General features: G+C 35.8%; 8 protein-coding genes across 11 annotated transcripts; 5 read left to right on the top strand and 3 right to left on the bottom strand.

The window, feature by feature from the left end:
* The first annotated feature begins 6,250 nt into the window (after positions 1 to 6,250).
* Positions 6,251 to 11,736, top strand: apof (apolipoprotein F). Its single transcript, XM_051111384.1, has 2 exons — positions 6,251 to 6,428; positions 7,274 to 11,736. Exon 2 carries the CDS (start codon positions 7,290 to 7,292, stop codon positions 8,496 to 8,498), a length of 1,209 nt encoding a protein of 402 aa, XP_050967341.1. The 5' UTR covers positions 6,251 to 6,428; positions 7,274 to 7,289; the 3' UTR covers positions 8,499 to 11,736.
* A 318-nt stretch (positions 11,737 to 12,054) lies between these two features.
* stat2 (signal transducer and activator of transcription 2) lies at positions 12,055 to 29,772 on the top strand. The gene is made up of 24 exons (XM_051112011.1): positions 12,055 to 12,246; positions 14,158 to 14,289; positions 14,443 to 14,590; positions 14,878 to 14,973; positions 15,061 to 15,153; positions 15,240 to 15,318; positions 15,409 to 15,485; positions 15,612 to 15,763; positions 15,849 to 16,007; positions 16,092 to 16,181; positions 17,019 to 17,078; positions 17,571 to 17,591; positions 17,689 to 17,782; positions 18,026 to 18,073; positions 19,979 to 20,062; positions 20,156 to 20,254; positions 20,368 to 20,503; positions 20,613 to 20,665; positions 20,753 to 20,847; positions 20,936 to 21,075; positions 21,180 to 21,368; positions 22,336 to 22,390; positions 23,917 to 23,975; positions 27,467 to 29,772. Exons 2-24 carry the CDS (start codon positions 14,159 to 14,161, stop codon positions 27,853 to 27,855), a joined length of 2,547 nt encoding a protein of 848 aa, XP_050967968.1. The 5' UTR covers positions 12,055 to 12,246; position 14,158; the 3' UTR covers positions 27,856 to 29,772.
* Positions 29,773 to 31,040: 1,268 nt separating this feature from the next.
* On the bottom strand, positions 31,041 to 36,459 carry gpr84 (G protein-coupled receptor 84). The gene is made up of 2 exons (XM_051112012.1): positions 36,234 to 36,459; positions 31,041 to 33,483 (listed from the first exon to the last, which is right to left on the bottom strand). The coding sequence occupies exon 2, from the start codon at positions 33,480 to 33,482 to the stop codon at positions 32,262 to 32,264; it is 1,221 nt and encodes a 406-aa protein (XP_050967969.1). The 5' UTR covers position 33,483; positions 36,234 to 36,459; the 3' UTR covers positions 31,041 to 32,261.
* A 3,053-nt stretch (positions 36,460 to 39,512) lies between these two features.
* On the bottom strand, positions 39,513 to 44,752 carry LOC127166639 (trypsin-1). Its single transcript, XM_051112070.1, has 8 exons — positions 44,607 to 44,752; positions 42,755 to 42,775; positions 42,497 to 42,665; positions 42,091 to 42,359; positions 41,857 to 42,002; positions 41,515 to 41,728; positions 41,322 to 41,435; positions 39,513 to 40,410 (listed from the first exon to the last, which is right to left on the bottom strand). The coding sequence occupies exons 1-8, from the start codon at positions 44,656 to 44,658 to the stop codon at positions 40,406 to 40,408; spliced, it is 990 nt and encodes a 329-aa protein (XP_050968027.1). The 5' UTR covers positions 44,659 to 44,752; the 3' UTR covers positions 39,513 to 40,405.
* Positions 44,753 to 47,912: 3,160 nt separating this feature from the next.
* On the bottom strand, positions 47,913 to 65,025 carry LOC127166733 (uncharacterized). The gene is made up of 14 exons (XM_051112246.1): positions 64,903 to 65,025; positions 64,652 to 64,820; positions 64,291 to 64,559; positions 64,056 to 64,201; positions 63,625 to 63,970; positions 63,419 to 63,529; positions 52,542 to 52,655; positions 52,183 to 52,203; positions 51,929 to 52,091; positions 49,251 to 49,519; positions 49,028 to 49,173; positions 48,681 to 48,894; positions 48,482 to 48,595; positions 47,913 to 48,332 (listed from the first exon to the last, which is right to left on the bottom strand). Exons 1-14 carry the CDS (start codon positions 64,997 to 64,999, stop codon positions 48,328 to 48,330), a joined length of 2,184 nt encoding a protein of 727 aa, XP_050968203.1. The 5' UTR covers positions 65,000 to 65,025; the 3' UTR covers positions 47,913 to 48,327.
* A 3,423-nt stretch (positions 65,026 to 68,448) lies between these two features.
* Positions 68,449 to 70,086, top strand: LOC127166721 (prostasin; the record flags this gene model as incomplete). Its single annotated transcript, XM_051112218.1, has 3 exons — positions 68,449 to 68,783; positions 68,872 to 69,017; positions 69,895 to 70,086. Coding segments are annotated over exons 1-3 (642 nt in total), but the record flags the coding sequence as incomplete, so codon positions are not given.
* Positions 70,087 to 73,560: 3,474 nt separating this feature from the next.
* Positions 73,561 to 85,359, top strand: eif4bb (eukaryotic translation initiation factor 4Bb). Of its 2 annotated transcripts, none has more exons than XM_051112069.1 (15): positions 73,561 to 73,706; positions 75,352 to 75,492; positions 77,060 to 77,265; positions 77,383 to 77,499; positions 77,585 to 77,639; positions 77,735 to 77,887; positions 79,181 to 79,315; positions 79,477 to 79,614; positions 79,720 to 79,975; positions 80,240 to 80,313; positions 81,968 to 82,211; positions 82,319 to 82,347; positions 82,437 to 82,602; positions 84,700 to 84,772; positions 84,973 to 85,359. In XM_051112069.1, exons 1-15 carry the CDS (start codon positions 73,694 to 73,696, stop codon positions 85,042 to 85,044), a joined length of 1,872 nt encoding a protein of 623 aa, XP_050968026.1. In that variant the 5' UTR covers positions 73,561 to 73,693; the 3' UTR covers positions 85,045 to 85,359. The 2 variants fall into 2 exon arrangements, with proteins under 2 accessions (XP_050968026.1, XP_050968025.1); XM_051112068.1 differs by having other exon boundaries at positions 73,562 to 73,706; positions 84,970 to 85,359.
* A 3,975-nt stretch (positions 85,360 to 89,334) lies between these two features.
* tns2b (tensin 2b) lies at positions 89,335 to 111,437 on the top strand. 3 transcript variants are annotated; one of them, XM_051113547.1, is made up of 26 exons: positions 89,335 to 89,687; positions 93,621 to 93,726; positions 93,999 to 94,036; positions 97,299 to 97,331; positions 97,992 to 98,026; positions 98,236 to 98,419; positions 98,502 to 98,552; positions 99,887 to 100,009; positions 100,481 to 100,545; positions 100,810 to 100,893; positions 100,970 to 101,082; positions 101,768 to 101,828; positions 102,258 to 102,333; positions 102,874 to 103,003; positions 103,102 to 103,164; positions 103,254 to 103,370; positions 104,551 to 105,852; positions 106,012 to 106,072; positions 106,177 to 107,000; positions 107,531 to 107,755; positions 107,862 to 107,939; positions 108,030 to 108,107; positions 109,540 to 109,708; positions 110,238 to 110,306; positions 110,547 to 110,576; positions 110,766 to 111,437. In XM_051113547.1, the coding sequence occupies exons 1-26, from the start codon at positions 89,574 to 89,576 to the stop codon at positions 110,908 to 110,910; spliced, it is 4,374 nt and encodes a 1,457-aa protein (XP_050969504.1). In that variant the 5' UTR covers positions 89,335 to 89,573; the 3' UTR covers positions 110,911 to 111,437. The 3 variants fall into 3 exon arrangements, with proteins under 3 accessions (XP_050969504.1, XP_050969505.1, XP_050969506.1); XM_051113548.1 differs by lacking the exon at positions 110,547 to 110,576; XM_051113549.1 differs by lacking the exons at positions 89,335 to 89,687; positions 93,621 to 93,726; positions 93,999 to 94,036 and adding an exon at positions 95,961 to 96,025.
* Positions 111,438 to 112,132: the final 695 nt, after the last annotated feature.

Raw genomic sequence — 112,132 nt, 5'->3', positions numbered from 1 at the left:
TAAAAGAAACTGATTGTCTGTCTCATGGTCAGCGGTCATTGAAAGTACAGAGCATTCATCAGACGTTGTATCCTTATTGAAAGCTTAACCCAAGGTGACCCCGGTTTCTAAAACTTTGCAAAGAGGATGCATCACTTTCCAACAAATACATGACAATGAGCAGCAGTGAGAGAGAACTTGAATTTTTCAGTTTTTAGCATAAAGTAATTGCAAAAATCAGTGCCAGTTTGCTTCCGGATGCCTTGTACCACATTTTAAAGGCTGGACTCATTTAGGGGACTATATAAATAAAGTAAAATAAAAAATAATAAAAAATAAAATAAAATACAGCATCTAAAAACTTTTTTTCGTGCCTCTAACAATATTTACTTAAAATTATGTATGTGAATATAAATACATGTGTGAGAAAGATTTGCTCATCTTTCATAATAATGTATTGTCCTGTGGATGTCCCATCCTGAAGCTACTCCAGGTAATTTTGTGTAATCCAATTATAACTATCCAGTTATATCCAATTATGATTAAATAAGATTGCCTCGAGTCCTTACACATTTTACTCTTCAGTGGCATCCATAATGACAAATATAAATTGAGGGAGATATATGACTTATTTTCTCACACGTGGACACAAACAAAAATCACCCTTGATTGGTTTTATGTTGAGTTCATCCTTTAGGCTTTATTAACACTTGATATGGCGCTTTGTGCGCGATCACGGCATGTGTGTCACATGTGACTCAAGTGTAAAAATCCCTTTGTGTTTTGGGCCAATAAGTTGGCATGTGAAAATGAGAATCACACTTCTACATATTTCTGCTTGTACCTCACTCCTCCCACCCATTTCTGTGTTTCTCACTTATGTGAGAAATGATGGCATTGACGCTGGAGCCATTAGCGAAATTCATTAGGCCCCACGTAATCAGACAACAGTGAGCTGGTCTCAGTATTTCATAAGAGCATCTCTGATGGCACAACACACCTTGAAGCAGATGGGCTACAGCAGCAGAAGACCACCGAGTGCCACGCCTGTCAGTTAAGAAGAAAAAACCAAGACTAAAATTCACACAGGCTCACCAAAACTGGATAACAGAAGATTGGAAAAAGGTTGCCTGGTGTGATTTCTGTTGCAACATTCGGATGGCAGGGTCAGAATTTGATATAAACAACATGAAAGCATGGATCCATCCTGCCTTGTATTAATGGTTCAGGTTGGTGATGGTGGTGTAATGGTTTTCTGGCATAATTTGGGCCCCTTAGTACCAACTGAGCAATAGCCGTTTCCATCACCCTGATTTTTTGCGCATTTTGAAGTATCACATCAGAAATGACTGGAGGAAACACCAAAATTCGAAAAATCCTTTAATTTGCAAAAACATTGTTATGCTTGCTTGAGGTGGTTTTTGAATTGTGCAAAAAAGGGTTAATGCAAATAATGGTAGATGGAAACGCATTTTGCGAATTAATTCCTCCACACGCACCGAAGAAGTCATGTGACTGCGTTATAGGAAGGGATAACTTGACTAACTAGCAGACTGATCTCATTGCACAGCATCTGAAATGTTGTTATGGTCATTCTAAGATGCCTGAGTCTGCCGTCAAAGTAATTTTGTATAATTGCCTCAAAAAACGGTATTACAAGACTGTGTTCCCAAACAGCTGGTATCTGTCTCCGAAAGCATGGCTGCATGTATTATTTCGTCTGCTCTCTCTGAATCGCAAGTAATTTAGTATATGTGAAAATTATTCATTGGCTTCTCCTACTTTTCTTAGTGATATTTAGTGCCAATTTTTTTAGGAAGTGACGATTTTGTTCTCTTTGACTCGTTGGATGGAAACAGGGCTTATTCGCAAATGTTTTAAGTGGTTTTCCAGTTTTGTGCACAAAATAAATTCACTTGACCATGTCAATCCTTTTACCTTGTGATGGATACTTCCAGCAGTATAACTTTCAATGTCACAAAGCTCAAATTATCTCAGACTGGTTTCTTAAACCTGAAAGTGAGCTCATATGGCCTCCAAAATCACCAGATCTCAATCGAATAAAGCATCTTTGAGATTTGCATCAGGATTTTGGAGAAGGGTCTGGCTGCGGACATGCACTTGCATTTTTAGACTGTACTCTCAGATCTGCACTCTCAAACAACTACACTTTTGCATATGACCTCACTTGCAGTCTATTTTATTTTTCTTTAATTTATTTATTATTTTTTAAATTGAATCTCTCAACATTTTACACCAGTAGCCAGGTGGTGAAGACAAGAAAAACGAAACTAAATTACTGTCACTCGCAATCACCACTTGGACTATCTGCTACCTGCGACGTCACTTGCAATCCACACAAATCGTGCGTTGCCAATGGAGACAAGATACTGTTGTGGTTAAACAAATAAAACTAATTTAATAGCATAATGTACAGGGTCCTGCAAGTCATCTGTTGGAGATAAAAACAAGACCTGCAAATCCGCAATGCGCAAAGTCTCTCGTTAAGCTTTTTTACTCCCGTTGAAAACCATTAACACTTGCTATGGCTTAATGTATTAAGATACATTAAGTGCAATTAAAAGATCAAATTTGTTATATATTTTATTAATTTAACGTACTTTAAGGCAAGCATATGGCCATGAACACAATGCGAAAACTTTCACTCTTATACTTGCCCAGCAAATGCTTAATGTGGCAAAACTGACAATAAAGATAATAAAGACCAAATTCAGTATAAACCTTATTGTTGACAAACTATACACCAGCAGATTAGTGATGGGAAGTTCGGATCATTTTACCGACTCGGACCTTTGAGTCTCGTTCAGCAAAATGAACTAATCTTTTTTCGAGTCATTTCGTTCATTTTAGCAAAATATAATTAAAATGTTGCCTGTTACCTCCCTAACACATCTACTGCTTACACAAACGTTGATCACACTTCAAACAAAACAAAACTATAATGCTATAAGAAACAGAAAAGATTAATTCATTGTTTACCTGGGTCTTTAGTCTATGATTAACTCACCTCGCCTCTTATCTGACAAGTTTTTGGGTTTGAGTGGTTCGTTCATCACGTGACAGCCCCATAAGGTGAACGAACGACTCTAAAAACCCGAAGACTCGAAACAGGTGAACTAATTCCAGTACAGAACCTAATAGGATGTTGCGCATGTGCGACTGAACGAATCACTCCCCGAGACGACTCGTTCGTCCCGAGTCACATTAAAAATGAACGAACCGTTCAAGAACGCAAATATACACAGCCTTGCGTTTATTCTGGGCTCACCTGATTGTCTGTAGTTGTTTTAGTAATGAATAGGAGCATATTGAGTTTAGACTTTATCATCTTAATCCGTTACGCCACGTAAGAAAACACTATATAGCCTACACATACATTATATTAATAAACTGCATATCGAATTTGATCTTTTAATAGCACTTAATACATTAAAGGAGAAGTCCACATCCAGAACAACAATTTACAAATAGTTTACTCACCCCCTTGTCCCGCGATGTTCATGTCTTTCTTCAGTCGTAAAGAAATTATGTTTTTTGAGGAAAACATTTCATCATTTTTCTCCATATAATGGATTGCTATGGTGCCCTGAGTTTGAACTTCCAAAATGCAGTTTAAAAACGGCTTAAAATGATCCCAAATGTGGTTGTAAACGATCCCAGCCGAGGAAGAAGGGTCTTATCTATAGTGAAATGATCGGTTATTTTAATCAAAACAATACAATTTATATACTTTTTAATGACAAACGCTCGTCTTGTCTTACTCTGCATGGACTGTTTTTGTTCCGGTTCATGACAGTTAGGGTATGCTGAAAAACTCCCATCTCATGTTCTCCCTCAACTTCAAAATCGTCCTATATCACTGTTTTACCTTTTTTGCTAAGGGTGTTTGATCTTTTTTGCATGTTTACTTTGCAAAGACTGGGTCAGAACTTCTGCAATGATGTAGGATGATTTTGAAATGATTTTTCTCCCTACAGGAGGAAAACGCTTAACGAGAGTCTTTGCGCACTGCGTTCCTATTCTGCTGTTCTGTGGCTACGAATTTGCGGGTCTTGTCTTTATCTCCTACAGATGATTTGCAGGACCTTGTACGTTATGCTATTAAATTAGTTTTAATGATTTAACCACCACAGCTTCTTGTCTCCATTGGCAACATGCACGATTTGTGAAGATTGCAAGTGACGTCGCAGGTAGCTGAGAGTGCAAGTAGCGATTGCGAGTGACATTGTAATTTAGGGTTTTTTTTCTTGTCTTCACCACCTGGCTACTGGTGTAAAATGTTGAGAGATTCAAATTAAAAAAATAATAAATTAAGTAAAATAAAAAATAAAAAAGACTGCAAGTGACGTCACTTGCGGAAATGCAGGCGTCTGAGAGTGCAGGTCTGGAAATGCATATCTGCAGCCAGACCCTCTTGTGGAAGCCAACAAATCTGCAGCAACTGAATATTGTTGTGATGTTACTATTGACCAAAATCCCTGAGAAATGTCTCCAGCACCTAAAATCTATGCCACAAAGAAAACAGGCTGGTCCATTCCCAACTCCCCACCCAATGATTTGTTAGTTTCCCTGCGCTGACATCAATCCTCTAGCGTCATCTTTAGAAAATGCTCATCTGGCTAAGCCTATTGCTAAACATGCTGTGACATTTGGTAATAATCTAAAACACATTTAAATTCTGGTAACTCGTGGTGAGTCTGATTATTACCAAGTCAACTTTTAAAAAACAACAAAAAAACAGCGTTGTTGCAAACAAACAGTCATTAAAATGTAAGACATTTGGCACACCTTAACTTTTTTCAAATTTTTCTTTTACAGTTTATTTACATTTCTATGCTATTACATTCATGTAGTTCACATACATTCATACCAGAGGAAATGATGGAGAAATGATTATGTGTGAAATGTTGCAACGCCCTCTGTTGGCAATATAATATAGCAGGGTCCAACACCTCAAAAAGCCACTTTTTTTTTTTCAATTTAAGCCTGGAAATAAATAAATAAATAAATATGATAACTATTTACATGAATTAAAGGAGTTCACTTTCAGAATGAAAATTTCCTGATAATTTACTCACCCCAGTGTCATCCAACATGTTCATGTCTTTCTTTCTTCAGTCGCAAAGAAAAACATTCCAGGATTTTTCTCCATATAAACTTCAGTGGAGGCCAACAAGGTCAAAATTGCAGTTTCAATGCAGCTTCAAAGGTCTACATGATCCCACACTCTTCTAAAAGGGTGTTTTTGCAGTGATGCTATAGAAGAACCATTTTTGGTTCCCCAAAGAACCTTTCAGTTCCTAAAAGAATCATTTTGAAGAACATTTTAAAAATCTAAAGAATCTTTTTTAACTATAAAGAACCTTTTCTGCATTTGAAAGGTTTCATGGACGTTCAAGGTTCTTCAGAGAACCACTGATGCCAGTAAAGAACCTTTTTTTAAAGAGTGCAGCACATAATATGTGAGATTGAGCTAGTGCAAGGCGAGCATTTGCGGTTAAAAAGCATATAAATTAATTTATTATAATAAATTATAATTAATTATAATTATTTATTATTATAAATATAAATTAATTCTTAGAAAACTACATGTTCCACTAGATAAGACCCTTATTCCTCAGCTGGGATTGTGTAGAGCCTTTTGAAGCTGCAGTGGAACTGCTATGTGAACCTTCAATCCGTTGGCCATTATTGAAGTCCACTATATGGAGAAAAATCCTGGAATGTTTTCCTTTTCTTTTCGCCTGAAGAAGGACAGACATGAATATCTTGGATGACATGGGGGTGAGTAAATTATCAGGAAATTTTCATTCTGAAAGTGAACTTTACAATTACTTTTTTTTAAAGTCTGACTCACCAGAGTCAGAGTCACCAGAATTAAAATCTGTTTTAGATTATGCAAATATCTGTTATCTCCAAGAAGATGCTGGGTGTTGTATATTGATTCAAATAGTGGACTGAGTGCAAAAATTATGTTTAACATGACTGAACCAAGTGAATCTTTGTGTGAAGGTAATGACCTGTAAGCAAAACCTGAAGACCTCCATCTTTTTTTATACTCACTCCACTAAAAATGTACGCACGGGTGCACAATCCTGCTCTCTCTCTCACACACACATACTCTCACACAGTCTTCCGAGGCATGAAACGAGTATTCTGCAATTTATCTGGGTCAAACACAAAGCCCCTGCACCCCTCCATGGTCTTCAAGAGAGAAAGCAGAGAGAGAATGAGAGGAAGAGAGGGGACATGAGGATAAATAAACAAAACGCCCATAGAACACATTGATCCTCTCCACGTGATGTCACATTCATCACTGGGCAATGGGGCCAGTGAGAGAGAAGGGGCAAAACGGGAGAGAGGGAGATGTATATGTTTTTTGCGAAGGCTGGATTCTAACACAGAGGTGCTATCGGGATTGCTAGAAGGTAGGAGTTTTATTAATCTCATATGAATCTGAAGATCAATCATGTCAAAGGAAGTGTAACATGCAAATGAGTTGAGATATAATTTCCTCTGTAATTTAGATTAAAAAACTGACAGCCTGCATGTTTGAGAAACTTATTTAAAATCATATTATGGAATCTTATGATAGAAGAACAAATAAGATTTTAACACTTTACTAACTTTAACATTTTATTTATTGTATTTCAGTAACTTGAATTTCTGTTAAATATATGGTGTATATTTAGAGAAGAAGGGTATGTAGAACAGCAGGGAAGACTTTTAAAGGGGGAGTCTTTAAAAAAAAATGTGCTCTTCCCTTTTCTTCCTTTTTTCCTTCTTTTTGTCCAGTTTCAAATACATATCTCACATTCTCACCCCTCTGGTGTAGCCACAGCTGCAGATATTTGTGCAGATATGGTATATACATAAACAGCTTCATCGACACCGCATGCACAAACTTAACTTAAAGGGACGGTCTACCAAAAAATGAAAATGAAACATCATTTACTCACCCCCATGTTGTTCTAAACCTGTTTTACTTACTTTCTTCCATGGAACACAAAATATATTTTGAAGAGTTTTGGTATCAGGTTTCAGGTTTCATTCTTCAGAATATGAAGAGTTGCAAAAACAGATAACTCATGTTTTTATTGTGTTAGTTAGCTGTATTTTTAGTTATTTTTACTTTATATTAAAATAACCCAACTGCAGTTTGATTGAGATGTAAAATCTTCAAATGAACTCTTCATATCCTCTTTTGCATTCCTGAAAAATGTTTAACAACTTCCTTTTAAATACAGAAACCATGATTTGCTTGGTGTTGCAGGTCTCCAGAGTTCAACATGATTAAAAGGAATTCAAAACTCAAATGGTTACTTGTCATCCACCTCTTACTATCTGATGTGGTATTTGGCAGAGCTCCACTCCCTCAAAGCAACCCGAAGCCTTCAGTGACTTCAAAAATGTCTCAGACAGAGCAGGTAGAAAAACAAGTGGTTGAAGATGATCTTGCCGCCGCCCATCGGTTGGTTTTAAACCTCTCAGGCTCTCTACAAGGTCAGCTGGCACTCCAAAGCAATGCAAGCTGTGCAGAGCTCTCTAGTGGAGGCTGGAGCGGAAATGGTTTCTCTCAGGAGCTACTAGGGTTGGCAATGGTGCCAGTGCTGGTGTCAGCAGGATGTTTGTTTGAAGCCCAAGCGCTGGTAATGCAACTCTATGCGGTGTTGGGGCAAAATGATACACATGAATTTTTACAGGACATTCTGGTGCTGATAAAGAGAGGAAAAGAGAGGAATTCATCACACAGTGAATTCAAAACTCCTTCATCTCCTTCTATGCTGAACTCTGAGTCACAGCACCACCTACAGGCTGTTATTTTTAACATTCATCAGCTAGCTGAGGTGGGTGAGAATATAGATGAGAGTAAAGTTAGGCTTAGGGGGCAATGCAATGGGTGGGTGAGGGTGAAAGGCACTCGGTTTCTCGGGCAGGCCGCAGAACAGAGCAAGCGACTCAGCCTTGAGGAAGCACAGCAGGCTTGTGGAAACTTGGGATTCCAATGTGCGGGTGTGACCCAGGATGGCGATTCTGTATATTATCGTGTTATCTTGAGGCGTGGAAGTCGCGTAGTGCCTTCATCGAACTTTGAGAGCTGGATTCTGAATTGCAAGGTCGGGTCTGTACGTTGGCGCAGAAACGGGATTCCCCAGCATCAGTGTGTAAATGAAAAAGAGGAGCGAGTGTATACAGTAGTGGAGTGGATTCCGGCAGTCTCAACGCTGTATAATCTGGGAACAGCCGTTTACTATGCTTCGGTTAGCTGCTATGACACTGCAAAAGAAAGAGCAATCTTCAGCACTGTGGATCTGGGCACAGACGCTCTCATGGCTGTAACGGGGGGAACCGCAGGGGTTGCTGGTTATGCATTGGGGGCTGGATTAAAAACGGGTGTGAAGGCAGGGATTAAATATCTTCTGAACAGCATGAAAGAGGAAGATGACCTGATAATGAACCAGAACGCCTGGGAGGATGGAACTCTCACTGTCCAATAAAAGACCAAGGACACTCCGATGAAGATATTCAAGAACAACAGTTGCATTGTGCCAGAGCCTCAAGGATTTTTCCCACCTGCAGTAAACTCATAATAAAGTATGTTCAGTCATAAATACCTTAAAGGGATAGTTTACTCAAAAAAAAAAGAATATTCGGTCATTAATTACTCATTCTCATAGTATTCCAAATCTGTCAGACCTTTGTTCATCTTCGAAACACAAATTAAGATATTTTTGATGAAGAGAGCTTTCTGACCCTGCATAAACAATTTATTTACCACGTTCAAGGGTCAGGAATGTAGTAAGGATGTCATTAAAATTAAAGTCCATGTGACATCAGTGGTTCAACCATAATTTTACAAAGCTACGACAATACTTTTTGTGCGCAAAGAAAACAAAACATGACTAAACTAACATGAACACATTTATTACACTATTTATAAATCTTTGTTAATGTTAGTTAATAAAAAATACAGTTTTTTATTGTTTGTTCATGTTAGTTCACAGTGCATTAACTAATGTTAACAAACACAACTTGTGATTTTAATAATGCATTAGTAAATGCCAAAATTAACAATAATTAAGATTAACGAATGCTGTAGAAGTATAGTTCATTCTTAGTTTATGTTAACTAATGTAGTTAACTAATGTTAACTAATGAACCTTATTCTAAAGTGTTACCAAAAAATATATATTTTTGGCAAACGTAAAAATCCCTTTTGCACCAAAAGTGACATGAAGGCTGAAGGAAAAGTAAATTCACGTCTGTATAGAAGAAATGTTAGTTTATCTAAAGTAAATAAATTTTTACCTATTAGTATGGTTGAATTGGATCATCAAAGGGCAGAAGCAAAGGAATTGGTTAATAAATTGGGAATAAATACATAAAGGGTATATGTGTTATTTAACTTATTTAATTATTGCAGGTTTGCATCATATTCTGAGTTTGCATTTCACAGTTTTTATTATTGTTTTTAATGAATACTAAATCTGGGTTTTTTTGGCGAGTGAGATAAATTAAAGGTTGTTCACATTTAGTCTAGAACTACGTTAAGCGTCACATTTACACAGTGGAAACAATGTCTCTGAAGATTCTGGAACTTTTTTTGTGATTTCTCTCAACATGGAGACAGGAGAGCTGTCAGTCAATAAACGGGAACACAAAGTAAATGGCGTTACTTATTTGAATTTTTTTTGTAAATTAAAAAGTAATCCATTACTTCATTAGTTACTTGAAAAAAGTAATCTGATTACATAATTCATGTTACTTGTAATGAGTTACCCACAAAACTGCTCGTTAAAGCACAGCAGAGACTTATGCAGAAGAGAAGAAATTGTTAAATAAAGTCATTATTTTTGTTTATTTTTGCACACAAAATGTATTCTTGTAGCATTATAACATTACAGTTGCTACCTTTCTGGCCCTTGAATGTGATAATTACATTGCTGTCTATGCAGGGTCAGAAAACTCTTGGATTTCATCCAAAATATCTTAATTTGTGTTCCGAAATTGAACAAAGGTCTTACGGGTTTGGAATGACATGACGGTGAGTAATTAATGACAGAATTATCATTTTTTGGGTGAACTATCCATTTAATATCCAAAAGGTATTTAGAGACATCAGCAGGAAATCATTTTTGGTGGGAAAAAAATAACAGCACCAACATGAGATAACTGTAGCAAACTCATAGAAATATGCATGATATTTGGACTTTTCTATATTATAGTATTATAATATGACATATTATAATGTATTATCAATATTTCAAAAGACTTTTTATGCATCATGTTTAATTTTCTTTTCATCGTGTAAATAGTGCCTGAGCTTGAGCATGTTTCTTAAAGTTTGGTATTTATAGAAATGTTATTTTAGTTACTTTAAAAGGTACTGTATAACAGGAATGAAAAGTAGCCACTTATAACTTAAGATTTATATCAGCTCTCCAGCGTCGACTGAGACTTTGACATACGCCAAGCATGGGTAATATTTAACCTTTATAGGCCATTAGTGGGAGGAACAGAACACTACTAGAATACAAGATAAACAGAACAGGCAGCATAAAACCAAACTTTAAAGCATAAATGTGACCCTGGACCACAAAAACAGTCATCATGGTAAAAAAAGATTTATGCATCACCTGAAATCTAAAAGCTTTCCATTGATATATGGTTTGTTTGGATAGCACAGTATTTGTCCGAGATACAACTATTTAAAAATCTGGAATCTGAGGGTGCAAAAAAATCTAAATATTGAGAAAATCACCTTTAAAGTGGCCCAAATGAAGTTCTTAGCAATGCATATTACTAATCAGAAATTAAGTTTAGATACACTACCGTTCAAAAGTTTGGGGTCAGTAAGACTTGTAATAGTCTTTAAAGAAGTCTCTTATGCTCATCAAGGCTGCATTTATTTGATTAAAAATATAGAAAAAAAACAGTAATATTGCAAAATGTTTTTACAATATAAAATAATGTTTTTTATTTTAACATACTTTAAAATAGAATTTATTCCTGTGATGAAAAGCTGAATTTTTATCAGCTGTTACTCCAGTCTTAAGTGCCACATGATCCTTCAGAAATCATTCTAATATGCAGATTTATTATTAGAATGATCAGTGTTGGATAATATCAACAGTTGTGCTGCCAAATATTTTTTGGAACCTGTGATTTTTTTTTCAGGATTCTTTCATGAATAACAAGTTTAAAAAGTAGTGTTTATTCAAAATATAAATATTTTATAACAATGTAAATTATTTATTATTAACTTTTAATAAACTTTTAATTATTAACTTAATACATCCTTGGTGAATAAAAGTATTAATTTCTTTAAAAAAAAAAAAAAAAAAGAAACAATAACAATGTACTGACCCCAAACTTCTGAACGGTAGTGTATATTTTTACAGTAAGAAATTTATATCTACATGGAACATGATTTTTGGCATAAAAGAAAAATCTATCATTTTGACCTATACAATGTATTTTTGGCTACTGCTACAAATATACTCGTGCTACCTCCGACTGGTTTTGTGGTCCAGGGTCACAACTGGCATGAGAGTTATTTTGCATATGAATATGTAATTGATGTATAACAAGCAAAATCAAATAGAAATGTTTTCTACCAGTATTTCAGTTTTTAAACTCCTTGTTTTTTTATGAATGTATAATCGTGTTTTATATATGCGTAATGTAAAATAAAGAAATGTAGAATAAACATATTCTCACATGTTGATCTCATAATGTTTTCGTGAAGAGATGGTATGGCCTTTTAAATTTCCGCGGTAGTAGGTACCGTACGTCCCTCCATAACATGGCTTTCACTTCGTCATTTCTTGGAACGCTAAAAGAGAGCCTGTGAGTTTCGTTTTTTCCGCTGTTCTATCAACACCCCTCCGCTGTGAAGCGTTTGATTGACGGGTGCTTCTACCAATTATGGTGGCCAGGGTGTCCGTCTGCGCCAATGAACGAGCGCGACTGTTTCCAACGTAACAAGATGGGTGGAATTTCATGATTCAGTATGTGGGGGAAAAGTGCAAAGGGTTGCTAGCGATGAGAGTTCCTACAGTACAGCAGAGGGAGGTTTATTGAAGAGCCGTCGGTTTCCTGAGAAGTGCTTGCTGTGTTTATTTACTTGTCAGCTGATGTTTAGTTCAGTACTGTATTGTCGTCTTTCTTGTATGTCTGCAAAAGACGTATTGTAAAACTGAGGTTTGAGGATTACTTCTTCAAAAGTGCAGACGACTGTTTCAGGTAAGTTATTGATATTCCGCTCGTATACACTAATGTGCCAGTTATGTACCATGAAATGCTCATTCAGTTATCATCAACCATTGTATCGGTCTAGTGTGCGATTACTGTATATAGTACTGTATATCGTTATTATGGCCGAGGTGTCACACTTTTGTCTTCATGGTTAGTACTTGAGTCATTTTTTCCGATTGTTGTTTAAGGAGTGGTATGCAGGTGTGAAGCTTTATCATTGTCATGTGAGTGCATGTAAACGTGTTTTTCAGCCTTGGGCACCTTTGGCCATGTGGAAATTAAAACTGTCTTAAAAACGATTTGAACTCTCATTAGTTAGTTTAATTTGTTAATAAGTTAATATGTGTAACAGGCATGAACATTTCAACACCATTTCCAACACATCTCAAATTATGTGTTTTGTCTGACAACATTCTGTGATTTAAATGATGGCTCAAATGCTTGTGAGAGATGCTTACTAAAATGCATTTTTAAATCAGAATGCAGTAAAACAGTAAGATTGGGAAATATGACTTAAATTATTATATGTGACCCTGGATCACAAAACCAGTCATAAGGGTAAATTTGTCAAAATTGAGATTTATACATCTAAAGGTGAATAAATAGGTTAATATTTAAAATCTAAAGGTGAATAGGATAGGTTAATATTTGGTCGAGATACAACTATTTGAAAATCTGGAATCTAAGGGTGCAAAAAAATCAAAATATTGAGAAACTCACCTTTAAAGTTGTCCAAATGAAGTTCTTCACAATGTATATTACTAATCAAAAATTAAGTTTTCATATATTTACAGTAGGAATTTTCCAAAATATCTTTATGGAACATGATCTTTACTTAATTTCTTAATGATTTTTTGCCATAAAATGAAAATCAGTAATTTTGACCCATGCAATGTATTTTTGGCTATTGCTACAAATATACCCCAGCGACTTAAGACTGGTTTTGTGGTCCAGGGTCACATATATTCCTTAATATTTTTGTGGAAAGTGTGATTTTTCAGGATTCTTTGATGAATACTCTAGTAAAAGAAATGTATTTAATATTAAGTGTAGTTCAAATCCATGATGTATTTACTGGCATATCACACAAGACTTGCTGATATAAAAATTATAAGTAAACTTTATTTGGGGTGCTACTTGTTCATAATGAACATTTCTTAATATTAAGCCTAAAATGTGCTTTAATTTCTCTGTTGATGAGGACTGTATGATCTTTGAATAATTTTCTTTAAATGCATAAAGTGTACCTAAACTACACTTGCAATAGTTTCACTTTAGTACAATCAAATATACTTCAGTATATACTTCTGCACAATTAAAGCACATTAAGTACAAAATTAGTTGTTTTGATTTTGCAGACTTTAAGTATACCAGTTTAGCATACCAAAAGGGTATTTTTATTAAGTACATAAATACGTAAATGTAGTTGTAGCATATTTAGCATGGAATAAATGTATTTCAAATGCATCTTATTATTTTTATTTTTCACTAGGGTAGAAAGTAAAAACAAACAAACAAAAAAAAAAAAAAATTTTTTTTTATAAAATACTAATCTTGTGACATTCTAAATGATTTTACTTTCTAAATCATTTTTTTGAAGAACCTCTGCAGTGCGTTTCATTCAAAAACAATTGTTACTGACAAGAAATTGGTCAATGTGCCACCCCATTTGCCCTTACATTTAAAAATGGCATGTTGAAGAGCCACACCATACATTATTAGTCTGTGCTTCAACTTCCAAACAGCTCAGAGTTTTCTCTCCTTGGCTTGTATTTCCAAATAATCACAGGAACAGCACTTAAGTTCGGACATCTGACTTGCAAAGTAGCTGCAGTCAGTCCCAGTCCTGACCAGACCTTGATCTTTTAACAAACATGAAATGTTTATTTTTATTTGTAGAATGACACAGTGGGAGCGATTGCAGCAGCTGGAAACAGTGTATTCACAGAGGGCATCTGATCTGTACAACGGAGATGAATTCCCAATGGAAGTGAGACATTACTTGGCAGCTTGGATCGAGGGCCAGGACTGGTGAGTGCAGTACCTGTGTGAGCAACAAGTACAACCTGTGGATTGATTGTCATAATTCTCTATTCCAGAATATATTAATAACCATGCATGACGAGAAGCACACAACTGCATCAAGGAGTATCAACAAAGTCTGTGTGTGTGTTTGTGTTACAGGGAACGTGCTTCTCGGGACTCTTCCCAAGCTGCGTTCCTGTTTCAGGTTCTTTTGGAGAATCTGGACAACCAGTTCAGTCGTTTTGCACAAGAGAGAGACAGTTTCCTACTGCAGCGTAATTTCAGACGCTACAAACAAAACTTTCAGGTAAGTGTACTTCTCTTTCCAAAACCATCATGGCCAATGTCATGCTTAACAAAAACTATACGGGTAGACTAAAGGCATGTTTACACCAAGAGCGAAAACTATAACCTCAACTGTGGTCACAATACTGTGGACTTATTTTAACTTATTTCTAAGTGTGCTGTGAACATAATTACAATTTTATTGCTCCTCAGCTGGAAAAAAGCTCTTTATGAGTATAGTTATCAATATGTTCTCATTTACAGGAGTAGAGGGTTGATCATTGACAGCTTATATTTGTTTGATTGCAGAAGTATCAAGAGGAGCCATGTACTCTTGCTGCTATTATCAACTGGTTCCTGGTGAAGGAGAAAGAGATCTTGAATGATGCAGAGCTTGCACAGCAAGTTAGTACCTTCAAGTATCATCATCATCACTCTCATGATCAACAACATCATCAGCATCTTCTAATTATCTCTCTTTTAATATTTCAGGTGCAGACATTGCAGGTTCAGCCAGCTGCAATGGAGTTGGAGAGCCAGAGACAAATAGAAAAGAAGCTGAAAGAACTTAAGACAAAAGTAGAGGTGTGTGTCTTTGAGTATACATATGTTTCGGTGTGTGTTTGTGTTTGTGTTTGTTCAACAGTATGATTTATTGTTTCTTTTGACAGGTGATGGAGCACAGCATAAGGTGTTTGGAGGAGCAGCAGGATGAGTTTGATTTTAAATATCAGACACACCGTATGGACTGTGAGGCTGTACACTTTATTTAAACACACTGTCTTTGATTTCACTATATATGGTGGTATTAATACGTGTGTATGTTTAATATGCCTTTAGCTTGCACAGAAGAAGAGAAGAAAAAGCAGTTAGAAGGGCTTCAGAAGATGCTCAATGCACTTGATAAATGCAGAAGGGTAAGCAAATTTGGTGTGCATGTCTAAATAAAAACTAAAATGAAACCAAAAACATAATATTTACAATAAAACAAAAACAAATAAGTAATGTTTATGAACCATGCTGTTCTTGTCTCATTGTCTCAGAACTTCCTGTCTGATATCTCGGTTATGTTGAACACCGCTGATGTTCTGCGCTTAGCGCTCATAAACGAAGAACTGGTGGACTGGAAGCGGAGACAACAGAAGTCCTGCATTGGTGCTCCTGATGATACAAGTCTGGAACACTTAGAGAAATGGTAACCTTACAGGAATTTCTCTGAGTGATGATCTGTACAAACACCATTCAGATCTATGTTTTATAATCTTTATGGTCTCCGACAGGTTCACTCAAGTTATAGAGTGCATGTTCCAGCTGCAGAAGTTCTTACAGAAGCTTGATGAGCTGGTAGGAAAGATGACCTATGAAAACGACCCCATCCCAGCCCAAAAGAACTGTTTAAAGAGTAAAGTGGACACTCTGCTGACCCAGCTGATAAAGGGGTACACTCAAACACGTACGCAACAACACATACACGACTCTCTCTTCATGCATATATGTTTCATTATTTGTTGGTGTGTTTTTAGGTCATTTGTTGTAGAATCTCAGCCATTCATGCCACAAGGTCGAGGCCCCCTGGTGCTGCGCACGAATGTCCAGTTCTCTGTCAAAGTCAGGTCAGGCTCTGACATTATATGCCACATTGCACACCACCTGTGAAACAGCGAAAACTCGTATTTCTGCTATTTACAATAGTAATGATCAGTATAGATTATTTGTTGTCATGTGTGACCCTGGACCACGAAACCAGTCTTAAGTAGCATGGGTATATAAAAAATACATTGTATGGGTTAAAATTATTGATTTTTCTTTTATGCCAAAAAATATTAGGATATTCAGTAAAGATCATATTCGATGAAGATGTTTTGTGAATTTCCTACTGTAAATATATCAAACTTAATTTTTGATTAGTGATATGTATTGCTGAGAACTTCATTTGGACAACTTTAAAGGCAATTTTCTCAATATTTAGGTTTTTTTTTTTTTTAGCTATTTTTAGCTGTAGAAACAGCTTGTTTGCACTCTCGGATTACTAACAAATCCTATCCTAACAAACCATACATCAATGGAAAGCTTATTTATTCAGCTTTCAGATGTTGTATGAATCTCAGTTTAAAAAATTTACCCTTATGACTGGTTTTGTGGTCCTGGGTCACATGTACTGCTTGTGACACAGGTATATACTTTCAAACAAATGGAAATTGAGAATATGTTCATTATTTGTAGTCTATTGTCCTGTACATGACCCCTATTAGCTATAAGGAACTAAGTACTTGGAAATATTTGTTAAAGTGACCTGCTTCCTTCAAATGTCTGTACTGCTTTTGAGTAGTTGTATCTTCATTGTACGCACAGATTCATTTTATTTAATTTTTTATTAAGTTGTTAATGGAAATCGAGTAAAAAACAGTTTCCCCTCAGACGTAAAAGGACAATCACTCTCCTCTCTACAGATTGTTATATAAAGCTCCTGAACTCAACCATGTTATGAAGGTGACTGTCTCTGTTAACAAGTAAGATCACTCTCTCTCTCTTTCTGTCCTACTTTGTTAAAATTTGTATTTCAAAGACTATCCACCTTATTTTTCCAGTAAGAGTGGTTGCGGCTATATGTAAATTGAATGGGTCTGGCTTCCGGGGTCATTTGCTTCCAGCTATTTTTAGCTGTACAAACAGCTTATTTTTTTAATTGATAATGCAAACTGGTGTGTATTAACATATTATTTTAATGTATTATCTTAATTATGAACACACTGCTTTGCAGTGCAAATAGTTTTACAGTTTACTGCACTTTGTTATTCTTCTCATTATTTCCCTACAGCAGGTAATGAACTGGAAGTCTCGCACATTCACAAAAAACGGCTTACTACCGTGTTAACAAATAAGGTGGATAGAATCTGAGAGTCATGCTTGTTAGATTTCTGTGGTTTAATATGGCTTCAGATTTGTCAGTTGGTGTTAGGAATCTGAATTTTTACTGTCTTCCCTTCATTTTTTTGTTTTAGTTCTGCTTCACAGCTGAAAGGGTGAGTGTTTACTTACACACATTTTTATCACCCCACCTTACCTCTCAAATTCATGACTATGATTTTAAATACTATATTTAATGTGTTTATATGGTAGGTTTCGGAAATTTAATGTGCTGGGTACCTTAAGTAAAGCCCTTAACATGGCTGAGAGCATGAATGGGGGCATGGTTGCTGATTTCAGACATTTGGTGAGTCCTTCCAGTATGAGTTTTAATGCGTTGTCAAACAAAGTAATAATTTAGCATTATAACATACTTAAAACTTGTTAATTTTTAAGGTTCAGTTCATTTTAAGTGACGTCACAACAACATCTGAGAGATTTATACCTGGGTAGACAGTTTGATAGTTTGGACCATGCAAATTTTTCTTTATCCAAATTTTGATTAGAAAGATAAAAATCTAAATCATTGTGTATACATGCTTTTTCACAGACATTGAAAGACCAGAAAGTTGGTGGTGGAGGAAAAGGAATCAATGATGTGAGTTTTCCAAGGATCTCATGAACAATAAATGCTAGTTATTACATTGTTGCACATGACATGCATAATCCTAGTAGATAGTCATCAACAGAAACAAGACTTTCTGTTTCTGAAGGTTTGTAGAATTGTGCAGATTAAAGAGATTCACCCAAGAATGAAAACTACCCCATGATTTACTCACCCTCAAGCCATCCTAGGTGTATATGACTTGTGTTCACGAGAGAGTGGCATTACAGCGGATGACATAGGACGTGGAGAGCGGATAACAATAAACATCTTTGTTTGACGGACAGGGCAGGGTTCCAAAAATCCTTCATTAAAAAAATGAACATATCTTACTGCCCAACAAATATAGGTCCTGTGAGAGATCATAATCACTTCAGAAGGCCTTTCCTAACACCACAGAGCTGCGTGGAGTACTTTTTATGATGGATAGATAAACTTAATTTGGACTTCAAAATTTTAACCCCCATTCACTGCCATTAAAGCTTGGAAGAGCCAGGACAGTTTTTAATATAACTGATTATATTCATCTGAAAGAAAAAAGTCATGTACACCTAGGATGGCTTGAGGGTGACTAAATCATGGGATAATTTTCATTTTTGGGTGAATTATGGTCGTTTCTCAATAAGCGTTCTTACGTCCTTGTGTTCTCGCTCTACGTCATCATTAACCGATGAAGTTCAATTCCAGTACTTAAGAACGCAAGTACAGGGGACACATGAAAGTGCCCAGGTGTGTTCTTGAAATCGAGGATGCATCGAATGCAGACTTCAGAGAATTGAACTGTTAGCATTCCCAGAAGACACGCTGGCAAACGGCGTACGGAAGCCTGTAAGCTTTAAACTTCTCGGTCTCGCTTAAGCACGCAAATACATGGCGGCTCGTGAAAGTAAACATTTGTCATTTTGCATAATTTTAATGAAGTGAGAAAGCTTGTGGTATTTTTTATTGGCATATTAAAAAGAATATGTAACATTAAACATAGCCTAATCATTTTCACAAATACAGGTAAAAAGCTATAAAATAGGAAAATATTGTCTATAATAAAATTAAATAAATGTTTTTAAAGCATTATGGCATTTGTTTTTGATGTTATTGTGCATTGTTGAGCAGTAAGAACACAGCTCATTTCAATTCTCACAAAGACGTGTTCTGTGTTCCTGCGTCCTTCCGAGTTCCTTCTTTCAAGGAAGCTTGGCACGACCGGTCTCCACGAGAACGCACGTGTGTTCTTTGCATTCTTGGAATTGAGAAACAGCCATTCTCTTCAAGGACATTTCCACATTTGCAGATCATTTGCTTTGTTCCAGAACAGAGGCATAACTTGTTACAATGCATTTTCTCCTTGGTTCGGTTTTAAATCATACCCAAAATGTGATTATGCAAGTCACATGCATGAACAACTCTCCTCTCATTGGTCAGAGTGCACCTGTTTATGTCTCAGCGTTCTGCTCATAGAGGATAGACATCAAGATGGATCGACAAGATAACTCTGCAGACTAGCTATTGTTAAACACATGTACACATAAACAATGTATGCAGTATAAGCCTTGATTATGATACAGCTGTGTTTGTTGGTCTGTTGAGTTGGATTGCTTTCTCACTACAAGCAAACTCAAAATTTCAATCAGACAATCTCATTCAGTCAATATTATTGGTCTGGATCCAAGCATGACTGCCTTTTAAAATATGCCTAAACAAGCTCTAATTGATAAAACACGCCAGCTTATGAAACGAATACTCTAAATGAGTGTGAAAGTGCGATAAGAGTCACTCATTTAATTACAGTGGTGGCGATAATTAGGTAAATAATTTCACAAAAATAATTGTGCAAAGTTGTAATTAAAATAATCAGAATTTAGAGTTTATGTCTGTTTGTAATTTCGGTTGTGTTGTTTGCAGCTCTCACTGAGTGTGACTGAAGAACTGCACCAAATAACCTTTCAGACCCAGTTTGACTATCAAGGCCTGTCTGTCCCTTTGGAGGTGAGACATCTTTTCCTCATTCAAAACATTCTCAGTAAAGTTTGAACATTCCATTCCAGTTTTTATAAACATACTTCCTTTTTTCCATCTCAGACCTCTTCTCTTCCTGCTGTGGTGATTTCAAACTCCAGTCAGCAGCAGAGTGCTTGGGCGTCTATTCTGTGGTTTAACACCCTCTGTCCAGATCCCGAGGTCAGGAGCAGGAGTAACTCTTGGCTCATGAAAATCTTGAATCATCATAATAGAATCAGTTTTTTCTAATTAATTGCATCACTACAATTCACTTTTTTTATGTGTGCATCTAGAACGTCAAGTTTTTTGAAACCTCTCCTGCAGCCACCTGGCCACAGTTTGGGGAAATGCTAAGTTGGCAGTTTCTCTCCTGTGGGAAACGTGGTCTAGACAATGGCCAGTTGGAGACTCTTGCCATTAAGCTCTTTGGTATGCACATGCCACACCATTCATTCATTAATAAATAACAATGATGCAAAGTAAAATAAAGGTCAGAAAGTAGTCTGGTATTTGTTAGTGATGTAATGTTTCTTGTTAGGTAAACAACAGAGCTATGACAACTGTAAGATATCCTGGACCAAGTTCAGTAAGGTAAAAACAGATAAACGCAATCTTTGTGAATTGTCAGATATGGATATATGAGTGTTTTGTTTACTCATGGTTGCCTGTGTGATTTAGGAGAACCTGCCTGATACAAACTTCACACTGTGGGTGTGGCTGGATGGCATTCTAAACTTGGTTAAACTTTACCTGTCAGACCTGTGGAGTGATGGGTATAGATGCCATATATAGATCATAGATAGATTAAAAAATCATTACGAAGTGTGTGTGTTTTCAACGCAAGTGTGTTTGTTTCTGTAGGTCTATAATGGGTTTTGTCAGCAAGGGGAAGGAGAGACTTTTATTGAAGAAGAAGCAGGACGGCACTTTTCTGTTGCGTTTTAGCGAAAGCATCAAAGATGGAGGAATCACATTCAGCTGGGTGCAGTACGGTAACAATGGTAAATCGTGTCATAAAAAGATGATCTTCTTTTAGTCATAGTTTAATGTTTGACCAAACAGGATCCACTGAATGTTAGACTGAACGTATTTCTTTTTTTGTTAGGTGAACCAAGTGTGCAAACAGTGAAGCCTTTCACTAGTGCTGACCTAAAGCAAATTGCTTTACCTGATATCCTCTGCAACTTTCGGATCATGTTAGTGGGAAATGCTCCAGTAAACCCACTGTGTTACCTTTATCCAAACACTCCTAAAGACCAGGCCTTCGGCAAATACTATAGTGAAAAGACTGGAGGTGGGTTATGTAGCATGTGGTAGATTTCAGGTTTTGCAAAAAAAGCCACTAAGAAATCAACAATGACAACACTATAAATGAAATAAAATAAAACCTTTTTTACATTTCTCTGTGTGTAAATATTACACTTTGACTAATTATTTGGAAATCAGTATTAATATTAAAAAAACTATTCTAAGCAATATTTTCTTATTAATTAGAACATTCATTTCCTTATGCTTTAATTTAGTATAAAAATAACATTTATTTGAACTAACCCATTTAAGGGAGAAGTCCACTTCCAGAACAAAAATTTACAGATAATGTACCCCTTTGTCATCCAAGATGTTCGTGTCTTTCTTTCTTCAGTCGTAAAGAAATTATGTTTTTTGAGGAAAACATTTCAGGATTTTTTTCCATATAATGGACTGGTATGGTGCCCCGAGTTTGAACTTCCAGAATGCAGTTTAAATGCGGCTTTAAACGATCCCAAATGCAGTTGTAAACGATCCCCGCCGAGGAAGAAGACAGTTAGGGTATGTCGAAGTTGAGGGAGAACATGAGATGGGAGAGTTCAGGGAGAGTAAGACTAGTAGAGCGTTTGACATTAAAAAGAATATAAATTGTATATATTTTTTTTTTTTTTAATGAAAATAACCGATCATTTTGCTAGATTAGACCCCTCTTCCTTGGCTGGGATCATTTACAACTGCATTTGGGATCATTTGAAGCCACATCTAAACTGCATTTTGGAAGTTCAAACTCGGGCACCATATCAGTCCATTATATGGAGAAAAATCCTGAAATGATTTCCTCAAAAAACATAATTTCTTTACGGCTTGAAGAAAGAAAGACATGAACATCTTGGATGACAAGGAGGTGCATTATCTGTAAATCTTTGTTCTGGAAGTGAACTTCTCCTTTAATATAACAAGTAATAAATTATTTCTGCTGTTATCTTACTTGTCTTGTGATGTTTTTGTTTCAGAGGAGAATCCTTACCTGAAGTACCTCAAAACCAAACTGGTATTCGTCTCTAAAGAGTAAGTGTTTTTTGTTTGTTTGTTTGTTTGTTTGTTTGTTTTTTTGTAATTGGTGTGTTTGCATAATTATCTGACATTTGTGACAGTGCATGTATGCTGTCTCGAATGTTTGTTTATGGTTTGGTGTTCAAAAACAAATTTTCAGCCTTTCAGTGATATTTAGTATTTATCTTGTGTTTTTTTATTTTTCATAATTTCAACCAAGCAGCCATTGTAGCCAAATAGATTTCAGTGTTTCACACATAACCAAAAAAGAATATTTAAACGTCTTCATTTATATGCTAAATATATCAATAAATAGACATAAATTGTAATATTTACAAACACAAATGAATAGCTGAATCATGTGCTTTGAAATGTTTTATTAAACGTTTGAATTGATTTTTGAGTTTGAAAACACTTTTTGCTCCTAAAGTTTAAATCTTTATAAATCTCATAGACAGTCCCTAGTGAAAATAATGAATGAATATACTAAAATGAATTTAAAATACATTTATTTCATGCTAAGTATACTACAAGTGCATTTTCATGTTATGTACTTAATAAAAATACCCTGCAATTGTACTTTTAGTATACTAAACTGGTATGTCTGCTAAATTGGAACAACTAATTTCATACTTAATGCACTTTAATTGTGCAGAAGTAGTGCTGAATTTCAACGAAACATATACTGAAGTATACTTGATTGTGCTAAAGTGGAACTATTGCAAGTATACTTTAGTACACTTTAAATAATATTGTTCTTTAAATGCAAAATATTTAAAGATCATACAATCTTTATCAAAAGTGACATTAATATTTTAGGCTTGATATTAAGAAATGTGCATTGTGCACAATCCAAATAAAGTTTAATTACAGTTTTCATATCAGTAAGTCTCGAGTGATATATCAGTGAATATGTTAATAGACTTGAACTATACTTAGTATAAAATAAATGCATTTTAAATCACTTTTTAAATTAAATTATTTACTAAATTACTAGAGGTATTATCTGTGTTTATGCTTTCACACTTAAATTCAATCTAGTCTAGTGACCTGCTTTTTGGAAAATTTCAAGGTAAATAAAAAGCACATAACTATAACTATTCATGATATTGTTCTGTTTTATATCACCAGCTACTTTTTGAACTATAGCTCAGCCTTAGTTCATAGGTTCATTACTGCAAATTTGGTCCCGTACACATGCAGGTATAATTTTCGTCATCAGCTTATTCTGCTGATGTTTGCGAGGAGCAGAACATGGAAAATGAAGTATATCTGGGCCTTAGAAACAAGATGTACTTTGCCATACTTTTTACTGCTACCTTTGTAGAAGTTATACAGGTTATCACTAGATGTTACTGTGTGATGATGTGAAGATTGCATTGTGAGATAGCAGCAGATGTTACAGCAGTGTTATTTGAGGATAAGTGTACCATCCATGTAATGTTGTAAAGATGGGAGCGAACAGGCTGTAATGGAGTGAGTAGACATTGAGATGGCTGTTCTGCTGGTTTACTGGAGTGATCTGTGCTTGGTTGCTGCAGGAACGGCTGTTCTGGCGTCAGAGAGGGGCCAGAGTCTGACCTGTTCACACAGGACAGAGGTGAGTCCTCCCTCCACGGCCCCTCCAAATCGAATCGGCTCGAATCTAACCTGCCTCTCATATGCTGGGTGATCACCAAATGTGTCTTGATTGCAAAAGGCTTTCTGATAAATACAGAATGTTTCTCTGCCATTCAGAGGCCTGGTCAACTTCATCATTTTGTTTATATTCTTCCTTTCTTTCTTTTCTAACCCAAGTGCATTTGATTCAGTTTGCACAAAGGGACCTTCTGTTTGTGTGGTGGCCTTGTGACTGTGGTGTTGCTGTTTTCAATAACACAAATCTAACCATTACAGTAACCCAGTTTTATGTATCTGGAAGCTTGAGGTTGCATGCTACATGCACATGCAAAATGTAGGGATGCACTGATATCGATGAACTGATGTTATGGCCGGAATGAAATTCTGCACTGTTTTGTTTAGATAAGTTAATAATAGAAGTCAAACATTACAATAAGTGGTTTTACATGTTTATATTATAATGTACACTTTGAGATTTGCTACAGGTTACATTTGAAGGGGTTTATTACATTTTTAGTGTTTTAACTGTTTCCCCACCAGTGTTTTTAAAAGACCTTACCAGCTACCGCCAGCATTTTTGATCATTTTCACAAAATTTTGTTGTATGAATATCTGAACCTGCAATACGTCAAAATAAAGAACAGAGCCTCTATTTTTAAACAAAAAATATAGCTGCAAGCAGCGATTAATGGGGTTCAAGTGTTTTAAGGCAATTTTGGCAAATCCAGGTAAATTACCAGAGAAATACTATGTTTTTTTTAATGTTTATGACTGTTATAGCACGAGCAGTGGTCTGATCTCCTGGTCCGAACTTTGCATGCTCGTTTAGAATCACTTGTCCCATGTGCTCACTAGGTTTCATGAACTTTTGAGTGTTCCCTTAGACTTTGTAGGATTTTGGGTAAATTTGGACAGGTCACGTTTCTAAATGACCCCATTATAGCTTCCCAAAGGGGAAATTAAATGTATTTATTTTTTGATAATTATTGATCTAGAGAGTCCGAAATCCAAAAACCAAAAGACTTAATTGCAAAAGTAGTTTTTTTTTTTTTTTACAGCTTCTCCGTCATCTAACTCCTGATTTGATTGACAGCAGTGGTTCTAGAGGCACAGTTGTCCAGAATGAGGAGTTCTGTCATATGACATAAATATTGTGTAATATACAATCATTTACACCCCTGAAAATTGCGATGTTGCCAACTTTCTCATAAACCTTAGGGCCATGAGTCAAACAGGCCCATTGAGTTTCGTTCTGGTCAGCCTCCGTCTAATAAGTGCTCAAATTTCATCGGCCAATGATGGCCATGTTTTTTGAGACTTGCAAATGTTCTCATAGACTCTTGTGGCACTTCGGACCAAGACCATGCACAGTGATTTTCATGTTGATAGGACAAATGGTTGTGTAGTTATAGCCATTTTTATGTTTTTCCCTCTTATAACGCTACCAAGTGGCCGAGCTGCGCAATTTTTTTTTTTGTTTTGTTTTTTTCCCCTGTGACCTCAGATTGAGCAGTTACAAAAGTGTTCTGAATTTGGCAAAGATCTCATTTGGTTAGGCATTTTACCAAAAGTGTCCCTGCCCCTTTTGGCATCCCTTTGCGACGGTGAGTCAAAAGCTTTTTTTTTTTGATAATTATTGACATTCACTGTCCAGAGAATCTTTCTACACTGGTTTGGTTCTGTTCGGGCAAAAAACCTAGGGCTAGTTCGCAAAAGTAGGCTTTTCAAAAAATACAAAATACCCAAAAATTTTTGTCCAGCATAAGCCTAAGATTCCATCGACATAAGACACTTGAGCCTGCAACTGACAGTTTAGGAGTCGCTGTAGCACGCTGTGTAGATTGCTGATCCTTGGCCATTCTAACAATTACAATAGGGTTTCAGCACTACGCGCTTGAACCCCTAACAATCAGTTTTATTCTAGCTTCAAGCATTCTTTTTTATCTATACTTGAATGTAAGGCAAGTTTCATTAAAGGGGTCATCGGATGCAAAGTTCACACATGTTTGAACATTAATGTGTGTTGTCAGTGTATGTACAAATCCACCCTATAATGATGAAAAAAATGCAGTGGTTTTTAATTAATCTTTAAAAAAAATTTAAGTAAGTGCGGCTAAAGTAAACAGGCTCGTCACTCCACAGAGAGAAGAGAGGGGCGGGGCGAGCAGAGCTCATTTGCATTTAAAGGAACAATCCCTCAGAATGGGATGATTTTTGCAGAGCTCATTTTGACAAGGTAAAAAGGGTGTTGTTTTAAACTACCATTGAGAATTTTTAACCAAAGTATATTATAGACTTTTCATTAAGACCCTAAAGAATCATATCAACTTGTGGAAAATGGGCATCTGATGACCCCCCCTAAAAAAGCAACATTTTGAGCAAAAAACTGAGAAAATTGCATTTTGGTTCTGGATCACATTCAGAACGATGATTAAATCAAAGATGCAGTAGATCACTTTCATCAGCATTCTCAAAGCTTCCAGTCCTTTACCACTTCCTAGATTGACTTTTCATTCGGTAACATTAGGCAGTTTTCATTTATATGCTGTTTATTGTTGATGATCGCCATTATTTGTCATATGCATCTGTTTACATATGAAAAATTTATTTGCAAAAACAGATAACTGTTTTTTTTTTTATTATGTTATGTTTTTGTTCTATTGTGTTAGTTGTGTTTTTTAGTTATTTTTACTTTTAGTTATATTTTACTCAAAATAACCCAACTGCAGTTTGATTAAGATTATTTGGAATGCACAATGAAAAAACATGATTTTTGAAAATTGTTATCTGTTTTTGCAAATAAACACTTCACATGAGATCGCTGGTATCTGCGTCTTCCTCGCGTGTGTTTGTGATGTTCAGATTCTGAACTCATTTAGGAGTTGTGTAATAGCGCCCCCATGTGTATATCAGTGAAAGCGTGGAAACCCAGATAATTCTGTGTTTTTTGCCACGGAAGCATTGTCTCATGTTTGGTGGGGAAAGAGTTAAAGATTAACTTTAAGCATAATGTGATAGCACTGGTAATTTAAATGTTCAACTGGGGAAAATGAGCAACAAAATATCTTTAAAAAAAAAAAATTTCTAAAACTGGCTGATAACTGATGTGGTACCGATATGTTGTGCATCTCTAAATTTGACCCAGTGCTTTTAAGAATAAAGGTTTTTATTGGCATTTATGGTTCCATGAAGAACCTTTTACATCCGTAGGACAAAAGGTCATTGGACAAAAATCCATTGCACAAAAGGTTCTTTATAGTGGAAAAAGGTTTGTTAGATTATTTAAAAAATGCTTCTTTACTGACATTGTTGCTAAAAGGTACTTTGGAGGTCTAAAAATAGCTCAGAGCTGTGTAAACCTCCTTTTGGAACCTTTATTTTTAAAAGTGAAGCTAAACAGCAATAGGAATACAAGTTGTTATTTTTATAATGCATCTGTTGGGTTTATAACATATCTTTCTTGTTTAAAAGACCCTTCTCCTTCTTCTAATGCGGGTGACGATGATGTGTTGCTCCATGGGTCCGAGAGGTCTCCAATGTTTTCCAGCTCTACCATCGATGCTGAGATGCTTAACATTATTTTGGACAGCGATGCCGAGAGCATGATTCCAGATGAATTTCCTTCAAGCGATCTCCACATTTCACCATCTTGCCTCCAACTACCCTTTCCAGAGTGTGCCTTACTTCCAGAAGCTCTCTCTCCAGAAATGAATGTTAATGACACATTGCAAGAGTTTTTAAACTGTCCAGGCATACTAAATAACATAACCTTGCATATTATGCAGGAAAAGGCAGATGACTTCATCCGTGATCCTGGTTTTCAAGACCATGTCTATCCCAACACACCGCTGACCCCCTGAATTGAATCCATTTAACACAAAATCTCTGATTTGTTGTAAATAGAAAGACAAAACACAGCTCATTACTTCATTTTCAGTACCGATTTCAATATTCCTTTACCTGTTTAGTGTTTGAATGTCTACACATCTAATCATCTGTTACTTATGTCTAAGGCGTAGAGGTCAAAAAAAAACAACAACAACTTGGGGATAAGGTCGTGTGACCTCACTAAGCTGCTAGTAAATATTTGTCCCTATAAATATAAGCTTGAAAAAAAAAAAAAAAAAGATCAGAGCACTTTTGCAAATGGAAATTAGGGGAGATTAGAGACTGGAAAAAATTATATATAAAATATATATATATATTTCTGCCATTTGACCCAAGTATTGATCATGCTTTTATCATCCAAGTATAAAAATAGCTTTTATGCAGGTTGAAGAACAGTTTGTAGTCTAATTAACTGGGCCGTTTTGGAGAGATACTTTGATAGTGAAAGCAAAAAACTTTATTAATGTGTTGAACACCTTTAGTACTGTGAATCGGGCATTAGCTTTGAGTTTATGGTTTGAAAATCATCTCAGCAGCAAAGCCATTTCTGTGCATACATTTACAACTATGGAACAAATTTTCCATGCACACAGTGCAATTTTAAAGTTCTCAAAAGTGAAAAATGTCTCTAGCAAAAATTTATTTAAAACGTTTTTCACGAGTTCGCCTGCCCATCTTGTCCTGTTGGCCAGTGGTAAACAAACTTAGTTTGCTGTCAACCCAAGGCTTTAGCGTCGATTTCAACCCCCCATTGCGATATTACCTAGAGGGAGAACAGAAATGGAGGAGGAGAAGGGGAGCTGGAGGGATGATGGACTAACACTGGGACGGTGCACTGAGAGCTGCTTATATAGACTCGTAATAATGATTGACAGGACTGAATGATTAGGCTCCTCCCAAACCCACTTTTGGAACTTCATTAAAATTGCTTGGTTAAAATGTTATCACTTCATTTGACATTAAAAGGCATCAATGTTGACGATAGTTTTATAGTAGTCTTTAACTCTAGGCACCTTTGAGGCACCTTCACTTTTTTGTATTTTATGATCAATTTATATTTTTATATAACCACTATTGAGATGGTACCTGAATGCTTTGCTTTTGAATCAACTGGATTTTTTTCTTGTAGTTAATCATGAAAGAGATGGTTTTCATTAATCTACCAAACTTCAAGCCAATAGAAATACTTAATTTTCCTGTTTTTGGTATTGGAGAGTTGAGTGATCAGTTACAGAGTTTTGATTAAGCAGATATTATTTCTGTAAATATGGAAATGATAACAGACACTTTTTTATTATTTTGAAAGTTGAATTAAGTTCTGTTATCCCAGCTGAAGGCAGATTATTCAGAACCTTATCTTGCTGGTAAAAATACTTGATATTTGTTTTTAGATGTTGTCTTTTAAACAAAATGAATTTGAATTAGACTGATTGTATGATTGCGCTAACATTCAGATGACAGAAATTGCACTCGAGTGGACATGTGTATAAACAATGCTTCTGCTAAATGAAATGATTTGTTTAATTTTTACAGATAAAATGAATGTGTTTCTCTAACTGAATCTGGTCCCGGAAAGTGATTGGACAATATCTGAAATCTTTTAGAGAAAAAAATGCCAAAGTAGAAGTTTTTTTTTTTTTTTCTCTTTTCACTAAAATTAAGTAATTAATCACTTTATCTTTCAGAATCATTTACCCCGTAAGCACTTCTATTTGGTTTTGTTTGTTTTAAATGCATGTAACTACGTTTTGCATTCTGTCCAATGTCATTGTCCAAGACAGTTATCTTACTTTAATTGTGTTTTATATTTGTGAACAAAAGTTTTATAGTTAAAATGTGAGAGTCCTAACTTTGACAAAGTATTCTCCAATAAAACATCACATGAGAGATAGGACTGTCATAATGTCTTTGTAATTGAAATCCAACACACTTATCTGATCAGGCAGAATGTTTTATACAGTCCCATAATAGAGTGGTAAGATATTGTGTTGTAAAGTTGTTAAAACCAGGCAGTATCTGTATACCGTATCTGCTCCCTTACACAGGGACAAAATTAGATTTGTCCCATGTTCCATTGTGCACACACATTTCAAATAGACTAGCAAACTGGATTTGGAATTGGTGTGACTTATTAAACATTGATTCCACAAAAAAATATAATAACCAATTCTTGTAGCCATTCTGAATTCCCTGGTTCCAGGATTTTGTGTGATCTTAAATTTCTAAATACGACCTTAGCTTTGACGTCATTTCTGATATGGCTCTTCCTTTGTTGCATTGTTAAGAATCTTTACAGATTACACAGTCAAGAGCACTTGCCTAGACTTGCGAAATGCTTGGTTTCCTGTCCAGCTCAAAAAAAGCTAATAGCTGCCTTGAGATGGTAATATAAAAACACATAATAACTCAAAATAGATAATCAAAATGGGATCTGTACAGATTCAAACCTTAATCTCTATTATAGCCAACAGCTCCTATATGCAGTTGAAGTCAAAAGTTTACATACACCTTGTAGAATCTACAAAATGTTTATTATTTTACCAAAATAAGAGGGATCATACAAAGTGCATCTTATTTTTTTTAGTACTGACCTGAAAAAGATATTTCACATAACGTTTACATATAGTCCACAAGAGAAAATAAGTTGAATTTATAAATATGACCATGTTCAAAAGGTTACATACACTTGATTCTTAATACTGTTGCTGCCTGAATGATTAAAAAAAAAAAAAACAATGACTGTACAGTATGATTTAGATTTTTTGATTACAGAAGGTTCAAACACTCACTGATGCTTCAGAAGGAAAAACGATGCGTTAAGTGCAGAAAGTTGAACAGAATGAGAATGTGTACATTTTTCTTATTTTGCCTAAATATCATATTTTTTATTTAGTACTGCCCTTCAGAATAAAAATAAAAAAAAAACAGCTGTGTATCATTCAGGTAAGAACACAGCATCAAAATCAAGTGTATGTAAACTTTTGAACGGGGCCATTTTTATAAATTCAACTATTATTTTTTCTTGTGGACTGTAAACATCTTCTATGTGAAATATCTTATTCAGGTCAGTACTAAACAAAAAATGACATGTATTTTGTATGATCTCTCTTATTTTGGTAAAATAATCAACATTTTGCAGATTCTGCAAGGTTTTAGCAAGTGCATATAATTTCTGTGCCGCAACCTTAACAGTTTAAGTTATTTCTTTATTTAAAAAAGCAATGCAGAAAAGAAATTATAATACATAAGTTACAAGTTAGCATTTCGAATAATCTTTTAATTGCAGAATATGATGTGCAATTTTATACACACATTACAGATCCACCTACATTTTAAAGAACTGTGCAAATAATCCTTCATAAAAAATAACATTTTACAACTTCTGGAGGTCCAGCATAAACAGTAGATATATAAAAATGGAAACAACACCACAGCAAGCAAAAGAGGACTTCACAAACTCTTGTGGCTTCCCATGTGAGGTAATGAATGAAGCAATGAGGCATGTCTGTTCTTGTTTTCTCCATTACCCAGCTTTAAACTCCCATTCTCACTTGTGTATGAGGTTAAAATGTTCATCATGTCATTATGAATCATTCCTGTGGCCGCACGCATAATTACTGCATATGTGCAATCAGAAAAATGAGGAAATGAAACAGAGAAAGTTTGTGCGTGTTTGCAGTAAAACCCCACATGACACATTTGCTTTCTGATCTTTGAAAGAACTGGAAAATCCCACTGCTTGAAAAAGAAATGCCTACGGATCGTGATAGTCAAAGATGAGCTAAATTAAGAAGTACAAGCTATTTGGCAATATAGAAAGTGAATTAAACAACACAATACAAAATGTATACAGCATGCAATTTTGAGTTAGATTTGGTTGTATTGCTTTAACTGTGCTTTAGATGGAGGTGAATGAAGATAAACCTGAGAATGTGATGTTCTCCAAAGAATGAATGGAGTGCAGCTCCATGCAAAATATGTGGTCACTGAACATCTAAACCACAAGGTCACTTAAAGGGATAGTTCACCCAAAAATGAAAATTCTGTCATTTGTTACTCACCTTCGTGTCGTTCCAAACCCGTAAGGCCTTCGTTCATCTTCAGAACACAAATTAAGATATTTTTGATGAAATCCAAGAGCTTTCTGACTCTCCGTAGACACGTTCAAGGTTCAGAAAGGTACCGAGAATAATCCATGTGACATCAGTGGTTCAACCATAATTTTATTTTTAGACAAAAGTCTTACAGGTTTGGAACGACATGAGGGTGAGTAATTAATGACAGAATTTTCATTTTCAGGTGAACTATTCCTCCAAAAAGCAGTAGCTTTCAGTCATATTCAGATTGAAATGACCTGGACAACATTCTTCATGATCGCTTATCTTATTGTGAACCGACGGGTTCTCCATATCCAGGTTAATGGATGGACAGCCTTACGTAGTAGGTCTTTGTAGGCCTGGTTAAACTGTCGGTTCATGGCTGCGTACAACAAAGGGTTAATGCAACTATTTAACCAAGTGAGGTTTGCACAGAACATATGAAGGACCTGTGGCGCACGGTTCCCCTTATCAGTGACATTCAGCAACAGAAAAGGTGCAAAGCAGCCAACAAAACACAAGAAGACTGTGAAACACATCCGAGTCACACGTTTAAATTCACTGTCCTCTCCTGAGTTGGCAGTTGGAGTGATCTGGATTGTTACAGGAGTTGGTTTAGAAGACGTTTCTGAGGCGACTTGAATGGAGTTTTTGGGTTCTTGTGTGGCTTTGGGGCCTTCAGATTTCGCCTGCGCTTTGTTACTATTCTGGTCCGCTCCTGCCTCACTATTACTGATCTCACAGCTTTGAGTTGTTGAAACTTCAGCAATGATCCCACTGTCATCTGTCGTCCCTTCGGCTTCGGCCCGCTTGCGTTTTGATGAGCGACGACTGGGCCTGTACTTCAGAAAAGCCTTAGCGGCTACACGCACCTTAAGGTAGATCAGAAAATAGAAAAGACCTACGCAACCCAGACCCAAGAAAAAGTACAAGAAGAGCAGAACGGTGGTGTAAGGCCGCCCTTTAGTACGGTGAAAACTGCAGGTGCACACTTGTGGGGCAAACACGTAGACGGGCCAAAGTGGGGCGAAACTGGCCAGACCAAGGAGCCAGGATGTGATGAGAAGTCCTGCCACTCCACGGTGGGACAGGAGCAGACGGGCGCAGCTAGAAGTGCGATGCGCAACAACCAAGTAACGGCTCATAGCGATGAGGCATAATGTAATAATAGACACACTGTTGGACAGAAACAGAAGGAATCCAAACATCCGGCACCAGATGGCTCCTCCTCTCCAGTGCAGGTGCAGGTACGAGTCAACGCTAACCGGTTGGAGCACAGTGCAGTATAGAAGGTCAGCAAAGGCGAGGTTTACTATAAGAACATTGAAACGTGTCCTCAGGCTGGCATCAGTAGCAAAGGCGAGGACTGTCAAAATATTCCCTATGGTTCCTACTACGGTCACCGCCGATCCTAAGAGGACGCCGAAATAACGGTAGCCCTCCACAGATGGTGATGCACAAGAAAAGGTGTCATTTCTCAGAAGATCCGTGTCGTTCCACATCCTGAGAAGACACAAAACAGTAAACTCATCAAAAATCTATGTAACATCCTTGTGGTCCTAACAAATAGGTCAGACTTATTTTTTGTTGTACTTATGTAAGCACAAACAGTCTCTGTGTTTTATTGCCCACATGCCACATTAGGGGTTGCTGGTTTCATTTTCTGAAAATGAATGCCAGTTTAAGGCCACTACATACCACATCCTGTTTCCTCACATCCTCTGAATATCTCACCTTTGTGTTTTATTCTCATAATGTGAGATATATGGACAATAAGCATTATGGACATTTTAAATCAATATCTTTGCTTCTTGACACAAACCGAGGCCACACATAGTTACTTTTTTTTAAAAAAAAAACAGTTGAGGTCAAAAGATAACATACACATTGCAGAATCTGCTAAAATGTTCATTATTTTACCAAAATAAGAGGAATCATATAAAATGCATGTTATTTCTTATGTAGTACTGACCTGAGTAAGACATTTCACATTAAAGATGTTTACATATAGTCCACAAAAGAAAAGAATAGTTTTATTTATAAAAATGACCCTGTTCAAAAGTTTACATACACTTGATTCTTAATACTGTGTTGTTACCTGAATGATCCACAGCTGTAGGTGTTTTTTTTTTTTTTTTAATGATAGTTGTTCATGAGTCCCTTGTTTGTCCTGAACAGTTAAACTGCCTGCTGTTCTTCAGAAAAAACCTTCAGGTCCCACAAATTGTTTTTTTTTCAGCATTTTTATATATTTGAACCCTTTCCAACAATGACTGTATGATTTTGAGATTCATCTTTTCACACTGTGGACAACTGAGGGACTCAGATGCAACTATTACAGAAAGTTTAAACGTTTACTGATGCTTCAGTAAGAAACATAATGCATTAAGACCTGAGAGATTTTGTCTTCTGAGGAACATGTAAGTATCTTCTGTAATTTCTGAAGGGCAGTACTAAACGAAAAAAATATGATGTGTAGGCAAAATAAGAAAAATGTACACATCTTCCTTCTGTTCAAAAGTTTACACCCCTGGCTTTTAACGCATCATTTTTTCCTTCTGGAGCATCAATAAGCTTTTGAACCTTCTGTAATAGCTACATATGAGTATCTCATCTGTCCTCAGAGTCAAAAGATGGATCTCAAAGTAGTCATTGTTGAAAAGGGTTCAAATACACAAAAATGCTTAAAAACTGAAGAAACTGTTGGACCTGAAGAATTTTTCTAAAGAACAGCGGGCAGTTTAACTGTTCAGCACAAACAGGGGACTCATGAACAATTATTACTAAAAAAAAAAGGAAAATATCTTATTCAGGTCAGTACTAAATTAAAAATAACACACATTTTGTATGATCCCTTTTATTTTGGTAAAATAATGAACGTTCTGCAGATTTTTACCTTAAATGTAAACATCTAAAATTTATATTTATTAAACAATCAAAAAAAACTGTTTACTTATTATTCTTTCCTTGCATATTACTATAAATGAATGAACGAACGAATGAATGAAAGAATGAATGAATGTTCCTCTTTTTTTGCTGACAATAGAGTGATTGACTGTCAGGCTGTGCGAGGTTTTGTGGGAATTTTAAAACAATTCTTTCTGGCGGTTAGATTGTTACACCAGTAGGTGATGACAAATGACAAATCTTTAATATTAAATCTTCAGTGACTCAGTGACTTCATTCAGTAGCAAAACACAACAGCTGCGTATGGCTCAGAGAGGCGCGACTTTGTTTTGAAGTGGAAAAATAGACAAAATCTTGTCTAAAATGTAAGTTACTCAGCATTAACAACGTCTTTTATCGAGCTGTTGTTGAAATGCAGTATCCACCTTATTTTTTAAACACTGAAGTCATTTTCTGTGAATGTGTAAGACTTCCAGTTCATTTACAGAAATCGCAAGAACAATAACAAAGTGGTAAACGGTAAAACTGTTCGCACTTCAAACCACTGAGTTCATAATTAAGATAATACATTAAAATAATGTGGTAAGAAACTCCAGTTTGCAATATCAAGCAGCAAAATTAGCTGTTGTACAATTAAAAATAGCTGTAAGCAAATGAGACCGGAAGCCTCGCACCTAAAATTTACTAATGGTGTACTTGCTCTTACAGGGAAAAATAAGGTGGATGACATTTGCTTCCATACTGGTCTAAATATTATTACATCTGTGATTACCTGCGGCCTCATGCCCACGCCCAAATCTTTCTAGTGTAGTACAGCTTAGTAGCTACAATGTACAGTTATATATCATAATGGGAATAAATTATATACATTATTTTGAAATTAATTTAATTTTAAAATTCACCCCCGAATAAAAATTCTGTCATCATTTATTCCGACTCATATTGTTTCAAACCTATATGAATTCCTTTAGTGGAACACAAAAGAAAATTATGATGCAGCCAACAGTTTTGCTTACCATTGACTTAGACTGTATGGACAAACCTACACATTTCTCAAAAAATCATTTTTATGTTCCACAAAAGAAATAAAGTTGTTTAGAATGACTTTAAATGGTGACTGATTTTTCGGCTGTCACATTTGCTGATGTAAAATGTAAGCATATTAACGCAGGGCCCTAATGCTACTTGTATTTGGTGGCAATATTTTCACCACCAAATATTCAGTACATTAAGTATAATATAGTTAAACAGAAAACTAACAACACAGACTCATAAAACAACTTATGAAACACAGAAAGAATTCATTAGTCAAAGAAACAAGATATTTTGGGCTGTCAGTGGCTTACCTTGCAAAAGCTGTGGTGTCCGTCTACTACTCTATTCTCTAGTTCTGTTTCCTCCTTGATTTTTATAGCTATCTGTACTTTGTTCCCTTTTTGGTACCGTTTGTCTGTGCGTGCATGTCTCTTTTCTCTGTTTTGTCAAATAGATCCTTCAGCCACGCCTCCACCTTCTCCTTTAACCTCATAACCGGTACTGATGCTTTACCACAACACGTTGTGTGTGCATGTATTTGAGACGTCTGTGATCAAATGTGAGGTCACTGTAAGCCAACTCTGTTGCACAATCCTGGAAGAAACTTACGCAGTAACGGTATTTTGCCAATAGATATGAAGAAAGAAAAGGAAAGTCAGTGAGGAAAGATGGTCAACATCTTGCCTTTACTTTGCTGATTCATTCAGATTAATATTTAGATGTGTTACTTGTTGAAGCAGCTTGGCTAATCGAATTAGAGAAGTGGAACTATTGTATAAAGCTAAATTTATATCGTCCTTTAAATCATTGAGTGTTCTGCATGTCCATCTTTTATATAACAAGTCATAAAGGTTGAAACTGTTTAAACAATTCTATCAGACACCACCTTCGCTGAAACATAGTTGACAGTTTGTTTTTTAAAAAGGTTTATGACTGTAGCACAATATCCCTAGACAAAGAACAAAGTGTTTACATAATACACACCAAAAATATAGCAGTTTGGCTGACAAATGGTCCATACTGATTCACAGCAATACTGCCAGTTTATTAGTTTATAAACTGTCTTATATATACATAAAATAAGCAGATCGATGGCAGGAGAGCCTAAATTTCAGGAGAGAAATTAAATCTCTAAGTCATGATGGTACAGCTGTATTTACTCAAGATAAGCTCCAGATAAGCATGATTTACAACTAAGCCAGTCTGTCTGATCCTAGCTAGATGGATTTAAGCATTTAGCAGGCGATTTTATCCAAAGCAACTTAGAACAGAGAAGCAAAAGTAATTCATCAAACTACATTCTGAGAATGTTTTCATAACATTACAATGACGTTATAAAAACGTTGTTTCTGAATGTACTCTGACAAACAGTTTTTGAAATGTTTTAAAGATAGATAGATAGACAGATAGATAGACAGATAGATAGATTAATTCGAATGCTTGTCATTCAGCTGTGATAAAGTGTTTATAACTTAAAAACATTGACAGATCTCCATCAGTCTTTCCACTCAGACAAAACAGACAAACAGGCAGACATGTTCACAGTAGTTTGCCCCCTCTGACATTTGACCTCTGATTCCTAACCTCACACCTGGTATGTGCACATCTTTAGAAATGGTAATCGTCTGATCTTGATTACTACTGTTGTTTTGAGTAGACTGGTTTACAAGTCTGGTTTCAGTGTTTTCAACTTTTACATTTAGCGGTCCCTGTTATAGTAATAAAAATGTTGATAGTCAAGATCAGAAAAGTCAGGGATACTGTACAACTAGAAACTGATTTAGCTTGTCATTCTGGTAATTCCAACAAGACGTACATTTTGTAAGTTACATCAGAGGCGGTTATTGCAAAAAAGGACTATTTTTATGTTGGAGAAGCACGCTGGGCTGACATGGCAAATTTGATCAGATCACAAGGTCATGTTTTATGAAGACCGCTTTTGGGATGCTTCAACGAGCCGCAGGGCGGCGGGTATAAACACAAGTAACTAGACTAGAGTGGCCACGATTTGCTCCAGTAAAACGAATCGGTAAAACGGAGGATTAATCAGGGTTTCTATGTCAGCTATCATGCCGGTGTTGTGCAGTAGGAGGCGGTATGCACCTTTAAGTGGGTTTGCTTAGGGCTGTTCGATTCCGAAAATTTTGGAATCGAGTCCGATTCCGATTCCTGGTTCTGGAATCGATGAGATTCGATTCCAAGAATCGATTCCTCACTGTTGTTTTCGATTCTTGTTTTTTTTTTTTTTTTTTTTTTTTTTTTTTTAGAGTGGAGGAACCTAATTTCACCATGACTGTAGGATATAAAGGGTTTAGAAAGTAGCCATATCATAATATTAAGCTTTATTTTTAAAAACTGATACATTTCTGTATTTAAATTGAATTTTTGTCTGTATTGCACATGAAATTAGTCATAGCCCACAGCGCAGCAGTGGACATGCGTTTATTGCATGAATGGAACAAGGCACATATCAGCTGAATGATGTGTACTTGTTCGTGCAAAATTAACAAACTGTACACTGAACCAAAATAACCAGAACAACAACACTGATATAAGAGCTGGTGGTTTATCTGTCAGATCAGATGTGCTCTTTGCGTTTTCTTTTAGAATTAGCATTGGCTGATAGAATGGTTAAAAAAACAGTATTTTATTTAAGACGAAAATAGGATCAAGACCCTCGATCACGTCATGATCTATTCTGTAGTGCGGCCCTCAAAACTGTTGACAATACAAGGCCGTTTCACCGTAAAATAACTTCTGAATCGTTTTTGAACTGGTTCATTAAAACGATCTATCCGAAAGAACCTTTTCGTGGAAACCAATCAGACTTATAATAGCGAGCAAGGCTGCATCCTCAAACTCAAACGAGCTCAGTACCGACTCTTTTCATTCAGTTCATTTTCGTGAATCGATGTTCAGCGACGTTTGATGACAGCAGCCGAGATATGCAGCCTTTCATTTGAGCTTTGTTAAACTGAAAACGGCTATGAAAGGGGAGTTGATTCCAAACGCCTCGGAATCGAGGAATCGATTCCTTTTGGAATCGACTCCCAGCCCTAGGTTTGCTAACCGCCATTAAAGACACTCAAATGTGTGTGTGACACGTGACAAACAGTGAGGTCTGTTCTAGCACGTCACACACGTTTGAGCTTCAGTATTCAGTGTATTTGATGCACACTTAAATGTACTTAGAGTGTGCAAAAAACATACATTCCTGTAGGAATATACAAATATCGCTTTGGGACTCAGTATTGGCAAATCAATATTCAGTGACTCGGATTGGTGGCACAAAAATCTGTTTGGGACATTCCTAGATACAAGTACTTATTTGTTACATACTAGTAACTATTAAATAGATACTAAAATTAAATAGATAATAGTACATATTTCACAATTTTCACATTTTTTTTGACTTCTAAGGGGATCTCTCAGATATCAACTATTCAGTTTTGACTAGTATCCAAAAATGAGTACTAGTAGCATGAATATAGATACTAGTACTGTTTATTAAAGTATGCACACCTTTCACCTGTACTTACATTGCCCCCTGTTGGAGTGATTTATTACAACAAAAGCCACTGAAGGACAGACAGTTTTCAAGTATTTATTGATTCTGATAAAGGCCATGGCATATCATAATACAGTTACATTACATAATAAAAAAAAAAGTTAACCAGCCCACACTCTTAAACCTATGCACATATGCACACACACACACACACACACGCACACACAATCTCTGTACTTCTTCTTTTCTTTAGCTGGTTTCCTAATTTAGTTGTTTTATAAATCTGGTATTGTGTACTACAACTATTGTTGGCTCTTTGATGAATTGCTTTGTTCCTCATTTACATTTACATTTATTCATTTAGCAGACACTTTTATCCAAAGCGACTTACAGGTGGGGAATACATCAAGCGATTTGTCCTAAAGAGGCAAAACGACTTAGGAAGTGCTCGTAATACCATATAACAGGCATTGTTCAGATAAGTACAGCTAGAAAGGGCTCATTCATTTGTAAATCGTTTTGGATAAAAGCATCTGCTAAATACATAAATGTAAACGTAAATGTTCAAAAGTAAGTGTTCAAAAAGAAAAAGATCAGTCTAAAATTTCAAGTAATCATATAATATATTACATTTTTAATTAAGAAAAGTGCAAATGCTAAATGAAAAAAGTTGAATGTGCCTACATTTAATCTTGTTTGTAACATGATAGATTTAAAAAAAGAAAAACAAAAGAGACAAGGATTCTACTAATGGAGTGAGGTAAATGCTTTGTTAATACGCATTTACACCCCTGAGTGAAGTCAGTGCAGTAGTTTTTTGACAGGCTCATTGCATTGGTACTCTGTGCAGCGCATCCAAACCTACACTGAAGTTAAATCTCCTTGCAGAATAAGGCAGATAAAAAATCATCTGATTTATGTGCAAAAGACGTGATTAAGCCTGTTTTCAAATAATCCATCGACGTATGACATACCTCACACTGCGAAGACACAAAAACAAAAAAATAAGTTGAGAGATTGAGCAAGAGAGAGTTACTTTTGGCATTTTGGTGCAAAGTGTATGTTTAATGCATCTTAATGGCATTAAATGGTAAAAAAATGCATTTTGGGGTATTTAAAATGTATGCAGATTTTTATATCTGTGTTATGTTTTAAAATATCAAAGCAAGTGGCACACTTTTCAAGACATTTCATAAAAAGAACTGGTAACACTTTACAACAGGGCTTTACAAGGAACAAGCACTACATTTTTTACAGTATTTATTCATCTTTAATGTTAGTTAATAAAAATGCAACTTCTCATTTTTAGTTCATGTTAGCTCATGTCCATTAAAGTATATTAACACATACTAATGTTCACAAATGGAACCTTATTGTAAAGTGTTACCGAAGAACTTGAAAACAATTAAATATTTTACATCCATTAACATCTTCCTGATACTAGTTGATTAATAGTGTGAATTAACCCAGCAAGCAATTTTTGGTCTAAAAAACGTATATTAGCCGTTGAAACACAGCCTAGACGTCTAGGCTAAAATAAGGTTGTCATTGGGCTGTCAGTGAAAATTTAATAGACGTCTAAACATAACCCTAGAATAGACTATAAATATATATATATATATAAATATATAGAAATATAGAAATAAAACCAAACACCTTGTAAACGCTGTTGACTTTGCTTACATGATGAAATATCATATATCTCATAAGTATTTTGCCAAAAAATGACATGTAACTAAATTCAAGATTATTTGGTCTAGAAGTGGGTTACAAATAGCCGGACTATATCGGGTCTATAGTTAAACTAGATGTTGAAATGATGACTATTGCTTGCTGGGAAGTTTCTAGAAGTACATTTGTTTTTTACTGAAAAGAATGTGTTTGGACTTACTGGTACAACGCTGTTGGTAATCTGTGCAGCAGTTTTTACTGCAGTTAGTATTGCAGTTGCAGCGAAAGCGACTGTTGTACTTTTCGTTGCATCTTCCCTTACAGGAGATTGAGGCTGCACATACAAACCAGCGTTAGTCAAACGAGCTCTGTTAAGTGGGAATAAGCTGTGTAGGTGTCTGAGAGAGACTTACTTAGGCTGGCAGAGGAGCATGAGGTCGGGGGGTTGAAGGTGACAAATCCCGGCAGGTTCGTTCTAATTTGGCTGGTGATCCAAGTCTGATACTGAGACACGCGGGTGTAAACACCAGGTGCGTTGGGATCGGCACAGCCATAACCCCAGCTGGTGATACCAGACTGAACCCACACTGTACACTGCCTGCTCACCATCGGACCACCAGAATCACCCTACAGAGAGGAACAAGTGGAAAGAGAAAGGAGATTCTTATTTTTATGTTTATAATACCGAAGCTAGTTAATTTTAAGCATTTATCCTAAATAATCAATGTGAATGCAAAAAAATACAGTTGTTGTACCTGACAGGTGTCTTTGCCTCCCTGTAGTAAACCAGCACACATCATGTTGCTGGTAACAGATCCAGAACCCAGAAGATTATTACACTGAACATTGTCTACAACTGGAACCACAGTCTCCTGCAGGATCCCAGGGGAAGGTAAACTCACTAAACACCAAAACACACATGTAATTATTAATTAGTGATGTCTGGAGTAGACGCATATGTCAGTTAATGGGTTTGTATGTGTTTGTACCTCCAGCTCGAATATCTCCCCAGCCTGTGATCCAGCTGCTGGTGCCAGCACTGAAGACGCTGCTCTGGGCCGCCAGACACACGGGTCTAATGTAGTTATTAAAGGTAACAGTGGAAGACAGCCGGAGCAGAGCGATGTCGTTGTCATTCGTGTTGCTGTTGTAATAGGGGTGCACGATTATCGTTCTCACAGTTCTGCTAATTTCGTTGGGATTGGATCCTCCCTGTGTCCTCCTTCCTAAATACACACGCAGACTGGATGCACTGGCACTAAATACATGAGAAGAAAACACTTTTGCCAAAGGTTTTCACATTGCATTCAAATGTCATGACAACACTTTCTTTCTTTCATTCTTTTTACCAATTAAAACAAAACAGGTACATATGTGTGTTTAGGTGAATCTTACCCAGGTAAACAGTGAGCTGCTGTCAGCACATATTCATTGTTGATGAGGGAGCCTCCGCAAATATGACCTCCAAAGTTGGTGCTGTGCAGACTGACCTGCCACGGCCACGACCCGTCAGGTGCGTTCACACCACCAACAATACGGGTGTTTAGAGGAGCTTGTCCACAAGCTATGAGAAAGTGAAAGAGAAGTTGTTCAAGTATTTCTGCTTAAAGTGTTTGACTTGAAGCTCTTAGAGAAGCTGAGAGAAGCTCTTACCGCTCAACTGAGAAAGTGAACCTGCAAGGGCAGAAATAAAATAAACATTAGAACAATTTCATCTTCATGGTTTTCTTAATAATGACCCTGCTAGAGATCACAGCACTGATAATGATATATTTGTTGTACCATTAAAGGAGTAGTTCACTTCCAGAACAAACATTTACAGATAATGTACTCACCCCCTTGTCATTCAGGATGTTCATGTCTTTCTTTCCTCAGCTGAAATGATGTTTTTTGAGAAAAACATTTCAGGATTTTATGTGGACTTCAATAGTGCCCTAAGTTTGAATATCCAAAATGCAGTTTAATTGTAACTTCAAAGGGCTCTAAATGATCCCAGCCGAGAAAGAAGGGTCTAATCTAGTGGCTATTTTCTAAAAAAAATTACAATTTATATACCTCAAACACTTATCTAGGTCTGCCTGAACTCAGCTGAACATTGCTATTTTACCTTTTTTTGTAAAGGGTGTTTGATCTTCTTTGCATGTTCACTTTGTAAACACTAGGTTGGTACTTCTGCAGTGATTGAAGGAAAGTGAAGTTGAGGGAGAAAATGAGATAGGAGTTTTTTGACGTACCCTAACTGTCTTGAACCGTAAAAAACTGAGTTCAGGCACACCTAGATGAGCATTTGAGGTTATAAAAATGTATAAGTTGTAGATTAGAAAAAAAAACGATCGTTTCGCTAAATAAGACCCTCCTTCTTTGGCTGGATCATTTAGAGCCCTTCGAAGCTGCATTTAAACTGCAGATATTCAAACTCGGGGGCACCATTGAAGTCCATTATATAGAGAAAAATCCTGAAATATTTGCCTCAAAAACATAATTTCTTTATGACTGAAGAAAGAAAGACATGAACATCTTGGATGACAAGGGAATGAGTACATTATATGTAAATATGTTTCTGGAAGTGAACTTCTCTTTTAACTAATGAGACTAAACATGCAGAAAACATTTGTGGGCAAACCGGTAATGTGCAAAACTAGCAGCCGTGTTTGCCCTAACCAGCAAACTAATGACATTTGCCCCAGGTCCTCCAAGTACATTCTACATATCCAGCAGGTGTGGCTAACAATGTTAAACATTTATAAGCTTCTGTAATAGTAACAAGGAAACAATGATTTACTATTACAAAAATTGGGTTCTGGAAAGAGAATTATTTCTAGGACCATTACAATTTAAAAACCTTCTTGCTTTGTATATCATGTAAGAATAGTTGTTGTGATCCTGGATGTACGCTTGTGCGATTTATTTTATTTTATTTTTTACTTTAGCAGTGGTTTTCAATCTGTACGCTGCACGAAGTGGTGTGTTCACGTCATAAATCAGATATTATTTTTACAAATTTAATTAGTTTAACAAGTTTGTTGATGGACATAACTTGTATTTACATACACTAGCAGTCAAAAGCATGGATTTTTTTGTTGTTGTTTTTTAAAAGTAGTCTCTTATGCTCTAATTTTGTGCTTCTGAAGGAAGCATTTAATTTTTTTCAAACACATTAAAAATCTTTTGAGCGGTAATTTGCTTCATGCAAATACAAGAACTGACTCAAAAGAGTAATTTATTCATGGATCTGATTACACAGCAGCCTGTTTAGTTTGATTGATGAACCAATGATTCTTAGGAGTCGGCTCTTGTTCAAAATGACACCTGTGACTTCTACGGTCAAATGAATCAGTCATATGAATCAACATACGATACCAAACTGCAAGTTTCGTGTCAATGCATCATTATCTTAACATAGCCCTTAGGCTGCTCTTATTTGCTGTGCAACAAAGAAAGCAAAAATATATTCTCTCTTTTTTATATAATGTCTTAATTCCAAGATAGTTCTGTAAGACCTTACCTTTGGCACACAGGAGCAGGGTCAACGTGACACACGTTAATCTCCACATCATCACAGTCTCTCTGTTCACTAGAAGAATGGTTGCTGTGGTAATCTGGTTCACTGTGCCTTTTTAAATCCCTTTTATACAGTTCTATAAGATTCTCAAATTGCACTTCTCGTCTGTCACTCACCTGCCCACTTCTTTTCTTTTAATGCCCCTCCTCCTTTTTTGTCATCATCTTTCATTCTTCGAATTCTTTTTAGAATGCACAGCTGTCAAGCGCATATCCACTTCACTGAGAACACTGAGTCACAGACTTTTTTGTTAAGTCGTAAACTGATAGCTTTCTACTCATTTGATATTATTTTGTATTTGGTCATTTTTAGAAGAACTTCAAACTGGCCCAACAAGTTGATTTACAAAGAAAAAAATGGAATGGCAGATGAAATAAAAAAAAATATCTTCAAAAGTTGGGATTCAAGCATTAAAAATATCCTAAGACATTATGACAACACTTTTATTTCAGTTTGTCTTCTTTCCTGTTTGCTTTATTTCTGGTAAGGAATGAACAAAGGAAAAACGTAACAGCTCAACAGTCAAAGTCATGACGATAATAATACCTTTACACACAAAGACAGACAATAGACTGTAGACATAATGATTAGGTATGACAACTTGTCAGAAGGCAGCTATAATTATTCATCATACATGGTACATACACCAGATAGGTGAGTCAGTGTGCATTTGTTTTGTTTTTTTGTTTTTTTTGCTTGTTTTTTTAACCAAAGGCAGAAGAATGAATTATCAAACAACAGTTGTGATAATAAAATAATTAAAGTCAGCCAAAGATTAAACGTACACTGTAAAACTCGCAGTGTTTCTTTAGCATAGGTGATGTCATGGAAACTGTGTGTTTAAGAATATTTATATTGCTCTTATGTTTGGCATTTACAGTATCTAGGATCAGTTTGATGTTTTTTTGTGATTGTGTCATGTCTGTGTGGACGTGATCAGTCTTTCAGGTTTCGCTCCACTTCTCTCACCTCTAACATAATAATGACGTCACAACCTCAGAGATCACAAGATCCGGCAAAATGAAGATTGCAGAACCCTGGCCTTAGAATAAGCCCTTTGTCAGCCTAAAATCGTTTAAGTCTTTTATCAGTCTTTTAATGCTTATTAATCTGAGATTAAACAGAGAATTACTTCCTGTTTGAGAATCAGGTCAGCCTATAAGTTCTTTGTCCAAGCACACAAGGAAAAAGAAGACTATAAACAATGACTTTACAAACTTTTGACCTCCTAATATTAGTTGTTATGTGATGTCTATGGTGTTCCGCGTGAGCTGAGTGGGCATTTGTCAAAATATAAATGTGTCCATGATAAAGAAAATATATACAGTGGAGATTAAACATAGAAAACAATCTATAAATACTTGATTTTTTCTGAAATATTGTTAATCTACATCACTCAAAATTTGAAGGGATATTAGCTGTAGGTGTACCACTGTTCTACTAACATGTTTGACAAAATAGCCAAGGCATTGGTTATACACATCACCGCGTCAAGCTCTCCCTGGATCTGCTCCTCAGCTATCAACAGACCACGAAACAACCATTTTTAGTTGTTAAAAGAAAAAAAGGTGCGGTCGTTCAAAACAGCTGCGTTCTTTCAAAAAAAAATCTGTGTTTGATTCTTCGCTGGCTGTGCTGATTTAAATCTAGCGGGTCTGGTGTCTCATGTCATAATTTCAAAGTTTAGGATTATCTCTGGCCAATCATTGATCAGTAGGGTTTACACGTCACATTTGGTACCTCAGCTGAGGTGGTACTGAAAAAAGTTCCAGGTACCAAGTACTGTACACAATGGAAAAACCCCCAAAAGTGCCAGAGATTTTCAATCAGATTTAGATCATTATTTTGATGTTCTTATCTTTAAGGAACTGCTTTACCCATTTTCGGGAGTATTGTCTTGCATGACAATTGCAGGCTGATTGGAATACGCTTGCAGTGAAGGAACCACGTCTTGCTGAAGGAAGTTCTGATAAACATTTGCATTCACCCTGCCATTTAACTGTAACCTGAGGCCCAACTCCTACTGCACAAAACATCCCCCAAATCATGACACTTCCTCCTCCACCTTTTACTGACTTCTTTATGCACTTGGGCTTCAGTCTTTTGTTTGATGCCAAACAAAATGTTTCCCATCAGACCCAAGTCACTAAACTGAACTTTGGACCAGTTCTCCTCTCTCTACACAACATGCTCCTCAGCAAATGTGAGCTTAGCGTTTTGATTCTTTATACTGATGAGAGGTTTGGTCACTGCAGAGTGTACTTTCAGACCTACTTCTCTTAAAAATGCTGAGACAGATCCTTACCCTGTTCAGCACTAAACTGGCAAGCAATTTCAGCTGCAGTGTTGAACCCATTCCTCACTAAGAGTCTCTGCATTATCCTGTCTTCTCATGCATTTGTCTTACGTGGATGAGCAACCTTTTTGGGGAACTCGAATGAATCAGTGTCATTGTTAACCTGCAATATTTAAGAAATCACAGATTTGACATTTTACAGCAGGGGTCACCAGACCTGGTCCTGGAGGGTCGGTGTTCCTGCAGAGTTTAGCTCCAACCCTAATTAAACACACCTGAACCAGCTAATCAAGGTCTTACTAGGTATACTTGAAACTTCCAGGCAGGTGTGTTGAGGAAAGTTAGAGGTAAACTCTGCAAGACACCGGCCCTCCAGGAACAAGTTTGGTGACCCCTGTTTTACAGGGTCACCCATCACAGGGTTTAGAGTGGCCCGTTATGTTGCAATCTCAATGAAAGTTGGAGGAATGCTGCCAGTTAAATAAGGTTTGTCATGCAATTAAGAAAATTAGAACCACAGATTAACGCCAATAGCTTGGAGGTGTCAGTAATTTTTGGAGGTGTTCTTTAATTTTTATCAGTTCTTTTTCAAATATCTCATTTAAATGTTAATACTGTGCTTCAGAATACAATTATTTTCATTTAAATATGCTTAAAAACCATCGTTCAACTCCATACAGTGTTCTCCACTGTGTATGTATATATATATATATATATATATATATATATATAGCCTGTGTGTGAGAAAGAGAGAGAAAGATTTAATGTTTTGGTTTTAAGAATTTCATTCTTTTAATTTAATTCTTTTTTCTTTTTTATGATATCAAATAGTGGTGTATTCAAGCCACTGTATGTATGAAATGCATTTTTATGTTGCATATCATGTTATTATGATATACCATTATGGTCAAGAATTGTGTGACAAAATGAATTGAAACTTAAAGAAGTGCCCATTTATTTGTCAGCAGAAATCACAAATGAAAAAATCAATTATAAATATTAGATAATTATATCACATTTTTTAAAGAAGAAAAGTGCAAATACTAAATGAAGGGGAAAAAAAAGTTGCTTGTGCCTACAATTAATCTTGTTGGTTACATGCTAGAACAAGAAAGAGAAAACAAAAGAGACAAGGATTTTACTAATGGAGTGAGGTAAGTGCTGTTGTTAAACATATGTTGAATATAATATGCATTTAGTTCTTTGACATGCTGTTTGTACTGATGCTCGTTTCTGACTGCGCAATGCATCCAAAGCAGCACTGAAGTAAAATCTCCTTGCAGAACAGGCAGATAAAGATCATCTGATTTATGTGCAAGTGACGTGATTAACCCTGCTTATAAATAATCCATGGAAGTATGACATACCTCACACTGCAGAGACACAAAAACAAAAATGTAAGTCGAAAGACTGAGCAAGAGAGAGTGACTTTTGCTGGACATTCAGTGTATGTGTGAATTAAGTATTTGAAGGTGCACTTGTTTTTTTTTTTTTTTACTGAAATTAATGTTTTTAGACTTACTGGCACAACGCTGTTGGTAATCTGTGCAGCAGTTTGTATTGCAGTTAGTATTGCAGTTGCAGTGGAAGGTGCTGTTGTACTTCTCATTGCATCTGCCCTTACAGGAGGTTGAGTCTGCACACACAAACCAGCTTTAGTCAAACGAGTATGCTCTGTTAAGTGGTAATAAGCTTTGTAGGTGTCTGAGAGAGAGTTTTACTTAGGCTGGCAGGAGAGCATGAGATTGGGGGGTTGAAGGTGACAAATCCCGGCAAGTTTGTTCCGATTTTGCTGGTGATCCAAGTCTGATACTGAGACACGCGGGTGTAAACACCTGGAGAGTTGGGATCGGCACAGCCATAACCCCAGCTGGTGATACCAGACTGAACCCACATTGCACACTGCCTGCTCACCATCGGACCACCAGAATCACCCTACAGAGAGGAATAAGAAAAGGAGATTTTATACACGCTTCAGAATGCTAAAAATATACAGTAGGTCTTGAAGTGCACTATACAGCAGCTGTACATGCTTAGATGGCTAGCAATAATCTGGTTATCATTGTACCTGGCAGGTGTCTTTGCCTCCCTGTAGTAAACCAGCACACATCATGTTGCTGGTAACAGATCCTGAACCCAGAAGATTATTACACTGAACATTGTCCACTACTGGAACCACAGTCTCCTGCAGGATCCCAGGGGAAGGTAAACTCTCTAAACACCAAAACACACATGTTATGATGTTTGGAGTAGATGCATATGTCAGTTACTGGGTTTGTATGTGTTTGTACCTCCAGCTTGAACATCTCCCCAGCCTGTGATCCAGCTGCTGGTGCCAGCACTGAAGACGCTGCTTTGGGCCGCCAGACACACGGGTCTAATGTAGTTATTAAAGGTAACCGTGGAGGACAGCCGGAGCAGAGCAATGTCGTTGTTATTTGTGTTGCTGTTGTAATAGGGGTGCACGATTATCGTTCTCACAGTTCTGACGACTTCATTGGAATTGGATCCTTCCTGTGTCCTCCTTCCCAAATACACACGCAGACTGGATGCACTGACCCTAAAACAATTGAGAATGTGAAAATGAAAGAATAGAATAAAAATAGGCAGAGGCTATTTTAGGGATAGATGTCATTTACACTATGTAAAAATAGCAGTATTTTCTTTGCAATAATATTAGTTCGATACTATTTATACTACTCAGTGCAAGTGGCATCTCAGTATTGGAGTACATTAAAAACAGTATGCAATATTAACTTATTGAGTGTAAAGTATCATTTTTATTAAAATTATTAAACGGATGCTGCCTTAAGACAATAAACTCCTCATTACATCTTTTCAATTATTTCCTTGATTTAACTGAAAATAAATGTCTTTCCGATATGTGTGATGTGAAAAGGGAGAAGAACTAGTTTAGCAAAAGGCAGATTTGAACTTGGGTCGATCACATCAAAAAGTCCCCACTACATGCTTCACCATCTTTTGTAATGTCAGTTGATGTAAAAAGCCTTCCCCAACAGGCCAGGATATTTGCACTCAGAAAAAGGCATACCAAGCACTTTTTTTAAAATGTTGTAATATAATGTGGAATGGCAGAACATATTGAAACCTAAGTCTATGTTTACACTGTCAGTTTTTGGGACTGACAACCGCATTTACTTACAGGTGTGAGTCTCAAAATGTCCCGTTCAGACAGCAGCTAATAATAGCGTCTGGAATATTGTCTGTATGAACGTGCAACGGAAGTCATTTCTTAACAGTGACCATAGCAACAGTGGCCAAAGTAATATCCAGCATAGCGACGTCCATAAACTAAAAGTCTTATCACTTTCTGACAGGACAAGAGTCCAATCAGCAGCTTTTATATTTGGGTGAAGAGTGGAGCATATGAGTCTCACCCAGAACACAAAACTGACTGGAGCAGCTCCGGTGGAGACTGGATATAAAACTTTCAGATGACACACAGCTCATTTCTGCGTCACTGTAAGTTACCGAAACCACACATGAAAGCACACAACACACAGTAGACATGCATTTGTGCGGCAGAGCTGCTCTCTTGCACTGAATAACGTGACAGAAAACTTTGCCCAGTCCTGTTCTGTTTACACAGCGTGTGTTCCGAGAATGCGGTTGTGAGTCCTGTTATAGGGTGTGAGTTCGGTAATAGAATGCGGTGTGAACGTACTGTGTGTGAACGTAACCGTATTAAGGACCAGTGTTGGGCATGTTACTTAAAAAACGTAATTAGTTATAGTTACTAGTTACTTCTCAGAATAGTAACTGAGTTACATAATTATAAAAGTAACTAATTACCAGGAAAAGTAACTCAAAAAAAATGTTCAGACATGTCTAATAATTTGGATGACCCCAATATTAAATATGTTAAATGAATGAAATTTAAATGAAACGAATGAAATTTTTACTTACCAGATATATAAAGCTTAATGGCACAGTTTTTAAAATTTCTGAATGTACACATAGCACCAGTCAGTCAAGCATTATAATATGACATTATGATAATTTAGTGTTAAACTTTAGTAATTAGAACTTTAGAATAACCACATATGAATGCATATTTGTCATATTGACTGAATTTAGGACTGGTGTTGGTGCTTAAGATATTGTTTGTAATTTAGTGTTTCTATAAAAAGGGGGGAAAACTAAAAATAATACAGAAAAAAATAATTCTACTACTAATAACAATATAAAACGTACTAAGTATTAATGAGCTGCTGGGTTCATGAATATTAATCATGTTGTCTGCGTTCGCTCAAACAGATTTGCTGAAATCAGAGCAGGGGTGATTATAGGTGAGCGCCGGCCAATGAGATTGCCGTTTGCGCATTAGTTCCGCCTACTACCAGAGAAGTTCATAAAAGCTGAAGAATTCCAAAGGAACTCTGTTATTTTGACAGGATAATACAACAAAGAATATCGTTTACATGTAGCGTGTCAATTCTGCATGGTATCTCTCTGTATCTTTCTTTGCACGTGTGTGAGACAAAGCGACGGCTTGTTGTTGCCTTCACACTAGAGTTTACAGTTCATCAAATACAGGTACACTGCGCATCCATTCAGATTAACTGAAAATTAAAATTATAATATTATTATAATTAATTATAGTAACACCGCATTTTGTTGTCAGTAACGGAGAAGGCATTGTAACCGGAGAAACAGTAAATCCCTTGATTACTCATTACTGAATAAAATAACGCCATTAGTAACGACATTTATTTATAACGCAGTTATTCCCATCACTGTTAAGGAATCAAATACAGGACTGACAACCGTATTGTGCTGCTGTTTGAACATGGCCTAAATGTTTTTGAATGCCAAACATTTTCACATTACATCTGGAGGTTAAACATAACAAAATATCTTAAGACATCATGCCAACATTTGTTTTTCTTTTAGTCTTTTTACCAACTGAAACAAAACAGGTGCATATGTGTGTTCAGGTGAAACTTACCCAGGTAAACAGTGAGCTGCCGTCAGCACGTATTCATTGTTGATGAGGGAGCCTCCACAAAAATGATATCCAAACCTCTGCAGACTGGCCTGCCATGGCCACGACCCATCAGGTGCGTCCACACCGCCAACAATACGGGAGTTTAGTAGGGCCTGTCCACAAACTATGAGAAAGAGAGGTTGTTCACATAAGCATTTCTACATTTCTAATACTGGACTGGATGTTGATGTCTAAAGAATGAGAGGAGCTCTTACCATTCAACTGAGAAAGTGAACCTGCAAGGTCAAAAATAACGTGCACATTAGAACTATTTCATTTTTATGTTTCCCGGCATGACATTATTGCGCTAATAGTGGTAGATTAAGTTCACAAGTTAGTTGGTGAGCATAACTTGTATGCATTGGGTCCTTTTTCTGTTCCTAACCTTCCACCCCTGCAATATATGATACTGAACTGCAAGTTTCACATCAATGCGTCATTGTTTTAATATAGTCATTAGGCTGCTCTTATGTGCAGTGCCACAAAGAAAGCGAAAATTTATTCACTCTTTTTCTATATAATATCTTTGTTCCCGCTTATCCTCACTTTAAAAGGTGGTACCATAAGACCTTACCTTTGGCAAACAGGAGCAGGGTCAAAGTGACACACATTAATCTCCACATCTTCACACAGTCCCTCTGTTCGTCAGAAGAATGGATGTCAGTGTTTAATTTGGTCCTCTGAGACTCTAACGACCCCTTTTATACAGTTGTTGTTCTCACGTCGCTCTTTTCGTCACTCACTCAACTGCCCACTTTTCTTAATGCCCCTCCTCTGTTATTTGTCATCCCCTTTTAATCTTTGTATTCTTTGTAGTATGCAAAGCCGTAAAGCATATATCCAATCTCTTCACTTTTTTCAGAATTTGGCATTGTTACTTAATTGCAGGTATGTTTGTAGAGTCTTTGTTAGAAAGTCTCAGAGATATTAAATTGCAGTAAATAGTAAACTGATAACTTTTTACTCATTTGATATCATGTGGTATTTGGAAGAATTTTAAATTGGACCAACAAGTTAATTCACAAGGAAAAACATAAGGGAAAAAATGTTGTTGATGCCAAAGGTTTCAAATATCTTAAAACATTACACAACACTTCCCTTTTTTCAGTCCTTTTTTTTAGTCACTTCCTTTTTGCTTGCTTCATTTCATATAACACCAATAAGGAAAAAAACATAGTACATATAGGGCATGATTAATATAATACCTTTTAGAAACCAAGACAGAGACAATGCATTGCATGACAACTTATTGTCAGATGCAGCCACAAAAAGCCATACACAGGATAAATGAGTCAGTGTGTTACAGTTCAGGAGTTTTACATGAAGGCAGATGAATGAAATATCAAACAGCAAGTGCCTTCTATACTGCCAGCCTCATTTATAATAATAAAATGATTGAAGTGAGCCAAAGATGAAACTTAAGCTGTAAAACTTGCAGTGTTTCTTTAGCATAGGGTCACAATTGTGTGCTTAAGAATATTTGTATTAGGTTTACATTGCACTTATGTTTGCCATTTACAGTGTCTAGGATCTCTTTGATGTTTTTTGTGATTGTATAGTGGCTGTGTGGACGTGATCAGTCTGGCTCTTAGGTTTTACTCCACTTTTGCAGATCTCAAGATCCGGCAAAATGAAGAATACAGAATCCTGAAAGTTGGCCTTAGAGTAAGCCTTTTGTCAGCCTAAAATCATATTGTCTTTAAATTTGCTCATTAATCAGAGATCAGAAGTCATTAGAGCCAACCGGAATACTAAATATAGAAAACATCAAACAGAGATTTACTTATTGTTTGTGAATCAGATCAACCTTTATTTAAGTTCTTTGTTCAAGGGCACAAGGACAAAACAGGATTTTAAACGATGACTTCACATTTTTGGTCTCGTAATATGTTATTTTAGAATATAGTTTCAAACGTGCCAAGTTCTTACTTTCATACGGTTTTGAAAACCTTTCTAGTTACAATTTATTTCAATAAAATATGCTAAGTAATTTTGCATGTTCTTTCAAACATGAATATATAAAATTCATTGTTTTTGGTGAAAAAAGATTTTGCTTTGAATCAGCAGGCAAACGTTTTACAAATATGAATAAGCAGTGAAGCCGTTTTACTAAAATGTTTTAAGGATTACATTTTTAAAAGTATTTAATTTTTTTAAAGAGGCCTTGATTTCAAGAAGATGTGTATTCAAGTAATTCTATAGCTATTTTATGTATTTTAATTAATGAAGACAAGTAAGGTGTACATTTTCAAAACTGTTCATACTTGTAACACAGCTCATTCTTTCAAAACCTGATTTCATGATTTCATTACAGCTACCTTTAATTTCTTTTCTCATAATCATTGTTTCAAACCACAGATCATTGTAATATGTTCTGAGGACATTTAATTGAATCACCAGAACACAACAGTATGAGCTTTTTTCTATTTAACAATCAGTTGTTTAACTAGCAAATAATGCAAGGCACAACTTTCAACTCACGCTTGTTCCTGAACTAAAAATGTTTAGTAATACAGGCTTGCCTTCTGATGCATCTTTGATGTATCTGATGTATCTTTGATCAGTCTGATGGTTACATAGTCATTATGTCATATCTATTGTACCCTACTCTGTGTTCACAATTACAAATCTCTCTTTCTCTCTAACACACATACAAATATACACACTGTACGAACTGTATGTTCTGTCTCTTAACCCTAAGCCTGTCCCTCAAAAAACATCATTCTGTATGATTTATAAGTTTGTTTTCTCATGTGAACCAAAAAATGTCACAAAGACAAGGATTTTGGATATTGCTATCTTTGTAGGGACATTTTGTCCCAAAAACATAGGTTTATACCTAAACCACACACACACTTAATTATTTCATTATATTTAGTTATTCATTTCTAAATTGCAAATCTACGTCTATAGAAATATATAGATGTACTGTACCAAATGATTCACTGATTAACAATTAAGATCAGATGGATTAAATGATACACAGATTTGACTGATGATACACATTTGTGACCCTGGACCACAAAACCAGTCATAAGTAGCACGAGTATATTTGTAGCAATACCCAAAAATACATTGTATGGGTCAAAATGATCAATATCTCTTTTATGCCAAAAACCATTAGGATATTAAGTAAAGATCATGTTCCATTCAGATAATTTGTACATTTCCTACTGTAAATATATCAAAACTTAATTTTTGATTAGTAATATGCATTGCAAAGAACTTACATACATCATACATCGATGGAAAGCTTATTTATTCAGCTTTCAGATGATGTATAAAGCTCAATTTCGAAAAATTGACACTTATGAATGGTTTTGTGGTCCAGGATCACATTTAACTGAATGAGAAGATATGCAAATGAAAAGACTGATAGTATTAGCCAGGGGCGTCGCTAGGGCTAATTATTCGGGGCTCGAGCCCGAAAGTTTTTACTCCAGCCCCGAATGTTTTTTGTATGACCTTATGATTTCCACGGAATTTGTCAAAGTTTAAATTAATTAATCAAAAGTTGGTCCTTAAACCTAAATCAAGTCGCGATAGGGACTAGTATCTGTAAATGTTATGCCGCAAAAGGCTATTTAAATATGAATCCTGCATGTTCTGCGTGTCTTTTTATGAATGAACGGCGCGGATGCGCAGTTTCGTTTTCTATGTAATACTGACGCGTGCAGTGATTTCAGTGTCTGCCGTTTCACTAAATGAGGGCATAAATACATTAGTCACTTCATGAGCATTTCACTGTTTTATTTGAGTAAAACAAGCGTCAAATATATACACAGAAATGTAAAGGTATTCACGGCAAGTCGGCAACCTGTCAAAATAAAAGTTCGGTTTAACTTTATTCATCACTCAGTATAATGTACGTGCCTACTACTACTACTACTATTAATTAATAAAAATGTATACATTTTTTTTCACACAATATTTCTTCCATGTTTTATATTTTAATAGTAAATCCCCTTTATTTGCCAAAAATAAAATATAATTTTTATTAAAAGATCAATTAAGTCAATATTTTATATCTTCATCTGATAACCAGAAAAATACACAGTACAGAATTCCATAAGGCTATTGTAAAAATAAATAAAAGCTGTTTTATGCATTCAAATAAACAGACATGCTAAAACATATTTGGTAACAATAAAACGTAAAGTCAGAAAAATAAAACATTTTATAGGGTCCCAAACATGTAAATTTTCTTAACTTTTGATAAATTGACGGTAAATTGTATAAGATTCATGGTTTTAATTAATTACTAATTAAATAATTAATAAAATTAATTTTAACCCTTAAAAAGAAGACCAGAAAAATTAAAACAGAAAACAGAATTTGAAAAAAAATAAATAAATAAAACGGAATTTGGGGGAAAAAAAAATAGGGCCCTCTTTTTGCATGCAACTATATATTTGTTACAGTTATAAATACATTTTCAAATGTATTATTTTATTTGTCTAACATATTTTTGTAATGATATAATTTTGTTATAATACTTTGATATGTGTGCTATTTGCAGTGATTACTATTTACTATTGTTAATAGTGTGATAAGGTCTTTAACCCCCGGTTTAATGCCCCCGGACCCATCTAGTAGGATCCAGGTTCAACCACTTGTGTCTAACAAAATCTTATGTGAGCATGACGTGCGCTCCCACCGACTACCACTAGCCCCTGATGTTTTGGCACCAGCCCCGGATGTTGTTTTAAAATCCTAGAAACGCCCCTGGTATTAGCATTATAAAAGGCAGTTACTGTGATTAATAAATTACACTGATGAAACACACGTCTACATTAATCCGGAAACATTTGAAAACTAAGTTTTCGTTTTAAAACGCTCTCCGTCCACACTAGCGTTTTCCAAATGTTTCTCATCCACACTGACACGTAGGAAAACGTTAAATTCGCCATACTGCGCATGCGTAAAAACTCACTTAGATGATACAGACGGAACAGACATAAGAAGTTTTAACGCAATTCTTGGCAGGATCAATTTATTTACGGAAATATCTCATCATTCTGGACGGAAGGCCAAAACGGAGAGAAAAACATGCGTTTTCAAACGAAAACGTATTAGTGTGGACATGGCCACAAAAGGATACTTGGCTATGTAATTTGTGTTTGGAAAATATGCTGAAATCTTTGGAAAAAAAGGTCAATTTTTATTATCTGTTGTGTGATTAGAGTTTAGAAAATGTACTCTTGCTTGTGAAAATCGCTCCAAAGCCATCAAAAAAACTAAAATACAAAAACAACAAAAACGGCATCCTTCATTCACGTGTTGTTGATGTTTGTAAATGCCGCGAATAAAGACGCCGCTGTCGGCCGCTTCCGTTCAGAGTTCTTGCTGCCGGTGCCAATGCAACCAGGGAATCTCCCCTCTCGAAACAGCCCGAGCGGGTTCTCTAGAGGCGCTTTTCCACTGCATGGTAGGTTCCTAGAACAGAGTTCCTAGAAGGGTCATTCCTGGGATTTGGTGCCTTTGGACATTATAACTCTTAAAAAAATGATCTCCAAAGGCACCGAATAATGATAATGTGTAATTAGGAAATGTAAAGCATGAGAAAAATAATTTTGGTCAATCTTAGGTATATAAATTTTAAGTCCCTAAATTTTAGGGACAAATGAACAACAATTTGAAAGATTTATGAATTAAATCTGTGGACATCTTTAAAATCCCACGTCCCTTTATCTTCTTGAAGTTTATCAGTAAATATTTTATTCAGAATCCTGCTGTTCTCTGTACCTCCTCAGAGTCTCAGCAAAACTAAGAGGTATTCTTTGAGAGACATACAGTTAATTACAATACTAATTTTCTTTGAACTTGGTTGTGGTGGAAACAGCATGTAAAACATATGACCCCTGTGAAACATGTGATATGTAAAATATGTGACCCTGGACTACAAAACCAATCTTAAGTAGCATGGGTATATTTGTAGCAATAGCCAAAAATACACTGAATGGGTCAAAATTATCCATTTTTCTTTTATGCCAAAAATCATTAGGATATTAAGATTATGTTCCATGAAGATATTTTCTTAATTCACCTTATGACCCTTATGACTGGTTTTGTGGTTCAGGGTCACATATGTAAAATGTAATACAGTTTAAATACACAACTTCTTCAACTTATTAAGTTACCTTCTTATTAAAAAGAAAGAAAGGCATGAACATCTTGTATGACAACAGGGTGAGTACATTATCTGTAAATTTTTGTTCTGGAAGTGAACTTCTTTAAACATCAATTGCTGTCACTATCACTATGTACACTGTATCCAGTGTATCCACGCTGTTAGGTTTTTCTGACGTGACAGGGTGGACATTGGCCTAAATTCAGCCATTACATTAAGTCTGAGCAAAAATACAAATAAGAATTTGCATTTACTTTTTTTTTCATAGTCGAAAGATAAATTAATTAAAAACAGACAATTAACAAAACAGAGGCTCTCATTTACCTTCCCCAATTGTTCTCTCTCCAAGGAAATTATGTCAGCTATTTGATATGATGTAATTTTCTGTCTCCAACTTTCATTTAAAGGGCCAGTAGTGAAATATAACAGGCTGGACAATATTTTAAGGGCCAAGCTAAAAACCTTTATTATATTATATTATATTTATTTTTTAATGAATGTAATGCTTGGAAAAATATATACATTAGAGAGAGCTATTACTGATATACCAAACAAGGTGGAAAAAAAAAAAAAAAAAAAAATCACTCATATTAAGTGTTGTATTTATCATCAAAATGGCAGACACAGGTCTGGGGACATAGGAAAAATATTGATATTTAGTGGTTTAAAATGCTGTAAAATGTTTAGAATTATTAAAAAAAAAAAAAAACTTAAATATGCTTATAGTTCAAAAGGTTTTATTTACATCAAAGACAACTTTAAAATTAATGTTGTTGAAAATTATAAGGCAGTAATACCATAATCGTTACTGGGGACACAAAAGGCACAGAGTCCCAGGAATGACCCAGAACTGTGCAGTGGGAAAGCCCCTACTGTAAATTGTTTTGGAGAAAAGCATCTGATAAAACTATCTACTGATTGATTACTTGCTTAGTAACTAGAGCATGAATGGCATCCACTTATTATGTAAGATCCACTGCAGGACGTCACAAGAATAATTCAGTTAAATGTATGTAAATACACACCAGATCCAGAGAAGGATGTTTTGTTTATATGAAGTACAGTTTTTAACCACAGAACTCCAAAAAGTAGGCTAATCATCACTGCAATTACCAGCAGGTACACCAACAAAATACAGGTAATTAAAATTCTCTGCATTCAGTTATTTGCAGTTCTACACAAATTAATCAGAAATGTTGTAATGTACTTAAGTAAAGAGTAAGTTCAAAATATAAAAAAAAAATATTAAAAGCCTGAGAGCCTACACAACTCCTAAATCCAGTTCAGAAGCACTTTTCTAAGCCATATGTACTATACAAACCCATGACAGTATGGTACACTGGCAATGACGCAAGTTGGAAGCAGTTACAATGACAAAGGAATTTAAAAATAGCAAGTCATCATGTGAAAAATTCCCTCAGACAAGTATCTCAGGAACATCAAGACAATATGTAAAGAATGTAAAAAAAAAAAAACAATAATACATTACACACATATTAAGACTGTGCTTATGTAACATCACACGGTGTAATCATGTACAAGGTAAATATGCATTGCTGAATGTACATACAGGTAACTATTTTAGGAAAGGTTAGATATTTGTTAAGCAATGTTTATGCGAATGTTCGGTTGGGGTCATAAGATAAGAATAAGAAATGTCATGGTGTGATGTAATTCCTCATAGAAGTTTTGTGAAAACTTGATCTTTTGTGATTGAAGAGTTCATTGTACTGTGAAAATGTCAGATAATTGACACTGAACATTCACAGACAGGAAACTGCATGACAAACAGGTTTTAGAGCTGTTAGTCATGAATCCTTTTCAATGGAGCAGACTGTAAAATATACCCTTAAAGCCATATGAAAACACATATGTGACCCTGGACCACAAAACCAGTCATAAGGGTCATTTTTTAACTGAATGAAATGGAATAAATAAGCTTTCCATTGATGTATGGTTTGTTAGGATAGGACAATATTTGGCCGATATACAACTATTTGAAAATGTGGTATCTGAGGGTGCAAAAAAAAAAAAAAATATACATAAAAATAATTACAAAACATTGAGAAAATCACCTTTGAAGTTGTCCGAATTAAATTATTAGCAATCAAACATTTTGATATATTCATGGTAGGAAATATACAAAATATCTTCATGGAACATGATCTTTACTTAATATCCTATTGAATTTTGGCATAAAAGAAAAATTGATCATTTTGGCCCATGCAGTGTATTATTGGTTATTGCTACAAATATATATATATATATATATATATATATATATATGATTAGTTATTGTTGTAATCCACTCTGAAGTCCTTTTTTTATATATTATCTTATAGCGGTAAAAAAAGAACAATTCATATAGTATAGTATAGACTATAGTAATATTAATTTGGAAATCCTCTGTGGCTGTTTTTGGTACATTTGATAACAGAGACCCAAGATGGTGCACCTGCATTCACAATGTGAAGTGAAAAAAAAAAAAAAACGTGGTGTGATATCAAAAGTATATATATTGAAAAATATTGGTAACCAAACAGTTGATGGTAGCCATTGATTTCCCTAGCATTATTAGTATTTTTTTCAATACTATGGAAGTCAATAACCATCAACTGTTTGGTTACCAACATTCTTCACAATATCTTCTTTTGTGTTCAGCAGAAGATAAGAAAAGTGCTTACAACAGAAAATAGGTTAAAATACTCACATGGTGAAAAAAAAACAGCGCTTTAGATGGATTATATTCATTCTAAAGAATAAATGTTATCACCATAGTTGTGAAACTTTCCAAATCCTAGTACTGAGTCAACAGTGTCACCTCTAATAAATGTATGACTTAACATTAAGTCCATTTCAAGACCATCAAGACCATTTCTCTTGCTTGCTGCTTCCTTATTACCTCATCCTGAATGATGTCATGAACTACCTTTCTGAAAAACACCTTCCCTTCTAAGGAAGTCATTCAGTATCCTTTCCTAAACCTTAAGCTATTGTAACATTCCTGGTGATAGCTCTCTTTTGTGGCTTGTGGTTTTATTGTTACTGAGATGTTACATCCATGAGCTGTATTGATTTATTATATCCTTGTTCCTAGTTACCTTGATACAGCAGCGATATTTACTGTTGTTTAGCCTATTGAAGATAAACTGAAATTTAGTTTTTAAATAAGCTAATTTTTATGACATTTATAATAATGGTAGGACTACAAGACATCACTTCCTAAACATTTTTATTGTACTAATTGTGAATAGTATTGTTATGGGTTTGGGGGGGAGAGCACAGTTCTTCAGTAGATATGTGTAAGTAACTTAGGCTGTCAAGGCTATTTTATTCACTTTAAACATCGGGTGAAGTGATTTTTTCTCTTTATTACAGATAATGCTGGATCATTAATATATTAGTCATGACAAAAAATAATGATATCTGATGTATTTTTCTATGAGCGATTATGATACCGTAGCTTGTCACCCACCAAAACTAACACGGCAATAAGCCTGTGTGTGTACTGATATTAGGCTAATACTGTAGACCTGTGCTGTGGTTTGCCCAATATGATGTTAAGTGGCAGATCAGTGGGCTTGCTGCGGTTAAATATCTAAATAAGAGACATCCTGTCACATTAAAGACTCGGCTGTTAGATAAAATGTACCCCCTTGCTTATAGACGTCACTTACACATCCTCACAGATATGTACAACGTGTTTTATAGCCTCCAGAGTGTTCGCTAAACCAAAAAGCTCAATCATTCCACAGAAAAATTTGTATGTTTATTATTTGTATGTCCGAGATTCATTCATAGAAATATTGTAGAGAGCCAGACTATGTTGCCACATAAAGGTTTAAAAAAAAATTAAAATGCAATGTGTAAATAAATGCATAAAATGTTTAAATTCTAAAATGTTTATGTTCCGAGGCAGATTGCCAGCAACAGCCATTTAAGCTTAAAAAACAAACAAACAAAACAATAGAAAGCATCACAGAATTGTTAATGTTTTTACTGGTTATAATGGGAATTGTAGTGGTTTTAATGGTACCTTTAATGGTGCCTGTTGGTCTCTAATGTTAATTGGACACCCTCTGTTGGTGGCTTGTTAAAACCACTAAATCCTAATGGAACATGTCCCAAAACACACTACAGGAAACCATTTTTTAAATGGTTTTAATAGTTAAAAGTTGGTTGTAAGATGGTTGTAATGTTTTTAATGGTATTTGTAGTGGAAACCATTAGAATTTTTGTTTTATTTATGTATTTTTTTCAGCAGAGAGGGTAGTTTGTGATTTGGTCTTAGTGACTTAGGAGTGCTCTTCACTACTCTTAATGTTTCACAGATTTAGGAGCTAGTTTTAGCACTAAAAAGCTTTGAGCAAAAATTTAGGAGGCCTAAATTTAGGATCGACACCCATTATTTTTAAGATTTTCTCCTAAATCAGGAAGTTACTACTATGAGCTACTTTTAGCCTTAAGATGTTTTGTGACATTGAGCTCAAGATTTTTTTTCTCTACTTAAGAAAAGAATATGATCTTTGAGTTTTTAGAAATTAGTTCAACGGTGCTGATCATTTGGCTTGGCTGAACTTTTCATGCTTTGAAAAACAACCTTTTTCACAAAACCTTTTGTGTGTGGTATAAAGAGGCTCTGTTTTGTTAGAAAGATGACATCTAGGCTCATTAATGTTTTAAACATGTCCATCAGTTTCATCAAAGCAGTCCAATGAGTTATCAGTAATTGATGAGTTTTAAGATTGTTTAATTGCTTGATTCTTTGTATACATGACAATCGTGATACCTTTTAAATGTACAACAACTCCCTCTGTTGGTGCAGTTTATTAAAGCAAGAGACTTCACAAGCCATAGAATGCAAAGTATTTATTTAATCATTTATACAGGTACAGATTTCAAACAAAACTCAAATTATATCATCACCTAATGCTAGTAATGCCAGATATTATGTAATCCAAATATATCATTATTTTGTATACTTTCTATTACATTAATTTAAATTGTTTAATTTTTTGACATACAAATTTAATTTAAAATAAATGTTTATTTAAATGTTAGTAATTTGGGGCTATTTGTTCTATTAGCTGCAATAATAGCTTATAGAATGTCTAAAACATATATAACATACTGAAACATATATATATAGAAAGAGAGCGAGTAAAGGTGAGCTGTGCAGAAGCTTACGCCAACCAGAAATTACCACCTGGGATTCTCTGCAAAGACACAAAAACAAACAGAGCTGAAGGACTTCTGGTCTTTTAAGGTACTGCTGAAGTAATTTACTGTTTAGTTATGTTGGTGTGTGTTTTTGGACTTACTGCATTGCCTTTCATAATCTCTACAGCAGTTTATGCGGCAGCGAGGATTGCAGTTGCAGCGGTTGCGGATGTCAAATCTCTCACCACATCTTCTGCGACAAGAGATTGAGGCTACAACAACAAAAAAAACATTCAAACAAGCATTATGCAGAGAAGTGAGTGGTATTAAGAAGACAAAAATGTGTACAGGTATGTAAGAGAGTTACTCTGATTGGGTGGAGGTCTGAAAGTAGTAGGTGTTCTTGAAGTAGTAGAAGCCCGTGAGGTAGTCGAAGTAGTTGAGGTAGTAGAAACAGGCGATGCAGTAGAAGTAGTTGAGGTTGCAGTAACAGGTGAGGCTGTAGAAACAGTTGGGCATGTGTTTGAAGGGTTGAAAATGACGAATCCAGGAAGGTTCTGGCCGACGGTGTTGGTGATCCAGCTCTGATACTGTGACACGCGGGTGTAAACACCAGGAGTGTTGGGTTCGGCACAGCCGTAACCCCAGCTGGTGACACCAGACTGAACCCACACCAAGCACTGCTTGCTCACCATTGGACCTCCAGAGTCCCCCTACAGAAAGACACAGAAGAGGAGTTTATCTATGAAACATACATTAGATATGCATTTGCATGCTCAATCTGGTTGGTTGTTGTACCTGGCAGGTGTCTTTGCCTCCTTCCGTTAAACCAGCACAGATCATGTTGCTGGTAACAGATCCAGAACCCAGAAGAGTATTACACTGATCATTACCCACCACTGGAACCATAGTCTCCTGCAGGATCCCAGGAGCAGGCAAACTCACTAAAACACCAAAACACACATGTAATTATTAATTAGTGAAGTTAGGAGTGAATGCATACGTGAGTTAATGGGTTTGCATGTGTTTGTACCTCCAGACTGAATATCTCCCCAGCCTGTGATCCAGCTGCTGGTGCCAGAAGCGAAGACGCTGCCCTGTGCCGCCAGACACACGGGTTTTATATAGTCATTAAAGGTGACTGCGGAGGAGAGACGGAGCAGAGCGATGTCGTTGTCGCTGGTTTGACTGTCGTAGGAGGGGTGAACGATGATGGAGATGACATTTCTACTGATTTCATAGGTATTGACTCCCTGCTGTGTCCTCTTTCCCAGGTATACAAGCAGACTGGATGCGGTGACACTGAAAACAAGTGAAAGTGAAGATCGATCAGTAGTGTAAAAGCTTCAGAGGCTGTTGTTTGGATGAATAGTCGAATACTGACTGAATCTTACCCAGGTAAGCAGTGAGCTGCTGTCAGAACCCATTCACTGTTGATCAGGGAGCCTCCGCAGAAGTGACCTCCAAAGTTGGAGCTCTGCAGACTGACCTGCCATGGCCATGAACCCTCAAATGCATCCACACCACCCACAATACGACTGTTTAGAGGGGCCTGTCCACAAACTATGAAAGAAATAGAGAGATTGTTCAAATGTGCAATTCTGTTCAAAAAAGCTAACATCTTAAAAATGAAACAAGCTCTTACCGTTCAGCTGAGAAAGTGAACCTGCAGTGGAAGAGTCAGAGTAGTACACATTAAAGAGGGCAGATGGATATTCAATGAATGTGGATGGCAGAAACATATGTTTCTAGCTTAAGCATCAAAAGTCCTTACCTTGAGCACATAAGAGCAGGGCCAAACTGACACACGTTAGCCTCCACATCTTCACAATCCGTCTCTTCTCTTGCATATAGGATGGAGATGGTGGATTTGATTCTCTTTGCTCACAAAACCTTTTTATATTCACTTCTCTGCTTGACACTCTAATTACTGTAATGTCACACTAATCCATTTTTATGTTTTTATTGCTCCTTGCCCTGTTTTCATAATGCAGGTCTGTTAAACATGCATTCCAGAACTAAATTAACTAAATAAGGATTACATGCAAGTTTTGTTTTCAGAGATTAAGAGTTTTGTTAATCTCGCTCTAATTTGAACAGGGTGTTTATTATACTCACCCTCATTTTGTTCCAAACCTGTTTGACTTTTTAACAGTGGAACAGAAAAGCAGAGGTTAGGAATGACACAGCAATCACCATTCACTGCATGGGGAAAAAAATATATAATTTTCAGTTTTGGGATGAACTATAGCTTTAAGAACTGTTTTTTTTTTTTTTAAGATTTAAAGTAAAATATAAAGAATAAATAACAAAATTCAGTGTATGTGATCAAATGTTCTGTGCGCCTTACATTGATTTCCTCCTATCATGGCCAGAAAGTAACTTTTCCATTAAGGTGCAAAATTTGATTTCCAAGGGCATGTTTTACATTTGTGTTTTGTGAGGGCAATTTTTATAATCACCTTATTATTATAAAAACCATATGTTGTCTTTAATGTCAAACACTTAAATTTACCCAATTTCATTTAATCAATATTTTAAACTGACTGACAATAGAATAGAATAGAATAGAATAGAATAGAATAGAATAGAATAGAATAACAATATAATTTAAAATATCTAAATTAGACTATACATGTAAAAACAGGAGCTCATAGGGCTGCAGTATTATAACGAAAATCATTATTGTACATTATTGCTCTTTGTTTTGTAATAATGATTATTAATAGCGATAAAGAACACAGCATTTTTGGGCACGTCACATTCTGGCTTCATAGACATTTTGGTCCATGACCTTAGATTAGTCTAGCACAAGTTGTGCAAAAACGAATTACTAACCGTTATAATCACTGAAGCTACGAAATTAATCTTTTATTTACATCGTATCTGCACTTTTTTTTTGAGGGAATCCGCCTTGTGCGCTCATCAACAGCTCCTACGTTTTCAGCGCAGACTAATCTAAGCGCCTCTGATTGGCCAATGCATTCCTAAATTCAACAGAAATGCGTACGATTGGTTATAAGGCTCAACGCTGCACAAAACAGCACATAAAGGAATCTGATGGAGTGGAGAGATGTAATTCCGCGAATTGATGCTTTTCATTCGTTTTCACATTTAATTTTAATCAGCCGTAATACGTTAACTATGCAAAGGCATTTTTTGCCCCATTGTTTTGAATTTATGGGGCTTTTTTCCATTTTAGTGGCATTTTTGCAACAATCCCTCTTAATTTTTGACCCTCCCTGGTAAAAAAAACAGCATATGCTGGTAGGTATGTTTTGATGCTGGAATGCTGGTTAGGTAGGTTTTGATGCTGGTTTAAGCTGGTCCTTTGCATGAACCAGCAAAGGACCAGCTTAAACCAGCATCAAAACCTACCTAACCAGCATATGCTGTTTTTTTCACCAGGGCTGACATATATATATATATATATAAACCAGCTAAATCCATCTGACGTTTTTCTTTCAGATGAGCGTTTCTTTCTGGCTTATAGGTTTCTATGTAAGTACTGGTACTTCTGATTGGGCTGAGGCTGGAATTTAGCGAGTTTGAAGTAAAAGTATTTGATGGACATATAATATGTTTCGAGAGCATTTACTCAGTATCATTATGTCATTTTTGACCAAGATGGCTTTTAGCTGGTTTTGCATCTGAACTCTTATATATATATATATATATATAGTAATTCTTTCATAATTAAATGATCCAAAATATACCTGATAAATGCAGAACAATATGTGAGAGAATGAGATCTGATTATTTAGAGGTGATACACGTCACCACACAGCAATTAAGCTAATCTCCATGTTTATCTGGATTTGTGACAAACAGGTGCAAAAAAGGTGTTTTCGAAACACACAAATACAAAAATGACAGTATTTGCTAATCTGAGATGATAATTATGATCTAAATGCAGCATGTGGCAATCAGAAATTTTACAATGTCATTGTAAAGTGGTACAGAGGGCATGGGAATAAATAGGTGAATCAGTTGCAACTGTAGTGCTCTAGGAATTTCAATTTAATTTTTTAAAATAAATTATAAAGTTCAATCAATGTCTATAATTTTTTAGGCGTTTAATAATCTCAGAAAGCAAGCAAGAAAAACAACAAATATCATCTGATCTTTTTTTCAACACAACATTTATTTGAATTTCTGTTTCTTTCTCTGTGTATGTATGCATCCATCTATCTAGCAGATTTCAGTAATATGCTGTGTAAAATATAATTTTAAATGAGTTATTTTTGAAAATATATATTTATAAAAGTGACATAATTTATTATAATTATATCATCTTTACCTTGTTGTACAGTACACAAACAGCATAAATTCAAAACGCATACATTGTTATAACAAATATAATGTGAACTTCTTACACAATTTTCAGAGATTAATAAAATGTCTGGAATAAAAACTTGCATTTAAGATGTTAGAAGTAAACTTAGTTCCAGAATGCATGTCTAACAGGTCCGCATTATGAAAACAGGGCGAGGAGAAGAATATGATATTAAAAATGGATTAGTGCAACATTAAAGTGATTAGACAAATGGCGAACAGAGGCTGGAGAAGTGAATATATAAAGGGGTTGAGAGAGCAAGGAGAACCAAATTCACCATCTCCTTTCATTCTACAAGAGTAGAGACAGTTTGCAAAGATGTGGAAGCTAACGTGTGTCGGTTTGGCCCTGCTCTTATGTGTTCAAGGTAAGGACTTTTACTTGCTTGGGATATAGTTAGAGGATGTCACACATAGCTGGATGTCCATGAAATCTTTCCTATTTAATGTGTGCCGCTCTGTCTCTTCCACTACAGGTTCACGTTCTCAGCTGAACGGTAAGAGTTTGTCTCCTTCCTTATATGTATCACATAGTTTTATAGAATTGCACAACCTTTTACAGAATGTACATTAACATTATAAACTACCACGTACATTAAAACACCCGTATATCCGTTTGCGAAATCCTGTCCTGTCCTTAAACTCTGGAGGAGAACAAGACCTAATTTCTGTTTCTCTCACAGTTTGTGGACAGGCTCCTCTAAACACTCGTATTGTGGGTGGTATGGATGCCACTGAGGGTTCATGGCCATGGCAAGTCAGTCTGCATAGCACCAACTACGGAGGTCATTTTTGCGGAGGCTCCCTCATCAACAATGAATGGGTGCTCACTGCCGCTCACTGTTTACCTGGGTAAGATTCATACCTGTTTTGTTTTAATTCATAGAATGTACATTTTCTCACTTTTTCTGTATGTATTTAGTGTCACCGCATCCAGTCTGCGTGTGTATTTGGGAAGGAGGACACAGCAAGGAATCAATGCCAATGAAGTCAGCAGAAATGTCACTACGATCATCAGCCACTCCTCCTATGACAGGAACACAAAAAACAATGACATCGCTCTGCTCCGGCTGTCCGCCCCAGTCACCTTCACTAACTACATTAGACCTGTGTGTCTGGCGGCCCAGGACAGCGTCTTCCCTGCTGGCACCAGCAGCTGGATCACAGGCTGGGGAGATATTCAGTCTGGAGGTACAAACACATGCAAACCCATTAATTCACGTATGCATTCACTCCTAAATTCATTGATTAATAATTACATGTGTGTTTTGGTGTTTAGTGAGTTTGCCTGCTCCCGGGATCCTGCAGGAAACTATGGTTCCAGTTGTGGCTAATGATCAGTGCAATACTCTTCTGGGCTCTGGATCTATTACCACCAACATGATGTGTGCTGGTTTAATGGAGGGAGGCAAAGACACCTGCCAGGTACATCAACCAACCAGATTAAAGGAACACTCCCTTTTTTTGAAAATACGCTCAGTTTCCAACTCCCCTAGAGTTAAACAGTTGAGTTTTACCATTTTCGAATCCATTCAGCAGATCTCGGGATCTGGTGGTAGCATAGCTTAGATCATTGAATCTGATTAGACCGCTAGCATCAATATTTTTCCTATTTAATTTTTGAGCGAGATGCTAACGGTCTAATCCAGGGGTGTCAAACTCCAGTCCTGGAGGGCCGCAGCCCTGCAGAGTTTAGATGCAACCCTAATTAAACACACCTGATCCAACTAATCAAGTCCTTCAGGCTTAGTTGAAAACTGCATAGTATTTGTGTTGGAGCAAGGTTGGAACAAAACTCTGCAGGGCTGCGGCCCTCCAGGAACTGAGTTTGACACCCCTGGTCTAATCGGATTCAATGATCTATGCTAAGCTATGCTAAAAGTGCTACCGCCAGACCCGGAAATTGGCTGAATGGATTCAAAAACTGTAAAACTCAACTGTTTAACCCTAGGGGGAGTTGGACAATGAGCCTATTTTCAAAAAACGTGGAGTGTTCCTTTAAGCATGGTTTACTGGTGAAAAAAAACAGCACATGCTGGTTAGGTATGTTTTGATGCTGGTTTAAGCTGATCTTTAGCTGGTTTATGCTCAAGGATCAGCATAAATCAGCAAAGGACCAGCATAAACCAGCCAAGGACCAGCATAAACCAGCAAAAAAACAGCTTAAACCCGTATCAAAACATAGCTAACCAGCATCCCAACATCAAAACATACCTACCAGCATATGCTGTTTTTTTCACCAGGGCAGACATATCTGAAATGTCCCAAAAAACAAGAACTTCTCCTCTCTGTCTTTCTGTAGGGTGATTCTGGTGGTCCAATGGTGAGCAAGCAGTGTTCAGTGTGGGTTCAGTCTGGTATCACCAGCTGGGGTTATGGCTGTGCCGATCCCAACGCACCTGGTGTTTATTCCCGTGTGTCACAGTATCAGAATTGGATCACCAGCAATGTTGGCAGCAACCTGCCGGGTTTTGTCACCTACAACCCTACAACCACATGCCAGTCTGGTTCTACAGTCTCACCTGCTTCTACTACCTCCCCAACTACTACTACTACTACTACTACTACTAAACCACCAACTACTACCATCCCAAATACTTCTACTACCTTAAAACCAGCAACTACTGCTGTACCCAATTACGGTAAATCTTTTTCATACTCTACACACTTACACGTATATCCTGAAAGGGATAGTCCACCCAAAAATGACAATTCTGTCTTCACTTACTCCTTCATGTCAATCCAAACCTGAATGCATTTACTCTTTCTGTAAGAAAACATGTTTTGAAGAATGTTGTTACCTAAATAGTTTTGGTGACTGCTGACTTTTATTTGTCCATACATTAAAGTCAAAGGCAACAGATCTCATTTACATTACTTACTTCTCCGGATAATGCTTGATAACGTCTTTTTGTTCTAGCCTCAACCTCTTGTGTCGGCCGATGTGGTGAAAAATTTGACTTCCGCAACCGCTGCAACTGCAATCCTCGCTGCTTCATAAACTGCTGTGCGGATATTAGGATATGCAGTAAGTCCAAATACACACACAAATAAGTGTTAATAATTCTGAAACACAAACTGAACATGATTCAGAGAGTGAAATTCTGTTTTTTAGTCTAGAATCTTCAGCTCTGTTTATTTTGTGTCTCTGCAGGGATTTAGTGCATAACTCTTGGTTGGCGCGACCTTCTGAATGGCACACTTGCACTTCAGTTTGTTTATGGATTCTGTGCGACAATTTCATGCATCAAGTACAGGTTATAAAACAAGATTTAAAAAAAAAAAAAAAAAGTATAGAATGAATTCATTTTAAATTCATTTCGTCAAAATATATGTGTAATGAAAGTCTAATTTTTCCCTCTTCAGACTAATGATTTATTTATTGTATATAAATATGGAACATCGAACATCGAACATACAAAGCCATACAAGCAGAATATATCATATCAGCATTACTTGATAATATCATTCGGGTCTTGTTTGTAATCTGTATTGTTGAAATAACTAAATAAATACTTTGCATCATCTGGCTTGTAATATCTTTTCTGTTATAAATCATACCAATGGCGGTGGATGAAAGGTGTTTGTAGTGTCATGGTACAAACCACATGCTTTTGTATCACTACAACAAGGATGTGCAAACAAAGTGGTGATTGCTCAAAACTCATCTAAAAGAGTATATATAAAAAAATATATTATCAGACTGTATGTGTAGAACTGATACGTAGAACTGTAAGTTGCAGTACCATCCGAGAGAACCACACTGAGCTTCCACACAGAGAAACCAACCAATATTTTCCCTCACCAATTATGAGGAGGTCATCCTAGCCTTTCAAAGATGTATCCGCTGTGTAAAAAAAAAAATGGATCTGGAGTAGAGATACAGAGACATGCAAAGAGAAAGTTTCTACAGCTCAGGTCATAGAAAAGCATGAACGGATAAAATGCATACTTTAAATGCAATGCAAGTTGCTTTGGATAAAAGCGTATGGCAGAATAAATGTAGAACAGTTTTCTGGTAATGACCTCAAGGGAGACAACAAAGTTGTCACACAGTACAACAAACCAACAAAATGACAAAATTTGTCAACATACCTCTCGCTTGTATATCTTATATTACGCAAAACATGCATAAATCATAAATAAAGTAATTTCTAGTCAAATAAAAAGCTGTTCCCTGCTGAAAAAAACAAAACAATAAACACCATCCCAAAATCTGTAATGGTTTTTCTGGTTATAATGGGACTTGTATTGGTTTTAATGGAAACTGTAATGGACCCTGTTGGTTTCTACTGGTAATTGGTCACCAGTGTTGGGGAGTAACTAGTTACATGTAACGGAATTACGTAATTTAATTACAAAATAAATGTAATTGTAATCAGTTACAGTTATTGAGAAAAAATATGTAATTAAATTACAGTTACTTTTGAAAAATGGGTTGATTACAAAGGGGATTACATCTGAATTTTTTCACACACCCACCCCCACTTGACTTAATTGACTTCTTTTATAAATTGTATTGACTGCTCTAAAATGAGACACCAATGTTTCAGGAGTTTAGGACACAGAACAGGACACGCTTATTCGATAACTGTTTTATTTCCTATTTGGGTTTATGCATAAACTTTATTTTTTAAGATTGTTTTTTCCAAGGCATTGTTAGATGCTAGTGTTTTTTCATAACTATGCAAACATTTGATTTCAAACCCAGTATCATAGCTATTTCTTGTTATGATGTTATTTATATTATGGTCTTGTTATGACATATAGCACAACTGCGCTCATGGTGACCCGAGTTCGATTCCCGTCTCGGGATCCTTTGCCGATCCCACTCCCCTCTCTCCTCCCAGCTCTTTCCTGTCATCTCTCTACTGTCCTATCGCAATAAAAGGCATAAAAAGCCCAAAAATATAAGTTTAAAAAAAAAAAGTCAGTGCTATATGCTTGATAATTTTTCTTGGCGGAAGCTTTGCGTTTTGTTAGCTAATAAAATATTAAAGCTTAATTCAATATTATGTGTACAATTTCTTAATTCTGTCATCCTGGTATCGTGGACTTTCCCTATTGTTGCATACAAACGCAGCTGCTGCGATTTTTTTTTTCGTACATTGTAATGGATTATAAGATAACTAACAAACTAGTACTACTACTTCATTATTTATGTGGTGAAATGTTGTGTAAGAAAACTGGTATGACTGCACTGTATCACTAAAATGTCTAGTTTGAACTTGCCATTTGCTAGCAACTGATTTCTTCATGGAAGCTTTGTGTTCAAATATTTCAGCTGTAATTTTGACACGAAACATCTAATAATCTATCAATCAGCTGTGTAATAAATGAGATAATGTACATTCAGACAATTGTTATTGCAAAATAAAGATGTGTATTATCCCTTACTTATTATAATCTTAATTCAAGTGATGAAGGATTTTGAAACTCTGACAGTAATCATTGTTGAGTGCTACTGTAAGGTTAACTCTGCCTGGTTTAAATGTTTCAAAATGATTAACAGTTGAAAAAATTAGAAATTTAGAAAAGTAATCAAAAAGTAATTAAAAGTAGTAAGTTACATTACTTTAATCTAGTAATTGAAAAGTTATACTACTTATTACATTTTAAATCAAGTAATCTGTAACCTATTACATTTCCAAAATAACCTTCCCAACACTGTTGGTCACCTTCTATTGGTGGCTTGTTCAAACTAGTAATCCTAATGGAATATGTCCCAAGAAACCCATTTTTTAAAATGGTTTTAATGGTTAAAAGTTGATGGTTTGTAATAGTATTTGTAGTAGAAACCATAAGAATTTCTGTGGTGGTTTTTATTGTTTTTACAGCAGGATTATAATAACATTACTAACATAAACAGAAAAGTAAGTTAAGTAAGCCTGTATGAAATACTTACGCCATTATCTCTACGTTTTCTGTGTAACACTTTGGTTGTTTTCTGTTTCCAGACATGATTACTACCAGCTTTCACATCCTCACAAAGTGCAACTTCTAAAAACATGTTTTCTAAGTGAGGGTGTGATGTCTGCATGCCCCCGTGACAAATCCCTGACGCTTTCATCCGGGACTCTTTCACCAGAACACTCTCCAACATGGCGGCGTCAGGTGAGAATAATGCGCTCTCTCGCTCTGCCTTCATTTGCAGGCTTCTTTGCGAAACAGATCTAAACAAGTTTGTACAACACTCTTGTGTTCAAACGTAATGGTTATGGCATCTACTGTGTGCGTTTTTCAAAAACCGCACTGCTAAATACAGTGGAAAAACACTGAAAGCATGAAGGATTAGTCGTATTGGGGAAGCCGTATGCTCAAATGAATTAGCCAGTTTGCTAGCGGCCAAATCATGTGCTTCGTCGGTCTTGTTTTCCTCTGGAGTTTAAGGACGGGACGGGATTTCGCAAACGGATATACGGGTGTTTTAATGTACGTGGTAGTTTATAATGTTAATGTACATTTAGTTTTTATATTGTGGTAAATGAAGTGCCTGAAGTTCTGGATGGTGCTAATAACCCGTGTTTGGCGCGCATGCGCAGTGCGGTATAGAGGAGGGACCGGAGAGGTCACCACGTGCGTGGAGCCGTGGACAGAACTGAAATAAACGCTTTCTCATCTTTTTAAAAGAATAGCGATTGGGTTGCTGATTTTAATTCATTTTAGTGACTCGGTGGGGTTTATGTGTTCACCGAAAAGATCTGTTTACGGCTTTATTCAGTGCAGTTACGTCATTACGCATGTAGGTGGCGAGTGTCTTTTTCTTTTGAATAAAATGGAGTCATTCGTGACCAAAACATCGTGTATTATTCTGTATTAAAATTTACGTGTTCTATAAAGACACTTGTGTTTAGGCAACCAAAAAATAAGTTAACAAGTGTTTCCAAAGCTTGTACAACCAGCCAAATGGACAGAACGTATGCAAGTACAGCTCTTATCTTTTTGAATGAGGAAAGTCTGAGTTATCTAAAACTGTTTGTTAATGTTGCATCTGAATGACATTTCAAATCAATAGTAACATTTGATACCAGCAGTTTAATAAATTTTGCTTCTGAGCTTTTTCAGGCCGGTCCAGCTAATGCATATACAAGGTCTAGTGTAAACAAACATAATGTGAGTGTGCCTTATGCCACCTTTTTTCCCCACATTGCATAGTGTTGTTAAAGTGTCTTTTGCACAAGGTGTGACATTGCTCACTGGCATGAAAGCTATTAACGTCTGTTCTGGGTTTCATGCAATTTAATGAAGGGTGTTAAGAGGTTTTACCTGGAAATCCTGTACAAGGGTAGTGAATAAACAAATGGTGAGATAATAAGCCTCTCTATTTTTTGCATAGTCATGCTTTGTCTGTTATCTGTGTCACCATGTGGCCCAGCTAGGGTGGGAATGCTAAAATGTTCTGAATGGTAATGGTGGCATGAAATTAAAATTCATCTGTTTTCCAAATGCATATTAATAATCGTATTGTAAACATTACTTTATCAAAATGTCATAACTCTGACCCAATCTTCTGGTGAAATGACAGATGTCTGATTAGGTATGCTGGACTTCTCCAGTCATTTTGTCCGTTTAAAGTATAGTTCAAACAAAAATGAAAAAAAATTCATCACTTACTCTCAAGTTGTTCAAAACATTTATGAGTTTCTTTATTCTGTTAAAGATATTTGGAATGTTGGTAACATTATGTCAACTTCAATTTATCAAATAACGAAATACCTCAGTTTTGGCGTTCTCAAAGCATCTGTTTTTCTTTCTTTAGCTAAGAAGAATAAGAAGAAGGGTAAGACCCTGACCCTGAATGACTTCCTTGCGGATGATAGCAGTGGCAACGCACCCCCCAGTTACCCCAGCGCAAAGACCACCAGCTGGGCAGACGAGACCGATGACTTGGATGGAGATGGTAAGTAAAGGCTGGAATGCACTACGTGACTGAAAATCTGAAGAGCCCTGTTACTAAAAGACTTATGACAAATGAAAACAATATGTGTTCTAAGATCGACTCAAAATATCAAACTATGATGTCCTCTGACTAAATGAAATCATAGTCTGAAGTAGGGATACACAATTTGGGGGCAAAAATCGAATATGTGTTTTTTTTCTGAATGAAAAAAAAAAACATTTGCAACTCAAATTATGAGTAATAACGATTGTTTAGGTTGCTGTGCATGTTTTGTAAGGCTGCACAGTTAGGACCGAATTTTGTGGTTCTGTCTCATTGTGGTTATAAAATAATAATATAAAATTATTATTATAAAAAAGATAGTAATACTTAGAATATTTCACTCTAAAACAAATAAAGTGTGTAAAATTTGTTAGTATTTTTACATTACGACTGTAAAATGACCCTGGTCTTTGTCTCAATTAATTCTGCAGCCCTAATATGAAGCTAAAAATTGTTTGTGGCAGTCATAGACAATGCAATTTTCTGTGAAATTTTCTGACGCGTCCAGACTGTTAAATCGTTGCAAGAATATTGTCAAAAGTCAAGTGTATCCCAGCCTTAAAGGAGATGTTCACTTCCAGAACAAACATTTACAGGTAATTTTCTTAGCCCCTTGTCATCCATGATGTTCATCTTACCTTCTTCAGTCGTATAGATATTTCAAGATCTTTTCTTCATATAATGGACTTCTATGGTGCCCCCCGAGTTTGAATTTCAAAAATGCAGTTTAAATGCAGCTTCAAAGGGCTTTAAGCAATCCCAGCTGAGGAAGAAGGGTTTTATCAAGCGAAACGATTGGTTATTTTTTAAAAAAAAATAAAAATTTATGTACTTTTTAACCTCAAATGCTCATCTTGTCTAGCTCTGCATGAACTCTGTGTATTCCAGTTTATGACAGTTAGGGTAGGTCGAAGAACTCTCATACAAACCTCATTTTCTTCTCCAACTTCAAAATCGCCCTACATTGCTGGGTCGGTACTTCTGTTGCAATGTAGGACAATTTTGAAGTTGGAGGTGAAAATAAGATGGGAGTTTTTCGACACTGTATTGAACCGGAATACACGGCGTACACGCAGAGCTAGACAAGACAAGCATTTGAGGTTAAATAGTATACAGGTTGTCAATTTTTTTAGAACATAACCGATTGCTTTGCTCGATATGACTCTTCTTCATCATGTGAATTGGTTAGAGCCCTTTGAAGCTGCATTTAAACTACATTTTGGAAGTTCAAACTCAGGGGCACCATAGAAGTCCACTATATGGAGAGAAATCCTGAAATGTTTTCCACAAAAACAATAATTCCTTTAGGACTCCTTTATAATTCTTTATTAAGAAAGAAAGACATGAACCTCTCGGATGAAAATTGGGTGAGTACATTATCTGTAAGTTTTTGTTCTGGAAGAGAACTTCTCTTTTAAGAAGGTAAAATGCTAGGGTTGGTGCAATGTAAGTTCCAATGCATTTTGGGATTCATGCAATGAAATTACATTCTGTGGTGGTCAAGTTCTGTTCTCCTCCTCTTTAGTCTCAACTTCCTGGCATACTGTGGAGGATACGTATCGAGCTCCGCCCATCGATCGCTCCATTCTGCCGACTGCGCCTCGTGCAGCACGGGAACCAAACGTTGACCGCTCTCGGCTGCCACGCAGCCCACCCTACACTGCTTTCCTCGGTAACCTTCCCTACGATGTCAGCGAGGAATCCATCAAAGACTTCTTCAGGGGCCTAGCGGTCAGTGTTTAAATAATACACTTATATTTTGAGTCTTTCCTAGGAGGGAATATTACTCTTCACTGCTTGACAAATGCAGGTTGAGTGTAACTGGATGTGTTTTGTCTGTATTCTCAGATCAGTGCAGTGCGTTTGCCACGGGAGCCTAATAACCCAGAGAGGCTTAAGGGTTTTGGCTATGCGGAATTTGATGATATTGAATCACTCTTGCGTGCTCTCAGTCTAAATGAGGAGGTGGGTCATCAGTAAATACTAATACTGACCTTAGTGCATTGCCTTTGTTTTTTATATGAGTTAACATTGCATTAAATTTGTGTAGAATCTTGGGAACAGACGGATCCGAGTGGATATCGCAGATCAATCCAATGACAAAGGTGAACTGATGATATATTAACTCATTTGCATTGTCTTTGCATTTGCATTTTTCTTTTTTCTTTTTTTATAATTGATATTTTCTTTCTTCCTCCAGAAAGGGATAGTGGGTCAATGATGGGACGAGACAGGGATAGAGATCGTAGTCGTATGATGGACAGTGGCCCTGATAAGACAGATTCTGATTGGAGAGCACGGCCGAGCGGGGACCAGGATGACGGACCACGTAGAGATGACGGATACGGGGACAGTAAGTTAAACCGATGCTAACTATATATCATGCTTAAACCAGTGTTAATTTTTTTTAGTTCTAGTCTTAAGTCTAGTTTTAGTCTAGTTTAAGTTAACTAAATATCATAAGATTAGTTTTTTGTTTTTTTTTATCAAGGAAAGACCAGTGATTATGTATGCTTTCTTTTTACAACTTGCATACAGCGTCCTTCATTCTTTCAAGCAGACATATTTATTTGAATAAATGAAATATAAATTATTTCACATTAAATTATTATCATTAGAAATCATATTTATACAATAACATTTTTGGCCAGATTGTGCAGCTGTACAAAATTGGAATTTTAAATCGCAGTGCCAATTTTATTTATTTATTTATTTATTTTTCCCACCAAATGCATGCATCCCTAATTCTGAGAAACTTTATGAAGCTGTTTTTGGCAGTCAAGGTTAATTAGATTCCTTTTTTAAATCTGATTTGACTAGGGTTGTCACAAACTATTATCTTGGTACTAGAGTAATCAGCTGAATAATCAAGTAATTGATAAAGTAAATTTTTTGTGGTAATAAACTTAAGCGAACAATAGCCTTCAAAAATTACTTAAAATACATGTATTATAGCAATGATGCAATAATTAGTTCAAATAAAGTATCAAAAGTAAGTAATCATATGGTTTTATTAAACAAAACTGTTAAAATACATCGTGTTCTAAACAATAGAGCTAATGTACATTTCGCATTATAACAAATGACTGCAGAGGATGCCAATGGCCTGTTTTTTTGGCAATTGTTTTTACACTTTACTGCATAATCTAATCCTTGTTTAATATTGACTAAACAACATTTAATTCAAATGTCTACTTCATCTTTAATATTTGGCATTTTTTTAATGACAGAAATGCTAAAGCCACTGTAATTTCTTGAATATGTGGACATCAAAATGTGTAAGCTTAGAGTGAGGATTTGAGCTTTTATTTTGAAATCGCAATGAACAGTTAGCATATTGAGAGAGATACTAATGTATTCTCCTGTGTTTGCATGGGTTTATAAATGATTTACCTTACAAATCTGAATTTGCGTACATTGCGTTCCCAAATGAGTGTTATAATAAACCCAAACTTGGAATATTCAGAGCTGGAGTTTGGAAGTTCAGGTATTTGAGTCTGATGTGAATTTACAATAGCATGCTTTATGATTTATAAATGGGTTTTATTCCTCAAATTGAATTGAGGAATCGTGATAGCCCTAGATTTGACTGTGTTAACATACTGTTGTTTGTATTTTGTGTAACTCGTTGTGGTATCTTCTGCAGGGTCACGTGACCGCTATGAATCGGACCGATTCAGAGATGCTCCAAGACGTGATGATCGTTATGACAGTGGTCGAGATCGATTCAGTGGCAGAGATCGCTACGATGACAGAGGTAGCAGAGACTATGATCGTGGAGGTTTGTAGTGTTTCGTCCATTGGTTTCACACAAAACATTGCTTGTCTCATATGATACCCAAAATTAATGTAAATGTTAGTGCAAGTTAATTTCTCTTAGAGTTTTTATGTTATTGATTGCAGTTTGCTTTTTAAGTAATGCAATGGCTGTGATTGTCTTAGGTTTTGACTCACGTGGTGGAGGACGGCGAGGATTCAGCAGTGGCTTCAGACGAGACTATGATGACCGGCGAGATGGAGATCGCTATGGAGATCGAGAAGAGCGTTTAGACAGGAGGGATGATGGACGAGATGAGAGGGGTACACGAGACACAACGATAATGCAGAAATGACACACTTCAGCTTTAAAGATTCAAGTTTGATATCAAGAACGTTGTTCTAATCGTATGAGATTTTTTGTTATAGGCCCTCCACAGAGGCCCAAGTTAAACCTGAAGCCACGGAGCATCCCAAAAGAGGAGGAACAGAGTGGAAGTTTGTCACCCCAGAGCAACACGGCTAATTCCAGCAGGACTTCCTCTATATTTGGGGCAGCCAAACCTGTGGACACGGCCGCCAAGGAGAGAGAGGTGGAGGAGAGGCTGAAGAAAGAACAAGAACGACTGCAGAAACAGTTGGAGGAGGATAAGAACAGGCCCTCTGAGAGACGACCACGAGACCGGTGAGAATGGGTGAATTGATGGGCTGATGTAAAAAGGCTTTTCCAAACGTGGGTGCTCACAAGTGAACCACACTCAGGTCTACTTGGGGAAAGGTGGTCTGTAGTGTGAAAATAGGCCAAAAGTGAATGCCGTAGTGATCTTGAAATAAAATACAGCTCTGGAACATCTGGAGTCTCTGAAAATGTAAATGAAATTGTGATGAAAGAGTATTTAGAGAATTTGTGGTTGAAGTTCTTTGTTTTGTTTTTTTTTCTTTTCTTCAGAGAGTCTAGTTGGAGGAATGAGGAGCCATCTAAAGAGCGTAGACGCACAGGAAGTGAATCCTCACAACCTAAAGGTAATACGTTTATGCATGTTTAGTGTTGTCAAACAATTAATCATGATTGATCGCATCCAAAATACAAGTTTTTGATTACATAATATATGTGTGTATAAAGTGTATATTATGTATATGTAATTACATAAACATACAGTATGTTTTGAAGATATTTACATGTATATATTTATATTCATATAATTTATATATATATATATATATATATATATATATAAAACTATTTTTAATATATAATCAATTTTCTTAAATATATACATGCGTGTGTGTATTTATATATACGTAATAAATATACACAGTACACACATGTATATTATGTAAACAACAACCTATTTTGGATGCAGTTAGTCACAAATAATCGTTTGACTGTGCTAATTTTAACTCTTTACTTTTTGGCTGATTCTTATGACTTTTAATGAACCGAGGCCAGATTCATTTCTTCAGATTCATTTTTTGAGTTATATAAAGTGTGTGCTGTTTATTTTAATTACTGACTAATTAAATAATCTGACATGTATAGCTGACATGGCGCTAAATTATAAAGTATAAACCGTTATTAAAGCATGTATATTCCTAATATTACAATCCTGATTAATTATATATATTTTTATATTATTGCTGATGATTAAAAGTGAGGCCCTTATGATACATTTTCTATAACTATACTGTTTTTTTTTTTTCTTTAATTGCGTTGAATCAATGACAGGTAGTGTTTAAAGCAGTGTTATTAACTAAAACTAGGAAGATGTTTTCTTTAATTAAAATAAGATGTAAATATTAGATGAAAAACTTAAATGAACATTAGAAATGCGTCCTTCCTTGCTTCCCTGAAATGTTTAAGTTGAAGTACTGAAATTGCTTTTGAACCAAAATGCATATAAATTAAAGCTAAATAGAGATATTAAAAAGAAAAAGAAAAATATTAAAATCATATGAAATTGATGAACCTTTAAATAAAATAAAAATGAAAATTGAAAATGTACTAGGGATGTAATGATATTAACAATAGCAAAACCGTCTCAATATTATCGTGGTCACATGATGATATGAAATGATAGGTCTTCCGGGCAAAAAAAGTGTAGTTTTTAAAATATGTTTAAACTTCTTATTGTAACATAAAAGGTCTATAAAGTTGTGTTTTGAGCCATTATGCTTTGACACCGTATCTGTCAAATGAACTAAAACGAAAGCAGAATATGGTTTAATCCACTTTGCATAGTAATTGTGGCTTTATCTAGTCTGTTTTTTTTTTTGGCTTAGCTGCGCTAAGTTTCTTAGTTAAGAACATGGATTGGATCTGTTAATTCTGAGCTCTCAAAGTGCATTAGATAGAATACTTTAACTTTAAAATGTACAGAATGTTCATTTTTTTTCTAATTCATTGTTTTGTTTTTTTAAATATCGCAATAAATATTGTATCATGGACTTCATATTGCAATATTATTGTCTATATAAAATAAAATAATAAAATAAAAGCTAGTTCAAAATATTAATATATAAAAAACACCATGGTTTAAAAATGTCTACAGTGATGGTAGAAATACATCTCCATTTCAAACTTTTATTTCAAGCAAATATGGCTACAAAAGAAAAAGGTCCTGCCAGTAGTTAACTAAGTGTTAGTTAAATACTTGTCTTGTGTATCTGTGATGTTCAGGATCTAGGTGTCAAGATGGTGAACATTCAGAGAATGAAGTCTTCAGTGGACAGGAGGATGAGCCACTCTCTCCTGCAAGTCCATCACCCTCTCCCAGTCAGGGAGGGCTCCCACTGAAAGTAATGCCAGCTCCTCCCCCTAAAGAGAACGCCTGGGCCAAACGCAGCACGGGGGGTGGTGCTAATGAGAAGGAAGGACCGCCCTCAGCTGCCCCTAGCAACATGAGCGCTCTTAAACCCAACAGGTGTGATTTCTTCCAAAAGTTATGAAAATACATTTATAAAAAACACAATGACATAGCACAAGTAACACTTGTGTGCTTTTTGTCTCTGTCCATCATTGTTTCTCTAGGTCAGTGGAAGAGGGAGTATCAGGCAAAGGTAAAAGTCTCCACATTAACACCTTAAGAGTGTAAAAAATTGCATGAATGTATAGAGTTTTCTCAATTCTCTGTTGTACTGTTTGCTAGATGAAAATCGGGTTGATGGCGTTCGAAGGGATAAAGCTGTGCCTCAGGGAAGAGGAGGAGGAGGAGGAGGAGGAGGAGGAGGAGTTGGGAGAGGAGGAGGAGGAGGAGGTCGGGGGCGAGGAGTTGACTGCCCAAACAAAGACAAACGGAGAGAACCTGCAGACAAGTGAGGCAGCGTACTTGTATAAATGTACACAAGTCCATTAACATCACACTGGCTTGAAGCGCATTATCTGAAACTGTAAAATATAGTTAGTAGGGTTGTCACTAATGATTATTTTGGTAATCAAGTAATCTGTCGAATTCTACATTTTTTTTGTAGTAATAAAAACAGACCTAAGCAAACAATAGCCTTTAAAATGACTTAAAATACATATAATAGCAGCGAGGCAATACAAATTAGTTCAAATAGAGTATCAAAAGCAAGTAATCATATGGTTTTATTGAACAAAACTGTTAATTCATAATGTATTATCAACAATAGAGCTAATGTACATTACACATTGTAACAAATGCCTGCAGAGGGCGTCAACGGCCTGATGATTTTTTTCTACACTTTACTGCACAAACTCCTTGTTTAATATTAACTAAACATTTAATTCAAATGTCCACTTAATCTTTAATATTTGGCCTTCATGACAAAAATGCTATAGCCACCATAATTTTTTTTGAATATGTGGACAGCAGAACATGTAAACTCAGAGTGAGGGTTTAAGCTTTTATTTTGAAATTGCGATTAACAAGTTAGCATGTTTAGAAAGAAATTGATGTATTCTCCTGTGTTTGTGTACATTTATAAATGATTTACCTTACAAATCTGATGAAATGGTAGACGTTGCATATAGGTGAACATTATAATAAACCCAAACTCACAGCAATATGCAGAGATGGAGTTTGAGATCCTCCACAGAAGTAAATGATAAAAGTTTGTGTGGAGCAGTATTTACTGTGAACGGAGCTGCTCTGATATGCATGTAACCTACATGCATGTAAATAATAAAAGCGCATATATTAAACCACGCAAATTTAGTTGAATCGTAGCGTTTGTGAATTCACAATAGCCTTATGCTTTATTATGATTTTAAATGTTAAATATATCACACACCTTGAAAAATGATCTAATAATGCTTTTTATGGACTCTCGTTGATGGAATGTGCCACTTCCAGTATTTTGTCACGTTATTCAGCACAGACAAAATGCAACTTTTTTTTTTAATCGAATACTCAAATTGAATCGAGGAATCGTGATAGCTCTAATAGTTAGATTAAAAAAAAAATAATGATAGACTTCTGTATATTGAAAGTGAATGTAGACTATAAAAATAGTCTATACAACTAGCGTTTTATTGCAAATGAAGCTGTAAGAATAAAATGCTGTTAGAAAAAATACTCAACACTGGGGTTGGGCTATATGACCAAAATGTTAGCACAATTTTTTTTTTTCCATGTTGTACAAAATTAATATTCATCACAATATTCATTTGCCATTGCTGGGGAAGAAAATGCTTTCCACATGTTTGTAATGTCTTGCGAATAAATGTAAACCCCCAACTTTGTACTTCACAATTAAACTCCCCAAATTATATGTTTTGTCTAATGAAATGAATTAATAAAACTTTAACAATTGAATCCATCTTTTAAAATATAATACAATGAAAATACCAATTAACATTGCATTTTAATAATTTGTCAAATAAGATGCTGTACAGCAGAACTATATAAATTAGATGGATAAAAAAATATCTTGGTTGAATGATCCTTTAAAAAATATCATTATTAATTTGCGGAGTACATTTTAATACACAATATTAATATATTTCTGTCAGTTGTTAAACTGAACAACGGCAGGTTGAGTTTCGGTTTGTGTTTAACAGTAGTTGTTGTCAAATGAAACAGGAAAGATCATGAAGTGACTGACTCTCAGAGCAGCTCTGGAGATGAAGTACATGTGTAAATGTCCTTATATATTTAGATGCAGATGCTTAAAACACAGTGAGCATCACTTTTGTGTTTGTGTAGTAGATGAAACCGCACCATTCATTTACAAAGAGACATTCACACATAGAACAGGCAAACTTGGCAACATGCGCTAGCTGGTTGTTTTCATGTGTTTTTTTTTTTTTTTTTGCTATTTGATAGGCTGTTATCCATATCAAGTCTCAGTGTCCAAAGCTTATCATCACTATCAACATAAATTTAATTGTGATCTCGATATAATATTGTTTATCTGTTCTTTAACCCTTTCATGTATTTAAATTGACAGGAAGGAGGTCAAACGGGAACGAGATCCCAGAATAGCCTCAGAACCAAAGAAATATGAAGAGACCACTCCTCCTGTGAGTACTTCATCTGGTCCTGAGCCCTCAATGAGTAGATGTAGTCTACATTACAAGAAAAATTAAATCCCAAAAACCATCATTCCACTGTTGTGTAGGACTTGTGGAATCTGCTAATTCAGAGAGAAATACTGGAAGACACTCTGAATTGCTCATCACAAACATTGAGGTTATAAACTTTGTTTTTGTCCCTACAGCAGTTCAGCGCCGCAAGTAAGTATGCTGCCCTACTAATGGATGGAGACCCGGGAGAAGACGATGGAGAGGAATGAACAATTAGGAAGGCTCAACTAACTACAGAACAGAAGAAAAAGAGCAACTGAACGATCAAATGAGGGGTTCGTGTTTCCTCATGCTGAGGGAGTGGTGTAGCTTAAGCGATGATGGCTAAGAAACCCACAATGTTATTCTCTGTCACGTTTATGGAAATTTATACAGATGTTCCTAAAACTGGCCCATTTTAATTAAAAATAAAATAAAACAAATCAGTGCAGTACGTAGATAAATGTATTCATACATGGTAGACATTTGAAAATCATTGTTAATTTGAAAGTCGTTGTTATAATAAAAAATGTATGATACTGTAACGTGTCTCTGGATTATTTTGGTTAATTCTGTCAGCAGTTGCAATATGATGCATAGTAGCTTATTTAATTATTCACTCATAATGCTCACTATTGTGTTGTAATGCCATAAACCATGGTGCATTTTTGTTGATATGGGTCTTTTGTGTCTAATCTCCCACTGAAGAGAGTTGATGGTTAGCAGAGATGCAGAAACACCCACAGAACTTAGGTGTATGCCGGAGGATAGGCTTTCCATTCAAATCCTTTAAAAGTTTCAGACTGAAACTCAAGGTTTCTGCTATCATCTTTTGTTCATCCATTCACCTCAAACCTGTGTCACATTATGTTCTCAAAAGCCAGGATAGTGAACTCCCTTTAACCAATGTAATGGTCCAACACTGAGGCTATGCAGATCCTCCCAGTCCCTTGGTGATTGAGTTTTGAAAAGCTATCCAAGGCCCTTAATGCTTTTCCTTCCCAGGGACTATATTATTATTTACCTAATCATAAAAATATGACTGCATGAAAATCTTCAGTCAGGCTGAATGTGTGCCACAAGAAAATTGGTTTCATTGCATTTTAGAGCTGTTTTCTCTTAAGCTTTGAATGATTTTGAGCTTTGTGCGTTTCTCAAGGTGTTTTTCCAATAACTGCTTTATTGGATGCATTTTACGGCCCATTCTCGGGTGGGAGCTTTGCATTCTTTGCATGGTCACATTGTGCTGTTCATCCATGTTTTCCCAGCTGCCCTAACTGAACCTCTCGTGCATGTAGCTTGATGTAAAGGCTGTTCGATTTTAGAGCTACTTCAATGCATATATCAGCAATTATTTTTATGGAAAGAGAAAATGATCTTGCATTTTCTCATAATATCCTTCATGCTCAGATGGCCTCAGTGGTTACATTCCCTTTTATGAGTGCATTACCAATGTGTCCACACATGGAAATGCTACAGCTCAATGACAATTAAAAACACTCTCTGGTTTTTGTGATGATTCAGATTTGATGAGCGTAATGTTTTTGTCATCCTGATGGCTTTTATTAACAAGCCATAGCTCTCTGGTCTGCTATTATGGTTTCCTTCAGAGCAGAAAGTAATATTTGCTTGGTTTCTAGTTAGTGGCTAATGATAAACAAAAGTGAAGTCTAATGACTAGATAGGTAGATATATATATCTGCATCTACATCAACACACAAACACCGCCACTTTAAATGCGATGGTTTCTGACTGGCCATCAGTGTTTTTATTGTTCATAAGCTGGAAAAAGATTGTTCTGAAAGAGATTCGAATGATATTGTTCCTCTATGTTGTTATCTATAAAGTTATGATTCTCTATCCTCATACAATTAGAACTATTATTAAAACTGTATATTTATAACTGTTGTTCTTGGTGTGAATGGGCTTTAATGTAGTTTTTTAGTATGAAAATGCACAGTAATTATAATGATTACTCTTTCAGCATTCACTCTTTAAGGGACGATAAAATCCTGTTTATTATTCACCTTTTGCTTCAACGCGCAAGTAAGCCTACGGGTGAGACTTCCGGTTTATTATAAGGAAGCCAGACCCATAAAATTTACAAATGGCCCACTCTTACGAAAAAAAAAGCTGTCAATGTTTAAATCGTTCAGCTGTGAAAAAGAATAGTTTATTCTGTGTCCATATAGTTATGGATTGGCTGTGGTGTTAATTTCCCTTTCCTCATACCTCTAATATTAAAACTTTATAGTTACCGCTTTTTAGTTATCATCCTTGGCGTAAACGGGCTTTTAGACAAAAGAACTTACCACAGTAATTTACAAGAATGGTATCGGATGATGAACATGCTGTGATACTATTATGATGGAATTACCACAGTACATGTCTTAAAACATTTTAGTACTTCTATTGGTCTTAGCACTCTAAATTTGACTGGTAATTGATATTTTAGCATTTTTACCAACGTATAGCAGTTAGACATCTTGGGAGTATGAAACAAAAAGCAGAAGCAAGGTATGTGAAACTGGAGTCCTGTGTGTTTTCAGCCTCTCGTGACAGATGCAGTGCTTTGTGTTTTTAGGGTTGTTTTCTGCTGTGTCAGGTGCATATATGTGTTGTTTCTGTTGTCTGTAGAATGACAGTTGGTGCTAACTGGTGGTCTCTGCACACAGAACCTACTAGGATGACCTATACAAGTAACCAAAAACATTTATGTATTGGTAGTGGGTAGGTTTTGGTAACATTTCTATATATTAGTTTTATGTTAGCTCACTTAAATAGTCTTGTGTATGCAAACAAACAGTCCGTTTAGCCATAAAATGAGCTCATGAAGTTCTTATAACCTAATTTTATGACTACATGAGCTGCTTTTAATTATGCAATAATCAGAAGAACTTTAATTCATTTCAAATGCAGTATCACACTCCAAAATACTCATATCTAGACACAGTAAGATTTTTAATGTTTTTTAAAGAAGTCTCTTCTGCTCACCAAGCCTGCATTTATTTGATCCAAAGTACAGCAATAACAGTAAATTTTTTACATATTTTTACTATATAAATGAACTGTTTTCTACTTGAATATTTTTTAAAATGTAATTTATTTCTCTGATTTCAAGGCTGAATTTTTAGCATCATTACTGCAGTCAGATTAACCATCAAAAATAATTCTAATATTCTGATTTGATTCTCAAAAAAACATTTATTATTATGTTGAAAGCAGCTGAGTAGAATTTGTTCAGGTTTCTTTGATGAATAGAAAGTTCAGAAGAACAGCATTTATCTGAAATGGAAGTCTTTTGTAGCATTATAAATGTCTTTATCATCACTTTCGATCAATTTAAAGCATCCTTGCTAAATAAAAGTATTTCTATAATTATTTTCTCCAAAAAGAAAAACATTGAATCAAGCTTTTGAATGGTATAATCTAAAATGTTACAAAAGCTTTTTATTTCATATTTATAATTTATTTAATATTTATAAATTATGATATTTGGACCTTTCTATTCATCAAAGTATCCTGAAAAAAAAAATCTACTCTGCTGTTTTAAATATTGATAATAATAATAATAAATGTTTCTTGAACAGCAAATCAGCATATTGGAATAATTTTTGATGGATCATCTGACACTAAAGACTGGAGTAATGATGCTGAAAATTTAGCTTTTAATCACAGGAATAAATTGCATTTTGAAATATGTAAAAAATAGTAAACAATGTTTCAAAATGTTACTGTTTTGCTGTATTTTGGATCAAATAAATGCAGGCTTGGTGAGCAGAAGAGACTTTACATTAAAAAAACATTAAAAATCTTAGTGTTCAAAAACTTTTGACTGGTAGTGTATAATATTTCCATAATTATCTGCAATAATTTGTTGTGTATTCGTCTAGTAGAAGTACACTGAATTATTTAATGAAAAATTGCAAATCAAATTGTAAACGGAAGTGAAATTCATCTTTTTCTACCTTAGAATGTTGTTGTTTTATATTTTTTTTTGACACAGAATCTCACAGCTTCTACTGTTGCCTCATGAAGATGGTGGTCCTTCACCCCCTGTAGCTCATTTTCAATTCATTTAATTGATGTTCCAACTGACCCTGTTTTACATAAACTTTATAATGAATGGAATTTTATTGATGGAAGTTTTTCATGTGCTTCACAGTAACTTATTCATTATTGCACCCACACATGCAGATGCGAGGCGAGTGCTGCTTGGACGGAGCGGATGTGAAGGAACGAGAACAGATGCTTTGTTGTTTCATTCTGCCAATGAAAGATGGAGATGAGGAAGAACAGAAGACCTAATGCTCTCTGTGTGCAGACTTAGGGACTGGGTGGTGGAGAGATGTTGGAACACAAGCCTTAGGGGTTGTGTGAGAGTGTGTGTGTGATGGCTCCCAGTGGGTGAGCAGAGCTCGAGTGCCAAAGAAGTGGAAGGGTCTGACGTAAGCCTGCCAAAAACAGCTGCGAGAGAGACGGAGGAGGGCGTTACATAGTGTGCATGTGAGGGGGCAAGAGACAGTTAGAGGGAGGACACCCCGAGAGACACTGAGAGGGAGACTTTGGAAGTGGGAGAGAATGTGTGCAAAAGTAGGTGTGAGAGACATGATTCTGTGTTGGAACTGGACGCTAAGACATTGAGGAACAAGGAGACGTCCTTGAGGAGAAGGGAACCGTAAAACAAGGAGCAACCTGGACTGAAGACTAAGGAAAACAAGGGCTAAAAAAGTGCAAAAGGAGAAATAAAGCAAGTAAGATGGGTTGTGTCTTCAGCAAGCAGCGGTGGGCTAAAGAGAGGAATCCCCAGCCCTCGGACCCCCCGAAAACACGAGACCTCACAGAGGATGCAGAGATTCTCAGTTTAACAGAGGTATGTGTGTGTGTTTGTGCATGCATGGGGTCATATATAGGTAAGAAGATCACTAGGCAATGAGTGCAGTGGTCTTTCAATGGTTATGTTTTATGTCTTCATAAATCATTTCATATTTGCAATCCTCAAAGTCAGGAGGTCAGTGCAGAACATATGTAAAATATATACAACCTGTATCTTTAATTAATTGGTAACTTTTTAATTAACGATCTATTTCGCATGATATAATGTAGTAAGGTTAATGCACCTTATAAAAGTTATCTTAGCAACAATTTGCAATAAGCTTACATTCATTAACTGTAGATAATACATTAGGTATTGTGAACTAAAATAAAAAAGTAAAAAAGTACTATTTTTATAGCATTTATTCATCTAATTTAATGTTAAACATAGTGTTGTTTTATGTTATGTTAATTTATAATACATTAATAGTCATTTTCTAACTTGAAATGTTAAAATGTATGGTGTACAAGTGAACATTAGATTAATAAATTATGTAAGAGTATTGTTTTGTTGTTAGTTCATGATACCAATGCATAAAATGCAATAGTTATAATTATTATGTTATATTATATTATATTGTTGACTATAATTATAGTTAAATAGTTATGTATTAAATACTTATATATTAAATTATAATGTACTTGAGCTCCATGGATTGGCTGACATAACTGTTTTTTTTTTCAGATGAAAGTTTTTTTTATATAAGTGCTGTTAGCAGTCAATACGTGTTTAAAGTGGCTCTGTTATGAATGTTTATACTGCTTTCATTGCTCAAAATGCAGTTTAATAGACATTAAACAAAATATGAAGTGTATGTAAAGTATTTTATTTTATTTTATTTTATTTTATTTTCTGAAAGGATATTCCTGTCAATGAACATTCCCCCACGCACACATACACTCACGCATAGTAACACTTCCATGTCCGTCATTTGGCGGCAGGTTGACTCTTTGGGGTCAGACATCTTTAGTATGTTATGTGCCCTTAGAATCCAGCCTATAGGATGGAAAATGTACGTAAATAGAATATTTCCACTTCCCATAACACATTGTAAGCAGTGACAAACACTTCCATGTCATGTGCTCTGTGCTCTTGAGAGAAAAAAAGAAAAATATATTCCATAACCACAGACTAATAGCCAGATTAACACACCCATGCAAGCCTACACACAAACACACAGGTTTCCTAGGGATCCTGTGGTCAGAAAGACTGGTTAAAAATAGACGGTGGAATTCTGGGACGGTGGAAGCATACCTCGGCCTTCCCACCTGCTCCCGTCTACTCCTGCCGGGAATGTGAGTCTGTATGTGAGTGTAAGAGAGCCAAAACTCTTATTTCAAAATGTCAGCAGCAACAGTAGCAGAGAGAAACCTCTTTTTGTCTCTCTCTCTCTCTGTCACGTCTGTTCATTTGACATTGGAAGAATTCTAGTAGCCTAAACAGTTTTGCACTCTTCGGAGAAGAAGAAGTGAGAAGGCATGAGGAGAAAGCTGTGTCTGTGTGTGTTGGATATGTGGAGGGAAATGCTTTATCCATGAGCCAAACTTTGGCTGGAGACAGCGGGAGAGAGAGAAAAGGGTGGAGAGCTGAAAAAGTCCTTTATCTAAAACCATGTTTTAAAACCACAAAAGCATGAAACCAGCATTTTGTTACAGCTATCTGTGTTTTATATCTGGTTGTCACATGCTCACAATATGCAAACAACCTCTCTGAAAGGAACTTTTGGACTAGTTGATGAATGAACGGCTTTATATGTGTTTTTAAAAACATACTTTGTTAATGCAGAACACATATTTTCCATAAAATCTTTAGATTGATTGATTGAGGTGGTAATACAACTCAACTCAAGGAATTGCGCACCACTCTGCTTACAGCATAGCGATTGTTTACTTCCCAATTACAGTCTGTAGATGGCAGCATTGTCAAGTGCTAAAACTAACCATGTGCTATGAAGGCCTACATTACTTTTCAAAGACGTTGGGTCAGTATTTTTTTTTTTTTAAAAGAAATTAATACTTTTATTCGGCAAGTACACGTTAAATTGATTAAGAGTCACAGTAAAAATGTAAAAATGTTTAAATTGCTACAAAAGATTTTAGTTTAAAATAAATCCTGTTCTATGGAACTTTCTATTCATGAAAGAATTCTAAAAAAAATTACACAGCTGTTTTTAAACGTTGATAAGAAGATGATAAAAAGAAGAAATGTTACTGGAGCACCAAATAAGTGTATTACAATGATTTCTGAAGGATCATGTGACTGAAGACTGTTGAAATTTCAGTTTTGCCATCACGAAAAATAATTACAATTTAAAATATTTTCAGATAGAAACATATTGTTTTAAATTAGATTTTTTTTAAACAATATTACTGTTTTTATTGTATTTTTAATTAAAAAAATGCAGCCCTGGTAAGTGTAAGAGACTTCTTTCAAGAAAATGAAAAATCTTACTGACCCCAAACTTTTGAACAGTAGTATATATAATTGTCTTGAGAAACATTTTTTTAATCAATACATTTGTTTTATTAACAAAATATTATAAATGGTATTCACAGAGTGGGTTAAAGTTGTTTTTTAGTGTTTAGCTTTTTGTATTTTTTTTTGTATTGGCCAATATGTACACTACCAGTGCAAATTTTTAATTTTAAAACAGTAAGGATTTTAATGCTTTTTAAAGAAGTCTCTTCTGCTCACCAAGCCTGCATTTATTTGATTCAAAGTACAGCAAAAACAGTAAAATTATGAAATATTTTGCTGTTTAAAAAACCTGTTTTCTATTTGAATATATTTTAACATTTTATTTATTCCTGTGATCAAAATTTTCAGCATCATTACTCCAATGTTGCATCCTTAAGAAATCCTTCTAATATGCAGATTTGCTGTTCAAGAAACATTTATTATTACTATTATTATTATTATGATTATCAATATTTAAAACAATTGATTACATTTTTTCCCAGCATTCTTTGAATAGAAAGATCCAAAGATCGGCATTTATCTGTAATGTAAAGCTTTTGTAACATTATTAAATTAAATTAAATTAAATTAAATTAAAGAAATGATAACAAAGTAATACTTTAGCAAGGATGCTTTAAATTGGTCAAAAGTGATGATAAAGACATTTATAATGTTACAAAAGATTTCTATTTCAGATAAATGCTGTTTTTGTTGTTGTTGTTTTTTTTTTTTACTTTCTATTCATGAAAGAAACCTGAAAAACATTACTCATCTGTTTTCAACATAATAATAACTGTTTTTTAAGCAGCAAATCATAATATTAGAACAATTTCTGAAGGATCATGTGACTGGAGTAAAGATGCTAAAAATTCAGCTTTGAAATCACAGGAATAAATGACATTTTAAAATATATTCAAATAGAAAACCGTTATTTTAAGTAGTAAAATAGTAATAGTAAAAATATTTTAAAATTGTTTTTGCTGTACTTTGGATCAAATAAATGCAGACCTGGTGAGCAGAAGAGACTTCTTTTAAAAACATTAAAAATCTTAGCGTTCAAAAACTTATGACTGATAGTGTAATTGATGGCAGTATACCATGGAAATAACTCAATTAGTAGAAAAACACTTTAGAATAGAATAGAATAGAATAGAATAAATTAGAGTATGACCATATAATAATCGTCAAATCATCCAGCTGTTTTATGTAATATCTGTCATTGTGCCAAAAACAGTTCTATCATCACAGAACTATTACCTAAAACAAACATGATTTTCATTCATCGCCTCCATACGAGTGATTGATTTATGCTCTTCATATCACCACAACTGGGGGCGTGTGGACATGTGTGCTTAGTGCTCTTGGCAGATGTGTTTGGGTTTGGTTCTTGCCAAATGTACATACATAAAGATCCCACAGTAACTGCTGCTGTATAATTTTGAGGTCTCTGTGTGTGTGTGCTTATATATGTAGTTGGGGAAAATGGGTTCACACTCCTTTAAAGAGAGGAACTTCAAGAAGAAACACCACTGTGCTGTCTGCAGACAAGCACTCGACAGCCATGGCATGTACTGCAGAGGTAAAACACATTTGTTTTTACTGTTTACATTGACTTATGTTATTTTCTACTAATAGTAGCAGGTATTTCTATCCCCTAACTTTGCCATTTTTAGTTTTGTATTAAGATGTTTTTATTATGTTTATAAAGCCATTTCCTCACAAAACGTAGGTGATTTCTGGTTTTAATGTCATTGTGGGACATTTGGTCCCCATATAAGTAAAACCTGACTGATATATACATATAACGTACATCAGTATTTATAAATGTAATCCACATTTTTCTCCTTGCAGAGTGTAAAACTGCAGTGCATAAGAAATGCGAGGAAAAGGTAAGATTCTCTCTCTCACAGCTGAAATCGTGTTACTACTCTAATGAATTACATTGCATATAGCTAAACTTTAGCTAAACAGTGATTAGCACTTGATTTGGCTTTAACCACTAAGGAAATGGCAAAAAAATAAGCATTTTTGTTGCCTATATGTGTCCTTGTAGCACCATATGTTCATGCATGATCTTAGTGGCTTCTGGTCTTGTGATGTGTGTCACTCTCAAATATAGTACAAATAGGTCTAATTCATACGAGTTATGTACTCTGGTTATCTTTGGTATTAATAGAAATTGCAATCAGTCACCGAATGCCAACAGTGCATCACTCGGATATACACGAGTGTATCCGCACGCTACACGCCACAGCTGTCCCTCTCTTTCTCTCCTTTAATTTCTTATTATTCCCCCCCTGCTCTCTTTCTTTCTCTTTTACTTTTTCTCTACACTGTAAAAAAAAAAAAAAAACTATGTTCACTGAACATTGAATCTTATGTTTTGAGTTTAATCAGTTTACTCATTTTAAGTAAATGACTTGTCTAAAACTAAAATGTCAAGTATCAAAACAATGCAACCATAATTATTCATACCCCAGTGCATGCTTAAAGAAAGATGGATGACATTACAGTACAAAAAACATTGTTAGTGACTAAAAAAATGCATTGTGCAAATCACTATACTAGCTATACTAGTTAGTTTGATTTTGTTAAACATAAAATATGATACTGGTAACACTTTACAAAAAGATTATATGAACAAATCAAATGAATCAAATGAACATGAACGCTAAAAGTGACTTCTAAAGCATTTATTAATCTTAGTTAATGTTATTTCAACATTTACTGATACATTATTGAAATTAAATGTTGCATCTCTTAATATTTAATGAACTTGAGCTAATATGAACCATGATAATATTAACAAAATGAATAAATACCCTGAAAAAAAACAATTTGTTGAGTCAACTTAAAATAATGTTACTCAGCTGCTACAAAATTTTAAGTTCAAGTTTAGTCAACTTGAAATGTTAAGTTGTACCAAATAACAACTAAGATATTTGAGTTGATTCAACTTAACTATTTAAACTTAAAATTTTAAGTTTAGTCAACCCAAAAAAGATTAGTTGATTTGAAGTGTTAAGTTATACCAAGTGACAACTTATATATGAGTTGATTCAACTTAAAATTGTAAGGCAGCAGGGTAACAAATTATTTTAAGTTGACTCAACAAACTTTTAAATAGTTGTTTCAACTTCAAATAATTTGTTACCCAGCTGCCTTAAAATTTTAAGTTCAGTCAACTCAAAAAAGATTAGTCAACTTGAAGTGTTAAGTTGTACCAAGTGACAACTTAGATATTTGAGTTGATTCAACTTAAAATTTTAAGGCAGCTGGGTAACAAGCCCAGCTTTTAAGTTTAACAAAACAATTTTTTTTGTTTAGTCAACTCAAATATCTAAGCTGTCACTTAGTACAACTTAACATTTCAAGTTGACTAAACTTATTTGAGTTGACTGAGTAGCAGCACGGTAACAAATTATTTTAAGGTGATCCAACAAACTGTGTTTTAAATAGTTGTTTCAGCTTAAAATAATTTGTTACTCCGCATTAACATTAAGTAACTTAAAATTTCAAGTTGACTAAACAAAGTTTTAAGGCAGCAGGGTAACGAATTATATGAAGTTGAAACAACTTTTTGAAAGAAGAACTTTTTGAAGTTTAGTAACAAATGTATTGCTCACTGTTAGGTAATTTATTGTAATTTTGTTATGCAGTTCAAGTAATTAATGCATAGAACTATCTACAATAATTAAGTAAATATTTACCATGTGCATGCCCTTGTTTTAGAGAGAGAGAGAGAAAGAGAGAGAGAGGAAGAGAGGAAGAGTTAAGTGGGAACAAGAGAGTGAGAGGATCAGAAAGAGAGAGCAAGAGAGGAGAGCACTTGTGTGTGTGCTATAGGGGCTCTAGAAAACACGACTCATCTGAGAAAGGTACAGACACTGTTTCTTTTTTAAAAAAGGCATCAAAGAGGGATTTAATTTTGCTTTTAGCAAATGTGAAGTAAACTTAATGTACTTTTCATTTCAGGCAGTAGAATCAATTTATGTTTGCAGGGAGATAATCAGTTTGGCACAAAGAGAAATACTATAGAAAAGAGAGAATCAGCAATATATGGAATTAAAGCGGAGACAAGAGTATAAGACACTGACACATGAAAGATACAATCAGATGGTTGTTATGGTTTATAAAAGATGAACATTTATCTTTGTTTGTTTAGTGATTGAAATTGTGTACACGTTTGATTGTGTCTGCGTCACTTGTAATTACTTTTTACCTGTTAAAGCAGGATGCAGTTAATGAACTCCATTGTGTTTCCTCATCCCTCATAAACGATTTGTTTTGTCTGCACTATAATATGATTTTATCATTATGTTAAAGCAACATTTTAGTTTCAACTTCCAACAGTTGGATTTTCCAGCAGGGCAATCTAAAGTCACAGCTCAAATAATAAACAAAATGACTTTTAATTAAATTTAAGACAGTAATACAGTGAACATTTGTGACGTACATGGTGAAAAATACTCTTACAAACAGACTCATGGTCAGATAGAAGCACAGACCAGCTGATCTTCTGAAATAGAGTAGTGGAAATAGTTCATAAAGCCAGCAGGCATTTCATCCGTCCTGGATGGGAGAGATCAGCTGCTTTTGTTTCTCTTTATACATGTGTCTCCACCCTCTGTCCACATCAGACTCCCTGTCTGTCAGGATATCCCACATCACACTTACACTCACCCACCGATATGGTCTATTTAGGTTTTCCAATGACACTCCTGTTTGATTTACCCCTCTTGAATACATGGTTACATCCTTGGCTGTACATTTAATTGCATTTACTAACAAAATGGTATTATAAGCAAAGTTGTGTTTGTTAGAGTCTGTAAGTTGAAATGTTATGTCTAAACTAATTACTGAGAAGGAAGCGAAGTGAACGTGTGCAAATATGTGTGCGCACACTCTCACAGACGGTGTTAAACAGTACCAGATGTCCCCTGGTGTGATAGTAACCTAATGAGGACAGAGAGGATGTCTTAAAATGGAGAGTCACCCCATGGCCCCAAAGTATGCTAGCTGTATGTGTGTATGTTTAAGAGGCTGGTATGTGTCACTTAAATGGTCTCTAATGTCTAAACCCTCCAAATCATGCATCAAAGACTTGGTTTCCATGTGCCTAAAACATACCTTTCTCTGTCGTTCTTCCAGGTGTCTGTCCCTTGTGAAGTTATCTCAGATCCAGTGAGTATTACCCCAAGTTGCTTTTTACCAAATATCTCAAAACATTGCATCCATATTACATTTACAATAATTAATTTAGCAGAATTGACATTGAGGGATCTAGCTGAGACTTTATGAATCTTATGAGAACTGAGTATACACAAAATCTCAGTGTTACCAAATATTAAGTTGAGGGTGCCAATAATAAACATGTACCAAAACATTTGCAACTCCAACAATTTTCTGAGAGAAGTGTTGCATTTTCTGACAGAATTGCAAGGGTGCCAATATTTTTGGCCATGACTGCATACACACACACACACACACACACATATATATATGAATGAACTTCAAGCAAAAAACAATGTAATTTTATTAGATAATAGTGCTATTTTTGAAAAGTGCATGTCTGCTTCAGTCAAGCTTCTGTAATTTCTTTCTGCTGCAGTATCAAAGGAACATATTAAAACAATTTGAAGGGAAATAAGAGGTTAATTTTCAATTGACCATTATTTTTACAAAGGCATAATTGGAGTCCAACATAAAAGAGCCATTATTATCACAAAAGGAAGGTTAAAGGAATTACTAAGTGTGTTTGATGTATTGGAATTTAAAAGCAATGTCTGTAGAGTATGTAACTGCTTTTTATTCACATTTTTTTAAAACTCTTTTCCTTCCTAGTCCCCATTTCAAAACCAGATGAACATTCCTCCCGGGTAAGAGCAAATTTTATAAAGCTAAGTCTGAATGACAGAGAAAAGAGCAACATTTTTTTGAATTCAAGAAAAATCTCTCCCAAAAAGTAAGAGTATGTCATCACTCACATTCAGGTTTAAAAATCATCATTACTTTAGGGATGTACTGCTCCTTTAGTTTGCATATGTTTGTAATTGAGTGTGTTTGTTTTTTATTGTGTGTTTTACAGTAGAGACAAAATGGAGAGTGTTATGGAGAAGTTGATGGGCAGTCATTATGATTTTGACCTGACCTACATAACTGAGCGTATCATCTCTGTCCTCTACCTGTCTGATCTGGAAGAACAGCGTTACAGCGCTAACCTTAAGGAAGTGGCAGCCATGTTGAAATCTAAACATCAAGACAAGTTTTTGGTTAGTTGTATTTCTGTTTAAAATCATTGTTGAGTTTTAAAGGCATATGAATTAGTAAAATGTCTCTTTCACTTCTTCTCAGCTTATAAATCTGTCAGAGAAACGACATGACATCTGCAAGCTAAATCCAAAGGTATCTTCTTGATGTTTTATTAAAAACAGCTTTCTATGTATTATTCCATTAACTAGATTTGCATATACAGTTGAAGTCAAAAGTTTACATACACCTTGCAGAATCTGCTAAATGTTAATTATTTTACCAAAATAAGAGGGATCATACAAAATGCATGGATTTTTTTTATTTAGTACTGACCTGAATAAGATATTGCACATAAAAGACGCTTACATATAGTCCACAAGAGAAAATAATAGTTGAATTTATAAAAATGACCCTGTTCAAAAGTTTACATACGCTTGATTCTTAATACTGTGTTGTTACCTGAATGATTCACAGCTGTGTTTTTTGCTTAGTGATAGTTGTTCAGGAGTTTCTTGTTTGTTCTGAGCAGATAAACTGCCCATTGTTCCTTAGAAAAATCCTTCAGGTCCCACAAAATCTTTGATTATTCAGTATTTTTGTGTATTTGAATTCTTTCCAACAATGACTGTATAATTTTGAGATCCATCTTTTCACACTGAGGACACCTGAAGGACTCAAATGCAACTATTACAGAAGTTTCAAACGCTCACTGATGCTTCAGAAGGAAAAATGCATTAAGAGCCAGGGGTTTTTGAATTTTAAAATCAGGGAAAATGTAACAATTTAACATGTAAGAATCTTCTGTAGCTTCTGAAGGGCTGGACTAAATGAAAAAAAAAAAGATATTTAGGCAAAATAAGGAAAATGTACACATCTTCATTCTGTTCAAAAGTTTTCACCCCCCGGTTCTTAATGTATTATTTTTCCTTCTGAAGCATCAGTGAGTGTCTTAACCTTCTGTAATAGTTGCATATGAGTCCCTCAGCTGTCCTCAGTATGATAAGATGGATCTCAAAATCGTACAGTCATTGTTGGAAAGGGTTCAACTACACAAAAATACTGAAAAACCAAAGAATTTGTGGCACCTGAAAAATCTTTCTGAAAAACAGTGGGCAGTTTAACTGGACAAACAAGAGACTCATAAACAACTATCACTTTAAAAAAAAAAAAAACACACAGCTGTGGATCATTCAGGTAACAACACAATATTAAGAATCAAGCGTATGTAAATTTTAGAACATTTTCTCTTGTGCACTATATGCAAACGTCTTTTATGTGAAATATCTTATTCAGGTCAGTACTAAATAAAAAATAACATGCATTTTGTATGATCCCTCTTATTTTGGTAAAATAATTTTAACAGATAACAGATTTTGCAAGGTGTATGTAAACTTTTGACTTCAAATGTATCTTCATTCAAAATCATTCTATGGCTTACTTGTGTTGATGTATGCCTCTGTTTCTGTATTTCTGGGACCATTTCTCAGGTTGAGGAGTTTGGGTGGCCTGATCTACATGCCCCGTCCCTCGATAAAATATGCGCTGCGTGCAAAACAATGGAGAACTGGCTTAACTCTGACCCCCAGAACGTGGTTGTACTTCACTGCAAGGTTGAGATCAGAACTTATTTGATATTTAATTTTTAATTTATAAGAGCTAAAAGTCTCTAAATGTCATCAGTCTTATTAAAGGAATAGATCATCCAAAAATTAGATTCTGTCACCATTTACTTACTCCAAAGTCATTCCAAACTCAAATGACTGCCTTTTTAATGGAAAAGTTTAGTCTAATGTACTCTCTTTTTCATGAAGTTACAATTAATTGGTAGTGAAAGCACTATAAAAGTATCATAAAAGTAGTCCATACAACTCTTCAATCCTTCCCACTAGTGGGCTGTTAAACTCGGTGACCAGATAAGAGTCAGCGAGTTGAACTTAAGATATAAACTTGTAAATGATGACAGAAGTAAATGTTTTACAATTTTCGTGTCATAGAAAGCATGACCCAAAATTAACATTAGTTGTTGTACATATTTTTTTTCTCTATTTGTCTCCTTTTTTTACTACCTGTCACTTTCTCAGGGAAACAAAGGAAAAACAGGGGTGATTGTGGCAGCTTACATGCACTATAGCAAGATATCAGCTGGGTATTTACACACACAAACATTCACACATTAAAGAGTTATTTTTTGGTGTTTTATTCAGCAAGGACTCATTAAATTAATTAAAAGTGAAAGTAAAAGTGCTGTTCTTTTGAGCTTTTCCATAACATAAATAAATTACATTTTAAAATATGTAGCTTTGGTGAACATCGGAGTCTTCTTTCAAAATCATTGAAAACTCTTATGCTGTGCCTTTCGGAAGCATTTTACTATAATTACACTTGATTCTTTCTGTATGAATACGTGCAGGGCAGATCAGGCTCTCTCGACAGTTGCTATGAGGAAATTCTGTGAGGATAAAATCTCTTCCTCTCTCCAGCCATCTCAGAACAGGTATGACCAACCTTTATTTCTGTTTGTTCCAGAATAACTTGTTCTGGATAGGTCATGATGTTCTCTGTCATTTCAGGTATATATATTATTTCGCTGGTCTTCTCTCGGGTGCAATAAAGATGAACAGCTCCCCTCTGTTCCTGCATCAAATTCATATTCCAGCTTTGCTCAACTACCAGTCAGGAGGAGGTACACAGCATGTTCAATCATAACCAGGCCTTATTTTGTATTTTCTGAACTGATTTTGGGGAAAAGACTACAAAAATCTCTATGAATGTTTTACATTTTGAAAATGTGTTAAAGTGATAGCTGAAGCAAAAATATAATCTTATTTTACTCACCTTGATGACGCTCTAAACCTGTATGACTTTATTCCATCATACAGGTTTGAAATGACATGAGAGTGAGTAAATGATGACAGAATTTTCTTTTGTGGGTGACCTTCCCTTTCATTGTGAATACTCATATGTGACCCTGGACCACAAAACCAGTCATAAGGTGTCAATTTATAATAAATAAGCTTTCCATTGATGTATGTTTGTTAGGATAGGACAATATTTGGCCGAGATACAACTATTTGAAAATCTGGAATCTGAGGATGCAAAAAAATCTAAATACTGAGAAAATTGCCTAAAAGTTGTCCAAATTAAGTTCTTAGCAATGCATATTACTAATCCAAAATTACGTTTTGATAAATTTACAGTCAGAAATTTACAAAATATCTTCATGGAACATAAAAGAAAAGTTTTGGCATAAAAGAAAAATCAATAATTTTGACCCATACAATGTATTGTTGGCTATTGCTACAAATATACCTGTGCTACTTAAGACCTTTTGTGGTCCAAGGTAACAGATTTTCCATTGCATTTTGCAGGTTACTCTCCCTTTCTGAAGATCTATCAGTCGTTGCAGCTGGTCTATTCTTCAGGCAAATAGTAAGTGGGTCTGTTTTATCAGTCTCATTACGTTTGAGATGTTTTTCAGCACTGTGGCTTGGTGATCACTGCTTGCGGTCTGATATATTGACCTGTGGATCTCAACCCTGCAAAAATAAACATCTTGTTGGTTTAAGCTGCTCAAAGCTGGTTTAAGATGATCTTAAGTTCTGGCTAAAATTAAGTAGTTAGTCTCTCAGCCATGCCATGCTGGTTTAGCCGGTCAACAAGCTGGTCTCCCAGATTGTCCAATTGAAAAGTATCCAAGCACCTCTAAATCCAGCCAAAATACCTGCCTGAGCAGCTCTGGTTTACAGTGTGTCCAAATTACACTTCTCTTCATCTTTTTTATCATGTCATGTCCTTTCTTGACTGTACTATAAAAAATGAGATGTCATACTTTTCTGACTTTTTCTGTTTGTGTTATAGTGATATTCAGGGCCCTAACAGTAAAGTCCTGTGTGTGAATATTGAACCAGCTCTACTGCTGAAGGGAGATATTCTGGTAAGAACACTTATACATTTCACTAGAATACATTCTTGTTACATTAGATTCTATTACAACCTGCTCACTAGCCATTGCTTTGAATTGAGAAAATATTTTAAAATATATAGTTAAAAACTGTTTACTCAAAAATGAAAATTCTGTCATTAATTACTCACCCTCATGTTGTTCCAAACCTGTAAAAAAGTAGTTATTTTTGTTTTTCTTTGCACAAAAAAGTATTTTCGTAGCTTCATATAATTAAGGTTGAACCACTAATGTCACATGGACTATTTTATCGATGTCCTTACTACCTTTCTGGGTCTTGCTTCGTTGCGTTGCTGTCTATGCAGGGTCAGAAAGCTCTCAGATTTCATCAAAATATCTTAATTTGCGTTCAGAAGATAATCAAAGGTCTTATGGATTTGGAACAACATAAGTTTGATTAATTAATTACAGAATTTTCATTTTTAGGTGAACTAGCCCTTTAAAACCACATTTTCACCACAAAGGCACCACATTTTTCTCAGTAAAAATGTTCATCTTACTGTCTGTCTTTAGGTGAAGTGTTATCACCGTCTCTCAGATGATTGTAAGAGAGAATGTGTGTTCAGAATCCAGTTTCACACTTGTAGTGTTCATGGGTCTCAGCTTGCTTTTGACAAAGGAGAACTTGACCATGCTTGCACAGGTAAACACACTGACTGTCCCCTCCATTGCCACGGCTTTTCAAAAGCAGAGAAATAATGTGTGTTTTCAGTGTTATGATTATGATTTGTGTGTGTGTAGATGACCGTTTTCCAGCAGACGCCACAGTGGAGTTGCTGTTTTCTTCTGGCCCGCAAAGAAGAGGTACACATCTATCAAATGCACTTTTTCAGCTTCCTTCCCTTTGTTAGCTCTATCTGAATGCTATATGTGTTTTTTATGTCTGTTTTGAGGTGGAGAGGTACAAGGAAATGAGCCGGGAGTATCTGTGGATTATGCCACAACAGATCCAATTGTGCGCTGGGACTCGTATGAGAACTTTAACCTTCACCATGAGGATAGTGCTGAGGGTATGTGCACTCTAAATACTAAATACAACTTGTTCAAATGAATCTGTGAATTTTTCTTCTTTTTTAATTATAGACTTAATATTCATGTGACTAAGGGTGTGTTCATACTTGTCATGTACCCTGGTGCGATTGCTCTGTTAGTGCGGTTCTGGTGCGCACCAAACAAGCGGACCAAGACTGCTAAAAAGATGAGCCTCGGTCCGCTTCCAAACGAACTCTGGTGTGGTTCGAATGAAATATGAATGCAGCATGGACCAAATACTTCTAAACAAACCTAAAGCAGGAAGTAATGACAAGATGCAATGCTATGCAGCATGATTTCACGAAGGGAACGAGGTGTATCCAAAACAAAATGAGGAAGGGCAAACATGTAGAAACAAGGAGGTAAAATGCCTTTTATGAGCTCTTTTTGAGTTCACAGGTGGTGAAAATAAAATCATATACACGCAACAATGAGCGTGCTTAGTCCAGCAGACGGCATTAGGTTTATTCAACTTAAAACAAATTTGAACGCACCTTCTCTTTTTGTTTGGAGTGTGAACATATCACTATGCCTTTAGGTTTGTATCTTTAGGTTTGCTGTCAAAAATGTCAGTGTGAACACTAAGTGGACCAGGACTAAATGTATCATTTTCCTTTTTGGTCCGGACCAAATGAACCAAACGAACCAAGTGTGAACACACCCTAAATGTGACTTTGGACCACAAAACCTGTCATAAGGGTCGATTTTATTTATTTATTTTTTTATTTTGAGATATTTATATCATCTGAAAGATGAATAAGTAAGAATAAGTAAGTTATGTGTATATGTTCGTTAGGATAGGACAATATTTTTACTGAGATAACTGAGATACAGCTATTTGAAAATCTGGAATCTGAAGGTGCAAAAAAATTGAGAAAATCACCTTTAAAGTGGTCCAAATAAAGTTCCTAGCAATGCATATTACTAATCAGAAATTAAGTTTTGATATATTTATGGTAGGAAATTTACAAAATATCTTCATGGAACATGATCTTTAATTAATATCCTAATGATTTTTGGCCTTAAAAAAAAAAAAAAAAAAAATCTATAATTTCGACCCATATTGCTACAAATATACTCATGCTACTTACGACTAGTTTTGTGGTCCAGGGTCACAAATAATATGGTTTTGTCTATGTGTTTCCCTGTGATCTGTAGATATCTGCCACACACGTGGTCCTCTGGATGGCAGTCTGTATGCTCAAGTGAAGAAGCGTCGAGCACCAGGCTCCAGTCCCACCGGATGCTCGACTTCTGTCAAAACCTCTACACATTCACCCAGTCATTCCTCCTCTACTCCTCCCATTCATCTCTCCATCCAGCCTCTCTCGCTCAGCAAAGACGCAAGCCGCTCCTCAGCACCACCCGAATCCCTCTCTCCACCTCTGAGAGAAAAAAGAGAGAAGGACGAAGACAGGGAAAAACACAGAGAAACCGCAATTCTTGACGATGGCGAGTGCTCTCCTATTAGACCTGATAGGTCCGTTCAGTCTTGTTACGGTCGCCCATATTCCCACACTCATTCATTCTGTGACCCCGACCTGACCAACCAACATGCACTTGCACAAACGCTCCATCCCAAACACCACACACTTCCCTGCAGCCGCACCGCCCCACTGCCAGTCCGAGACTTGTGTGTATCCCAGCCGGATCTTTTATGGGAGAGAGGGCGATGCCTGCACCATCCCTGCCCAGAAACCGTCAGGCACATGTACTCATATCCCACTCAAGAAACCCACCTTCATTCACCACTTTCCCACTCACAGTCTTCCCGTTCCCACACACTTCCTGCACAGACACATGCTATGTTCTACTCTGGGGAGGCGTGTCCTGTGTTCCATTGCCCTGCCCTCCCTCAGGGCCACGCCCACATCCCTCCTTCTCTGACTCCTAATCAGTCCCTACTCTCCAGTCCGTATCGAGAATTGCGTTACAGCACCACTCCGCCAACATCGTGCTCCTGCAGGGACTGTTCTCGCTTACGAGAGGACGTTGCTCTTCATTCTTTACGAGGCAGAGAATTAGAAGCTCTCCCTTGGTCTAGAGAAGCGGAGTTTGGGATTAGAAGGGAGGGGCCTATGCACTGGAGAGATGGAAGGGCGGAGTCTCATTGGGAGGGAGTTCAAGAGGGCGAATACTGGCGGCGCAAACTAGCAATGTCACCAGTAATGCTATCATACGGACGATGCCACGCTATCCCAAAACAAGATCAAACTGTATACATTACAGACACCCAACCTGACCATATTACCCCACTCAGTCCATATCCCAGCCCCCAAAGCAGTGGCTACCATAGCCCTCATCCACCCTGTCCTTGCTCTCCACAACCGTTCAGAGAGAGTCCTGGATACGCCTCCATCAGTCATTCCCCAAACTCCTCCCCCATTGCTATCACTCCATCTCCAAAACGAGCCAATCACAACAATGCTTCAGCTGCAGAGAGTCAGCATGGCGTGAAAGGTAATCACAATGACACAGCAGACTATAAATCATAACTAAACTAAACGATGTAAACAATGACAGAATTTTCCTTTTTGGGTGAACTGTCCCTTTAACTTTCAGCTTTCTTGTCCTTCCCTAATTTAATCTATTGTTCATTCTATTTTGTGTGTTTTGTAGATGGGTGTATTAAAGTTTTAGAAGCTGATAAAAGTCACATTGAGGCCTTTTCTCCTCATCGGTAATTGTTTCTTCATGTACATTGATCTCTCAGCCACCGTTTTTGATAATTATACACTGAATTTATTGTACTATCAACCTAACGTCCTCTGTGTATTTTAACAGCAGATCAATGGAGGTGGGAGAACCAATGAAAAGCAAAGCTCTAGAAAGTAACACTTTCCCTGGGTCTCTGATTGCCACTGTCTCGGCTGTCAGTGGAGCAGAGGATAATATGAAGAAAACACCCATCACAGATTCTACATCTCACACCACTCTCATAAGTAACCCACCATCATCCAAGACTGTGGAGTCAGTGCAGGTACAAACACACAAGTCCTGCGTCCCAGAATTAGAGCAGGATAAAGTGGAGCGCCCCGGCTCATGCTACACCTCAGCTTCAACCTCAACAAGTCCTCAACCTCCTCTTTGCTCTTCAGAGAGAAGCTCTGCTTCTGAATTCCCTTCATTTAGCATAAATGCTGAAAGGCAAAGCCTGACAACCTTGACCGACTGCAATGAGGAAAGCAGCAACAGCGACCTGACAACATCGTCCCCTGACCCTGACGGCTACATCACACCATCATTTCCTATAGCATCGTACAGCTACCCTCTTCTGACGGTGCCTCATGTGCCATACACAGGCTATACTGAGATCACCATCCCGGCCTCCTTACCCCAGCCTCCTCTTCCTGAAAAACAACGTGCCTCCCCGCTTCAGAATGCATCTGATTGCACCAGCACTTCCTCAATAAGATCAACTGGAAAACCTACTTCCTCTGCCCAGTTCCATGTGTCCTTCTCTACTACTGCCAATGAATTGCCTCTGGCATCTAAATGCAAAGTAACCCCCTCTAGTGGCATGGAGGAGCCAGAGAACCGCCTCAGCTCCAAATTTGTCCAAGACAGCTCCAAGTACTGGTACAAACCTGGCATTTCAAGAGACCAGGGTGAGAACATCTGCATTTTTAGTGGTGCTTTCATCAGTATTACTTACATTATTTACATTTATGCATTTGCATTTATGCATTGCTAGCCCTATGCACTACAGTTTTAATTCAATTCAATTCAAATTTATTTGTATAGCGCCTTTCGCGATACATATCGTTGCAAAGCAACTTTACAGCAAATTAGAGTTTTTACAATATATTTAGTAGTAGCTTACTAGTGGTGACTATGTCAAGTTGATGTACATATGGCAGAGATGTATGGTAAAGATCAACTAATGATGTAATCAAACAGACAAAGAACATCGATCATCAGACTAATGATTTTTCTCTGGTGGATGATAAACCAAGAAAAAAAAACCCTCTTTTTTTGCAGTGCCCTAGCAAGCTCATAGCAACACAATGAAATTAAACAACTCAATACCTTACAGTCATCATGTCAGTGCTCTTAAAGATCAATATTTAGGAGGTGATCTACATTACAGAAATATTCCTGCCACTCTGCTAACAGAAGTATCTCTTTCCCCATTTAGCCATCGCAGTATTAAAAGATAAGGAGCCCGGCTGCTTCCTCATTAGGGATAGTAATTCATTCCAAGGCGCATATGGATTGGCCCTGAAAGTCAGCACACCTCCAGCCCACGCTAGTAACCATGGAGAGACAAGCAACCCACAGGAGCAGCTAGTTAGGCACTTCCTGATTGAGAGCGGTCCTAAAGGAGTAAAGATCAAAGGCTGTCAAAATGAAACATATTTTGGTGAGACAAAAAAAAGATTATGTCTGGTTTATGAATGATTTTCTAAAGCTCTGTGTTGAAAACAGCACCCCCTATTGATTGAATTCTGATTATTCTTTTCATCCAGGCTCCCTGTCTGCTCTGGTGTATCAGCACTCCATTACTCCTGTGTCTCTTCCTTGTGTTCTACGAATCCCAGATAGAGGTCATACAAACACATAAACATACAACAATGAATATTTATCCCATAATAAGTGTGTAATAACTGCCAGATGTGTGTGTGTTTGTGTTTCAGATCTTGTAGGAGAATTGCAAGAGTTGCAGAGTGGAAGTAATACCAGCACTGCTGCAGACCTATTAAAACAGGGGGCAGGTGAGTATTTATTTTATTTTATTTTATATATTTTTATATTATATATTTTTTAACATATTATATATTTTTATATATTTTATTTTATTTATTTTATATATTTTTATAGATGGATGGTGGTGAAAGACAATAGTATTAAATGCATTAAGAAGGATATTAAGTTATATACACTACCGTTTAGAAGTTTGAGGCTGGTAGAATGTTTTAATGCTTGTGAAATATTGTTACAATTTAAAATAACTAATTTTTTAAAATTAGTTGTGCTGCTTAATATTTTTGTGGATACTGTGATATTTCTTCAGGATTCATTGATGAATAGAAGGTTCCGAAGAACAGCATTTGTTTAAAATGTTGTAAAAATATGTCAACGTCTTTACAGTCGCTTTTGAACAATTTAATGCATTTTTTATGAAAAAAATGTAAAAAGTTTAAAAATACACAACCAGTCAAAAGTTTTTGAACAGCAAGATTTTTCATGTTTTTTTAAATAAGTCTCTTCTGCTCACCAAGCCTGCATTTATTTGATCTGAAGTACAGCAAAAACAGTACAATTTTGAAATTGTTTTACTATTTAAAATAGCTGTTTTCTATTTGAATATATTTTAAAAAGTAATTTATTCCTTTGATTAAAGATACATTTTTAGCATCATTACTCCAGTCTTCAGTGTCACATGATCCTTCAGAAATCATTCTAGTATGCTGATTTGCTGTTTAAAAACACTTTCATTATCATTATTTTCAATTTAAAGCAGCTGAATAGAAAGATCCAAAGATCAGCATTTATATGAAATAAAAAGCTTTTGTAACATTATACACTATACCATTCAAAAGCTTGGAGTCAGTTTGTTTGTTTTTTTTTTTTTTTTTTTTTTTTTTTTTGTTTTTTGGAAAAGAAATAATAGAAATTAATACTTTTATTTAGCAAGGATGCTTTAACTTGGTCAAAAGTGATGATAAAGACATTTATAATGTCACAACAGATTTCTATTTCAGATAAATGCTGTTCTTCTGAACTTTCTATTCATCAAAGAAACCCAAAACAATTCTACTCAGCTTATTCACAACATAATAATAATAAATGTTTTTGAGCAGTAAATCAGAATATTAGAATGATTTCTAAAGGATCATGTGACTGGAGTAATGATGCTGAAAATTCAGCTTTGAAAATATATTCAAACAGAATTCAGTTATTTTAAATAGTAAAAACATTTCAAAATTGTACTGTTTTTGATATACTTTGGATCAAATAAATCCAGGCTTGGTGAGCAGAAGAGACTTCTTTAAAAAACATCACAAATCTTACTGTTCAAAAACTTTTGACTGGTAGTGTAAGTCTCATAGTGTGTTAATGAAGAATATTGAGCATAAAAGTAACAAATATCCTCTTTCTCCTTCTAATATTCTTTGCTATTCTCTCTCCTTCTCTCATTGTCAGCTTGTAATGTTCTCTACCTAAACTCAGTGGAAACGGAATCTTTGACAGGCCCGCAAGCCGTCTCCAAAGCAACCAAGTGCACTTTGACCCAGGAGCCTCGTTCTTCGCCAACAGTCGTCCACTTCAAAGTGTCCACACAGGGCATCACCCTCACTGATAACCAGCGCAGGTACAAACACACATGTCCAGTAACACTTATGTTTTTCTCACCAAGCAAAACAGTTTACATTGTAACACAGCATTATTAATATCACTCCCCAAGCATATTTCTACCTCCATCTTTCAAATGTGAGATTAAAGGCGAAATCCATTTTCAAAAAAAGGATTCACATATAATGTACTCACCCCCTTGTCATCCAAGGTGCTTAAAAATCAAAATCGAAATTCATATTCAAAGTTCAAAATTGGGGCACCATATCACTCCATTATATGAAGAAAAATGCTGAAATGTTTTCCTCAAAAAACATAATTTCTTTACGACTGAAGAAAGAAAGACATGAACATCTTGGATGACAAGGGGGTGAGTACATTATATGTGAATCTTTGTTTTGGAAGTGGACTTCTCCTTTAAAGTTACTGCTTTTAGACTTTGAAGTAAACTGCAAGCACGTACGGCTCATATCCAAGAAATTAATCGGAAACACTGGAAAGCAAAAACAGACCTCACTCTTTGTCTCTTTCTCTTTTTCTTTATATAGACTGTTTTTCAGGCGACATTACCCTATTCATAGTGTAACTTTCAGCAGTGTGGATCCACTGGATCAAAGGTAAAATTTAAAAAAAAATACAACATACTACATCTCTAATGTACTTTGCTTCATTGTATGGCCAAGCCAACATGTCTAGAGGAGAAGGTTTGCCTCTCATACTGATCTAATGCTGTCAACCTGCTATTATTTTTTGCGCAAGGGCTCTCCTGCCCTTTTTTATGCTTCTCTCTTACTTGCTTTGCTTGTACATGTTGCTTAGCCTCTGTGTGTGTGTGTGTGTGTGTGTGTGTGCGCCAGGTGGACTGATGCTGATAACACTTCCTGCAAGTAAGTGCTTATACTTATACAGCTCTATATTCTCTGTCAGTGTAGCATTTCTAGTGCTTTTAGGAGGCTTATTCCCAAATGTGTAAATGTAGGAGTGAGACAAGTGTTTTTCTTTCTATGCCGCTCAGATTAAGCAAGTGACATGAAACAAATCTGCCATGGTCTCTGATACATACTTGTTTTCTATAGGATGTTTGGATTTGTTGCACGGCGCAGTGGTGGTTTGGGAAACGTGTGTCACCTGTTTGCAGAGCTGGACCCAGAGCAGCCAGCCACAGCCATTGTGAACTTCATCAATAAAGTCATGCTGGGACCTCAACAGCTGCGAAAATGAACACAGTATAGGAGAGATGGGGAAAAACAAAACAGAGTGAACAAAGGACAAGATGTATCACAGTGGATATTGTCAGTGTTACGTTTATATACAGAATGTGAGACGTTTTTCTCATTGGGATACACAAAACTGACTTTTACGACTCCCTTTTTTCTGTCATGTGTAAATCAGTGAGATCCAATCATGTGCATTATGAAGTGATTTCAAATTATATGCCTTTTATTAAAAATGAAATGGTAAAGTCTAATGGATAAATAAATGAGAGAGAAAGTTTTTGACGCTCAAACCTATTTTTGGTTGAGAAAATGAGCCTTTTAATTCGACCACTCAGGATGCCAAAGATGTATGACTCTTATGTTGTTCAGTTGTTATTTTCATTGATTTTGTGCGTGTGTGTTTTTTTGTTTTTTAGTTAAATGGTCAAAATGTTTTGGTTGTTCGTTTTCTATTCAAAATGGCCTTTACAAGACACAAAGTCATATTTTTAGCAACCGATGCATTTTTAAATTAAATTTTTGGTATTTAAATAAAATATGAATAAAAATATGAAAAACAGAAATGCCTAGAGACTCCTTTTTATTAAAGAAATTTCCAATTTCCAGTTATTTAATAAAGGTTTGCAGTAATAACGTGCTCAGAGTTTTCTCTTGAGGCGTCGGGTTTAAGAAACTATAATTGTGATACACTGATCTGTAACATCATGTACCAAAACACTGTGATTACTTTAATTCTATAGATTTAGATTCTAAATGTGTTAATCATGTCATGTCTCACTCTCTTTCTGGTAAGTGCTGACAAGAAAAGCACTGCTAGTCTTTGCTTGTTGCCAGTTAAGCATAGTTTGCTTAGGTGCGGCGTACAATCCTAAACTTGACATCTTACGTTAAGCCATTTAATTATGTTAAATACAATTTATCACCTAGTTACCCGCCAATTATAATCAAAATAGAACTTACGTGTTCTGCACAGTGTAGATTTTATTAGGGGTTCAAGTGCCTAGCGCTGAAACCCCATTGTAATTGTTAGAATGGTTGATCAGTGATCTCCATGTAAAACTGATCGTACAGACCAAACCGTAAATTGTAGAGACTTGAAACTTGGAGGGATGGTAGTACTCACACCGCCTACAATGTGACCCAGTCTCGCCCCAGACGGCCTGACGGGGGCGCTACAGCGATCCAAAGTACGAAATTGTTCGTAACTCCTAAACCGTCAGTCGCAG

This window comes from Labeo rohita, chromosome 6, assembly GCF_022985175.1.
Source record: "Labeo rohita strain BAU-BD-2019 chromosome 6, IGBB_LRoh.1.0, whole genome shotgun sequence".
NCBI lineage: Eukaryota > Metazoa > Chordata > Actinopteri > Cypriniformes > Cyprinidae > Labeo > Labeo rohita.
The sequence above is the reverse complement of the archived record's forward strand: the minus strand, read 5'-3'. Positions and strand labels throughout refer to the sequence as shown.

What these genes read in the sequence shown, in the direction of transcription:
- LOC127166733 (XM_051112246.1), bottom strand. Translation starts at nt 64,999, where the DNA reads ATGTTTCTGCCATCCACATTCATTGAATATCCATCTGCCCTCTTTAAT. An exon ending in CCTGCTCCTGTTTGCCAAAG is followed by an intron (nt 52,204 to 52,541) that starts GTAAGGTCTTAT and finishes TTGACCTTGCAG; the next exon opens with GTTCACTTTCTCAGTTGAAT. An exon ending in ATGCTCTCCTGCCAGCCTAA is followed by an intron (nt 48,596 to 48,680) that starts GTAAAACTCTCT and finishes TTGTGTGTGCAG; the next exon opens with ACTCAACCTCCTGTAAGGGC.
- tns2b (XM_051113547.1), top strand. Translation starts at nt 89,574, where the DNA reads ATGGGTTGTGTCTTCAGCAAGCAGCGGTGGGCTAAAGAGAGGAATCCC. An exon ending in TCAAAATGAAACATATTTTG is followed by an intron (nt 107,756 to 107,861) that starts GTGAGACAAAAA and finishes CTTTTCATCCAG; the next exon opens with GCTCCCTGTCTGCTCTGGTG. An exon ending in GTGGATCCACTGGATCAAAG is followed by an intron (nt 110,307 to 110,546) that starts GTAAAATTTAAA and finishes TGTGTGCGCCAG; the next exon opens with GTGGACTGATGCTGATAACA.
- apof (XM_051111384.1), top strand. Translation starts at nt 7,290, where the DNA reads ATGATTAAAAGGAATTCAAAACTCAAATGGTTACTTGTCATCCACCTC.
- LOC127166639 (XM_051112070.1), bottom strand. Translation starts at nt 44,658, where the DNA reads ATGATGTGGAGATTAACGTGTGTCACGTTGACCCTGCTCCTGTGTGCC. An exon ending in GCAGCTCACTGTTTACCTGG is followed by an intron (nt 42,360 to 42,496) that starts GTAAGATTCACC and finishes TCATGTATTTAG; the next exon opens with TGCCAGTGCATCCAGTCTGC. An exon ending in ATGCTCCTCTGCCAGCCTAA is followed by an intron (nt 41,436 to 41,514) that starts GTAAGTCTCTCT and finishes TTGTATGTGCAG; the next exon opens with CCTCAATCTCCTGTAAGGGA.
- eif4bb (XM_051112068.1), top strand. An exon ending in CTCTCAGTCTAAATGAGGAG is followed by an intron (nt 77,500 to 77,584) that starts GTGGGTCATCAG and finishes AAATTTGTGTAG; the next exon opens with AATCTTGGGAACAGACGGAT. An exon ending in AGATCAATCCAATGACAAAG is followed by an intron (nt 77,640 to 77,734) that starts GTGAACTGATGA and finishes TTCTTCCTCCAG; the next exon opens with AAAGGGATAGTGGGTCAATG.
- gpr84 (XM_051112012.1), bottom strand. Translation starts at nt 33,482, where the DNA reads ATGTGGAACGACACGGATCTTCTGAGAAATGACACCTTTTCTTGTGCA.
- stat2 (XM_051112011.1), top strand. Translation starts at nt 14,159, where the DNA reads ATGACACAGTGGGAGCGATTGCAGCAGCTGGAAACAGTGTATTCACAG. An exon ending in CCCTCTGTCCAGATCCCGAG is followed by an intron (nt 20,255 to 20,367) that starts GTCAGGAGCAGG and finishes GTGTGCATCTAG; the next exon opens with AACGTCAAGTTTTTTGAAAC. An exon ending in GGTGCAGTACGGTAACAATG is followed by an intron (nt 21,076 to 21,179) that starts GTAAATCGTGTC and finishes TTTTTTTGTTAG; the next exon opens with GTGAACCAAGTGTGCAAACA.